General features: G+C 44.2%; 2 protein-coding genes across 7 annotated transcripts; both read left to right on the top strand.

Moving 5' to 3' along the window:
• Positions 1–2815: 2815 nt before the first annotated feature.
• On the top strand, positions 2816–25784 carry aspg (asparaginase homolog). Of its 6 annotated transcripts, none has more exons than XM_080479377.1 (18): positions 2830–3350; positions 8428–8551; positions 9316–9351; positions 12042–12153; positions 13101–13226; positions 13330–13413; positions 15071–15197; positions 15313–15425; positions 16934–17119; positions 17201–17314; positions 17393–17512; positions 17596–17691; positions 19081–19244; positions 21047–21133; positions 21585–21684; positions 22828–22893; positions 23016–23054; positions 24254–25784. In XM_080479377.1, exons 1-18 carry the CDS (start codon positions 3083–3085, stop codon positions 24293–24295), a joined length of 2004 nt encoding a protein of 667 aa, XP_080335503.1. In that variant the 5' UTR covers positions 2830–3082; the 3' UTR covers positions 24296–25784. The 6 variants fall into 6 exon arrangements, with proteins under 6 accessions (XP_080335504.1, XP_080335506.1, XP_080335508.1 ...); XM_080479379.1 differs by having other exon boundaries at positions 24195–25784; XM_080479378.1 differs by lacking the exon at positions 9316–9351 and having other exon boundaries at positions 2816–3350.
• An 8908-nt stretch (positions 25785–34692) lies between these two features.
• On the top strand, positions 34693–120488 carry kif26ab (kinesin family member 26Ab). The gene is made up of 16 exons (XM_080480741.1): positions 34693–34823; positions 35084–35293; positions 68164–68625; positions 75517–75710; positions 100702–100885; positions 105658–105870; positions 106855–106948; positions 107543–107805; positions 108832–109015; positions 110511–110670; positions 111009–111171; positions 112454–115703; positions 116179–116372; positions 117237–117260; positions 117911–118061; positions 118491–120488. The coding sequence occupies exons 1-16, from the start codon at positions 34761–34763 to the stop codon at positions 118670–118672; spliced, it is 5991 nt and encodes a 1996-aa protein (XP_080336867.1). The 5' UTR covers positions 34693–34760; the 3' UTR covers positions 118673–120488.
• Positions 120489–144179: the final 23691 nt, after the last annotated feature.

Genomic DNA, 144179 nt, shown 5'->3' with positions numbered 1-144179 from the left:
GGAGGGAAAATTTTATGGAAATCTTGTTTTTGTGTCTTTTTTTTTTTTTTTTTTTTGTTTGATGATAGGACGACCTGTGTCAGCACATTCTGAACCTCTTTGCTACTTGTTCTAACCTTCAGAGTCTAGAGTGCAGAAAGCACTTGGATCTTTCTCAAAGCAATTCAGCGTGTAAGAACACACTGTGCGACTTCCTAGTTACACAAACCCCTGGACAATCATGCAAACGTTGTACTGTGACAGTGTTTCTTCTTGCAAGAATAATGTACGTAATAAAATTGTCTTACACTTTTTAAACCACTCTCAGTCTGATGTTTGTGTATTCTGTCTCCCTGAGGTTTTTACTTGGAAATTCTCCCTGACAATAACGCAGCTAGAAACTCAGGTTAATCAATGTTCAGGGACCCAGCCATGTGTGACAGCTGCTCCTGTTTCCACCACACAATGGAGAATTATTTGCCAGCATAAGTTTATGTAGCAGTCTTGGATTTTTAAAAGCAATTAAGACATTAAACTTTCAGATGTCCTCACTTGCTTCACTAAATGTGTGCATGCTTTCCATTCAGGATGAGCACTTTTACTGTGATGAAAACACACGAGTGGAATTCCAAGATTTCATTAGATCATGGCCTAACACTTTTACACCGTTTAGCTTTGCTTTTGTTGATTGTGTTTCGTTGTTTTAATCCATAAAGCATTTGTGATGTTGGATAACAACAATTTATAGATTAATTTCTCACAATGGGAGCACTGACCACTCCAGCGGTGCTTCTCCTGCATCACGAAACAGCATTAACAACACATTCAAGGAGTATTAGGCCCTGTTTATGCGTTTGAAGAGAAAATCATTTTGTGTTTTGGTTTCAGAAAAGCTTGTGTGTGTATGTTGCGGTCCTCTGTTGTTTGGTCAGTTGTCAGGGTCCTTCAGCTTTGTGCTGCCTCAATGAAAAGAGTCATTTGAACATTGTGAGGTTTGAACCGGAAGCAATAAACCAAAAGATAAAGGGGAAACAGCTTCTTTGTAGAAATGAGCACTCCAGATAGTAATCTATTCCATTATCTAAACCCCTTTATCAGTCTTAGGACGCGATCCCAACAGAGAATAGGCCCAGGCTGGGACAGGTGGACAGTCTATCACAAGGAAACACAGAAAGGCCTTAAAGTGGCACATAATACAACACCATGTTCTCCACTTGTCATTGGGGGTTAATCATTATAAACATTTATCTTTGCCCAGGGGCAGGTCACTGGCTTCAACCTGTCCATGGGCAAATGGTAGAGTACACCTTGTAAATAGTGTTTGTCTGTTGATTTCATCCTCTATTCTCATACCAGTCAGTCACTGGTTATCCCTGCATATATTGATATATCATATCACTTATTTAATTTTTCATTCTGTCTTATTGAAATTTTAACTTCCATTTCAAAGAATTTCCCTGTGGGATTAGTAATGCATTGTGTTGTATTGTATTGTATTGTATTGTATTGTATTGTATTGTATTGTATTGTATTGTCATGATCACTTTGTACAAATTGTACTTCAGTATTAGTTAGGTTACATGCCTTAGAAAACTAGAATGGGCACTCGGGCGAGTGCACACCTTCTCCAACGCCACCTTGCAATGTTAGGCTTAAATGATGAGGTTCTGTTGGTTCCCATTCTTGAGTTACTTGAGCGCCTTGCCAGAGCGAGATGGCATGTGATTGGCTGAGAGCGGAGAAGGGGGTGGGAAGGGAAGTTTGCAGTGTGCTAGCAGATGGCTAACAACAGCTGTTGCCCTCCAGTCTGTCTCCATGGCAACGGACCCTGATCGCCTTTGTTCTTTATTTGATCTCCTCCATAAGGTGCTTCTCATGGGACATTGTATGGGACATTTCTTTGCAGGTTTTTGGGATTTATTCAGAAACGGTTTGCCGATAACATCCAAAAATTTAATCAATTGGCCCTTGGATGATGACAAATCATCCCTGAAGCTTTCATGCAATTCGTGTTAATAGTTTATGTGAAAAGTTGATCAAATACATAATACATAATACACAATACATACATACATACATACATACATACATACATACATACATACATACATACATACATACATACATACATACATACATACATACATACATACATACATACATACATACATACATACATACATACATACCATTGAAAAAATACACGCAGACGAAAACATAACCTTCTCGGCCCACTTGGGTGACTGCCCAACTTTTGTATTATTGTTCTATTTTGTTTAACAAATAAATAAGCTGCTTAGTGTTTACATTTATTTTTACATCATTCATTTGCTATTTGTACTATGAATTTAAGTAAGTAATTCAATATTCAATTTATTTCTACTCATTCCAATGCTATTCATGTGCTGTTCACAATATTGTTCGTAATAATATATATTTATTTGTTTCTGTGTAACCTATCTTCATAATGACATTTTAATAAGCTTAAATAACTTTTTTTCATAAATTTGCAAAGATTTCCCCTCCCCAAATGTAGTCATTATGGGATGTTGTACATAGAATTTTGTAGGGAAAAATTAATTTAATCCTGTTTGTAATAAAGCTGAAACATAAAATATGAAGTGCTCTGAATACTTTCTGTGTACAAATACATACATACATACATGCAAACCAATGTATGAATGCACGCAGACAAAAACATAACCTTCCTCCCAATGTTTGTTGGAGAAGGTACAAAGTTCTACAAATACCCCAGAAAATACAGTAATCTGAGTACATATACTTCGTTACTCTCCCCATACGGTCCTTTGGGCCACGCCCACACCGGTGACGTCTCGGAGAACGCTTCCCGGACTTCTCAAGCGTGAGTGGACAGAGGAGTGTCGGTCTTTCTAGGGCCGCAAATTGAAACATTTCTGGTGGAAATGCGACGGTTCCGCCCTCCGGTTCTCGCTTCACGCTTCACCCTGAGGATGGAAGTTGCGGTGTGTGTATATAAAGCCGGGGGGCAGCCGTTGTGAGCCACACTTGAAGACCACCGTGTTTTCATCACTTTTCTTAAAGGCGCCGCAGCAGCAGCGGCAGCAGACTCGTCCAAGGTATCATGGCGGCGCTGTCCTCCTCCACCACCCCCTCCACCAGCATGACATCCTTCGCCCGGGCTCTGTCCCAGGCCAGCCTGGACCCCGTCGTGGTGAACGGGGTCGTCCCGTCGCGGAGCCTCCACCTGCACCCATGCAGACGGAGGCAGCTGTCGAGCTGTAGCTCGCTGGAAGCTCTGGACCAGGTGGCGTCCCCCAGCGTCGCCGAGGTGCGGGTCCTGGTCATCAACACCGGGGGGACCATCGGCATGACGCTGGACAACGAACACGGTAGATATCCCTACCCCTTCCACTCTACAGTTAAACCGTCTCAATGTTGCTCAGCCATGTTTGTTTTCCCTGTATTTATTCTATAAACACGAGGCAGGGAGCACAACCTGCGTGACGACAGCAGACACGTGCGTCCCAAAATAATCCCTCAGGCAGATTTACACGCAGCAGAGAGGGAGCGATCCAGGCATGGGGGAGATTACACTCATACACTCATCAACAACATGTGTGAGGAGCCATTATTCCAGCTGTCAGGTTGTTTCCTCCAGCTGAACTTTCCGGGGACCCGCGTATGTCAACATGTGACGTCCTGATGCAGCCTCCCTCAATGAATAACTCGATGTTGACAAGTTGTTGGGCAAACTCTTCTATGTGTGGTGACTTTCTGGCGTCCCAAGAGAGGCCAGGCTTTAACACGATCTCAAAGCAGGTTTAATCCAAATGCACAATTCAGAAGAAACCCGAGAGGAGATGAAACGAATGAGTTCACACTTAAAAAAAAAAAAAAAAGCAGAATATATACAAAAGTCTGTGTGTTTTGTGAAAATCTACATCAGACATGTTCAACCAGTGGTCTGCAGGCAACATGAGGCTCTCAGATGACTGTTTTGAGCCCCTTAAGGTAATTCTAATAGAAACTAATATAATCCTTTATTTGTCCCACAATAGGGGAATTCACATTGTTGGAAGAGGACAGTAATAATAGAGTAGCAAGAGATTACAAACAGTAATAAGTGTTAACAATGCCATAAAAACAATATAATAACTGTGACAATATTTCATTCAAACTTTTCAAGTTGTGATGACTTTCTAAAGTTTCAGGAGGTCCAAATTTTAACATGATCTCCAAACCAAGGTTTTGATTGTCTGTTCTGTTACAAAAGTATGTGGGCAGGAAGGTTATTCCACAGCTGAGCGGTGTAGGAACTAAAAGCTGCTTCACCTTGTTTCTTCTTACTCTGAGAACACTTAGTATCTCCCATTCTATATGAGTCAGACACAGAGAAATGGCAGCCTGTGGGCAACAACTTGAATCTAACCCACGTCCAGTGTAAAACATGTGCAACAATATTAAAGAAATGTAAATTCAAACACGTCATCCGTGCCAAAAGCAACGCTGCTGCCGCAGCCAGGGAGGAATGCTGGCAGGAAGTTCCAGATTCTGTTAAATGTAACTTTGTGAGATCATGCACAATTAATTCTATCGCACAATCTACATGGACAACACTGTGATCACTCAATTTCACTTTATAACATCACAGATGTTTCAGGCAGAGCTTCCTCACTGCTCTTCCTAAATAGTTTATATTTTCCATTGAGTTGTTTTGAGACTTTGCCCCCACCGGGTTTTGTGTTGAAATATTGATTCCTCGCCGTGGCAGCATGAGTAGTTGTATGCCATAAATTCATGTTTCTGCCATGTATGACCATTATAATTACCTCATTATTTCAGATCAACCCTCGTGAAGAGAAATAACTTGGGAACAAGTGGAGAACAAGAAGAAAAACATCCTCTAAAGCGCTCAGTGACAAAGCTTTATTTTATTATTTCAACTGAATCGCGTCAGCCACTAAAAACTCTTTCTCTCCTATCGCTCCGGCCACGATTCGCACACCAATCAGGATCTTCAGGGAATGGGCACCTCAGTTTCCTGATTGGTCAGGAGGCGGAGCTTTGATGTTCCTCGCTCTCTCATCCAGAACGTAACCTGCTCCGGAGCAGAGTAGCTATTCAGCGTAAGTTATTGACTTGGTGAGAAGTGAACCTGCCTGGCAGTACGGAAAACCCAGGGATTACCCTGAAGTTACCCTATTAAAAGAAAACTACACTGCCTCAAGAGGAAACTGGGCTGTTTGTTGCCCCTGAACTCAAATATGTTTGAGACCACGGCTTTATGGGGAGAGCGGTCTGCACTTCTATAAGATCAGGATGGGTCATTTTGAATCGCCAGAGAACGATTGTAATTAATCTGAAGTGCATATTACAGGTGAATGCAAGTTCATTTCACAAACTTATTTTATTTAATCACCACTTGTAGTATTCATATACTGTATCCTTTTGGGTGAAGGGATTTTTCAAAATTTGGTTCTCGATTGTCGGGAGGAAGATTTTTTCCCACTTGACCTAAAACAAACAAACAAACAAACAGGGGAACACAAAGCTGAAGTATGTGAATACCAACATGGCTGTTGCGTATGTCCGTTGGCTTGGTCAGCCCGTCTTATCTGATGGAAATGACTTGTTATCAGCCGTCTGCAGAGCTTCATCTGAGGAAACATCTAAAACCTGCCGGCCAGGAGGTCTCCAGGAGCAGGGTCTGCAAACATTGACCCAACACACACACACACACACACACACACACACACACACACACACACACACACACACACACACACACACACACACACACACACACACACACACACACACACACACGCTCTGTTGCAGGCGCTGTAGTTTAATAGTGTACGTTCCGTGTGATGCGTCCGTATCGATCGGTTGTCCTGTCTGCCAGGCCGGAGACTAGAGGGAAATGTTTTGGCACCAACTTGTTTGGAAGTAGAATCAGTTTATCTTGGACTTTTAATGTGTTTACCTTTTATTGGCAGTAATGATTTGAGCTTCCCTTTACGTGTGTTTTTCAACAACAGTTTCTCTTTTTCTGTGAAGAAGTCAGAAATAATTGACATGATCTGCTGTTTTGATTCCTGCTAACTTGCATTTTTAATAAAAGGAGAGGAATATAACCATCATGTTGAAAATGCCTAACCCCTCAGAGGTGGAGAGACCTCTCATGGAGGGGACTTGAACCTTTCTTACCAGAGGATAATATTAAAGAACATGAAATGTTCCTAGTTTCCCCCTTTTTTCTCAGTTTCAAGTTGTTCATCTGAGACTGTGTTTCAAGTGAAACCGCATCGTTTTCATATTTACACAGAAACATTAACAATGTCTGTTCACACGCTGACAATGTAGTTTTCATGTTGGGCCACCAGTTGGAGCTGTTGTTTGTTTTTGTAATGAAACCACACACACATGCAACAGTGAACATTAACAATGGCCACGACACAGTCATTTACATGGACAGACGGCCAAGTTGGGTTTCTATAGCAGTTGACGCTCAAATATATTATATATTTATATATATATTATATAAAAATTGATAAAAGTATATATTTTTAATACAGGAAGATAATGAAATAAGATGTGTATTGAATATTGGAGAAAGGGTAGGATTAGATAAGTTTTACTTCCTCCTACCCTTTTCAGGCATTTCAATTTGATATAGGATGTAGGATGTATGTGTGTACTGTATGTATAGTCAAATATAGGCAACATGGCGAGGTTGGTAGAGCGGTCGTCTCCCAATCGGAAGATTGCATGTTCGATGTGCCTCTACATGCCAAAGTGTCCTTGGGCAAGACACTGAACCCCAAACTGCCTGGGTGAATGCAGTGTGAGTGAGTGAGTGGTGGTGGTGGTCGGAGAGGCCGATGGCAGCCTTGCTTCCGTCAGTCTGCCTCAGGGCGGCTGTGGCTACATACGTTCACCATTGAGTATGGAATGAATGAATAATGCAATGTAAAGTGTCTCTAAGTGTCAAGAAAAGTGCTATATAAAACCCATGCATATATATATATATATGTGTGTGTGTATGTATTGTCCATCTATTTGCACATGTGTAGAAGAACTATTTACTATGAACAAAGTGTGTATGCAGCAGCAGCAGCAGACTCTTCCAAGGCATCATGTTCAGTAAAATTGTAGAAACGGGTAAATGCAATTTTACTGAACATTTTGAGAACGACTCTCACAGTGGAACTTTGGAAGTCGTTCTCAAAATGTTGCGTTTTCAGTTGCTCCGACACTGATGGAAAAAATGCTTAATTGACTAAATATATAAATGGGTAAAACGGGTACCTTTAGCAGATAAATGTCTAAAACAGCTGAGACAGTTCAAAAAAAGTTAATTGTTACTATGACTTCAGTAGCTAACACATCTAAAACTGTCTGAATAGTTAAAAAAGAAAAGTGATGGTAAAAATTGGTTAATCGTCTAAAATGGCTAAAACTGTTATTATAATAATGATTGGCAATGACAAGTTTTTCTATTGTACCATCCATTATTATGAGGACAGAAAATAAATAAATTGTCTGAATGAATGTGTATTTATGTATTTATAAACTAGTTTACTTTCAGGGAGCAGGATAATTATAAAATGTGACTTTTAAGTATTGGAGGATTAAAGAAGTTTCACCTTTTCCTATTCAGACATGTTGAATCCAATGTGTTATGATAGATGATTTAGTTTTTATGTATGTATGTGTTATTTCTATAGACGATTTAAAAGGGTTTTATGTGTGTCTTTTTGTGTGTACGTGTGCGTGCACGTGTGTAAATAGGTGTATGTCTATATAGATAAATTCAAATGAGTATAAATAGATTTTGTTTTCTTTTTGTATGCTGTAAATGTTTTGTATAATGTAATGGTTAATTTAAACTTTTTTTAAAATCTAAATTAATATAACTTCCAATAGCTTAAAACAGTTAAAGAAAATATGAGTCTGAGTTAATAATTATTATTAATGTAACAATTAGTACCTAGTAAATTGCAGATATTTTAAAGGATTAATACATTTTGTTGCTGCAGATGAATGATAATTGTTGCAAGGTGCACAGAAACGTCTTTTGTTCTTAAACGCTGCAGTCCTATTTTCTGTCACGTCCTCAGATGAACGGATTAAACACTTTCTGGCTCATTTAAAAAGCTTCTATCAGCAGAAATGTTGAAGCTCCGAGAGCCGGACTGAGGTTTGAACTGGACCCTCGCTAGCAGAGCCACAGAAGGGATTTTTGGTGTTTGAATGACGGCTCATGATGGGGCTGAGCGGTGGGAGTCTCTCTCGCTCTCAAACAACAAAGTCATTCCTTAAAGGTCCCACTAGGGTTCAGTATAAGACTGATGCTGGGATGTAGAGCCGGCAGGGAATCTCTGGCTCTCACCTTCTCACGCTTAAAAAATAAATAAATAAATAAATAAAATCCCTCACTTCTTTCTATTTTCTGACCCACAGTTCTTGCCCCCAAGGCCAATGCGCTGGTGAACAGCCTGCGGAAGCTTCCCATCCTGCATGATGAGATGTACGCCCAGCAGACTGCGCTGTACGAGTACTATGGAGAAAACACTCTGGTGCTACCGTAAGTCCCCCCACTCTTTAAAGCGCCTCATTCCTCAGTGCACTCTGTAATAAACTACATCTGTATTTTCTGTGCAGAATTTGTCTGTTTCCAGATTAAAAAAATAAAAAAATGCAGAATGGACAATGACATTAGCAAACATGTCCTGTTATTTATTTATTCTAATCATTTTTTAATTGTATTTATACTTAATTTCATTGCATGTATGAGGAGCTTAAACCAAATTCTCATAACCCATGACGCTTCATATTAATCGAGTTCATAACGTTTGTTTTAAAGCAGGATTTCTGTGTTTTTCTCATTGTAAGATAATATTTTCAAGGGCTGTTGAGAACTCCTGGAAATAAGAATGTATAATATCCTGCAAATTCTTAAATTCTTTACATGTGCACCCATTTTAAATCATTTCTACTACACTCACATGAAATTAAGTTCTTGAAATGTGCCTTAAATGAAATTATTCCGCTTCGTGCTCAAGTTATTGCTTGTAATTGTAATTTATGGTCAAGAAATAAAAAGAAATGTCATGAACCCCAAACACCCCTTTCTTTCTCCTGTTGCCCCCCTTCAAAGCTCCCTGGCGCCCCCCAGGGGAGGCCAGCGCAACAGTTTGGACACCTCTCGTATGTAATATAACTGATCAGGGTTTTAGGGCGATTTCCCCACGAGGCTCATCCTGTGTGTTCCCTTAAATAACCTGAAGATGATTAATAGTTAACATAGACTTGATCCGATGTCACTAAACTGCGTTTGTGCCTTAACAGGAAGCAGCCGTCCAATCCCGAGCCACTGTTTCAGAGGTAGCCGCGTTAGCATGTCGTGTGCCTGCGCTGAGCTTCCAGCATGTTTTCAAGCCTCTTGCTTTCCAGGGTGTGTTTGCCAGACAGGAAATACATGTCGACGTGGCCTTTGGCAGTTGGAGAAAATGTCGCCTGAAGTATTTTTGTGTCTCCGACTCTCGACTGGCTGATGTGACGTGTGAGCCGGCTGCTTTCTGGAAGTGTAGCCGAGATAACCTGATACAGCAATAATAATAATAATAATAGACTGCTGGTGTTAGTGTGGAGTAGCGATAGTGGACAAAGTGTGTTGGTGAGAATAGGGGAGCTGCTCTCACCCTTTATTCAACGTTCTTCCTTCATGCTGAGAGCGTCTGAATGAATGTGTGGCACGTGGAGTGAATAGGAGGTGATTAAGTGCCACGCAGTCACAGGGCGTGTGAGCAGGTTGTCTGCTTCTGGTAGCTTCCTCCTCTTTTCTCTGTACATGTTTTAAACTGTTTCCATTCACTCGCTTGTGGAGTTTTACAGGTTTGATTACTCCTGTGAGGAACCGTCAACATTTGTATGAATAGCCATCCTCTGAGAGGATCTTTAATATTTAGCTTCTTTAAGAGCGTCTGTCAGCTCACTCACAAGCTGCGGCCGTGCACAATAAGGTCAAAGGTCAATCTGGCCCGAAAACAGGATGTTTGAGGATTTTGATGGATTGCGATGAAAGTTTTCACCACTCATTTTTAATGTTTTGCAATATTCGTAAAGTCAAGAGGCCCGGAAATCTGCACACAAATACAACTAATCTTTCAACTGTGAGGATTGTTATTAAATACTACAGTATAGAAATAAATATTCAATATTTTTTAAAGACTAATTGCATTCAAAGCACTTTTGTCACCCAAAAAATGAAATTTAAATGACAAAATGGTAAATAAATGCTGGAATTTTCTGAAAGTGTGGCTGCACTGCTTAAGATCTTTAAAGTACATTACATGGTGTAAATGTCATTTAAGAGCGAGCGAATTGCTTACTGGAGATGAAATACTCATGTGGGTGTGTGTCAGTTGTGTCCTCCTCTTCTGGACACACTGTTGATCATATACTATTATGTAGCCTGGGTCAAACACCGGCTTCAGAAGAGGGAATTAGTTTATTGATTTATTGAAAAGCTTTATTCATGTGATGCTGGGAGGCAGCGCCGCAAGGCTGTTGACTCCCCACCTCCTCTCTTCATCACACACACACACACACACACACACACACACACACACACACACACACACACACACACACACACACACACGCTATATTTCTATTTCTTAAGCTATGAGGCGTCTTAGCATGGGTATGCTAATACGTAGCCTTGTGTCTCCTCGGGCTACGAGAGATGAATAATTGGTGATTTGAATATTTTGTTTTCTTGTGGCACTTTGGCCTCGTGATTATCAACAACATATGTTGCGGGGTGTCGCGTGGACTGGAGGCTAATGAGAGGAGTGTGTGTAGGACCCCCTGTTGGACGGGCCGGGGGTCTGCGGCTCTTCCCCCCGCTGTTCCTTTCAGCGCCGGTCTGAGTCAGAGATATGGTAATATGGAGGGGAGTCCCCACCCCGTTTCTTTAAAGGCAGATTAAAAAGAAAATCTCTCCATGGCTGTTTAGCCAGTCACGCCGCCTTACGTTGGCTGCACAGTAGTTAAACTCCTCTCGGAGGCGACATAAATATGTATACATGCTCCCTTTTATCTGGAATAATAAAGAAACGCAGGATTTTGCCCTAACCCGAAATGAGCCCTGAAGGCGCATGAAATAATCCGCCCTTTGCTTCCTGGGGTCGCCTGTGTGTCTCATGTAGATATGAGTGTAGCTGCACAGGACAGAAATGTCTTACTGTTGTAAATAGAACGAGTTTTTAAAGTAACCCTGCAACTACACGGCTCCCTTTTATAGAACATATTCAGAGTCCAAGGGAGGTTTTGGCTGTTCAGACAGGAAGCCCAGCTTAAGGCCTCAATTTCACAACTTGTCTAGTGAAAGCACATTGTTTTCACGTTTTTGTTTGAGCAAAGTTTCGCGTTTACGCGACAACGTTTTGAACAACATGGAAATGCTGAAAATAATGTAGTTAGCATGTTGGGCCACTAATGGGTGCTGTTTTTTGTTATGAAACCACACGTGTGTAGAGAACAATCCTCTTTAAGATTGATGGTACGCGGACATTCGTATGGACAGACGACGGAGTTGGACTGAGGCTGCCATTGTTGAATTGTGTCCATCTACTGAGCATGTGCAGAAAAGCTATTTGCTACGGCCGTGGTGCTCATGCTCATTTTCCTGTTTCCAAGGAGTCGGAATGTTTTCACAAAATTGCGTTTCCAGTGGCTCTGAGCACCGTTGTCCTGCAAACTGACACCCAAAACCCAACGAAGGTTTTGCATTTTCACTTACAAATGTTGTCGTGTAAACGGGTCCTAATACTTGGTCACAATTCATAAAGACAGTTGAGCGTTCCCTTGGCCACTCTAATCACAACTTCATCCAACTGTGTTTCATGAAGATGAACCATAATGAGTCAAAGTGCAGATTATAATCCTGTGTCTGTGTTTGCTTTTTGTGTTTGTGGTTTGAACATTTGCACATGCATAGATAGAAGAAAAATCTCTAGTTTCTCTTTTTTCTGACTGAAACTCATCAATAAACTGCCTGTTCCTTGCAGGCAAAACAAAGGGAATAAGAGGATCATCTACACCATCCTGGAGTACAGCCCTTTGCTGGACTCGTCCAACATGACCACCGATGACTGGGGCAACATCGGGAAGGACATCGAGGTGCTTGATTGATTACGTTTAATCCATTTGCTGATCTGTTTCTCCAAAAGCGGCCATTACCAGTCTCAGAATGCCATGGCCCACTTTAAAATCAGAAATGTCTCATCGTCCAACTAGAACACAATCTCAGGCGAGACTAAGGGCGCATTTACATTTCCCGGTTTGATCCAGACCAGAGTTCTCTAATCGCCCGGACAACGTCATGCATTACAATTACAATTATGTTACAATTTCAACAAACATTGATCAGAGAGGAAGAAAAGCATGACGAAGAAGAAACCCGGCTCATTGATTGGTCCAGACTGAAAACAGAAATCCCGCCGTATTCTTGTAAACAGACCATCAAAATGCTACTAAAGTTTTGCGTTTTCACTTGAAAACGTTGTCATGTGACATAAATTTCGCCCGAAATGGGCTAATTCAATATGGTTACGTGTGCTAATGACAATAAGGTTCATACAAAACAAGAAGCAAAGCCATTATTCTAATCTCGAATGTTCATACGTTTTGTTGAAATCGGTTTCCCTCTCATATACAACGTTTAATACCAACGGGAAACAAACTTCGATTAAAAAAACGAAACATATTTCCAAATTTCTTTTCACTACTTGAGTCAAAATATGTATGTGTACATAATATTTAGTAAATTCAAACTGAATTACAAAATGGAATATTGAAAACTTATTGTAATTTACTTCTCACGGCCCACATTACGTTTAAAAGTATGTTGGAAGTCTTCAAAGGATAATGATAGTATTTCAAGGTATAGTCGGGGTGGAAATTGGAGTGTGTGATGAGATGAAAAACTCCCTTTGGTCTGTGAATCCCCTGGTTTGCTTGATTATTAGTACGATCTGCTATATTTTGCACTGGTTTAAACAGAGTTAGCATCAGTTAGTCCCAAAAGGATCCAATTCAGGTCTTCTTCCTTTTCTCTTTTCCTCCAGAAAAACTACGAGAACTTCGATGGATTTGTGATCCTTCACGGCACAGACACGATGGCGTACACAGCCTCCGCCCTGTCCTTCATGTGCGAACATCTGGGCAAACCGATCGTGCTCACTGGCTCCCAGGCAAGAGCCGGCGTCCCCGTCGCTCTGATCTCGTGGAACGAAGTGCGTCAGCAGACATTTTCTTCTCGGTCTGATGCTGAAGATGAGTCTCTTTGTTAATCAGGTGCCGATCTATGAGATGAGGAATGATGGCAGGGACAACCTCCTGGGCGCGCTGCTCATCGCCGGACAGTTTGTCATTCCTGAGGTGAGGGGGGGGGACGTTACAACACACTGCTATTCAATCGCATGCTGCATTTATTGCACTGTCAGCTAAATGTGATTAATTTGTTGATATTAGGACACTTTGGAGTGTCCTAACATGTTGGACTGATATTTCAGTTTCATTATTAGGATTATTCATCATATCAATTTTCTTTCTGTATATTTTCTGGTGTGGTCGTATTTGAAATAACTAAACTACAATCGTGGGGTGAAAAGCTCTAAACGTCATGCCAGACTGTTCAATTAAATTTCATTCAATTGTATTTCTAACACGCCGATAACGACACAGTTATCTGAATACACTTTTACAGAGAAAACCCAACAATTCCCCATACCAAAGTAAAAGAGGCAGTGGAAAGGAAAAACTCCCTTTTAACAGGACAGAGACGGGAGTATAAGGGCCTGTTTCTGCTACGTTTTCAAGTGAAAACACAAAACTTTGGTTGTGTCTGGGGAGTTCGTTTACGCGACAACGGTTTAACTTATTGAAAATGCTCAGAGTCAGTCTCCATGTAAACAGTTGAAAACGCCCCGACTCATCGTGTAGACAGCAGAAACGCTACTTTTATAGTTAACTCACCATAAAAACAATCCAACTTGGTCGTGTGTTCATACGAATGTCCGTGTTCTCCCATTGTTAGTGTTTATAGCGTTTAGTGTAGTGTTTATTGTTCTTTGTATATGTGCGTGTGGTTTCATTAAAAAAAACAAAAAACGGCACCCACTAGTGGCCCACCATGAAAACTACATCATTTTCAGTCTTTCTGCCGTTTCCGTGCAAAACGTTGCTGTGCAAGCACGACACTTTTCTGAAACAAAGACTCAAAAACTATGTGTTTTCACTTGAAACATTGTGTAAATGGGTCCTAAGTGACATGTCATGGGGACACATTTCTATATGGAGAGTGAAAAATGAAAGACGATAAGATGGAGCCTGGTTGTTAAGAGCTTTGTAGGTTAAAATAAGAATTTTAAATTCTTTTCTAGATTTACCAGGAAGCCAATGAACAGAATCTGATGTTAATGTGATGGAGATTAAAGACATTTTAACCAGTTATTGAAAAAGGGACTTTCAATGATCCAGTCTAGAAGTAACAAATGCATGGATTTGTTTTCCAGTGTCACTCTGAGCCTTAACTCTTGGTTGAATGCAGAACATTCACATTATAAGATATCGTTTGCATCCATAGGCAATAAAGAGCAGAACTCTTTGAATGATCTAAATACTCTTTAGAGTCTGTGATGGTCATGTTACGGTTTAAAAATCATCTCCACTACAGTACATCAAAATGTTTGTTTTAATAAAATGATTTATAATCTGAACTGTCACTTGTTCCTTTTCATTCGGATTTCTTCATAAGAATTTAGATAGAAAAGACATATCTCCGAGAATAGCTTTGGATGTTTACATCAGAACGAACTGTGCAGCTCAAGAGCGGGCGTGAGCACTGCTGGCATGCAAAAAGAAACAAAGGGACTTAAATAACTTGTCTGATGAGCTGTGACTTCTTGATACTGAGCTACAATTACCAGACCAGGAAGAACACTGTCGGCCTACAACCAACATCCAAACTGTTTCTTTTCTCTGATCCACTGAAAAAACAGCCGCTTTAATAAAACTCTGCCGTCTCCCTGCTCAGGTCTGCCTGTACTTCTACAACAAGCTCTACCGAGGGAACCGCGTCACCAAGACAGATTCTGGCAGTTTCAACGCGTTCTCCTCCCCGAACCTGGCTCCCCTGGCCACGGCTGAAGTGGACATTACAAGTCGGTCACAAATCAGCTCTCGCTCCCTTTCTCTCTTTTTTTTCTTTCTTCTTTCTGTCTGCAGACTATAAACATTCAGTTTCCCTTGAATCCGTCCTCTCCCTCTCTCCTCCAGTCAACTGGGACACGGTGTGGAGGGCCAATACCACCTCGAAGTTCCGAGTCAGCACGGAGCTGAACCGGAACGTCGGCCTGCTCCGGCTCTTCCCGGGAATTACTGCTTCCACTGTGAGTCTGCCGGAGAAATTCAGTTTCTGTGCTGCTGGGGCAGAGTTTGAGATGTTTAATCTGTATTCACCAAATCTTCCGAGTTGTTTTACCTTGAAGCATGATCTTTGTGTATTTCTTCATTTCTGTCCTGTTGTCTTGAATCGAGTATCATTCTGTGATCTACAGCAGGGGTGTCAAGAAAGGAAGGAAAGAGGGAGGGAAGGAAGGGTTCTGTTTTAGACAGAAGTTCAATAACGACAATGGTGCAGGCAGAACGTAGTAATAAGGGGTTTATTAAGAAGTCCCATTTGGAGGAAACGCCTCGGTATTTGAGGCTATCAAACATTGCAAAGTTTGATCATATAATGAAAATGTTATTTATAGATCACATTTCATTCATAAAGTGCACCTCAAGGTGCTCCACAAAAGTGTTAAAGGTTGACTAAAGCAAATATAATGATAACACAGTCATTAGTAATATGCAGAAATGCATCACAATTAAATGAAACAAGTTTAAAGTGAATCAAATCAACTCAATACTGCCCCCGTTACTGGACAACCCAAATATGTTGAAGATGAATCAAGACCGAAAGTTTGAAATAGAGACAGAATTGTTTAGATTTTCCAGCCATGGAGGTTGAACTACTTTTGCTTCACATTGCATTAAAAAGTGCTTCAAGTTATGTTCTCCTCAGGTAACAGAGTGTTGTTTTGTCTAACTGCAATAAAATATAGTTAACTTTAATTTAATTGCGCTATTACCCGTCTTCTGTTACTCTCGCAGTCGTGTAAACCGCCATCATAGCTCAGGCCAGAGGAAGATGAGCCGGAGTTATGGGCCGTGTCCAATCGGCCTGTAAAGAGGGAGGCCTGGCGCCGCTACTGTAACATTTAGATGCACCTCCCCCTGCAGCGGCTGGCAGGAGAACGACTTTACTGTCTCAATCTGCTCCCGCCGCCCAACTCTGCTATCAAGGCTTTCTTCCGGCCCTTAACTGCCTTTATGAGGCTCGGGTTTGATGAGGCACCGGGCTCCCATGTGGCTGCCGACTCCGCCGCACCGCGGCCTCATTGGTAATCCGCGTCAGGCCTTTCGTGTCAAACTGCTTATCACATCAAAAAATACTGACTGAACCTGGCACTTTTAATGTCACCTTCTCCCCACATTTTACGGTAACTGCCGCGGACTTGCCAAGTGACTTTATGCTTGCTAACACCTTCAGATTAATTGCTCTCCTTCCTGCCGTTTCAGTCATCTGCCATTCTAGTCATATGCCATGGCTAATGATGTGGTATAGGGCCTCCTGGTGCCTGCCAGCCAACCAGTGACCGAGATACTGGTTGCAGAGGCAGCACCAGATGGGCTTTTAGGAGAGTGGATGCTCTCCTGCTTTAAATAGAAAGGAGTTGCAGGAAAAATAACTTGGAATACTAATTTCTTAATTTCAGCCCGCACAGTTGAGCAGCCAGTTTCAGTTTGCCGTAAATTGCTGTTGTTTATAAACGCGCTCGCATCATGTGTCCAGGTGAAAGCTTTCCTGCAGCCGCCAATGCAGGGGGTGGTCCTGGAGACCTACGGCAGCGGGAATGCCCCCGACAACCGCCCCGACCTTCTGGCGGAGCTGAAGAAGGCGACAGACGCAGGCGTCATCATCGTGAACTGCACGCAGTGTCTGAGAGGCAGCGTGTCCATGTCCTACGCCACTGGAAAGGTGCTGCTCATTGCACTGCGCTCGGTTTCCTTTAAAGCAAATATGAAATGACTGAATTCATGTTTGGTTTTTGTTTTCCAGGTGTTGATGGACGCTGGCCTGATAGCCGGCGGTGACATGACTCCAGAAGCCGCTCTGTCCAAACTGTCCTACGTGCTGGCGAAGACCGAGCTGGAACTGAACGCTAAGAAGAAGGTTTGTGTCTTTTATTCATGTGAGCGCGCCATCAGGACTTTTCTTTGTGTGACTTTCTTAGTGTGTGTCCCTGAGCAGATGATGGGTGAGAACCTGCGGGGTGAGATGGTCGCCGACCTGGCCGGAGCCAAACTGTGTCTGAGCGACAGTCACTTCATCCAGGTCATCGCCAAGTCTCTGAGCATCAGCTGCAAGGAGGTGAGGACTGAAAGCACCACATCTCAACCCACTTAACAGTCCGAACCTCTCCTGACATAAACACGCATCTGTGCCGTCTGAAGGAGCTGGAAGCTATCCGAGATGCGCTGACTCCACCGCTGTCATGTGCCGCTGCTAAGATTGGAGATGTCGAGGCCTTAGAAGCCCTGAAAGACATGGTGAGAAACCCTGTGCTTCGTATACAAACACAACTTTCAGTCTTCACCTGCTTTTGATTTCGAAGATCACAACATTTTAATTGTATTAACCTTTAAAGGGACATGTTACTGTAATGTCACTCTGGTAACTGATTATAACTATAAATATATTGTAGTTGGTAATAATTCTTAACAATTTCTCGTTGCATCGATAACGCTCGATAAGGCTACTTTTATCGAATGCTGCTGCTGCGCATGTGCACCACAGCCACAGCAAATAATTCTTCTGCACATGCTCAATAGATGGACAATAACAACAATGTTTCCTCCAGAGTGTCATGACTCCCAGTCCGTATTCTCCTGGGACTTGGTAGTTTTATAGCTGACATTCACTGTAATAACAATCCAACTTGGCCGTCTGTCCATAAGAACATCGGTGTACTCCCATTGTTAATTATGGCGTATTCTCTGCACATGTATTTTCATTACAAATATAAATGGCACCCACTAGCACTAGTTACCATTCCAGACTTTATCGAGCTTGCGTGACACTGTTTACGACAAACAGCTCAGGAATGTATTTGTTTAGCTCGCTCCTCGTGTTACACCTTTTGAAAACTCGACCTATCTCCTAACAATCAAACGTAAACCGAAACCCCCGAATTGAGCCTGTAGCTTTTTAGTGACATTATCCTCCGAACCAAAACACTGAACGAACACAAATTGACCAAAGTCATGTTTGATGTGTGGGGTGAGTGAACCTTTATCACTGAGGGATTGCCAACAAAGGCCAGAGTTGACGCATCAGAGACGGAGGCCGGACTGGTCGGACAGGCCTCACGGGGGCCCTGCAGTCACATGACTGTGTGTGTATGTGGATTGACCGGTATGTCGTCATTGCTTCGATTAGCCTCCAGTTTCTGAGGACGTGTTTAGCTCTCCTGCGTGTTGCTGCTCAAACAAAAGCTCCCATGTCGCTGCAGTGATTGTGAAATCCCCTGGTAACACTTTAATCCTCACTTGCGGTTGTAAGGATTTTGGACAAGATGAGCCATTAAAGATTTTAAAAGAGGACAAGTCAGAAACCCTTCTGTGCTTTCTGACTTGACAGCACAGGTCATAAACGAATGGTTTTCATTATCTAACAAGTCTCTTCCTGACACTGATGCTCCGCAATGTGACAGTGATGAAGCCACTAATAACAAGCGCCAGACTCTTAATAATAAATGCAACCCAGTGTGACTCATTGATGTGATTTTTTTTTTTTAGTAATGGAGGTCTTATTGAAGCGTTTAAAGCCGCGGGCAACACTTGACTAGTTCACAGTCACTTTGTCAGTTTTGGTCTTTTCTGCAGAGTTATGGGACATTTAAGCCTTGAACACAAATGAATGTTTCGTGTGCTGAACAGGGCAGTAACCTGTGTCTGGGGGACTATGACGGCCGGACCCCGCTGCACGTCGCAGCCTGCGAGGGCCACCTCAAAGTGGTGGAGTACCTCCTGAGTCACGGAGCATCTCTCCATGTTAAAGATCGCTACGGGGACACGCCCCTCTCCAATGCCATACGCTTCAGGTAAGTCGTTTGTGAACAGTGGGCTCTGTTGTTTTTGCCTGCATGCGGCCATCAGCGCGATCATGTCACTTCTAAAGTTGCAAGCACAACATTTCCAGAGCCCCTTCGGCCGTCTGCAGCCGTTGTTGATCCTCTCTGCCATCTGAGTGTTTCCTGAAAATATGCTGTTAATGTCTGCTGTCGAGGGGACGCCATTAAACCGGCAGCTGCAACGTGGGAAATGACAAGAACTGAGCCGCGGCTGTCAGGGGGGCAGAAACGGGTGGGGGGGGGGCAACTCCTAATGGGGTTTGGAGGACAGGCAATAATTACTAACTAATTAGGCTAATTGTCGTCAGACCGTTTAGATTGTGTTTATTTTTATCAAAGCTGTTGTTTTTTTTTTTTTTTTTTTTTACTGACATTGCACTAAGCGTCTGTCGCAGAATAGCCACGCTTTAATATTTCCACATTAGTGCTATGCTGAGCCTCAGGGTGAAAACGTTGTGTGTGTCAGAGCTGCGCCAAATGGCTGTTGTCCTATTTTAACGGTTGGCACTGCAAGTGTGGACTTGTTTCCTTTTGTGGCCGCACAGAGATGCAGTGGAGCACAAACACCTGCCGTTACACTTCTTACAACACACGGATCACCTCGAGCACGGGGTGGGGTGGGGTGGGGTGGGTGGCTGGGTGGGTGCAAACCCCTGTAAACTGACATCTTTATCTCCCAGTAGCTGAAAAAGTATTTAAAGAATGCAGCGAATGAGTCTGTTCACTGCTATTGACAGGATGAAGGTGAGATTAGGGTCCCAGACTGCTCAGGTTGGCTCAGGAAGGACATCCGGTGGGAAGAAAATGTCAAATCGTGCGTGCATATAACACAAGCAGCAGGAACGCATTTCATTTTCTCAATTTTTATCTTAATAAAGAATAAAAGCTTACGTTACCCACCAGCAGAAAAACTGCATGTGACATTGGAGACACAAAAGAAAGTGACGGAATATGAATGCGACCAACTGTCACTCCTCGTTTCCAATATTAAAGGATTAACATGAGCACCAGGGAGCAGAAAAATAGAGCTTTGGGTTCATATGCTAGTCATAACCGCGACTTCTAGGATTTCTGCAATACAAGATTCGCCAGTTTATCACACATTTGTAACAAGCAGTCACAGCACATTATTTTACATTTCAGAATCAGTTTACCACATTTTCCACCTTGAACTGCAAGATTAGAGTCTCCTAGAAAGATTCCCGTCATGCTGCCACAGTTAAAATACGTGACCATTTTAAAGAAAGCTTCACGAGGGTCTGCATGCAGCTCCAGACCCTCGGACTGGTGGAACTGGACTTTTCAGTTGCACTTTGTCACTAAACAATTCTCTCCACACTTGCCCATATAAGGAGAGACAGAAAGTGACAGAGAGAGAGAGAGAGAGCGACGTGGTGGAGTGAGTGCAGGGAGTGTCTTTGAACCAGTCCTACCAGCTCACTCCTAGTTTCACAGATCATCGATACAAGAAAACTCTGCAGGAAGTCCTAAATGTGGTTTTTTATTCATCTTTGCATGAAACTCAACATATACGCCTGAACAATTAATCCCGATTTAAGCTCTTATTCACTAAATGAGGCGATTAAATATCTGCAGAGTTGCTGGTGAAGGTGGTTTGTGGCAGTCGCTGTCCCTGCAGGTGACCTGTGTGGGCGGTTCGTTGCGGGGGATGTTGAACCTGTTCTTACTTGCCCGACAGCAACCACCGACTTTTTAATGAGTGCGTGGAGGTAAAAATATATCAAAATCAAGCTCGTCTTTGATTCACCCAGACACAAAGACGTGGTGAGACTCCTGCGGCGGACCGGAGCCCACCTGTCCAGAGACGAGTTCCAGGAAGCAGGAACCGAGCTGTGCAGGTGAGACTGAAGGAACAGAACAATAAAAACAAGGCAGGCCTTCAAACAAGCAGAGTGTGGGAGTTCCCGTTGCTCCGCCATCGACCCATCCTACATAGCTGACACAGGTACAACCTGTTGCCCCGCTGTTACACAAACCACAGGAATGCTCCCCGGCAGCATAGCTGCAGATCCGATCTGATAGACTTCCACCTTTCGCCTTGTCATGAGCGCGACGCACCGGCCGGCCTCCGTCAGTCATCCACACGAGACACACCACAGGTTCTCTCACGATCGTTCCAATTTTCAGTTTCAGGGCCACACCTTCTCATATGGTGCCATGTGGCACTTTTACAAAGTCGCAGCAAGCACCTGCAAACGTCGGCCATTTTTGATCTGTCGGCGGACGTGCCGACCCATCGTCCACCTCATCTTCACCGTCCATCTGTAATGAAATCCTTTCATGTGTTAGCCTGGCGGCCAGCGGCGACCTGGACGGACTGGAAGTCTGGAGCCTCGCCGGAGCAGACCTGAATAAATCCGGCTACGACGGGCAGACCCCCCATGATGTGGTAGGTTGGAGGGAGTTTGGTAGAAAATGTAATGAAAATTGTGAATCTCATAAACGCATAGTTTGTTCACAATCGAACATAAACAACATACAAGATGTCACCGTTTCACGAAGAATACGAGAAGGCCTTCCCTGTACCACCACTGAATGGTGGCGCCCGCATTAGCGTCACCAGTGTAACCTCATACAATCAGAAATGTAGGTTTATAAACTGCTGGTTGATCCCTCTCCTCTGTCCCTCTGTGATGGGCAGGACACACACAATGGCCCTGATTTCCAAAAAGATCTTTACATTGTGATTAATCTGACCTCAAAACAGTTCTCCATCTAGCTTCAGAACATTTTAAGACCGTTTGTGGATCATGTTCACGTTCATTTACCTACACCGAGAATTTAAAACGACAGTTTTTGTCAGAGATGACCTTTTCCTGATCTAAATAGTAAAGCAGTTTGAAGCAGCGTGACCTCGGTCAAAGGTTTTCTTGGTATTTAAAATGAATGAGGCTTAAAGGAGAGCACTGGATCAAATCACCAGATGTTTATTCACTTTTTCAACAAGAGGTTCATTAATGTAAGAGACATGCAGAGACATGTTCAATGAGAGTTTTGTTTAGTGATGCACCGATACCACTAATCCCGAGCTATTAGCCGATACCCAGTACTGATATGGGAAGTTATTAAATGCCTTTAAGCCTAATTCATACTCCATACGCAAGTGCTACACAAATGCTGGGATGTAATACTCGCTGGCTTGTATCAGGGATCTTTTTCGAGTACTCTGCAGTATTGGACCCGATACTGGTATCGGTATCGGTGCATCTCAAGTGAATTCTTTTTTCAATTAAATAAATTTTGCATCAGAGTAAAATCTGTCTGTTGTGATTTTTTAAGAAATCGGATTGGTGTGTGTCTACAACTTTGTCATCAGCATACAAGTCGACATATCGTAAGGTTTAATCACTAATGTCAATAAATGAATGAATATACAAGAGTTGAGTTCTCAGGTAAAACTTTGGCTTTGACTTCTTCCCATCATAAGGCTTCAACTTTGATCTGTGGACGATACAGTGGACTTCCATCAAATATAAAATGGGTTAATACATCCCACGGGGTTGTAAATTGTCCTCTTCCTCTTCTGCCACAGGCCAAAGGCATCGGTAACTGTCAGGTGGTGGATTATATCGAGCAGCTCCGGAGCAACACCATCCAGGTAAACACTTTATACTTTCCGTCTCCTGCTCCACATTTCTGATTGTCCTCCAGCAGCTTTCAGTCTCTGGGGTCTTAATTCTCCCGTCCCGACACTTAATTACATGTCTTGTTCGCTTGCAGAGAGGCTTTGGTGAAATTAATGACTATGATGATGATGAGGTAAATGAGATGAAGTGCATAACTGTAATTCCACACATTGTGCATGAGACCTCTCTTCCCTTTCGCATCCCTTCTCATGGTGGCTGCCCGAGTTCTCCTTTTCCTTCATGAACTTCACCTTCTTCCTCTTCTTCTATCCGTCCTGCTCAGGGTAGTGTGTTTCCTCTCCCGGCATGAGCTGCCGAAGAGACTTCCTGTCCAGCCGGATTGCTCACAAATCCACAACTTTCTCACAATAGCGTTGATCACCTCGTCCTCTCCGGGCTTGGTTTTCTATATTAATCATAAAACATGTGGAAGAGACTCCAAAACGAACCAGGAAGAGAGAAAAAGGGCTTTTTCTAACTTTATCTTTACTTTGTCTTGTGGGATGAAAACTGAAACCAAGATGCATTAAAAACACCTGTAAGGTGATTAGAAGCTACATTCTCTGTAGAATTTGTGTTTAGTGACAGTAACATTGAATTTAGGTCCTTGAATGCAGTGGCGTCTCAAAAACTAGAAGAACAATGAAAAATTCTTTATTGATATACATAATACACAAACTAAAAATACCTAATTGTCATAATTTTGGCCTTTAGTTAAAAAAAGCAAAATTGACTGATCTTATGAAATATTTCATGTTTCAGTTTTAAACTAGATAGAATTTCCATAGTTTGTTTTAGAATCACCTGTAAATATTAATGCCAAACAATCCTATTAGTTGCTGCTTCCAGTTCCTTAGTTTACACGACAAGGTCTTAAACTGAAAATGCAAAGCGTCTGTAGCGTGCTCTGTCGCCGTATCTACTGACATGATTTTCAAAAATGAAACGTGAAACATTTCTGAAACAAAGACGTAAAAACGATGCATTTTCACTTGAAACGTTGTCACGTAAACGAGGCCTCTGATGTTGAAGATTTAGCTTTTTTTTTTGTTGTTTCATTGTGTCATTTAATGAATATTCTACGTGTTAATGTAGCCGTAACAGGGAGATTTGAGGGACGAAGTAACTACTTGAATCCAAAATGATAATGACACACGAGTCAGAGCTTTTCTCATCAAATGTAATGTACCTGAATGCTTTTGATTCCACAGCATGTTTACGCCGGACTGACTTGTCTTTCTGTGTGTGTGTGTGTGTGTGTGTGTGTGAACAGTGGTAGTCCGCGGTGCCGACACACCGTATTAATCCTGTCGCTGTTGGTCACCACGGCAGGACGGAATGATCGTGTTCACCGCCGGCCCGGCAGGAAAGTGAGCGGACCGATAGTCCCAACTCCCCGACTCGTCTTCAACACGCCGCCCACTGTCCACCTCTTCGCTTTGTTTTTCAATGTCCGCACAATCCGCACAGTCCACGACGATTTCCCAACACAGCACAACATGTAACCACTTCCCTTCCTCTGGACGTGTGGCCGAAACGGCCGCACTCGATGTTTGTAAGAGGAAAACGTTTTCTATCTGTTACAAAAATAGATATTGGTCTGTTTCTCAAAGGACTGATTCAGGTAGCATTTTCTCCTTTTATGGCAATACACTGACGACACGTCGAAGTACAGGGTGCGTTCACAGATTGTCTATTTTTGTAGTCGGATACTCCAAAGTATAATCATCTTTATTCTTCTTTTATTTTTTAAAGCAAAGCTCAACAAAATGTGTCGCAATAATCGCCAGCTTTCTCAGGCCTCGTTTACACGACAACGTTTCAAGTGAAGATTCTTTGTTTTTGTGTTTTTGTGTTTTTTTTTTATAAAACTTTCACGTTTACATGGTGTCGGTTTGAAAACAAAGTAGTTCTGAGGTTGGGCCACTATTGGAAAACAGACACGAACAATTCGCCATAAACATTAACAATAGGCGTAAAGGGACAGACGAGGAAGTTGGATTGTTATTACAATGACTGTCAACTATAAAACTACCAAGTTCCAGGAGAATATTGACTGGAGAGTCAATGGGAGTGTTTCCCCCCGTTTCCATGGAGACGGAGAATTTTCAAGTTCCAACTTCGTAAGTTCCATTTCCAGTGGCTCTGAGCGCCGTCGTCGTGTAAACGAACCCCCAGAATACAAGGAAAGTTTTGCGTTTTCACTTGAAGACGTCGTCATGTAAAACGAGGCCTTAAGAAAAACAATAACACTCAATCACTTCCTCCGAATGGGAAACACTCACGCGTCAGTCAAGCACTTTTGAACTCTCAGCGTTGCAAAGGCAATCATGTCAACTGTCATGGATACACTGTACTCAGTGTTGTAACGTCAATAAAAGCTGCTGTCATAATGTGCAACCTTGAGGACCTCGTCCCACTTGGTTCTGCTCCAACAGGTTGGACAAAAACCTGCATTTCCCTCCAGGAGCCATCCGTCCTGTTTCTTCAGCAGCGATTGTCGAGCTGGAATTGTTGCATATCTTTCTCTGAAATGGAAAGGGGGAAATCCAGACTATTGTGAGAGGCAGATGGAGGCCTCGATGTGTTTGTTTTAAATGTTTTCATCTATTTTTTTTTGCACTTATGACTGATTTCAACTATCTTCACTTTTTATTGTGCAATGAATGTTGTTTCTTTTGGGTTCAATTAAGTCTCTTTAATTTTAATGTCTTTAAATGTGGGTTCAAATCCATTTTATTTACTTGAAATGTATCTTGATTCCTGTGCTGCTGTTGTCTTACTGCTGTATTGTATGTCCTATATAAAAAAAAATGTATGTATGTATGTAGGGGAAAAACAATAATAAATCTCGTTGTTGGACAAAACAATATCTTGTGTGATTACTAACATGTTGCACAAAAGCCCCTGAAACTCGCATGAAAAACCAGATTTCCCTTCAGCTAATTTCCATTAGTGAGCAGAGTTTCTGTGTTTTCTACACATTCATTGTGACTGATGGACTTTAAGAGAAAACACATGAAAGCTGATCCTAAAGCGCACGTATGAGGCGTCTGAATCAGAATTCAAACAGAAATCGCCTCTGAATCTGGAATGTTGCGGTGACTAAACACACAGCCGTTGCTGGTATTTGCTATCTTTGTCTGGAGGGAGGCTGCAGCGTCGGGCTCGTTCGCTGGTGGAACCCAGCTCATCCGGTCCGACCAGCATGACCCTCATTCCTGCCTGAATGAAAGGCTTGTATGAACCAAGCCCCAGAGCTCTATATAAAGAGCTCCTCACCGTGCAACCACTCAGTCTGGGCTGGGACGACACCAAGAAACACCTCCGCTAAAGGAAAAGAAGCCTCCTCCTGCAGGTAAGCCTTCAGATTGGGATTATTTCCTCCTGTGGATTTGCTCTGCAGCAGATTTAAGCTGTGAAATCTGCCCTCGCGGTGTGTTTCCGTGTGTTTTGTAGACTCTAACTCCAGCCACTGTTCTTCTTTCACCAGTGGAGTCAGCGCTTTGTAGAGGGCCGACCTTTCTCTGGAGAAAAATCTTAGTCTCTCTGATTAAGTGGTTCTCAACAGTTCAACAGTTCTTTGACAAAATTGTGAAATGTTTAGGACCACTTGACCAGTAAGACCAATGCTGCCACTGTTGGGAAGTCCTGCATCTGCCTCACAGTGGCTTGTACCGTCTACGAAGACCAACTTTTGGAACGACTGTGGAACGACTGAGATTTACTCATCTTTTTTTTTTTTTTTTTAGCTTCCTATGTCTGGGCATGTTTCTTCTGAGTGTCACCTTGTGTTAGGATCACTGCAGGTAGGGCAGGAACTGTGACGGCTGTAAGAAAATAAAGCTTCTTCAGTCTTTTTACTCTGCTGGAACACGTGCATGCTCTTTTTTTTGTTGTTTTTTAGTTTCTACAGCTCTGCTGCTGCAGTTTTCTTTTCATGTACTGACTTTTGCCATTATCTAGAAGTACTGATTAAAACAATAAAGAAGCATGGGTGTGTATGGGTGTGTGTGTGTGTGTGTGTGTGTGTGTGTGTGTGTGTGTGTGTGTGTGTGTGTGTGTGTGTGTGTGTGTGTGTGTGTGTGTGTGTGTGTGTGTGCGCGCTGACGGACCCTCAGAGGTGGTCGCTGTCCAAAGTACTGAAAACTGCTGGAAACTGCTCTGGTTTTCATGTTGTTCTTTTGAAAACGGGGAAAAACGTTGCTGGATTTAGCAAGTTTAAAGAGAAACTTTTCGTGAGTTTGGACACTGACGGAGTTACGACTCAACATGTGAAAAATTGAACACTGATTCCTCTATCAGGTTACCGATTAGGAATAAATGAGTTCTTCATTTTCGTAATTTTAAAGTTTATTTACATTAATCGTCTCCAGCTTCAGAAGTGTAAAACATTGTATTTTAGTCAGTAATCACAATAAATTATCCAGTGTAAAGAGTTTAAACAGTATTATTTTTGCTTTTTAGCTTTTCTATGGTCGGACTTGATGGACTGAGAGGAAAAACTGGACTGACGTGACACAAACTTACACCATCTGCGTTTAAACCTGAGACACGTTTGAGTTGTAAGTGAATGCGGACACAGAGGGACTTAAACATGGGAAGTGGAATTTTTTTTTAATCTCTATTAGATTACTAATTGAGAAATAAACATTTTTACTTAGTGTCTTTATTTCTCAATCTAGCTTTAAAAATTAGTTTGTCAACTCATGTACATTGTTTATTCTCTGCTTCCTCAAAACTTTGGACACTTTGGAAAACACAATTTTTCGGTCAAGAATTACACTTGAATTTAAACGCTGTGTGTAACTTTTCCGTTTTCCGAGTGGAAAAACTGGATTGACCCGAACTGACACGAGTCATTGCAATAAGAGAATCTGTGTTACAGTACGGGAAAGAAGAGTGGAGTGTGGACATGGAGAAAAGATAAAGCTACATTTAATTTATATAAATAAACTAAAACAGCGGCACTGTGAGAAAAAAAAAAATTAAGAAAAAAGTTTCGATTTCACCTTTACGGCACAAAGCAAATCATACAAAAGAAAAGGCACAGTTTGTATAATTATGAAACATACTGGTTTGTTGAAGTATACTTAAAAAACTTTGAGGAGCGGCTTCTCTGGAGTTATATGAAATCTAGTCAAATTTGCTCTTTAATTTAAATTTATTAATTTAAAACTTGCTATAAACTTTCTTCTGATCCCAAAAAAAGGAATCATATGATGAGTGAGGAGGATTTATACAAACATAAAGTCATCAAAAAGTCAGATTACTTTAATGAACTGATGTAAAGTGGAAAATTCACATCGACTCCACAGTGGCAGTGGCACAGTGTCGTACTTCAGAATTTATTCGGATAATTGGAGACTCTAAATTTGCCCATAAATGTGACTGGGAGTAGTTTTCTACTTTTGGATACCCGTCCGGGGTGTGACCTGCCTTCAGCCACAGCTCGGTGGGATCAACTGCAGCACAGCGACCACGAACCGGAACAAGCTGGAAGATGGGAAACACACAGAATTATGATCAAACATAAATCAAGAACATAAGAAACCTGGTCTCACACGTCACATGTGCTTTTAGTTATATGTCTCTTACAAAACAACCTCACAATTTTGAAAAGCCAGAGTTTACAGACTTTGAGGCCCCATTTCTATGGCAACCATTTTTTTTTTGTGACTAGCCTTGGCCTTAATGGTCACCATAGCTGAAATGTTTGGACGTGTACTCAGAATTACTCCTTTTCTTACAATTGTCAATAATGTCCGTATAAATTCCAAATCACTAGAAAAACACAAAAGTGGAACTTATAAATCATGGCCTGCCTCAGGATGTGTTAACAGCCATCTAGTGGCGTGGTGGGGTATTACATTTAACACAAATCAAAACATATATGTTGTGTTTTGCGATTTAATGTGACCACATCATTTTTGGCCAATCATCCACACAGTGTGGTATTTTTTTAAGTCTGCGTTTTCTTCTTCTCCATTTTTGGTGTATTTCTGCGGCAGAGTTACTGCGCCACCTATTGGCCTGGCATATGCACTTCATTGTTTTGAGTCATTTTTGTGACTCAAAACGGCGAAGTAACGAAGTAAGGAACAACTGGGAGGATAAAAGATCGCTTTGGGTAGAGTGGACAGGCACTAAGTTTCATTCCTTGTAAATTGTAGAAACCAGGACCAACTGTCACTAATTGGATTAAGGGGGGTGGGGGTGGGGGTGGGGTGGGGGGCGGTACCCCTGGCTGCACCCATGAAGTTCCGCCTCTGTATCAAATATGGACGATCAGCTCTGACATGACACATATTTCAGTATTTATCAGTGTAGATGAGTAACAGAACATGGAGCGTCCATTTCACCTCCTTTTATCTTGTTGCAGAACAAACTTCTTGAACTTTTCTCCTCCACCATCGCTACAAGTACTTATCAGTCCAAACCTGCACTCAATCACACTTAATCAGGGCACCTTAATCAAAATCCAATCCTTTCCCTTCAGATCTTTCCAAACTTAAGACTGACACAAAGATCCGCGCGCTCTCCTCCCTCCTCCATCAGCGGGTCTACTTTACATGCTATAAATCATTCATGAACGCACCGCGCACCATTTATTCCCCCTCTCCTCTTCCTCCTCGCGCTGCTTTTGATCTCCTCTAAGAACTATCGATACTTGCTAAACGTTTCTCACAAAGCGGGAGGAGATGGAGGAGGAGGCTTTAATGAGACGCCCTGCGCCTTTCTCCTCTGCGTGCGCGAAAGGGCAGCAGATGCGTCAGTGCGCGCGGTCCCAGGGGAGCCCCGGTCCGCGGAATCTCATCCGCACCCACCCAGACCTCTTCCTCCTCCTCCTCCTCCTCCTCCTCCTCCTCCTCCAAGACGGACATGGTAAATCATCCTCACTGTGCATTGTAATTATCACCGTACAGCGAAAAGTGCGTGCGTCTCCGTGCGCGCGCCCAGGAGCAGCGGCGATAAGCCGCGCGCTCTGAGATGTTCTGGGATCAGAAATAATGAATTCATCTTTAGGATCTCCATTATCCACCCCCCTCTGTTGAGCTGTCGGATGAGAGTGTAAACTTTATGATAAAGGTTCTTCGGACCTTTGTGACCTTACTGCAGCTTTGCGGTTGAATAGTGGAAGCGTCAAACTGTGAGATGAAACTCCGTCAGTTAGATTTTAAGAGGAAGTTCACTTTTTAATTGTTGTTATTTTTGTTCTTTGTTGGTTTTTTATCTTCGTAAAGATTATTTCCCCGTTAGACACATAATTTCCTGACAGCAGGAAGAAGATCTTCAGAACCATTTTAGTTGTTAGAAAACATGAAAAACACATTTTTATTTCTAAATCTCACGGTGCAACATTTCTTTCTTACTTTTTTCACAGAAAGCTCTTTAAGTAACCATGTTAGTTAACTTTCTTCATTTCTTCCTGAATATTGACAGTAAATTGAGATTGAAAGAATACACAATTAAATATGATAATGCTGTTATGTTTCACCCCTTTGATTCTATAAAGTATTTCTTTCCTTCCATTTATGTTTTTCTTAAATTATGGTGGGAAAACATAACTGTGCACGTAAAACGGAGCATATCTGAATGCATAGGCCAATAAATAAGTCATATATAGGCTATTTCTGCTTATTGTGCAAAAACATGTGCTCACTATAGGCTTATTACTGGAATTGAATGAGAAAATGATCCATTTTCATCTAGAAATGGTCACATTTTGGTAATTTTCCTCAATAGCTTTTACTAAGTTTTTTTTTAATGTGTGGAAGAGTCAAAGTGAAATTACAGAACCGATAACCTCAGCACACTTATTTGACTTTTCATATTACAATGACAGGGCTTGTAGTGGTTCACACTCTCGCCATGGTGAGAAATTACCCGGTTAGAGCCTGATTCATCCTAAGACTGTGCCTTATGTGGAGTTTGCATGTTTTCCTGCCACAGTTAAAAACCCATCGATTGAGGCTTGAGGTGACTCTAAATCAGAACAGAACAAATTTTCCACTTCTACTAACAAGATTTAAAAGAATTATGACAAACAATTGAGCTAGAATAACAAATAATAAGTCTTCAATAATAATCAGCACGCAAGCATTTGATACTTTACTTATTCAGCTTTGGAATGAATTTGGACTTTCGTGACTAGTTTTAGAGCACATGTCCCTCCAGGATTTATAATAAAGTATCTAAGAGCAGAGAGTCCAGTCCAGCTGTGAGAAATTATGATTTTAACTGCAATGCATAAATTTGACCACCAGGGGCGCACTTTAGTCAGTAAAATGTGTTGAAGCAGTTCAGGTGATCAGGATTAGTACAGAGGTAGAAATGTGTCGACATTAAAGATCATTTGTAGATTTTTTATTCTGATCATAACATGAACTGGCGATTATGCCTTTGAAGGTGTAAATAATTTAACACAAATGCACTGTGATCTGTAAGTTGTAAAGCCCATAGTGAACTGAGACATAATATTGTTAAAATTGCAGTTTTTTTTTTTCAAATTTCAGGTTTTCCATGTGTTGTATAAGTGTGTTTGTATCTAAGTTGATGACATCTAATTAAGTTGGAGTAAAATTACTGACCTTTACTGGGGCGTGTATAAGGGGTAAACTGAACAAGATCCCGAGAACTAAACCCATAATATATTTACATGTAGAAAATAATCTGAATTATGTGACTGAAAATGTGTTTTTAGAAGAGAATTAACATGACAGTCACTGACTTTCTCTCGCTGTGTGAGTGGGGCTCATCCTCCAATCCATACTCTATAGATTTAGTATTTGACACTAAAAATCCTGAATAATCTGAGGTCACGTCTTCTTTATTCATGCGCTCGCGGGTTATAATGACCCCTCTCCTGAATGGCCTGGAAACCCGTCTCTCTGTGTGGGATAACTATCCTCTGTCTGCTTGAAAAGGTGAAGTCTATTCATTGAATATTGATTTGCAATCATGAGCTCTTTCTCATTTTCTGAAGATTCAGCAGAAGACACTTTAAACTGTGAAGTTACTCCGAGGTCACTGGGATTATTTGCTGCAGATTTCGTTTTGATGGATTTGATTTTCTGACAGTGTGCAATAAAACATATTGAAATCAATCAGAATCTGATCATTTTCAATCCCATCAACTTCCAATATTAGATTACCTACAGCTCCATATACATGGAGCCTATAACCTGCAGGGGCATTACAGGAATATTACAGCCTATAAGACAAAGAAATGCCACAGAGAGAGCTATGATGAGGTCATTACAGTGTGCCACTGACACACTGTAAGTCCCCACGTGAATATTATGGGCACATTACAAGGAGTCAGCCGTCAGGGGTTATGGCGTGGATTGTCATTGTGTTTTACGTCTTTGTGCGGGGGAGGGAGGGGAGGGGGTGACAACGATGCACCAGCAATTCGGGTGGGAGAGCAGGTCGTCACTGTCAGAGAGAGGGATGCGGGAGAGAGGGAGGGAGGCTGATGGGGAGAGAGAGAGAGAGAGGGAGGCTGATGGGGAGAGAGAGAGAGAGAGAGAGGGAGAGAGAGAGAGAGAGAGAGAGAGAGAGAGAGAGAGTGAGAGAGAGAGAGAGGGAGAGAGAAAGAGGGAGAGAGAGAGAGAGAGAGAGAGAGAGAGAGAGAGGAGCTGGAGATCAGAGCGCAGCAGACGCACAAGGTGCTCCTTCGCTCTCAGCATTACGCAAAAAGATTACGCGTGATCAGGATGGCTCCCAAAGTGTTGCCGTGGATGTAAACCCTCCTGCAGACCTCGTGGATTGTACTGCTGATGGTCTTTCTTTCTTTTGACTGATGGGAATCTGAGAGGCTGTTTCACGCACACGTGCGGGCGCACATCGCTGGATGTCCGGATTAACAAACCTTGCGGATCTTTTCAGGGGGCAACAGACACACGACTTGGATGGATGTACGAGTGAAGTAGGTTTTCCCAGAGACAGTGGGATATTTGATAGGCTCCGTTTGCCGCGCGCATGGCTTTGCCAAACTCATCGGGGTCTCCCGAAGCCGGGAAGCCCAACCCCAGCGTCATAGACCTGGGGACGATCTTCGTGGACTCCGACATCATATTCGGATTCACGAGTCACCTGCTGAAGAGAAAAACAAAGGTAAGAGCATAGTAAGCATGTTTTATCTTAAAAAAAAAGAAAAGAAAAGGGGATTGCATTGCTCCTGCGTTTGAAAGGAGTGATGAAGAGAAAAGATGAAGAACGACATGATGCGCCTTTGACGCGTCCTGAGCGTTACTCAGGACTTTGAAAGCCGCCTGCAGCAATCACATAGCCCTTATTTCATCGTCATGATTTGATTTCAAGAATAGACGTTTTGTCTTGATCAACATGCAATTAGCAATATTCCGTTAATAGAAGAGTTTGAACTTTTATACCTTCGGTGCTCGCGCTGGGAATAAAAAACATACTTGAGACTTAAAAAAAGAAATTCAATGTTGAACTTCCTCAAAATTCAAATTTATCGAAGGTTTGTTTTTTGATTATTTGAGGATTATGTTAAATGTATGTTGAATAAGTGTAAAATTGTGAGATAAAGGATACTTGCTTCATTTTGAGGATTTTTTTTTTCTTCTCTCCGCTGCCTCAAAATTCAGAAATTGATAGTGAAACACACATTTAAATCACTATAGTCCACTTTACTGAGCCACTCCTCGCTTTATGTGACTTGTACAAGTAGCAGACTTCACTCTGCGGGATCATTCCTGAAATAGGCTGTGTCGTCTGAGGGCAGCAGGGAGGAGAAGCTGTGCACACACTGATGTGGCCGCTGTCGCTTACATCACCCACATGAAATATTCAAAGTTTATCAATTAAATATTTAACCCGAGTGCGCCTATCCCCGCGGTTTGGAAGCTTGTTGTTGCGTGTTTCTGACAGAGGATGGCGCCAGAGTTACACTAACGACGCTGCGCCTGCAGGGAGAGGCAACAGATGCTGCTGAGCGCAAATGCAACAAATACAAACCTACAGGACATCTATGATGATTCCTAACATACAAACAAAGTAGTTGCTTTCTAAACAGTAACTTTCTACACTATTAGCTGAAGATTTAAAGTTTTTCAATTAAAACCAGTTTTACGCACGAATCTGCATCAAATCTGATCAGTCTAATGCCCATGATACAGATATCTGCAGTAAAAGAGAGACTACTGAAAGTCTGTACTCAGCTACAAATTCTTTCTTTCAACTGTACTCAAGTACAACGAGAGCACATTTCTCAAAAATCCCTCAAAGTTTTAGTTACTTTTTACTTACATTGTAATTTACGAGTTTGAATTTCTCAGACAACATCACACATACAAATTTTATTATGATCAAAAGTAGTTATGAATCCAGTCATTTGTTCAGCTAATAAACCTTTTTTTTTGTGCTAAAATAATAAAGAACAAAAAGTGAATGTAAACTTGATTACGCCCATAAAACCTCCAGTACTCTGATACAATGAAATAATGTTAGTTTTAACATTTCAAACTTCCACATCTGGATATATTTCGAGGACAAAGATGTAAGATTAGGAAAATCACCCTCACTCCCTCCTCGAGCTCCTCGACCCTCCGCCTCCGGCCGCAGTAACGTTGCCTCGCCCCTCCCTCTGCAGGAGTCACCGCCTCCTGCGCGCAGCTGAGTTCACTCCTGAACCAAAACTCCTGCGCAGCTCGCAAACTTATGGCACACACTCAGCAAAGCTGCCCTGTCGCGGCAGCTGCGATGTGTCGGATGAGCGTTAACCTCCCGTGCAGCCCATGGCTCGTCCGCGCGTTTTCCCAAGCTCTCCAAACCCTCTGAAGACCTGAAGGTGTGACCTTGATCCGGGACAATGAGCTCATTTGGGGACAATTCAGCTTCAAATGAAGGGGACCTAAACTACCGCGTGTTCACTGTAAGTGTCTCACCGCGCATGATGATATGTAAAAAGAAAAAAAGAAAATAGAAAACAGGTCAGCGTCGACTTGTTTATTCAACAAAATAACCTGCATCTCCTTGCGCGCACTTGGCGCAGGTGCGCTGTTTTCACGCGGGTTGCCAAGGCACAAACAAACACTTTGATTCGCGCTTTGCACGCACCTGCAGCGTGCAGGGATCTGTTTGGTTTTTGGTTTTTTTGTTCCTGCATGTTGAAACTTTGTTGTTGTGCTGAAGGTGGAGGGATGTCCGAGCGGAGAGTCCCCCAGGAAGAGGCTCCCCTCCGCGGAGGACGCGCGCTGCAGCAGCCGGCCTCCTCCTGAGGGCGCAGGCTCCGTTTCCATCCCAGAGTCGGAGGAGAAAGGAGGCTTCTGTCAGCAATGTCTGAAGAAAGTGTCGGGGCTAAAGAAGCAGGCTCTGGCACTGGCTGACCAGAACTCATTGAAGGTTGGTACAGTCTATAATCTCTTATGCATTGATTATTAATATTGCATAGAAGAATTCCATCAGTTGCTTGTAAGATTTACACCTCGAAGTCAGTCAGAGACTTTCTATTTAAACCACTTGTTGCTATAAATTCCTTTCCCTTTGGCTGACCTGCACCTGCTGATATCCTGCAGCCTTATTCCATTTGATGCTCTCAAACTGACTGTACCAAGAAAATCTCTCACAATGCTTCTGCAAAGTTGTTTATTGCTCTACTTGACTTCAAATGCTGGCCTTGGATGTGAAAATGGAAGCATTTGAGACTTTGAAAGTGGCCCATTGTTTGACCAAACAATGCTTATCTTTTTATTTTGCTGCTGAGTGTGTGTATGTGTGTGTGTTTGTATGTGTGTGTGTGCATGTGGGTTGGGGGGGCGAAGTGGGCCCGCTCACGTCGCAGACTGAGGAGGAAGTCGGGTCCCAGTCGACCTTCTCACTCTGCATTGAAAGTGTTCCTGTGCGGCTGCTCCCACAATTCCCACCACTGTTAAATATAGTCCCTGAGACCGCTGTTGTTGTGGCGGGCTGGGTTTACCCCCCGGCCTGCTTCTTCTTTGTTGTCGCGAGAGTCTCGGAGTGAGATTGAATTACAGCTCTTGAAGGTTCACCCCGAATCCCACAGCTCCTTGAACCATGTGGGAGCAGGTAGATCCGGGACAAGGGGGCATTTCTGCAGCACCTGTGCTCCTGCTTTGAGACATCTGTATGTGTGGTCCGGTCTTTGTAGGAGGTTTTGAGCGTATCAGATCCATCTTCAGGTATCAGGTACATTTGCCCTGTAAACACAGGGTACCCCTAATTACCACTACCTGCTGTGGGAATTGACCTCCCTTTTTTTACTATGGGACCCTTCATAGCGTTTTGTGGCCTTTGGCAGATGCTTCCCCCTATTTTGCACTTGTTGATGGCTTAATTGGGCCTTAATGCTAGGGTGGTAAACAGTGATGGCAGGGTGCTGCTATTTTACCCGGGTTAAGGTTTAGGTTTCTCCAGCTGAAGGATAATAAAGCCATTGTCTTTTGCGAGTTTGAGCTGCTCACCTGGAGGGCCTCGTAGGATGGATGCGGTTCTGGATGATCGCTTCCAAATTACTTCCTCCGCGGAGCGAATCGGGTCAGCGGGGTCGTTCAGGTGCTCTGCCCGGTGAGTCTGGGATCTGGCTTTGCTTTTGGGTTTGGCCGATGTTGTGTCTGCGGTTGTCATGGGAAAAACAGGAGTGATAGCTGTTTACCCGAGGTCACACTTCCCCTCCCTCGCCATCCGCCCGCCGTCCCCTTTTTTTTTTTTTCTCTTCACATAAGGGAAGTCGGCTTGGTCCCCAGACAACCTCCTCCCCCCCCCCCCCCCCCCCCCCCCCTCCAACCCACCACCACCCCCCTACCCCCACCCACCCTGCCCGTACGCTTATTGTTTGAATACAGTAGTAGTAGCAAGTAGATAAAAATTCAAGGAAGAGTGTTTGGGTGCAGTGAATGTGCTTTCAGACGTGAAGCCCACAAGAGGGAAAGTTGACTTTGTCACACACAACAAAAACTCCCAGACAGGCTTTTGTATTTTCCTGTTTTGGTCTAAAGTTGGGAAAGTGAAGGTCTTTTCCTTCCACACGGTGCTTCACTACCACTCTGAGGTCGGAAGTGCACAATAGAAGCAGCGCCGTGAAGTTTTTGTGCACAATTTGCTGCGTTTACATTAAAAAAAAAAGTGAATAAAAACCTTTCTTCATGCATTTCTGCTTTGTTCACATAAATACAAAACTTTTGTTGCATTTCGGTGTCCATCTACATGACAACGATGCTGGGAGCCACTGAAAATACAACTTTTTGAGAAAGGTTTCTGAAGTGGACGTTTTTGACAACGCGTCATCGTTGTGGAAACGGAGGGAACCACAACTTTTGGAAAATGCTCAGACTATGTGGAAATTTTGGGAAAACCCAACTTTTTGACAGTGATCAGATTCTGTCATCATGGAAATGGGGGGGGGGAGTGTGTAACTATCTGAGACTCCATTACTCTGAAAAAAGAAAATAGTTGCAAATAGTTGGACCAACTTAACTGAATTGCTTCAGTTGGTAACATCTAAATGGGTCAAGTTATTTAAACTTAACTAACTTCATTAACTTAAGTTAATGAAAGAGATTAAGTTGGAACTATTTCCAACTATTTTCCTTTTTCAGTGGAGACAGCAAAAACGCTGCTACTGCGCATGCACACCATGGCCGCGGCAAATAGTCAATGGACAATAAGAACAATGTTTGCCTCCAGAGTGTCATGACTCCCAGTTTGTATTCGGCTGAGACTTGGTAGTTTTATAGTTGAGAATCATGGTAATAACAATCCAACTTCATTGTCTGTTCATACGAATGTCTGTGTACTCCCATTATTAATGTTTACAGCATACTGTTCTCTGCATCTATGTGTATGTGGTTTCACTTATAAAATAAACCATCGGCACCCACTAGTGGCCAAACATGAATACTACATCAGTTTCAGAATTTCTTCTGTTTCCGTGTAAACAGACTCAGAATGTTGCAATGAAAACACAAAACTATACTGCAATGAAAACGAAGCGGTGCCTTCTCACTTGGCCTCAGAGCATCACTGATGTTCAAAAACTTTCCACACTCTATGTTCGACCAAGTATGTGTGCAAAACTTTTACAATTTATCATTAATGACATCCGACTAAAGTTCTCTAAATGAGTTGAGTGACCTCCATCTGGATGTTTTAGGTCCATTTCTAATTTCTACATTAGCAGCTGATGAGAAAACTCTGCTAAAGGTACAGGTAGAACCAGGATAAGAAAACCTACAGAGTAGATCTAATCAGGGGAATTCACCTATTTAATTTGCATAATTAAAGGCTGGAATAATCAGTGACTTCAATAGCAGACAGTCTGGATTCAATAATTGTAGACTGCTGTCACTGTGGCTGGACGCAGCGGCTCTGTAAGGTATGATATAAAGGAAGATGATCGCTTCAATCTCCACTTCTGAGAAACCAATTAGCTCCTTACTGTAATTAGAGGATCTGCCGACAGTCAGCACAAACAGATAGGACAGCTGGATAAGATCCAGCCTCAGCTCTTCCAGGCTGTTAGTCCTCTGTTCTCCCTCACCTGAGACGGATACGCCGTGTTGTGGTTTTGTCTGCTGTGCTGATTAAAGAAGTGAGTCCTGTCTGGATGCTGTTAACAATGAAGAATCAACAGGAAGTCGTGCGAGGTGTTCAGATGGAGTTGGCCTGTAAAAGTGATCATCTCTCACACGCTCGCCCCTCCACCACTATAGGAATGTAATCTTACCCAGCACTTACCTTACCCTGCAGAATGCCAGTTATTTGTGAATGCACGCTGTAATTGAACTCTGAACGTGAACGTTTTAAAGTGAAAATGCAAAACTGTTGTTGCATTTCGGGGTCCATCTACACGACAAAAGAGCTTGGAGCCACTGGAAGCACAACTTTTTGTCCCGACTCCGCTTCTCATGGGAAAAACGCAACTTTTGTGAAACGCAGCTACGGCTCATGTGCACGACAACTGTAGTAAATAATCATAATAATTTTTCTGCAACTTTGAGGTTTAAATGTTCACTCTCTGCCTGATAAATCCAACTAGACAACCGGTGGTATTCACCTCAGCTCTCAATGGTTTTGCTTAATCTGTCTCCTGATCTTCACACGGAGAGTCGTTTCCATATTCATTTAAGTCTCAGTGACAAAGTTCAATGCTGAAAACTTGAACGCAAGCTTTTCTCGATTAAAAACTATTAAAAATATTCCAAGCCAGCACTGGATCGCTGTCTGCCATTTGCAAAGACTGCAAATCAGTGCGAGAGTGAGCGTGAATAACATAAATACTGAGACCGCTGAATACATTAGCAGCGGTGGGTCTATTAGCACACCGACTCATTAACGGAGAATGTCCCCCAGGCCTTGCGAGGGGTTTGAATATTTGGATTAAGTGGAGCTTTTGGAGGTTGAGGTCAGTGGCAGTCGGACCACCCCCTCCCACCCGATGACCTCTGCCCTGTGGAAAGAGAGATGCTTGCCACTGACCACTGCAAAGAAGAACACGTTATAATGAGCGGTGAATCAAGTTCAGTCTCGTTGATGAGGAGTCCACAAACCACCAGCTAATCATGAACGCCATGTCCTGCTGATGTATGCACAATGTGTCCAAGCCCATTATGGATGGTGTGTGCGTGTGTGTGTGACCATGAATGTGGCTGCACAAATTAATTTTGTACCGTGAGGTCTTTTGCCAATTTTTTATTATTTTTTTTTCATGTCAAATTCATAAATGATGGGAACAGTAATTTTCTCAAATGACTCATTGCGATTCATGTTTGATTTGTTTCTGCTCTGTTCCCCGTTTGACCCTCCGTCCACTCGCACTGCGGACTTGTTCATGGGCGTGTGTGAGTGTTTCGAATCGGCTTTTCTTTTTCCTGAAGCACCGGAGAAAGGAAATTAATCAGCCCTCTGTCATCCAACAAATATTTCCCAGCCAACTAGCCAATCGACATTGTACGACCTGTGAGGGTTTGGCACTGATTTGTGCAGAAAGAAAACATGCCTTTTTGTTTTTTTGTTGCAGTGATTTGTGTGAATCTCAAGCATCGACTGCATGTTGCTTGTTTTATATTTGCCCACTGAGGGATTAGTGTGAGTGTGAATGGAGAGGTGGGGCAGAGTGCTCGGTTGCCATGGCTGAGGAATCAGGAAAATTGCTTTGTTCTTAATGGTAATGTGCACAGACGAGTGTGTTTGCTTACAAGTGAGAGCAGGCGAGATGGACAGAGGTGAATGGCTGCAGGAGCGTGACCTGCCTGGCTTCTGTTTCTCACTCCAGCGCTCCTTCTCCTCTGTTGACTGACCTCAGACCTTCCTGTCAGCTCGCCCGGCCTTTACGCCAGGTTCGGGTTTCACGGGGGCCGACCTGGGCTGGAACAGGTGTACGCCGCCGGGATCGTGGCAGGAGGCTTGACGATGGGATGGAGTGAGTGGCGTGCGAATGGAGGGATGCATGAAAAAAATAAAAAATAAAGAGACAAGCGTGGAGAAAAAAAAAAAAAAAAAAAAGCCCTCCGGTTGTGAAACTTGAGCTGACGTAGAGTTAAAACCGAGTATGACCATATTATTCTATTCACCTCTAAGCACCTGAGCCCCGGGGGCTGTCTGTGATGTGTGTGTGTGTGTGTGTGTGTGTGTGCTCAGCAGTGCATGCTCTGCAGACAGCCTGGGAGGAGATGAGCGACAGGACAGAGGAGTAGAGGAGACTCTGGGATGAGCTCCGGCTTCGTCCCTGCATGCGGTGCGACTCCTGCTTTATGGCATGTGGCTGTATTAAACTGTAGAGCAATAATCTGGTGTCAAGTGGTGCACAGACCGCAGACATCAGTCATGCTGCTGCTGTGCCGTACTGTATACGCGTGAGCTTGCAGTTGTTCTCTGCCGTGTTACATTAGTCCCCACAGCTTCATTCATTCCCTTTCAAGGGCCGGGGACTCGGAGAGCTGCTACACTTTTCTGATAGACCCAAATGTGTCAAAGGCACCAGATATCTCCAGCTGTCTCCGTTTTTCTTTGTGTAATTTTTCCTATATAAAAGTGTTATTTGGTAGCTCTATTCAGCTCAGCCGGTCTATTGTCGCCGGCGAGGTGCAATTTGGAAGGAAACCAGAGGAGGAGGAGGCTCACAGGAGAGGGAAATGCTTACAAAGGGAATAAATGAAGTTTAAAACTGACATATAGGTACTTTCAACAGCAGAATTAAGTGTAACTGTTAATGCTGTAGTCAAGACCACCCGACCCGAGACCGAGTCAAGACCAAGACCAGTGAGACCAAGACTGTTGTTGACTGCTTCAACACTAGTAAACCTAAAGAAGACAAATTCCATTTATAGAGGAAGCTCTAGTATACAACCATTTGTCTGACAGATTCAGCAGCAGGACTTTAAATAAAGACACGCTTTTGAAGTGAGTGCAATGTAAATGTAAAACGGACAAATTAAAAATGTTCTCTCAGTGTAACAGGTGCGACGGTTCCATTCTAATAAATAAGACTCACTGACATGACGTCCTCTTACCAGCAGGTAACATGAATACGCTTATGTTGTTGGCTACAGAAAAAAAAGTGAGATTCCTTAATTAGTCTTTAACCTTCATCAAATACATTTAGAATAACTGATTTTTATGTTTTGTCCTGTCTATTGTTGAAGTAGTGTTAATGTGTGTTGGTTGGAGATGGACCTTCCTCTTTTCATGTATCGACTCAAGGAGGGATAGAGCAAGAAAAATAAGTTATGAAGTGGAAACATGGACCACAGTCACTTTCTTTGGTTTAAACATAGACCGGGTTAACCTTCAGGTTCTTCCCTCATTCTCCAGCCTGTTTTCATCTTTATTTACTTCTTAGCTCTGTAAATGTGGAGAGTGGAACAATCCTGGCAGTAGTTAAGCGACTGTGAAGAGCTTCTCATTCCCTTCAATGCTTTCACTGCTCTGGAAGCACTTCTACTCCACACAAACCTTATTTCCTAACCTCAAAGTCTCCTCAAGACGAAGGCCGCGTCTTCGCCACAGTTTCATTTTACATCTTTAATTTAAGAGAGCCGAAAGTGAATTGACCCCAATTGTTGCTGGCCGCTCTACTACTTATCGAAATTGCGAGGGTAAATTGCTGCGAGGCAGAGAGCAGGAAATGGGTTCAGGCCGCGCAGATTGGAGGGCTGATGCATGTGGAGGGGGTGTGTGAGGGGGGGTTGTGAGCTGCGGTGAGGCCGGCGCTCGTCACCTTTCATCGGGGGATTTCAGGAATCTGCAGGAGGAGCTGGAGGAATCCTCCACCTGGAATACCTGCCATTCCTTTTGGTCTGCTCACGGGAGCTGATCCAAGCAGGAGCCGGCTGATGACCCGCTTCTAGTGAAAACGCATCGTTTTTGTTTCAGGAAAAGATTTACTTTGACACGTCAACGTTTTGAAAACAACGCCGTTTTCCCATTGAACCTCTCGTGGGTGCTGCTGGTTGTTTATATAATGTAAACTTAATGTAAAATTAATAATGGGATTACACAGACATTTGTATGGATAGATGATAAAGTTGAAGTCGAAAGAGAAAATGAACATTGTTGTTATTGTCCATCTCCTCGCACATGTGCAGTAGTACTTTTTACCATGGCCGTGGTGCGCATGGGAAGGTGCCCCCGGGCATTATTCATAAAGAAAATTGCATTTTCAGTGGCTTTTTCCTCAGCATGTCCTCTGGCCGTCTGGACCTTTCTGCTGCGACTGCAAAGTCCAGATGTTACCTGTGAAGGTGAGCAGAGCTCTTCTGGGCTCCTCGGACTCGAGGATTTGTCTCGACCGGCTTCGCTGCCCTTCTCGTTCAGTAAAGTCAAACATGGAAAGTCGTCCTATTCTACCTAATAGCAGCTATTCAGCGGGAGGAGAGCAGCTGCGCGAGGAAAAAGCCACACGTTGTCATGCTTGAAAGGGCGTCTAATGTTTCCTACCATCTCTTCATGTCGGCTTCAATCGGCCAGCTGCAGTCAGAAAAAGATGTAAAATTATGGTGAAATGTAAATGATGCTTTTTTGATGCTCAGCTGATTTTGAATCCATCACTGATGTGTTGATTTTATGAGCTTAACTTAGAGACACACTTTATGTTGCATTTTGATGGAAGTGTTGGGTCACGTATGGCCTGCTGGACGTAGGAATCCAATTTTTGTGTTGATCAATGATCAAAGTGACTCCTCATTGCATTCATTTCTAGAATATACGAGGCGGGATCCCTGTAAGACCTTGCAATCATGAGTGGGATTGTTAATTACGGGTGACTGAAGTCCCAGGAGAACATGGACTGACCTTCTACTGAGCACGTGCAAAATAACTATTTACTACCGGCGGGATGCACGGGCACAGTAGTAGCGTTTTCGAGAAGTTGCGTTTCCCCCTGTTTCCATTGAGGTTCAGAGTGTTTCCAAAAAGTTCCACCTTGAGAGCTGTTTTCAAAAAGTTGCATTTGCAGTTGCTCTGAGCAGTGTTGTTGTTTAAACTGGGCCTTAAACTTCCACCAGTCTCTCCGACTGTCCATTTATCTGCTTCAGAAACATCAAGTTGGAGGACGAATTGCTGATAACTGACAACAGGTGCAGATTAAAAGATAACTCTATATGTGGATGAAATTTAATGCTGCTTAATATTACTTAGTAAAGTAACAGTACTCTCTCCCTTTGGACCCGTTTTTTTTTTAATGATTACTGATGTGATTCAGCTGTTTCAAGGCTCCTTATATGTAACTTCCTGCTCTAAAGCTGCTTGTGAAGCTGAGACTCTGCCAACACCTTCATTCTTCCATTGTTTCTCCGTTCCGGTGTGCTCGGGGAGTGATCGGCTGTTCAGAGTGACACTTGTCTGAATGGGTTTTGCTGCTGTTTGGTGAAGGATCAAGTGCTACAATGAAAGCAGACTGGAATGAAACAAAGGCTCCGCAGTCTGACAGAGCGATGTGTTGCAGGTCTGCGGAGTGTGTGAGCAGGAGCACAAATGTCACTGAACAAAAGACGCAAATGCAACAAGAAGTGTGACTAGCGGGGAATTAATCACTCTGACTTTTTAATTCAGGGGCAAGCCCACAGGATTGTGGATGTGTGGTGGTGTTTGTTTCGGGGAGCGGGGCGGGGCGGGGGGGGGGGGGGGGGGGGGGGGGGGCTCCCGGCGCTCGGCTCCATATGTCACGCTGAAGTGAGACGTTCACAATCCGAACAGACTGCAGCTCATTATTGAGTCTGATTCAGAGTATTGGAAAAACATAGTTGTTGAGATAAATTCTCAACACGGTCCACAGGCACCGAGGAGCAGCGAGTTGGAGGTAATCTTCTGCTGGCTCCATAAAACGAACCCAATTGACAGCAGGCCTTGTGGTAGCAGACAAATCGCCTGGCTTATAGCAATGTGCTGAAAGAGAATGCCAGCGCTGTGTATCCTTGCCAAGATGGATATGCAGACAGCAAACTCCCGGCTGTTTGGGCGTGTCTCCCTCGCTCCCAGCAAACAGTGGATCAGTCGAGTGGCGCGCTTCAGTTCGACTTGACTCCGGTCCTCCTCCTCTTTGGCTCACGCTAACGGAGCAGCTACTTCTTACCTGCCAAGCTCCGGAGGCCGCCGGGGTTCGGCCTGTTCGGCACCGATTTTCCCACAGAGATCAGGCTGGAGGGCTGAGATGGAGGGAAAGTTCAACAGAAAGGGCCACTTATGATTGAAACCCCTTTTCTAAAGTCGAACATAAGTCCCGTGGGCCCAAGCTGTTATAGGAGAAGTTTTATGAACATTTCATTGCATTTTGTATCATTAATACGCTTTATGTTGAGTTTGTAGTCATTTTCTGTAGTAATTGTTTGGTTTGATGAAAATATAGACATGTCTATCACAGGTACTCTGCACCACAACAAAGAACATTTTGAATTTAAAGATTATTATGGCACTATTTTACCAGCTGTATATTGTCCCTGAACTAAAATGTGTTTTTCACCTCTGCTTTAGAAACCAAGTTAATCAAGTATTAGACATTTTTGTGGTCATATATATTAGTTTTTCCCTGTATACATAGAAATGAAAGAAAGGAAAGTTTACATGATCTTGCTTTTTATACCTCGATGGTAATCAGCAAACTGTTACAAGCTTATTGCACCAGTGTCACACTGATCAACTCATTTCTGACATATTTTCTACCCGTCGATCAGATCGACGCAGCAGTCGCAGTGTTGTTGGTACGTGACTGGGATTCTTGGTTTTGAGACCGAGAACGGCCATCTGACATCGCCACGCTTGCTAATCTTTTCTGTGTGAAACGTCCCACCAATCACTCTGCACAGCTCAACACTTGCGCCTTTGTTTGGGCCAACAGGCTGCACTTTTAATATTCCTGTCCTCCAAGTCCCCGAGGATCCTCCCAGTGACCCGCGGTAGTAAACTGAGGCTGCGGTTTGCAGCTGCTGCGTAAGTGCACCAGCCTGCTTTCATGTCATATTTCTCTATTTGTGTCCGGGTGACAGTATGCATGCATCCCTCTGCCCTTCTATTTGTGTTTGTGTAATGGCAGATGGATTGGGATGGCGCGTGTTGTGATTGGTGGACGGCCCGTGTTAACTCATCTGGCCGGACTCCGCAGCGATGCTTTGTGCTATTCTTTATTGTCAGGAGCTCATTCGGATACGTATATAGTGCTCCATAAATCCTGGCGCGGCGCGAAAAATGCCAGTCAAAGTTCACGCTGCTCATGTTCATTTCATGCTTGAGCGTCCGGCTCGGCGAGCGAGGACGAGTGTGTGTGTGTGTGTGTGTGTGTGTGTGTGTGTGTGTGTGTGTGTGTGTGTGTGTGTGTGTGTGTGTGTGTGTATTGATGATGTGTGAACGTGCGTGTAAGTACCAGGGGGGAGAAAAGAAGAAAGAGATGGAGCACATTCAGAGTCCCTCCATCCTTTTCCTATTTGGCACAGAAGTCATCCATCTTTCTGATCTTAACTGCGACCAATTTATGATTGCATTATTACAGTCAGTGTTTTATCCTCATTCTGAAGCCCGGGCCTGCTGGTGGTCTGCTTAATGGAGAAGGTGATGGAGAAGGTGACCCACCACTGCCATTACTCTGCTACTTGCTGGACTTGGCTTTAGGGTGGAAATGATGAGAGTTCAAGGTTTCTATAGCGTCTCCTCTGCTGGTTTCTCTGTCTGACATATTAGTCACTTTATTCAGCTAAAGCCCACTATTGATAATCATCTTCTGTGTTCACACCATCCATCGGGGTGGGATTTGCTGGAGGTTAAGAAGGTAATTTCTCCCCCTCTCACAGTGATTACAGAGCCACTTCATCAGCAGACCGGACAAAACGCATCAAATCACTTCTTGAAATGAAAATAAAGCTGCCAGCTCCTGCACATCAAGAGTGAAAGTAATGTTATGAACTCTAAGATCACACACACACACACTGCCTGTTCTCTCACACTTCCCCAGGAACTCAACATTAAAAGATTTTCGGGCCTGATTCATTAAAATACTCAACAAATCCTACTAAATTGGAAATGTATTTTATTTTGCAGATGGTCATCTAAGAATAACAACATATGTGATGTCAACAGGAGTATGTAAATGTGTTTTATATGTGCATTAGACCTGTTTCCATGAGAAAAAGCTGCTAAAAAAAACACCTTTGTTTGTTTGTTTGTTTGTTTGTTTGCATTGAATGCATTTTCAAACAATAGCGCAGTCCCTTGTTTGCATGGAAACAATGTCGGACCGTTTTCAAAAAGTTGCGATTGCGTCCGTTGCTGTTAAAACAGACACCCAAAACACAAAAGTTTTGTTTTCATGTAAACGGCGCTTTACTCGTAGGTGTGTTGCAGACTTTTCATTCGAGAGTGAAAGTCATGTATGTAGATCTTTAAATCACACTTGAGTTATTTGCTATATCCTCGTAATCTTTATTTCATTTACATGACCTCCCCTTTATAGGTCTGTATTTTAATAAGATAAATATGAACTTTAAACTCCACTTACTTACTTATCAAAGTAAAGCTGCTGATTCTCTGCATTAATATCTCGACTCTCACTCCTGATGCCTTAGATTTCATGCAACAGGAACCTTTTGTGATGAAATACCCCCCATACTTCAAAATAAATAAAGAAACTTCAATATTGTTTCAGATTTATTACAAATATTGAAATGTTTTTATTTATTCACAATTTTACCTCTTATCATATGTTAAAATACAGTATCTCTCACAGGATTAAAATGTTCATACAGTCAGATGTTTTTCTTGTTTCTTAACCAGAGGCCATAAATATCAAATAATTATTGATATTATAAGCTGTTTTTAGAAATAATGGACAACTGCTTATAATATCAAATAATTATTGATATTATAAGCTGTTTTTAGAAATAATGGACAACTGCTTATAATATCAAATAATTATTGATATTATAAGCTGTTTTTAGAAATAATGGACAACTGCTGTTGTATTATTCTACACTTGTATGTACTAAAGCTTATTTTATAATATTCACATTTATACGAAATTCGGTCAAATCATTTTATTGAAATAAAATAAATGCTTTTCAGATTTTCTTTTTCATCATGTGTTATACCGACCGTCGAACCAATATCCAAAAGTTGTGACAGACAGACAAAGCCCAACGTTTGTGCCTGAGTCTTTGTTATTCTGTCGTTATTAAATGACTTGACTCGGTAATTTGTCTGCTGACATTTTAAAGGAAATGGCATAGCCCCTGAATTCTGCCAAAATGGCAGCGGGTTTGCTGTTATTCCCGTGGAAAACTGTGTCACGCAGTTTCTCAACAGACGCGGCGCCGAAAAGGTCAACTGCAGCCGTATGGATTTTCATAATGGATTTTCTTCACAAAAAGTCAATCAGGATACAGTGGCTGTGTTGTTTGTGCTCCGACCGGCAGCTCAACTCTTCTTTTTCCTCAGACTGACTTGTTGTCGGGATGAACGGTGGTGTGGTGCAACACACTGAAAATATTCCTGGTCCGTCTAACCACCAAGCAAACCGTAAAAATTTCATAGACGATATCGATTTTTTTTTTTTTTTTGGGGGGGGAAAATTTCTTAAATGTATCGACAGAACATAACCCGAGCTGAGATATCAGTCATGCTGCCATTGATGACAGCTACCTCGTTGCTTTAAACTCGCCTCAAAGTCGTGCTGTCTTTGTGAAAACACCCATAATGCAACAGCTATAGGAGAAGTTTTTTTGGATATTTTATTGGATTTGCAGTTGAATCTTAGATAAAGTTGAGACAGAACACACATGGAGGGACGGTTGTTTGGTTGAAATGCTCTCTAAAGCAGATAAGGCTAAACTAAAACTTGAATCAGCTGTATCATACGACACTTAAAAGCCATATGTTTCATCCTTACGTCTTTCTCTGATTCCATCAGATGGGAGCGATAAGGAGGAAGAAAAATAACTTTCTCTCCAAGGACTCGGCGCCTGTGAAGTTTGTTTAAAGTAGATAAAAGTGTTGTGTCCTACACGAGCGATAAAATCCATGTGCTCACAACTTGACACCGAGAAAAGTGAAACGTAGATAATTCGATTTATGCTGGGATCACCAGATATTTACTATCTTGAGAAAGGCACTGTCTTAAAGCGGTCATTGCTCCCAGCAGAGGCCTGCGGAGTAAACCTTCCCCTGTTCCTCTGCCATTAATAGATCCGTCCTTTATGCTTCCTTTCTTGTTACTGCCGCTCTATTTTATGATGTCACTCTCTTTGCTGAAGAGCTCTGGGCTGTTTTATCTCCTTGGTGTGTGTCGGGCACTTAAACTTAAACCTCTCTGTTTACGAGTCCCAAACAGCCTCTCCATCCTCCGCGCTCGCTGCTCGGTATCAGCTCTGCATCGTCTATAAAAGCGGAGATCGTCCTTGCCGTTCTTGCCCCCCCCCACCTCAAACCGAAGAGTGAGCGACGCTTCTTGAACCGGTTTATCCGTTGCATTTCTGACTACATTCTCCGGTTTACGACGTTGCCTCTCCCGACTGATGCTCTCCGGACTAATTGGGTGCGGCTGGCTCGCTTCACCCTCTTGCTTTCATTTTGAGGAGCTTTATTCCTCCATGCATGTGTTTTCTTTGCGAAGTCGTCGTCGTCGACTTCTCCTCTGCCACGGGCTGCGTGGCGGCGTTTCACCCCCGGTTGCTCCTCGCTGACCCATTTTAAATCAACACCATGGATCGCTGCCGTTGTTTACCGCTCTGGGTTTGTGCATCAAACAAAAACATTGCTGGAATGCCTTTGAACATGTCTGTGCAACGCGGAAACGCCGTGGAGAAGGAGGGAAGCTCTCGGGGAGCACACCTGTGCTCGCGGCCTCGGTGAATTCCTGCAAAGTTTTACTGTTCATAGTGGATGTTGTTGTCAGTCCTTTGACCTTTTGATCCATCCAGCTCACCCCCCCTCGTCCCACTGCTCTCTGCGTCCTCCAGGAACAGCAACTCTGCAGGAAGTGAGCTCAAAAATCTGAAGGGTCATTTAAGAAAACGGCGTGATTTATAGTTCCTATTATTAGAGTCTCTCCCTTCAATCAACCTATCTTCACCCTGTAAAGTTCTCATCGATCAATAGTTTCTACTTGAAGCAATAAATATCACTAAAAACTGATTAAATTGCCCGAATGATGATATAGACAGAAAATGACCAAAGTTCAACAATCTTCTTCTGAAATGCTGCAGATTTGAACCGCACATGCCGAGGTGATGGGGAAAACTGAATAAAGTCCCAGATGGTGTAAATATGGGACAAGAGAAAGAGCACTGTTATTCCCAAAGACGTTGACATCATCTACATACACGCTTATATGCAATACTCAGCAGTATTGCATATTAAATGTTCACTTTATATTATGCAGCCTTTAGGCCAAACTTGTGTCAAACATGAAGCTTCCGGGTTCCCGTCCTCTCTGCATTAATGGGCAGAAGTGGGTGAATTGACAGTGCTTTGTTCCTCTTTCTCAATAAAATAAATCCCCAGTGAGAGTCACTCTTCTTCCGTCTCTCTCGTTCATCCATTCAGTTTCGGACATTCAACCTGAGGTGAGTTTATTTCACGGCGAGATCTCAGTCATATGCACTAGCATTGACCTTCTCCATCAGTTTTTTTTGTTTTTGCAATATGGACTAATATGTCTTATTTTTAACTTGATATGGCGATCCATTGACGTTTTCAGCTTTATTCTTCCCCATTTTTCCCTTTTCATGTTCTTCCTCTGACCCGTCTGCCCCCCACCACAAAGGAAAAGCAATTCCTTCACTTTTTCACCAAAGTATCTCTGTATTTGATTGTGAGGATTCCTCCTTCGACATGCATTCACCGCTGTCACACGGTCATTACCACATCCACACAGCGAGACGGCGCGCCCTCCTCCCCTCGCTGTCCATCCGCTGACCCCTCGCTCTCTCCTCGTCCCACGCTGGCCGTTTATGTCTTTATCTCTTTGTGAGAGAGGAGCTGTTTTGGCTGCAGCGTCTAATAGAGGCGTGGGGGGTGGGGGGCGGGGGCACACTTGAACTCCCACAGAAGCGGTCACTGGAGACCCCTTTTGAACTGAGTTTGACCTGGTAGACTTTACCTTCCATGCGGGTTCCTGCTTCCTTTATGTATCTTCTCAGTTATGTGATGCACATAACATAAAAAATCATTAATTAATATATTTTTTCTCTAAGAAGTTGCTCCTCGGACAAGATTGCGGTACGGAAAGTGATTTCTGCCTGAGTTGTTAAGTTATGGCGGGGTGCTGTAAAAGCCCTACAGTAGCCATTCAGGGTCGTTGTTGGGATGGCGAGCTTCGCGGCTCCTGAAGCAGCGCAACAATGCTTAATTAGCTCGTAAACAAAGGCTAGCGGGGGGATCAGAAAGTGCAATCAAAGCGTCTCGTTCCTTTGAGCTTCTCCCACCATCAACAAAGCCTCCTCTAATGGCCTCATCACTCCACTTGTTGTGTCTCACCGCAGTGTGCTTCCTGACAACATAAAAGGCACGCATACCAAAAAGCGTCTCGGACAAGAGACGCTGGCCATCCGCACCTCCTTCTGTTTTCAAAGCTCCCTCCGCCACTCCCCGGCCTGCCCTTCCTCTCCCTGCCAGATATTGACATTGCCTCCCAGTTCACCTCCTCGGTATACGTTTTGGTTTCCCGTGGCGACCGCGGCGGCTTTCATCTCCCCTCTTTCAGGCCTGTGTCCGTGACTTTGGTGGTCTGTTTTATGGCGTTCCTTTGAGCGACGCTGTGCTGGCACGCTGCTGGGAGCCCGTGAGGAAGCGCTCGGCTCTCGCAAGCCTGTGCCAGGCTCGGGAAAGGTTAGGCGAGCTCGCTGTGATAACAGGTGTGTACACTTATGTGTGTGTGTGCGTCACAGTGGCTTGATGTCCGTGTTTTTATTAGAGCGCGACTATTATTTTTCGTATGTTTGGACACGCGGCCCTCTAAAGAAAACAGACGTCCGCCGACACACGAGGACAGCTCGGCAGCGGGTCGGAGGCGATCTCTGCTTGTTTGTGCGACTCTGTTATCATCTCCTGTTTCCTGTCAAAACAGGAAAAGACAGGGGCGAAAATGGAGGCTAGGAAAGTGCCGCCTTGATGTGAGTTGGCTGGAGGTCTAGCTCCGCCTGACAGGGACCCTCCCGGCCAGGAAAAACAGACCCATTCTGGGCGTAACCCACAGTGGGATTCTCCATGCTGTTATTTTTATCACATTCACAATACACAGTGAGGGATGCTTTTCCCAGCTGTTGACACAGGTCTGGGTCATTTTCGTCTCCAAAAACAGTGGCGCAGAAGAGCGAGGGGGGGGGGAGACTGGCCCGTCTGGGCTGGAGGCCTCACATCATTACAGTCCCCTGTTTGCCGAGGGAAATCCTCTGTGACACTGCTCATGATGAAAGTGAGACACTCATTTTCTTCAGATGATCTGGAGACCTTGATCGTTTTCCATGAGGCCGGACCTGTCAGCCAATTTTCCCCAAGAATGTTTTAAAGGGGTACTAAGACACCGTTTACACGAAAGCCTTGTCAAGTAAAAATGGAAAACTTTCCTTGTTCTTTGGGGTCCGTTTACACGACAATGGTGCTCGGAGCCACGGAAAGCGCAACTTAACAAGATGGGACTTTTTGAAAATGCTCCAACTCCATCACCATGGAAAGGGGTGAAAACACAACTTTTCAAAAATGCTTCAATTCCATCTCCATGCACACGGAGCAACACCCACTTTTGTTGCTGAGAGTGTGCGTCACATCTGTAGTAAATAGTGAAAACATGAAACTTATTTGAAGTTTTCACTTGAAACGCTGTGTAAACGCTGCCTCAGAGCCAAATATTGGACGTCAGTAAACTTTACAAACCACAGTTTCTTTCTTTTTGCCATAATTTGCGGTCGTCTCTCGATCGAAGGTTCCAGGTTTGAGTCTGTGTGTGTGTGCGTGTGCGTGTGCATGCGTATGTGTGTGTGTGAATGTGACCAATATTGTAACTTGCTTTGCCGGCTGTTAAAGCAGTGAAAAAGTGCGAGATATGTGAAGTCCATTCACCATCTGTGTCTGCAGCAGCAGAGGTGGACAGTTTGCTGTCTTCGACTTTTTTGGTCATTTCTCATTGGGTTTGGTGTTTAAATCTTTAGTCATGACTGTTGACAATAAATTGGAATGATTAATTTTTGTGCATATGTCTCTTGCAATAATGTTAAAACCCAAATCCTTTACGGCGGGCGCCACCATGGAAGCTCTGCCTCTGGATCTCTGTTACTGCTTTACAGCAGCATGGCATCCTCACACACACAGAAACACTCAGTTGACCTGCTAAACGCTCTTTTATGGGGTGAAGCTGTGAGTGCATTCCAGACAGAGGAGTCACTGAGGTTCGGGCCGGATTCTAGTCGATGGTCCAGAAGGTAAAAGCCTCTGCGTCCGCGGTGCTTCGGCTAAATGAGCGGACACGGACAGTTGATTAGGGAGCCGGCTGGTTATTGACTGGTGAGAAATGATAAGCACCTCCTGCCCTGCTGCGCTCGGGGAGTCCCAGCACAAAACCGAGAGTTGCTCTTGTGGAATTCCAAGAGTTTGAAGGCAGAGCTAAGTTTAGGTCTTTATGGGGTCTCTAAAAAAAGAGCCCCATGCCAGAGAATGCTGTCGTTGCTTTCAGTTTGTGTTTTCTAAACCGTTTGTATTGAGACCTGTGAGGCCACAGCTACCCAAACTCACCGAGTGACCTTGGAGCCACTCAATTTTTAAAAATCTCTTCTTTCTGTGTTGTTTGAGTAGCATGAAATCAGACAGGTAAACACCGGCGACGGCTCCCTCGGCACGTCGCAGTGATATTGGCAGTAGCAGTCTTGCTCCCGTCACCGTGACCCAGATTAAGATGCGGCGCGTGGCGGCGCACTGAGGTCGATGTCATCAGCGGGGAGGTCGGAGTTCATTTGTCTTTCCTGACAGAGCTTCAGGTGGAGCTGCGGCACGAGGCCACGCCAACGGCGACCTCCATGAGTCACACAATTAGTTACCCTCTGACCCCGCAGTCCCGCAATCAAACCTCCAGCACGGGTCGGGCATGCGTCTGCATCCCGACACTCAATTTACATATCTGTGTGTGTGTGTGTGTGTGTGTTCTCAAAAGTGTAATATGTCATTCACACGACAATGTTTCAAGTTCTATTCTATTCTATTCTATTCTATTCTATTCTTTGGAAGGATTCCAGCAGTTGGAGCCCAGCCTAAATATTTACACAGTGACATTAATGGTACATCTGTCTCTCTCCGGCTCTCTTCCGCCCATAAAAACATGATGGAGTCATTAATTAGCGTCAGTTTGCTGCAGACAGTCTCTGCACTTTTTCCCTGAGTCACCGTTCCGTTTGCCTCTCGAGGTAAGTGCGTTTCCCCACACACTTTAAGTCAGCTGAAGCGCATCACTCAGGCTTCATGGAGGCAGATGAATGCCATCGTACCCTTGAGCCAAACGTATAAATCTCCCCGGGCAGACTCCCGCACTATATTTTCACTTTGTTTGACATCGTCTGTCCTTGTACGCACGGCTGAGCGGTGAACCTGCAGCTTCTCCATCGGGCCGAGTTCATCAGCTCTTTATGAGATCTGCTGTGTTGTGACATTTTGAACAGGCGAGCTCAAAGCCCCCAAAGAAGCACAATTCAAAAGAAGAAGAACTCTGAAGGTTATCTGTTCATTTCACCGTGTCCCTGTCTGCAGCGACGTGATGACGGAGGCACTTTTTTAAAAACGTCTTTCCTGCTTTGTGGTCAGAAATAAATTCAGAAAGGTTTGTTGAGCATACCAACACTGGGCACGTGGGGCAGAGCGGCCCTGCAGAGTAACGTTACGCGTGTCAAGAAAACATTAATGTCTCAAGAATAATATTCTTCGTTTCAGACACAGGTCCATATGAAACACGAATAGAGAAAGTAGAAAAAGCAGTAAAATAACAAATAATGAAAGATACAACAAATTAAACTGCATTTTAAAAAATTTGACATTTAAAAAAATCTGTGCAACTATTATACCAACATCATACAAACTATGCATGTTAAAATCTATACAGGCTATTGCGCCAATGCCGTCTCCGTTTCGAATTAAATCTGTCGCAGCTTTACCACTGGCTGACTTGAACAATGAACAGAGCAACTATTTCTAATTTATTCATTGTGTGTTCACACAGCCAGTTAGAGAAGCGAACATAGCACAACATTGCAACTGAAAATGGAAAACTGTCATTGCGTTTACATGATATTGGTGCTCGGAGTTGTTGAAAACATAACTTTTGGAAAACGGCTCCCAAGGTGGAATTTTTCAAAAGTCCGTCTGGGGAGACACGGGGGGGGGGGGGGGGGGGGGGGGGGGACACAACTTCCATGAGCACCACAGCTGTAGTAAATAGTTCCATACATAATTGCGATTCCTCTGTAATAACAATCCAGATTCCTCGTCCGTCCATACGAATGTCCGTGTTCTACCATTGTTAATGTTCATAGCGCGTCGTTCTCTACGAGCAGCATCCCCAGTTTCTCCAAGTTTTCCAGCTCTATAAGACGAATTGACTCCCATGACAACTTAAGATTCTACAAAACACAAGTAGAAATGTGTTTTGCGGGACTTAAACTATACAAGTGAAAAACGAATACATTTAAAAAATCTGGTGCATCTGGCTTAACCCCCCCCCCCCCCCCCCCCCCCCACGACTCATCTGAATACTCAGTGAAAGTGTTAGTAGCTCTGTGTTGCAGGCCACGGGGTTATTCCCAGGATGCTATTGTTCATAAAAGACAAAAGTGGCAAAATGTGCATGTGAATGTTTTTTTTTGATAAGCTCAGCATATTTCTACTACAGTGAATGAAAATCCTCCAGACTCAGTAAGTGGATTAGCGTGCGCTATTCTCCACCGAGATCGTTCAGCCTACTTCCTTATCTCACCCAGATTCAACCGAATGTGTCTAGACGTCTCAATTAGCAAGGAGAGGGTGGTGGGGGGGGGACACAACAAAAACAGATACTGGTTAGTGCTTATCTGAGCTTGTTTTTCTATCCGTTCTCCCGCCAGCCTTCAGCGCGTCGTTCTCGTAAACAGAAAACAGTTTTCCATTAGTGCAGCCCTTCCTGGCTGAAAGCCATGGGCTGATGTTTAAATTTCTATTATTAGTGATAATTGTGTTCTCTGAGAAGTCATTGGCATGGTAATGACATCTTTCATGATAAATTAGCATTCCCCGTTTTCTCCCCGCCGTACCTACGCGAGGGCCGCTGCAGCAGACTGATTCCGCCTCTTGCAACGGCGCCGCTCCATTGTTCCGCCGACACGCTGCGGCTTTGTGCGACACAAAGCGTGTCACTCTCTGAGATGATGCTCGGCACGCCGGGAGCCGCCCAGGCCGGGATGTTCGGCTCACCTGGGCTCATCTGAGGCTCGGCGCGTTCAGCTTCGGTTAAGCCGCTGAAAACGTAGGTCTAACCCTGAGCAAGCCTGTCGCACGCCGGCCGATACGTAAGTGTTCCACGATAGCCGCTCAGCGTGCCTCGCGATGCTCCGCGTGGAGAGATGGAGTGGGCGGGAAGCTGAAAATCTGAAACGCTCAGAAAACTTGAATATTTAAGCGAATGGCGGCTCGCCAACATCACTACTTTACGGTCCACAGCCTGCGGGAAGTGGACAGAATAATTGTGGACACTCAACATTTCTCCTTGTCGTCACGTACATACCTTCGTGTAACACCGCACAGCGATGTAGTGGATGGCACTATCGCCTCACGATGAGTTAGGGGGGAGTTTCCATGTTCTATCTGTACATGGGAGTGAGTGTGTGTGTGTGACAAAGCGCTAGAGAAGATGGATAAATGGTTGGTAAAGAATACTGTGCACATCGTTTTCTACTATTCTGAAATGCTGCCGCTGCTCATGCGCACCACAGCCACAGTAAATAGTTCTTTGCACGCGCTCAGTAGCTGGACAATGACAATAACCGTTTCCTCCAGAGTCATTCACCGTAATAACAATCCAACTTCACTGTTTGTCCATACGAACGTCCATGAAGTCCCTTTGTTAATATTTATAGCGTATTGTTCTCTGCGTCCATGTGTGTGTGTGTGTGTGTGTGTGTGGTTTCATTACAGAAACTCGTGGCCCAGCGTTTCAGTGTAAACCGACGACGCTTTCAAATGTAAACCTTTCTTAAACAAAAACACTGAAACGGTGCGTTTTCACTTGAAAGTGAAACACTAAAGAAAATGCAAACCACTTCTCCACCAATCCTTTGCTGCCATACACTTTCTTTGAAACAAATACTGGATTGAGACCTGAGAGTCTCTTCTCAGTACATGTATGGAAATGTGATATTAGAGGTGTTTGTTAGTTTGTCATGCGAAAATCGGAGATGGAAATGAAAAAAAAAAAACATCTTCTGTTATTCAAGCTAATTTAACCGTTTTCCTGCTCCGTTGTAATGTGTGAAGGTCCACATCAAGCTTGTGAGTGTTCCTGCATGTGTGCTGCGTTCATGAAAAAACATCTCGAAATGATTAATTCTAATCATGTGTGGACTGAGACTTCTTTTTTTTTTTTTCTTTCCCCCCATTATGGAAGCTGGAGGTTGTTGATGAAGTACTGTATGCAATTACTTCTGTTTGAGCATGAGTAACTCCCTTCCGCATTCGCCTTTGATAATTAACGACTCGCGCGCGCCGCTCGGCGTCTGCCGTCGCACGTCGGCCTCCGTGCGGCTGAGGGAGTCTCGCGGTGGAGATTAGATGCCATAAGCTTTTAGCCGCAGTTTGTTTTCCCTCTCTAAATAAACTGCGTTCCCCCGGTCTTCTCCGTGCCGAACAAACTGCGGCGTGACGGCTCAGACGGAGGAGAAGCAGGTGGCTGTCATCACCACACACACACACACACACACACACACACACACACACACACACACACACACACACACACACTGAGAAGAGGTTTGAAACTACAAGTGCTCTGGACTGTTGGAGGGAACCATTGTATCAGGATCATCTGCAGGCCGTGAGAGTTTTAAAGTGGGTACTTGGGCAAAAATAGATCTTTTAACCAGCTTTAGTGGATGGTGGGGAATGCTGAGTGCTGTTTCAGTTTCACACTGTGCAGCACGTGGCAAATTTAAGGATCCGGTCTGAAATGGCAGATTTTTCGCATTTTAATTCAAGTGGTCATTTGGTTCTAAATGTGCATCTTTTTGTGAAATACTTTAATATGTAGGGCGGGCCTTCCTGGGGTGCACCGGGCTTTTCCCACTGCGTTTACTGTGTTTTTCAGGGTTAAACTCAACTTTATTTGAATAAAACACACATTTTTAGAGCTGAATCCACCCTGTACGTAAGTGTAATGAAGACAGATTAAAGTAAAAATTAATAGTGAATTGCAGCAGTTCCAGACTGTATATGAAGACTTAACAGGTATTATGTACTGGGAATGACCGTTAAAGTTCCACCTTGAGCAATTTTCAAAAAGTTTAATTTTCACTGACTGACATTGTCATGGTGACAGAAACCCAAAACGCAATGAAAGTTTTATTTTGACTTGAAAATGTTGTCTTGTAAGCGGACCTTAAATCAGGACTGCTTCTTATTGCCAATTGATTGATACGGACGTTAATATTGTATAACTAGGTTGTTAAAAAAAAAAAGCTGACGCTGAATGTTTTCAGTGACAACAAAGTAGTAAACAGAATGCAAAGATATTAAATTTAGTGAAACACTATTTTTTTACAACTTCAGGTTGTGAAATGCAATAAATTTAATGATGCAGTGCAGACGAAAGAAAATGTGAAACCACAATAAATGTCAGTTGCAGAGAATTTCTAAAGCTTTCACTAGCAAAGGAAAAGCAACAGGAAATACAACATTTAGGAGCTTTAGGCCCTGTTTGGAACGTATCCTTTTTATTTTGTTTGGTTTTGCCTGTATGACAAACAGTTAAGTTTTCATGTAAACAAAACCACAAAACACAAAGAAGGTTTTGCCTTTTCATTTGGAAACGTTGTGTAAAAACGGGGATTTAATCTCAATGCAGGGGATATGCATGTTATTACCCCGTGTGGTTAAAACTGTTGAGCAGAAGAGGGGATCTGCAGACCAGAGAGGTGCCCCCCCCACAGAAAACTGATTATAATGAGAAAAACAAGATGTCTTCTGCTGTTTAACCACAAAATGACTTGAAACAAAGCATGTGCAGCGTTGTGAGGTTTCATCCTCCACATATGAATCTCCATTTTTCATTATTATCCCCCTTCTCCACAACGTGCCAGACGGTGTCAGCCCTCCCCCCTCCCCTTAACCCCCCCCCCCTTAGCCCCCCCCCCCTCCCTCCCCCCCTGTCTGTCCTTGCTTTCACCTGCAGTTTTACAGCAACACCTGGCTCCTGCCGCTCCAGCTTGCCTGTTGAATTTTTCATTGTGTACTCATTTCGGTTGGTTTCCACGGGCGAGCCCGGCTCGGGGAGCGGGAGGAAAAGCACCACGAGACTCTGCCCGCGCCAAAAAAACTCCGCCGTTTTAATTAGAAGTGCACGGTCGCTGGTGAAAGTCTACACAAACACAATTCGCTGTGTCTCCAGTCGGGAGAACATAAGCAGCGCCGCTCCGGCCAGCCACGATGGGCAGGGAGGTGGAGAACATGTGAAGAGCAGAGAAGAATTAGGTGAGCCGTTTGTGTTGGTCTGTTTTATCTCCCAGATCAGTTTCACACCAAGTTGAAATAATGATTATTCACCAGATGTCTAATGGAGACGACTTTCTTTGCGGGGGGGGGGGGGGGTCCAAACACTCTGACCTCAGACATGAAGGCTGAGAGAGAGAGAGAGAGAGAGAGAGAGAGAGAGAGAGAGAGAGAGAGAGAGAGAGAGAGAGAGAGAGAGAGAGAGAGAGAGAGAGAGAGAGAGAGAGAGAGAGAGAGAGAGAGAGAGAGAGAGAGAGAGAGAGAGAGAGAGAGAGAGAGAGAGAGAGAGAGAGAGAGAGAGAGAGAGAGAGAGAGAGAGAATGAAGTCTGTCCAAACATTCTGAAAGGCCCTTGTTTTCTTTATGTGTGTGAGTGAACAGGAAAAGGTAATTAACTGGCCAAGTGGCGAAAGGCTGCCGTGATGGATTGGGTGTGGTGTGAAGAGACAGCCACATGAGAGGCAACAAACACACACACACACACACACACACACACACACACACACACACACACACACACACACACACACACACACACACACACACACACACACACACACGCACGCTTTTTTTTTATTTTACGTATGGGCATGCAGAGTGAAGCTTTGATTTAATGACACTTCTGTGTAACATGTGGGTCTCACTCAGCCTTTAGAAGGAGTGCTGATAAATGGGACGTCCATATGGAGCGGTGACGCGTCATCATCGCGGGTCATTTATGGTTGCCGGGCGGTTTGGTCGAGACCCGTGAGTGCTTGCATCTGACTTCATCCATGTTTAACCCCGGGGTCAAAAGATCTGCGCCCTCTCTGCCTCTGACGGACGGTAACATCTGTTTTTATGGACGACAAGAGAAGACCAAATGTGAATTCAGCTGCAACTCTGCAAGTTATCTGACTTAAAAAAAAAAAAAAAAAAAAAAGTCTGGTGCAGGATGACTTCACATTGTGTAGAAAATACAAAGAAGAGATATTTCTTTCATTCTACTGATTTAAAATTGATTTGCAGAGTTCTCTTGGTTTGGACTGAATAGCAGCGGATGTGTTAAATTTCTCAGCTCAGTGAGATAAATTACGTTAGTTGTCGGTTGGATCGCAGCGTTCTTCCCATTTTTATCCCATAATGCAACACGGAAGGAGTCAGATCTTTGTTGGATTATTTGTATGATTGAATATTCTGACGTTGACAGAGTCTGTGTGCAATACCTATAACAAACTCATCAGCTTTCTCTAGTTTGAATGTATTTCACTCTTATCACTGGCCACAGTTATGCAGCACTAAATAGCTATTATACTTTCTTATCCAACGCTGGATTGAAGGAAAACACAGATTGAGTCCATTTTTCTTACAAAATTTCAGGTTTTGTTAAAAAAAAAAAAAAAAAAGTCCATGACATGAACATTTTTATAATGTGTTCATACTTATCTGCTAAACATGATGCCGATATGTTGGATTGGACCCGCGTCATAAGATCTTGCCTGCTTTGCAGACTCGATTGTGGATGTGTGATGTGGTGGACAGGTGGCGCTCTCATGTGTTGGGAGTGTCACTGAGGGGTGAAGCCTGTTTACATTTGGTGTCAGCAGTTCACTGTGAGTTAAGGCGCTGAGGGCAGACAGATTGACATCAGTCTGTGAGCTCCTCTCCAACAGATGCTGGATGCTCACAGATCTGGCTGCTCATTTAGGGGAAGACGGATGTCAGAATCTCTAAACGAGGTAATCTGTTTAGTCTCTGTGAAGGGAAGTTTGTTCACTGTGATGTGCTGTCGACATTACGTTAGTTAATCTTTCTCGGGAGAATGTCGCTTTAACAATTTAACCACGGAAATCGTGACTTTGGGCACAAACAGTATTTTCAATAATTGTTAACTTTTTGTTTTTGCAGTTTCACTTTGATGATTTATTGAAGCTGCCGGTTTTACAAAAAAACTTTAAAATAGGAGAGTGGCGGGAAGAGAGAAACCACAGCCTCTGAAAAGCAGGAGAAGAATTGATTCTGCACTCGTATCTTTCCCCAAAGCTTCAGATAACAGGATGAGAAACTAAATGCAGTCTCACTCTGACAAAAGCCAGAGTTTCACATTAGAGATGCTGCAGACGCGTCGGAGATATTTCATCATGATTTTGACGGAATCCTATTGTGCTCCGATGAAAAACCCCGGAGAGTGACGGACAAATTAAGCGGCCCGGGTTTTTCACACAGATTCCCGGGATGAATGAATTCATTACTGCAGACGTGCAGCCTGCTCCAGTAGGTCCAGGTAGGTAACGGCAGCGGAGTAAAAAGTCTCGGTTTGTTTAATCTTGCCGAGTCAGCAGACAAACAACTGTTTGACGTGATTTGTTCCCATTTTGTGTCCTACCAAAGGCGTTTCCCACAGAGTGAAATAGCAGGCTCGTGTGACATCCTGAGTCATTGTCTTCTCTGCCTCCGGGCAGGCAGTGGTTAAATTTAATGGTGTGTAACCCAGATCTGCTGCCGCACTAAAAGCTGGACCTGACGTCCAATCAGTCTTCCCCGTCCTTCAGGTGATCCGTGTGGTTTGGGGGGAAGCGGCTCGGAGGAGTGAAGGTGGCGGGGAAAGTTGAGAAAGAGCAGGGGGCAGAGAGGGATTACACCCCTGGATGTGTGGCTTTTATCCTGGGAATGTAATCTGCCTTAATGCCCCCTGCTCACTCGGGGCAAGGCCAGCAGCTGCGCTCGTTTTTCTCTGGCTCGGCTGACAGAGCGGCTCGGGCTACCTGTGGGAAAGCAGGCCTGCTGGAAGCTCCCGGCCTCACCCCGGGACCCGGACCGGGCTCCCGCGGTTTATTGGGGGGCCAATCTCTTTGAGACTCACTGAGGTGGTGTGTGGTTAGGGTCAACACCGTCTCAGGCCGAGCAAACAGAGCCGGCTCCGTCACATCCTCACAGGGAAGCAGAGGAAGGAGCAAAACTACCAGTTGAAAGGCCATTTAGATCTGGCAGCTGCTGTGTGGTCTCAATTTTACAAGAAATGCGGTAAGTAGGAAATACTTAAGAATAGTGATCTGTAAACAGGACCGATATAAAGCAGCATGGTGCTGTATTGACTCATTTTCAGGAATGTTTCCATTGCTGGTTGGATAATGAAATAAAAACCCTTAATGAAGGAAACAAAGAACAACCAGAGTAACAGAAACTTATCGTAGAGCTGAAAAGACTGTGCAGGTTGAGACAAAACGGCACAATTCAGTAAGAAGTTGTTAATATATCGACCAGTGTTAGCAGGTTGTCTGGGGTCCTGTGTACACAACAACATTTCAAGTGAAAACAGTGAACTTTCTTTGGGTTTTGTCTCTTTGTTTACTCAACAACAGGATTAGAAGTCTCTGAGAAGAAGCATTTTCTAGAGTGTAACTGCACCGCTCTCTGTGAGGGCTTTTCCACCAAAACGAACCAGGAGCTAGTTCAGGACCAGTTCTTAAATGAGCACCGCCAAAGAACCGGTTGTTTTTCCATTGTCAAAGGAGCCAAGTGAGAGTCACGTCACTCCAAAACGTGATACGTCACTGATTTCACCAATTTCACTGATACAGGAACGTGGAGACGGACTGTATTCATCGGTTAGGTCCGGGTCGCTCCATCTAGTCTGGCCTGAACCTCGGATGCCGACCAAAAAGTGAGAAAACATTGCGTCTCTTCGTCGCTCCATTGTTGTTTTTTCACGTAATTCTTGCTTTAGTACAGAGCCCCGGAGTGGCCATTGAGGAAAAAAAAACCCAAAACCTGTGAATGAGCTTGGGGCTCATTTTTCAACATTTGGGCATTACATTATGAATTTCTGCTCCTTTCATTTTATTTCTGGATGCGTCTGAATCAAATGCTTCAACATCAGGAGGACTGGAGGTGTAGAATGATAAAACAGCTCTACAGCTGTTTCCAATGGCAACCTACGTAAACATACTGATTAAAGTTCTCTTTCACATGAAATCATTAAAAGGCTCATTATATGGCAAAAAAATAATCCAAGCTTTCATTTACAGTAGTATGAGGTTTGTTTTGTAGTGGCTGATGAACCAAAAGTATCGTTTCATTATCAAGAAGTTCTGTGGATAGAAAATAATAATGGGGCTTAGCGGAGCGCCAAGCAGCCTCATGCAGACCTCAGCCTGTGGTCAGAACGCCAAACAAGACCTGGAAGTGAAGTTAGTGACAAAGGCTAAGATGAAAAGCGTGAAAAAAACGACAATGGAAAACTGCTTCTAAATTCTATATCTGACGTAGCTGACTTTGTGACAGCGCAGGAGCACGGCAGCACAGCAGTTAGAGAGCTCCCGGCTGTGCGATCGCGGATTAAATGATCTCGTTTCCTCTCATTATTAGTTTGAGGGAGCGACTCATATCGTTCCCACGTGTTATTATTTTTTTCTCTATAGCCACTGCGGGGCTCCGTGTTCGCTGTAGATTTCAAAAAGCCGGTTCAGTGTCTCTTCCGCCTCGTAGGTCGCGATAACTCCGCCCCCAGCTGATGACGCGTCAGGCCCTGCTCTGGCCCAGCAACGATATAGGGCCGGCTTAGCACCCGTTCAGCCCCTGATAGGCCGGGGCTTCGGTGGTGGAAAGACAAAGAACTGGTGCTGAATCTGGCGCTGGCCCCGAACTGGAACCTGGTTCATTCTGGTGAAAAAAGCCCCCTCTGTAAACAGGATAAATGCAACTTTATTGAGGCCCCGTTTACGCGACAACGTTTTGTCCGTTTCCTTGTAACTAGCAGAAACGCTGAAAATGATGTTGTTTTCATGTAGAGCCACTAGTGGGTGCTGTTGACTTTTTAAAAAGTTGCATTTTCTGTGGTTCCAAACATGGACACCCAAAATGCAAACACACTTTTGGCGTTTTCACTTGAAATTGTGTAAACGTGCCCTGAAACACAAAGTCACTAAAGGAGTCACATCAGAAGGAGAAGCTAACACAACAATCGGTTGAAGCGTTTTGCTGCTACATGGTGGTAAAGTCTACGTGATGAGCAGATCTACACCCTTTACCTTCCGCTTCAACTACCGACCGATGGAAGAGAGAAAACTAAGCAAAGACTTTATTCTTTAATAACATTTCAGGACACATCTGTGGAGATATTACTATGATTGATGTGAGAAATATGAAAATAAATCACAGAGCGCCGGCGCCTCTGAAGCAGATACCCAGATATGAGCAGACAAGCTGCTGTACGACGCATCAGAAGTTTTCGGTCCATTTTCTTCTCATCATGGATCCACACCGATTCCGTTTTAGTCCATTTCTCTTGCTGCCACTGCTGCAGAGGGTCATGGGGTGGGTGGGCTTTTTTTTTTGTTGCCTGAGAACTATCTGTTAAGCTCAACTGGAACAGAAAATATGGTTTCCCGGAGTATTTTACTTTCAACGGAGCGTGCCTAAAAGTGTCTCGGCTCGTGAGGAGCCTCATACATTTCAAATCGCCGTGACCTTGCCTTGATTTAAGTTCGCCGGGTGCTCCACATCGGAGGTGCATCGGATGCGGAGCGTGGAAAGGGTTAGATGGCAGCTTTGCTTCGTCTGGTTAGAGAGACGGGGCACTGATGAGACAAGGCAAATGAGGTGTGATTGGAGGGAGGAATAAAAAAGGAAAGAAAAAAACCCCTCTGTGACTTTGCCCAGTTCTGTTTTCCCCCCAAAGAGACACAGGAGAGAAATCATGCACATCGTTCTCCCTGTCCCCTCATCCATAAGTGGTTACGGCTGAGCTTGTTTCCATCAGCCTCTGGGCACGGGCTGTCTGCGATGACACTCTCCATCAGCTCAGAGAGAGACCTCAGCTGGGTGGCTGCTGCTGCTCACCTGCTTTTCATCACACTTAGTGTGAGGGACAAAGAGAAACTTTGGTCTCTGAGGGTGGTGAAGGGTTCATTCCACAGGCCAGGCGCTTCCCTCTTTCTCTCAGTGCGCCTCCTTTCCATAATAAGGCCGTAGCATCTGACTACGCTCGTCCCCAGAGTTTAATAAAGATCAGCGCTGACAGGCAGTAAAGCAACACAACCCACCCACAAGCCTCCAGGCAAAGGGGCCATAACCTCGGCCTTCCTCCTCCCACTCCTCTGCCTCCTCTCTGTCCTCTTATCCTCACTCGTGCGGCTTAAATCTCTCCTCTGATAGACCCCGGGTTAGAAACCAGAACCATCTCCCACTCGAACAATGGCTGAGGATCAGCGCCTCCACGCCTGTCCGCTGATGGGAATGCTTTGAACATTTGAACTGCGGCGATGCCGTTGCACTGCACACTTCTCAGGAGCGCCGCTTCTCTTCACACCCACTTGCACCTGTCAGTAATAGATCAAACCGATAATAAAAGAAACAATACGGCTTTGGGGATGGGTGCACTCTTGCTTCGTACGTTTCATGTGTTCCACTTTATGTTTATGCACAAGCTCTCAAACAGTTAGCAGAGATGTGATCACACAAAACATCACCAGAGGTATGCGTTAGATCCAAGTGATCGTGGGTGAAATATGCACCGCCCCCCGCTAAAACCTCTTATGTGCCGTATAAATACGGAGTTTGTGGCCTTCGGTTTCATCGTTCCACAGCCGCAACATCATCATCCTCATCATCAGTGCCATCATTCCCATAAGTCTTGTGGCCCTGACCCTTTCCTCACTCCTCTGGGCATAAAGCTTGCAGACAGCTTTACAGGAAAAGCTCGCTCTCTAACCTCCAGAATCCTAACAGAATAGCAGATGGGCTCAGCTTTGTGTGTCATTTTATTAGCTCTCCTAAATCAACACCTAACAATGCGTGTAGCAAGAGAGAGAGGGAAAGAGAGAGAGAGAGGAATTGATTTCTTCCATCTACCAGTGCCCCGAGGTGGGTAAGGAGTGGTCCGAGGGTAAAGGGTGAAGGGGTGGAGTTGGCTGGTTATGACTTTGCTTTGGTTTCCTGTCTAGGAAAGCGTGTACACCAAACCAGACTAGACTGTGGAGAATGGCGGCCGGCAGCCATGTTTTCTCCACTTCTGTGTCCCATTTCACTCCGATTTGTCACAGGCTGCTTCATCTTATTCCAGCAGAAATATCCTGTCCGGTGCAGATTGTTCACGTGTCAGGATCAGGCAGCATTAGGTTTCATGTTTTCAGAGCTATCGGAGCTCTATCGTATATGGTCTTTAAAGCTTCTTATATTTAAATCCATTCCTATACTGTAATGTAGTGCAATGGCATCGGGCATTAGCCAGAAATCGGCCTGTCAGAGTTCTCAATTGCAGTGAGATTTAAGGGATTTTCTACATCCTGAGTGTATTTCTTAGCCGTGCGTTCATCCTGCCCAGGCTTGCCCATGTGTGAAGTAAGTAGCCAATAAAGTCTATCATTAACCAGAATTGCTGAGCTAACACCGGGCCGGTCCAGCCACACTCCCTGGTCTGATTGTCCTTTTGAGTAAAGCAATGATGTGCAGATTATCCTGAACCATCAAGGTACATTAAACATGATTCAGACGATATGGCTTTTTCCCCCAGTTTTTGAAGAGTAAGGAAATATGTTGCTGATAAGTGTCTTTTATATTCTGTAATCGGTGCGTGATCGTACTTTTGATGCTGCGGGTGTTTGCAGAGAATCTTAAAGTCGAACTGATTTCACATGCGGGGGAGATTTAGAGTCCCTGGGCCGGCCTCTTTGGTCTCCAGGCCTGTCGGGTTAGCTGTATTAAGTGGCACTGCATTACAGCAGTGGATTGTTGTTTCCCCACTGCTTCACTCCTCCTGATCACCTCGGAGGTTCTGCGGAGCAAAGGTCTCATAAACATTTATGTACGGTCTGTGAGCTCCTGTCTTAGGCCACGACTCCGCAGGGCAGAAGCCTGGAGTGCCCCTTTATGCCTCTTAAGAGACCATCTTGTCTTTGTATGTGAGTGTGTGTCTGTGTGTTTGTGTGAATGTTTGTCCTCTAAAAACAGACAGAAAATGATGTTCCTCCGTCACATTTGCTTTGAAATTTCTCTGATCGCTCCGTTTTGCTGCCAGCTTACAGCAGAAGTCCAGAGTTTCCACGTTTTTGGAGGTTTGTCATATGTTTTCACCGTGGGATACTTATCATATGTAAATTGTATAGCTTTGGGCGCTAGAGGCCTCTCAGCTGTTGTTTTCTTTGTCATCCCTTCCAATAAGAGATGGACACCCCAGGGAGTCTTATTAGAGTGGAAGGGAAAGGACAAAACTCGACTGGACACCATCTCTCACAGCAGTAATAAGCTGAAACTTCACAAAATAAATAAAGGGCAGATTTCACTTAGTTATTTTCTGAGAGGAATGTCTCTGTGGGATCTTCTTCTAATTCCTCCAAGCCTTATTTCTGAGCTGCCTCCCGACTTGTTCGGTCTTGGATTCCCAGCAGTGTGAAATGAGCTGGAGTCTGGGGAACCTGATTAGCAGTCTGAAGTTGCATGCAGGCGAAACATCTCAGTGTAAACAAACAACCATCCTGAAAAGGAGGAAGTGGTTAAAGCAGAGATTGAGGATCCCAGGGAGGAGTGAGAGTCGTCGACTGCCATTTTGGAAGGTTTCACAATACAAGAAACACTATATTGCCAAAAGTGTTCGCTCGCCTGCCTTCATATGAGCTTGAGTGAGGTCCCATTCTTAAACCAGAGGATTGAATCTGAAGATCATATGAAGTCTGTAGCTATTGACTCTGCAAGTTGGCCACCTCTGTGCACTCTGTGCCCCAGCATCACGGCTGAGTTGCTGTTCTTCCCAGTCACTTCAACTTCGTCATACTTCCACTAACAGTTGATTGTGTTGGAATTTCGCGGCTGGACTTATTGCACAGGTATCATCCTATCACTGTACCACCCTGGAATTCACTGAGCTCCTGAGAGCAACACATTCTTTCACTAACGTTTGTAGAAATTGTCTGCATGTCTAGGTGCTTGATTTTATACACCTGGGGCCATGGAAGTGATTGGAACATCAGAATTAATTCATTTAGATAGCTAAGCAAATACTTTTGGCAATAAAGTGTATATAAGTTAAAATATACAGAATATTCTTTGGTTGTTTTGCTTGAAGCAACTGTCTTGTGTGTGTTTTCCCTGCAGGACCCTGGATATGCAACCTTCCTGTTGGATCAGCTTCAAACCCCGGGGAGTCATGAACCCGGCTGCTGCCAGGTGTGCTCCACACCTCTCCATCAACTGAAGCAGGAGGCCATGCAGACGCTCCACTCTCCTGTCCTCACCATCAGCTCAGACATGGCAGCCATGGCCACCACCTCTTTTTTACCGCAGCCCTCCAGAATCACCATGTCCTCCTCCAGCGTCCACGCCAAACAGCTGCTGAAAACCCAACCCGCCGCCCGCTCCGCGCTGCCTTTGGGGGAGCGCCACAGGGTACCGGGCTGGGCCCAGAGCCCCTCTGCCTCCTCGGGACCGAAAACCAGCGTCCAGGTGACGGTGGCAGGAGGGCAGCTGACTGGATCCCTGAGCACCGTCACCATCCAGGCGCAGCAGTACCTGGAGGGCATGTGGAGCATCTCCAACAACTTCCTCCCACCACCAAAGGTATCCGCCCATTCTCAGCTCTGCTGAATGTCATCGAATGAGAGCGAATTTAGAGCAGTACAAACTTTTTGTGGAGTTTAAATGTTCTTGCTGTGTCTGCATGATTTGTTTAATCAAAAAGCACAGAATTTTTGAGAACTTAAGTTCATACAAAATTCTAAGCCTTGTCCCCTTTTTCAGTATGATGTTATGTACTGACCGGCCATAACTTTATGAAGTGAATGAAGCTGATTATGTCTTTAACATACCATCTGTTTATTGGCAGCAATCATGGACAGGGCCCCTGAATTTAAGTCCTATTTACACATGTTTTCAAGTGAAAACAAAAGACTTTCGTTGTGTTTTGGGTGTCCATTTACATGAAAACGGTGCTTGGAGCTCGGATCATCTTTTTGAAAATGGCTCCCAAGGTGGAACTTTTTCAGAAAACTCTTTGTACCAATGGGGAAAATGCAACTTGTTTATAGTTTATTGTTCTCTGGGTCCATCTGCCTGTATTTACCATTACAAAAACAACAGCAGCACCCACTAGTGGCTCAACATGCAACATAATTTTTAAGCGTTTCCGCTGTTTCAGTGTAAACAGATTTTGTTTTGAAAACGTTGCAGTTTAAACGCAAAACTTTTCTGAAATGAAAATACAAAAAAGTTCTGTAAACAGGGTCTAAAATTAACATTAAAGGGGGGTGATTACATGTTGTGGACATAAAGTTGTGGCTGAGTTTAATCAAACATACTCTGCCATGTTGTCCACCACTAATGTATAGTTCTTATGTAAATGTTTTCGTTGTCAAAGTATCGACGGCTTATTAGCTCCGATCTCATGAATACAAATGTTTCAGGATGTAGAAAAGCCCAGGAGAAAATGTGTGTTGGAGCTCTGCAGGAGTGCTGATCTCTCATTCCTCCGTCGTCAAGGAGCCTGAGAGATCTGGGGTCAAAGGTCATCTCAACACTAATCAGCTGACCTCCTCAAGGGCATTTCAAATGACCGCCCAGCGGCTTCGCTATAACTCCTCATCTCGGCATTAGCCTGAGTCGTGTCTGATGTCTGAGGAAGCTGCAAAGGTTTTGCCCCTAATGTCATGTGAGCCGCTGCACCTTTGACTTTAACATAATTTATTGCCATTTTCAGCAGTTTTCCAGTCGAAGCTGAAATCGTGGCAGTGGAGCATCTCAGTGTGTGTTTTCAGGGACCTGTGGGAAGCTGTGCTTTCCACCGACGAGTGTGTTTGTGCAGAAACAGAAACACATCTGCTCTCTGTGACAAACCTGCGTGACACTCTGCACCAGAAACACACCAGACGGCATGTGCTCACATCATCCAGCGTTTGCACTTTTATTATTTCACATCAAATTTGCAAGCTGTAAATTTAGTCCTTCCTCTTGTAGCTGTGCTGATAACTGCAGTCTGTTGCGGGTCTTGGCAGCCTTATTCCTGTGTTCTGGTTGAGAAATTGAAGACAGATTTTCACTCCTCCCCTTAATGTCAACAAGTGCCTGTAGAGATGGTTTATGGGTGGCCATCAAAAGCTTTTAACTGCTCGTACGCGATCTAGGGCAAATCGAACGGCCTGGCACAGATGGGAGAGGCTGACTTGTGTTCTCCATCTTTGTGTGTAAAAGCAATTAGTGGCCCTTGGAGCTGGGATGTGTTGCCTTGAGATGAGGCTGAAGCCTCTCCTGAATGTGCAGAAACGTCCCATCGCCATTTTCCGAAAAGGAGGAATCACATGGTTTTCTCTTATTAAAACCAGATTCCTCGGAGTGACGGAAGCCGTGACACGCTCCTGAGGTTTGGAAGTTAGCCACAGCCCAAAGGCACATGCTTTAATTCACCAATCCCTCCTGGTTTCTTGGTGGTGAGAACACGCGGTGCCGTTCACACAGAGAAGAAGAGGTGGACTGTGTGTGTGTTCGACATTCTCCCCAGTGTGTCAGCCAGGGAGCCTGTGGGCGCTCCCACACACAGCCCATTAAAAAGCACCTTGATGCTCCCATTTGGAAAAAGGCTCTGGGTAACATCTGGAACTAGGTTGCGGTCGTTTGCTGAATCGAAACTATCTGACTCCATCTTTATACGGCATGACTTGGGTTCATATTCAGTGTAGCCGCCCTGGATTCACACAAAGAAAGTCTAAGATATGAGATGAACCAGCAGGGACGTGCTCTGCACTATTAGTGATGCCTTGTCTGATAAAGACATTTACACGGCAACGATTTCAAGTGAAAACACAAAACTTCAGTTGCATTTTGGATGTGGTGTTCGTAGCCACTGAACACCACATTGCCGTGTATATTGGCGAAAACGACACTTTCTGAAAACGCTCGGGCTCTGTCTCCATGTAGACTCCGGAAATGCTGCTACTGCACATGTGCACCACGGCGGTGGTAAATAGTTGTTGTGCAAATGCGCAAGTAAAGGGACAATAACAACAATGGCGGCCTCCAGAGTGCCATGAATTTGGCTATTGCCAGGAGAAGTTCAGGGTTTTTGACGTTGCTATGGAAACGGACATTGTTGTCAGAATGTTGCCGTGTAAACGGGAAACTTCCCTGAAACGAAAATGGAAAAATGAGTTTTCACTTGAATCTAAAGGATTGGAGGAAATCCAGAACATCAGATAACTAGTAGTGTTGTGCTACCACTCGAAACAAGAAATTGATTGATAGAAATCTGCAACTCTCCGGTTGCTCCATTAAACCCAAAACCACATGTGCACTAATCAGAGACGATCGAGTGTTCTTGACTCGTGAGGGTTCCGTTATTGGCCCGCCGGCCGCCTGCTGCCTCAGTGCGCTCCTCCGCCACCAATTTGAAGCCCTGCAGATGATCTTGGCTGCTGCTGCTGAGGTGCAGCTGGGCTCGCATGGCAATGTGCCACCGATGGCCATGATGGCAGGAGAAGAAAATGAAACCGAAAGAAAAGGAAAGAAAAAGCCCACTTCTGCCAATCGTATGAAAAAGTAGATTTTGTGGCTTTTGCTTTAAACTTCTTGACATCTTGTGTTTTTTTTTTTTTTATCTTTTCTTACATGATTGCAGCCCAGTATTGTCAGAGGTCGATTTTCACCTCAGCTGGTTTCTGTTGGTTACAGAGGCCAGCCAAGCACGACAGGCAGATTAACACGGGGCCTATTTCACCTCGGCAGTAATCGTCTGTTGACTGCTGGGATCAGAGGTCACAGGGGAGTCCTGCTCGTCTGGGGGGGGGGATGCTCTGCTGATTGAATGCTGGGCTCTGCCGCTCACTTCAGACTTCATAGGAGGCACTCTCTCAAACCCTTTTCACTCTTTTGAGTCTTCACTCTTTCCATTATGTTGGATTCTCTCTTCCTTTTTGTCTGTATTGCCCTCTACCCCTCCCTCCCTCTCATTTCTGCCTTTTCTTTCCATTGGAAAACCTCGGCAGCGGGATCAAGGAGGGCTGGGGGTTAAAGGGTGGAAGGCCAGCTCATTACTGACTTTTGGTGCAAACGGCCGAGCACACATGGCTCCTCTGACAAAGCCTAATTACCTGACCAGGGGATAGATTGTACTTTTCAGCCAGATTCAGGGCCAGTCCATGTCCAAGGCTGCAGCGAGCAGTTGGACTGTGAAGCTTAAGTCCCAGCGTTACGACCAAAGGGAATACTCTCTGAAAGGCACTGCGAGGAGCTCGACTGTGTGTGTTTTAGAGTACAGTTTATCCATTTCGAACCACACCTGTGGCCAGCTGTCCCTGGGTGCTCCTGAAAGTCAATGCCACTTGATTTTCAAACCTGCACTGCTGCAATCAGCAGTGGATTTGATGAGCTTCCTGTTCGGCTGTGTGTGTGTGTGTGTGTGTGTGTGTGTGTGTGTGTGTGTGTGTGTGTGTGTGTGTGTGTGTGTGTGTGTGTGTGTGTGTGTGTGTGTGTGTGTATGGTTATGTGTGTGTGCGTGAAGCGCTCTGGTCCTTCGTGCCAGAGTGTAATGCGTCTACTTCCCTGGTATGCACTGAGATCCTAACCTGCCACAGGCACCGGCATGGCGTGAGGCTTTCCGCTCTGGCGGCTTGCGTGAGGATCTGTGTTTGGCTCATTTCCGTTTGCAGCCACTTTTTTTTTTCTTTTTTCCATCGGACGCTTTCCAAGTCATAACTTCACACACTGCAGCTTGATATCTGGCTTAGCCTTCATGATGAAGTCTCAAGAGAGCAAAACCAAACCTCTGAAACACAGCTGTGATCCCTAACTCCGATAACAAGCTCAAACAGTGGGAAGTGGGAAAGTGGGAATACAAGAAGCTCACGCACCGCCGCGCCGCTCTTCAGCAAACGGCCAGCAGAGCTTTTTTTGGAAAAATGAATGCAGCCGTGCTTGGATACAGCAGCACATTGTGAAGCTAACAGCGGCGGCTCCCCGCCAAGCCTCTCGGGTGAATGTGAGAGCGTAAGCATGTCCTCACGTCCTGATGTATGGCGTTCACATGTCAGGCCTGGCATATAAATAGTGCAGCTGCCAGTCCGCGTTGACAAATGGCAGATAGTGGAAGGCCACACACTTTATAAAAAAGATTGTAAAGGATGTTATTTTAGTTGCCCAACATAGATCTAGGCCAAACACTGAGGTGGTAAATATTCAGAAGGCCTGAACTGTGTTTAGAATACATATCCTGTCAGAGAAGACTGAGGCTGCAGCTCTGTGCGCGACTCAATTCAAGGTCGTCACTGATTACACAATGTCCATGTGTCAGTGTTATAAATGTTTTCACAGAAACTTTGGCCCTTATTTATTTAATTTCTGATGCTGAAACCTCACAGAACTGGTTCTTGTCAGCGGCTATTGATCATCGTCCTGCAGGATAAACTAGCGGCTCCGATGGGGATTAACCTTTTTTCTGTGTGGCGACTCCGGCTGAAGTGCGCTCTCAGAGCTGGCTCTCGGTTTGCATAATTAGCTCTCTGCACTCCTTGTGTTGGTGTTGGAACAATCAGTGCAGCACTGCAGGCATCGGAGCTCATGCTGATGCTCTGCATGCTCCATCTTCAGTGTTCGCTCCATTCTTAAACACAAATAGAGGGCGGGCTGGCTTTTCTGCCTTCCTTCTCTTAGGGTTTTAGGGAAAACTGCTCAGCTCTACTAATACGGCAAACGTAAAAGGATACTATTGCATATTGATTTAGTGGTTAGCACTCTACTCTCATTCAGAATATGCTTGAGAGACTTGGGGGTTTCTGTGCAGTGTTTGCATGTTCTTCTTGTGCATGAGGCTTTTTCTTCTAGTTATTCCAGTTTCCTTTCCTTTCCAAGTTTACATAGTGAAAACATGCATTTATAGTAAATTGGCAACTAAATTTCCTCCACATGGAAATGTGAGGTAAGAGGGTAACTAAAGTGAATCTCAGCTCCGAACATGACCGTGTTAGTGGTCAGCTGAGGTGAACGGACAACTCGTCCACGACAATTCTTTTTCAGCATTATTGATTTCAAGGATTGGATTTCAAAGTATATTTTACACATTTGAAAGGATTATTAAGTGCATTTGACACAAAAACATAAACATTGGCTGCTGCTCAGAGCGCAAACTCAACAGGGGCGCGGCGTGGCGTGCACCAGCTCAGATACGGTCTTCAGAAATGTATGTACAAGAAACAAGACAATTTTTTGCGATAAACAAAGCCACATGGTACTATACTAGATATATATGGACATATACTAGATACATGAAACATATATAAAACATCAATTAGAACTAATATGTAAACATACATTGTACAGGATTTATTTTCTCCCCAAAATTCTGAAATCTCATTAGTGGACGAGTTGTCCTACAATCGTCAGCTGAGCACATCTGATTTTCCTGAGCTCCAGCAAGAGTGGAGCATTTACTGAATACAGTGAAGTTAGCATCATTGATCCCAATGGAAGAAGTAGTAGAAGCAGCAGAAAAAAAAGGACGTAAACATTTAAAAACCTTTAACTATGATAAAAAATAACATTAAAAAAAAGTATTGGAGCCTCTTGCGAGGCAGTTTTGGCCCACGGGCCTTATGTTTGACACCCCTGATATATATTGTTTTGATCACATTCGGCTTCCATCTTTTTTAGAGGCGAGGGTTCAACCATAGTTTGGTAAAACAGATCGAGTTCCGTTGGTTCCGTTCACACTGTTAACTTTCTGAACCGGTGGTTAAAACGTGCTCTGCTCCAGATGTGCTGCGTTCTTTCATAAACAGCTAGAACAGTTTTTCGCCGCCTTGCTGCAGGACACCTGCAACAAATATCAAGACGCTCAGGTGTTGCATCAAGTACACGTCTGTATCAGTCTGTAGGTTGTAAATCGCAGCTTTTGGCCTGAGTTACCAAACCCAGAGGCTGAGAGAACTGTGGCCATCCCAGTTTACTCCTATTTAATGATGAGTCTTCCAGCACAGGGAGCGTCCATGTAAGCACCATCAAGACACCTCATAAACATTTAGGCCAGGGAACAAATCTCTCCCGTCACATAACGCTTGGTTGTTTAGTGTCTTTGAATCTCTCGGTCCAACACTGCAGAATGACACGTTTCTCATTCCTGATGAGTAAAGGGCCAAATTAGCCGTGGTGGTATAGATATAATCGGGGGCAGAGTGAGGTAAATCGCTAGTGATTTAATTACTAATTAAATGTGGGTTATCGCTTAATTACAGGAGGCTACAGCCAGAGCAAGCTCGTGAATGTTGCCAGAATCAATGAATGGTGCAGCATCCTCGCTGTTCAGCGGGGAGCGCTCTGCTGTGGATACTGCTGACTCCCGCTAACCGGTACTGGCTGCAGCAGCTGCCCGTCCATCTGTGGCGGGGGGTGGGTGGGGGGGTGGATGGAGTGGAAGGAACGTGGTCAGCAGTGGTGGCTGTGGCCTTATCTCTGTTTGTTGTGTGTCAACAGGCCCATGGTCTGATAGGGGAAGCTGACAGGGAAGCCACAGCCGTGGAGGCCCCCGTCGCCACCATGACCAGCACCAGCAGCGGCACCCTGACGCCCTGTCGACTGAGGAGCTCCAGCCAAGCGGGACTTCCAGCACCCGTCACCAGTGCATCCACCTCCCCCTCCTCGTCTGCAGCCGCCTCCTTCTTCATTAGGTAAGCTCCACCCCCGACCCTGTCAAAACGCAGAGAGATTAGACTGAGCTCTTGTGGTGTGAAGTGTGTTTGCACACACACCTGAACGTATTCGGGCGTCATTGTGCTCTGCGATGTGCACAGGCTCGCCTTCCAGCGTCTGATGATAGTTATGGTTCACAGTGTGTACCTTCATGTGGTATTGCATGGAGATGCTGGTCTCGCCACGCTTGAATTATACACATGGTGGAAGTAAATGAACCATCAGTGAAAGGCACCAGTGCACGTGAATGGATGATAGAATTACATAATTTAATACGCAGAGGGAGTGTCTCACGAAAAGGGGCTTAGAGTAAAGCTGTGCATTGTCTTGAGGTATTTCACGTTCAGCTGCATTCATTCTGGAACCTAAAATGGCTAACCTTGATTCTCAGGCTCACACATCTGCATAATGCATGTTCTGCAGATACAGTGTTGGGGGGGGCACCGACTCAGGCTCCATTTACACAGCAAGGATTTCAAGTCAAAAAGCAAACTTTCGTTATGTTTTGGGTCCAGTCACATGACAACAGAGCTCAGAGCCTCTGAAAACGCAACCTTTTAAAACTGCTTCCAAGGTGGAACGTTTTTGAGATCACTGTGACTCATTTTCCGCGTAAACAGGCGAAAACGCAACTTTTCTGAAATGCTGCTACTCGTCATGCGCACCAATATATATGCGCGCAATATATAGTTCTTCTACACATGTACATGCACAGTGACAACAATTTTTCCTCCAGAGTGTCATGACTCCCAGTCCATATTCTTCTGTGACTTGGTAGTTTTATAGTTGCGAGTCACCTGTAATAGCAATACAACTTAATTGTCTGTCCATACGAATGCCAGCATATTCTCTGCTTGCATGTAAATGGTACATGGACTTCACTTAGATAGTGTTTTTCAACTGATTGAGCAGTCCCAATGTGCTTTACATCGTTAATTACATTCACCCATTCACACACGCATTCACACACCAACGGAGGCAGCCACAATGCAAAGGGCTCAATCCATCCATTGGGAGCAATTTTGGGTTGGGTGTCTTGCTCAAGACACTTCGACATGTGGACAGGTCCAGATGAGGAATCGAATCTGCAACCTTCCGATTGGGAGCCACAGCCCCCCACGTGTGTCTGGTTTCATTACAAAAACAACCAATAGCATCCGACAGTGACCCAGCATGGTGACTGCATAATTTTCTGTTTTTTTGCCATTTCCAAGGAAACTGAGGTTGTTTTCAAAACGTTGCCATGTCAACGCAAACCTTTTCTGAAATGAAAACACAAAAATTATGCATTTTCGCTTGAAACATTGTCACGTAAACGATGGTCCAGTCAGACCATTCAGCTTGTTTAGTAATGGTCAGCTCTGGTGTTGCTGTTGTTGCCCTAGAGAAGACTTGAGTCCCTTCAGGCTGCTGAAATCCGCCGTGTTGTCATTGATAGATTCCCTGGCACAGCGGCCGGGGCATACATTCACTGCCTATACTCTCCATAGTGCTGCGCTGGGATGAATGTCAGGGAAGGGGAAGCTGGCTAAAAGAATGATGCATTGGGCCATTGAAGCTCTGCACCACGGGAGGTGGAGGGATCTGGTGGAGGGACTTGTGGAGTGTGACAGGAAGTCCACGGGGGATCGGTGTGGACCTCAGCTTTTCTTCAAGCACCCCAAATAGAGTTCCTGTGTCTTGCCAGCTTTCGCAGGGTCAGAGTATATCAGCGGGACCAGAGGGGGGCGTTCCCGAGCCTGCACTATAAATTCTACTTCCTGCACGTCTTGCTTCCCGTCTCACAAAACATCGGCCTAAACAACAGCGAGGTGCGGCCCTCTGCTAGACAGGGTTAATTCCTGACACTGATTTATTGGTTCTCATGTTTTCTTTGGACCACGGCTCCAAAAGTGTAGCATAAAGAGCCACATCCCCCCAAAAATAAAGGAAGGTGGACTTGTTTTTTCCCCTGCACCCGGTCCTGGTGGAGTAGGGGGGGCAGTGAGGGCTCCACCTTTCATTTTATCCTCAAAGATAATTTGCTGCCAAGAATGTGATGTTTGACTTGGCTCACAGAGATACAATGATGATTGGTCAGCCTTAAGCTGACAGAAAAAAAACAAAACTGTGTTGGAGATGCATGCTGCTTGATTCGACGCACACCCACTTCCTCACACTCTGCAGCTGGGATATCGTCATCATCATCATCATCATCATCATCATCATCATCATCATCATCATCATCATCATCATCATTGTTATCATATTGTTTTTCTTTTGAAATACCATTGCTGATTGAAATGTAACTTTTCAAAAGTGACACAAGAAATGAATCAATCAGATGCATTTTTTTTTGCACCAGTAGTTCTGCAATTGGGAAAAAAACAAAACAGAAAAGAAATAAAGATGGGTGAAATTAGCATCCTCCACATTTTAGACTTGATTGAAAACTGGTATCTGATTAGTATTCCCTTTTTGTTCTCCTAAGATACAATTAGTGGGATGCATTTGTACATCCGCAGAGCCCGGGATGTGGGAGCTGAATAACCAAACAGCAGTTTTTACCCTGACGGAGTGGAGAGGGGTCCTCAGACACTTGTCTGACATTCAGTAACACTGTTCCACTCAGAGATGAAATTTTAATTAGAATGCAATTAGCCCGAGCCTAGCTGCTGGAGCCGGTCCGCTGCTGAGAGACGAAGGAGAGCGAGATGAACAATAGAGATTCGATGTTTAATTTTTCATTGGAAAAGTAAGTCAACCGTTCAGCTGGTCAGAAAAGTATTTAATTTGTTTCATTTAAGATGTCTACTGAGTTGAAAATTAATTTGAGTCAAACTGTCAGCGTGATAACTGCAGATCGAAGCGGCGCCGAGTCCCATTTTTGGCAGCTGAATGAAAAAACCAGTCATGTGTCCTTTTTCTTCATTTAGATTTAGAGGAGGGTTTTCAGTTTCTGGAGTATCACAGCGTTGTAGCGGTTAGCCTCACGGCGAGATATCGCCAGCTTGGGGAGTCTTTCTCTGGAGTTTGCATGTTTTCCACCTGTTTCCAAAGTCTGATTTATTTTTGCACCCTGTTTACTCAATGTTTCAAGTAAAAGACTTAAGAAAAGTTGTAGTTTTCCTGTAGAGCCACTCGTGGGTGCTATTGTATTTTTTCAATGAAACCACACACATGCGCGCAGAGAATAAAACGCGATGAACATTAACAATGGGAGTACACAGACATTCGTATAGACAGGCGACCAAGTTGGGTTGCTATCACGGGTGACTGTTATACATAAGGGCCTGTTTAAACGACATTTTCAAGTGAAAACTTGAAACTTTCGTAGCATTTTGGGCGTCCTTTTACATGACATTGGTGCTTGAAGCCACTGAAAACTCGCCTTTCTGGAAACGGCTCCCAAGGCACAACTTTTCGAAAACACCGAACGGGTGAAAACACAACTTAATAGAAACACTCTGGCCCCGTCTCCGCAGAGACGTCAGAAACGCTGCTCCTGTGCATGTGCAACACGACCGTAGTAAATAGCTCTTCTGCACGTTCCCGAGTAGACGAACAATAACAACAAAGTTTGCCTGCAGAGTGTCATGACTCCCAGTCCAGATTCTCCTGGGACTTGGTAGTTTTATAGTCACTCGTTGTCTATCCATGCAAATGTCCTTGTACTCCCATTATTAAGGGTCATAGCGTATTGTTCTCTGTGTGGGGTTTCATTACAAAAACAAAGAACAACACCCACTAGTGGCCCAACGAAAACTACATTGTTTTCAACATTTCTGTACTTCTCAAGTAAATGGACATCATTTTCAAAATGTTGTGTAAACAGGAAGGTTTCCTGAAATAAAAACACAAAAACGATGGATTTTCCTTTGTAAACGGGGCCTAAATGTACCACGTGCAGTGCGGTTTAAGCTGTGTGAGGGTTTCACACACTTTAAAAATCTACGTCTTGTACTAAACTCCACAATTTGTTATCTGGACAACCCTCACATTCTCTACAGCCGATAACAGATGGTTAATGTAAATTATGTGCGGACCTTATTAATTGGAAAGAACAAATTATTAATTTCAAAGCGCCAGTTATTAATTCAGGAGAGTGAATGCTCACATGAAACCATGTGATTTATAACCCCGATCCCTTCCAGGCTCTGGAGAGAAATGTGAAACGTTTTCATTCTGTGTTTTTGCCTTCGGGAGGAAAAATTCCCATTTAACTCCATCAACAGAGACTATTATCTTGTTATGCTTCCACTGTCTGCAAATAGGAAATGTCTTTGATCAAACAATGAAACATCTTTCAAAGCTTTTGTGAAAGTTTCTCATCCTGCTTCCTGTGTGCGGTAATTGTAGGAAGTGGCCTGAAAGCAGGATGACCTCCGGGGGTCGGCGATGACCAGTCGGCAATTAAACTGACGATACAGTGGCAGGGAGACGGGACGAGTCAGAGGTCAAACTGACTCTGTGTGTGTGTGTGTGTGTGTGTGTGTGTGTGTGTGTGTGTGTGTGTGTGTGTGTGTGTGTGTGTGTGTGTGTGTGTGTGTGTGTGTGTGTGTGTGTGTGTGTGTGGCTGACTAGCACGTTAAGCACTGGTTGCCCTGCGGCGGAGCATATGATTAGTGTATTGACGCAGCGTCGGGTAATGAAAGCAGGTGGAGGTAACAACAGGGGCTGGACGCGGCGGCAAACCGCTAACACCTGCTGATTGTGACGGTGCGTTTATCACCTGCCGGGCTCTTTGGGATTCCTGAAGACTGCCCAGCTTGTAGCCGGCTCATATCTGCAAAAGCAGCGTGATTCACTCTATTTGTCCCTTGTTTACGTTTTCTTCGAAGGAGGTTCAGTCCATTTGTCACTCTGCTACCTTGCACTTATCCCACCCAGGAGATGGATGATTTAGTCACTATAAGATACCGGGAGGCGATCAATAGCAGGGTATAAAAGACCTTGGAGAGGCAGTGGTGGGTTGGACCTGTGCGGTGGCACGCAGACTGGCGGGCGGGCCGCGTGCAGGGCGGACAGCTGTTTGCTGGAATGCGGCCCTGGAGGAGAGTCAGGAGGAAGTGGTTTTATGGACATCTATCGATGCCTCACAGCTGCTGCCCAGGTGAGTGTTTGTGCGCTAATGACTGTGATTGCGCACGAGGAATCCTCCTGTAATTGTGGCAGCAGGGCCCGTTTAGCCTCCTTACCCTGAGCCCCCCCAAACCCCCCCCCCCCCGCCTTTGTGTCAGCAACACTGGCGCTGCCCTTCATCCCCGAGGCTGCGCCGAGTAACCATAGAAACAAGTCATTAGCTTTTCAGAGTAAAATGTGACTGATTTTTCTTTCAAAAGTGGAGATGGGGAATCAGGAAGTTGAAATAATAACCCTCTCTTTTCCTCTGGACTGTAATTTCGTCCGAGCGTCTCTTCAATAACCAGTTCTGCGTGTTGCAAAGTGGAAGCACTGCAGGATCATAAGTGCTCGTTCTAGCTCTAAACAACACATGTTGGGTGACTTGATGAAGTGTATTGTGTGCTCATCTGTGGTGTGTGATTGTCTCTGGAGTTTGCATGACAAACCGGTCCTTCCTGTTTGTTTGTTTGTTTGTTTGGGAAGTTTTCTCCACACAAAGCCGGACAGTACTGTGTCTGGCTGCCCGTGCTGTGATTGACAGCAGGGACCTCTGTCTCTGACAAATAGGCAGGATGGATTAGGCGGAGCGGAGGGGTCTGCTGAGCACACTGGATCTGGCCCGCGTGGCAGGGGGATAAAGATACCGAGCGAGGCCGTGGCTGCCTGCGATGAATGTGCTTATAAACGTTGTCATTCAGCAGGCGTGCTCACACTGATGCTCCTTTCTGAGAGCATCAGGAGCAGGAGGTCGCTGCCTGTGGAGAAGAATATTGGATTCGCTGCCATGGGAGTCAAGTAAGTTGTGTTGTGCACAGACAACACAGTGCTCCTTGTGTGCGTGTGTGTGTGTGTGTGTGTGTGTGTAGGGGTAACGTGACGCAAATACATGTTTGTGAGTTTAATTCTCCTCTGCGAGCTGCTGCTCTGTGTTTCTTCTGTGCACTTCACTTTCCTCTCGCTTTCTTCTGATTTATCTTTCTTTCTTTGTCACTCTTTTTTTTCCGCTCTGTGGAATGTGCAGTTTTGTGCAGTCGGAGTTGGACTGTCTGCTCCCTGGAGGTGAGAGGCTAATGGTTTTGTTGTCAAGCCACAGCGAGATGGATTCCTCCAGCAAAGCTGGAGTGTGAGCAGAATGCAATGCGAGTATTACATGCTGCAGAGAAGCCCCGGCTGCATTTTGAGGAAACAGCCACAGTTGCAGCTCAAATGCTAATACAGCTTCCACCTCCAGACAAATAAAAACTGACTCATATCAGTCAGTTGAATCTGAGCCCAGGGCAGCAAATTGCTCATCAGAAGTATTGAGTGGGTGGTAGCTGGGATGGTTGAGCTGCTCTGTGGTATTTGTCTTTGTTTACTGTGGGATAAAGCACCAGCTGGTATTTTCTTGCTATAATCAGGATGATGGGACTAAAGGCTGTGTCAGTGCAGCAGCACACTCTGTGGCGGCACCAGCTGAGGCCGCAAAAGGGCTGCAGCCTGTAGAGGAGCCCAGGTGTGAATCCAGGCGAGGCCTGTCGGGCCCTGTCAGGACTGAGGTGTTGATGGAGGGAGCTACACTCGGGTAGAAGCAGCCCCCCCCACCCCACCCTCGTGTACCTTCTCATCTACCCACAACTAGAGAAAAAAACCTGCTTCGCTCTGACTCAAACAGCCTAAAAATACAGATTTAATCCTCAATGTGCCAGAAGCTGAATTTGTTGTTGTTTCCACTGTAAATCAGTTCCACTGATCAGTGGCAGCTGTTATATCTTATATTTTACAACTTCCATATAATGATAGTCAAGACTTTCTTATTCTCATAGCAGGGATGTCAAACATAAGGCTTGTGGGCTAAAACCAGAATCCAAAGCACTCCAATCTGGCCAAACCACCAAGCAAATGATGAAAGTTTTGAAGAAAACAGACCTATTGACACATTTCTTATGAGTAGTGGACACAACACAACACTGAGACCTGAGCTGAGATATCGGTGATGCTGCCATGAAAGATAGCGACCATGCTGGTATCAAACTTGCCTTAAAGCCATGCTGGAAAGGGGAGTTTGTAAAAAATATAAATAGTGCACCAGCTATAGGAGACGTTTTTGTGGACATTTCACTGTATATTGCAGCAGAAGTTTTAAATAAAATTGGCTTTATGTTCACATTGTCGTAAGTTTCTGTAGGTACTGTTTTTTAGTTTAGTTTTTTTTTTTGTTAACATATCCACATTTTTATCACGCATACTCTGCACCAGAACAAAGAACATTTTAAAAGTTGAATCTAAAGGTTATTATGGAACAATTTTGCTGGTCCCGCCCGCTCGAGATAAATGGAATAAACTTTTACATTTAGCATAATATGATCAAATGTTATTATACTCTCTACTTTTACAAGCAGTATTCCTCATGTTTTGATGCCTCTAGCAATGATGTATTGTACTGTATGTATGATTTGACCACAATATTGTCCTCAAATTCAGCTTTTGGTGACACAAAGATTATCTAGTATTCCTAAATCCAACATTGGCCTGGTGAGAAACCACGCTCAGCCTGGGTGAGTTTTATTTATGGCTGTCAAAGAGGACATGCTGACGACTGCATGAAGAATAGTGATGTGGATTCAGTGTTGCTCTTCACTCATTCTGTGTTCAGATTATGCAGCACAGAATCATAACGGAGGGCCGGATTTTGCAGTGACAGTTTCCCTCACCGCTGTCCTGGGGTCTGCCCTTCCTGGAATACAATAACAGGGAGTGATGGCAGTATGGCCTTTGTAGTGTCGGGGCGATGGGCTCTGTTGTGATGGGGAGTGTGGAACTGCTTGTGCCTGTCATTGTGAATGTCAAACAGCTTCAGTTGATAGGAATGGAAAGGCAGAGGGACAGCCTGATGACTTTTCCCCTGGTCGCCTCCAAATAAATCCCTGAGTCAGGAAGTCTGTCTGGCCCACTCACATAGCCTGCAGGGGGGCAGCTGAGAGGGGGGCAACAGACAAAGGGCTGAAGTGCTGACTCCAGCCTGTGCGCTCACCGTGGCTCCACGTGTGCTAAACCCCTGCGGGGAGAGGGCTGAGCGCTGCCCTGCACTCCTGACGCTTTCCTTTGACACATGGAGGAATGAATAAAAGTGAAGCACAGACCTCTGCCCTGTAGGATTGTCACTTAACACAGGCCTGCTTTTGTCACCCAGGGTTGTGGTACTAACACAAAAAAATAGGCAACATTGTGCGCGATTAGTTGCATGTGGGCAGGAGAGGTCACGTCCTCGGCATCAATCGGTTTCCGGCTCTGTGTGTCAGCCCACGTCCAGCATTCCCATTGAACTAGATAACAGATCTGATGGCTGCCCACGGGCCTCCATGATCACTACATTAGTGTTTAGTTATCATGCTATAATTCTCCAACCCCCAGCCTGTTGAATGGATATTACGCCTCATGCCTGTGGGGGCTGAGGGATGCCATCTAAACCTCTTTAGTGTCCCTCAGTGGAAGGTGTCATGCAAATGCACTCTATTATCTTTGCCATTACAACCACAGTCAGTTGCACTGGGTGGAGGCACAGTGTGAGAGTGTGGTGGGATAAGAATGAGTGAACTGCAATAGCTGGTGGCAGAGAATATGCATTGAGGAATTTTATGACCTATTGTGTGCAGTTTCAGAATAGAGCCCATGGCCTTGTGAGTTCCCATGAGATGCCTTTATGTCCTATAGTCAGTGAAACAAAGATGGCTCCTGGAGGGGCTTTCCGGGCATCACTTCTCCTCAATGCACTGCCACGCCAGGGCACGAATAACTAATAGCCGTCTAATCATTGGAAGTAGGTTGATTTCCCCAAACACCGGTGCTTTGTGTTTTTGAGAAACACACACGTAAAAGAGCTCCTTCCTTCACTGAGAAGACAGCTCCTTAAATTACCACTGAGGTCATTGGCTCACTGGTGGTTTGGTGTTTAGCTCATCTACCACGGCCTCAGTCACCGAAGCATTTCTATATGATGACACTCTTTTCTTTAAAATCCATCCATCCATCCATCCATCCATCCATCTATTCACCAAATATTAATGCCTGGTGGAAACTAACTCGTGCTGCACAATTTCTCACAAATTAAATGTTCACACCGCAAACAACATACTTTTTAAATATGAAAGAAACGTGTGACTAATTCCCCAAAATTGCACATTTAACTAATCAAGAAATTTTAATTGATTGACAGCCCTCATTATTCTACACCTGGTGGCAGCAGGGGAGAAGTCAGCTCTCCTGTGGAAGAGTTGCTGCTGTAAACTCGCATATGAAATGGAAAACACCCAAAGAGAAACAACAATGTTGTCTCAGAGACATTAAAACCATCAGCATAAGTGTTTACATTCATCGCAGATCATCTTGTTATTGTGACACTAAATAATACTGATGATTATTTCCTGTAGTGCCGCCCTTGTGCGGACCACAGTATCAGTAAAATGCCCAGGTACACAGGGAGAACATGCAATACTCACAATAAACGACTCCTAGATCCTGGATTTGCATTGAGGATGTTTTACGTGCGCCACGAGTGCGAACCACTACACATCTATGAAGCAGCAATATGGAGTGGAAAACCAGATTTTGGTTGGACTAATGATGATAATGAAACTTACTGTATATTGTTGACAGAGTTCATTATCTACAAATGTACAAAATTAACCTTTTGGCTTCACTGTAGACTGCTGCGATTAGTGCATAATGAGCTACATTAGGACACAGGGGATGCGTTACAGTTCTTCTGGTGCGTATTCCAGATCATATTTGCTCCATAATGTGCTACTTAGAGGGGAATTATAAAGATTAAGAGCTATTGTGTGGGACACTGTGCCCCATGCCTTCATGTCCAGTTATGTATTCGACAAGCGAGCAGCTTGGACACAAGCAGAAAAAAACCAAACTGCTGTATCGAATTAAAAACTGCAAGAAGGGATTTATCTTCTTTGTGTTTCTGTCCCTGCTTTCTACATGCACGTCATCTTGCACAGTGAGGATTATAGCTTGTAATCGGTTCACGACCCAGCACGTTCGGGACAGCTGTGGCGCGCTCCACGCAGCCCAGCCAGTGTGGCTGTGTGTGTGTTTCAGTGGTTGACTTTACGAGGGTTGCCGTGCAGGATAAACTACTTGATTTGAATAATGCAGTAGTAGTCACTAACATCTCGGTGGCACATTTCCCTCGCTGTTAGATCAGGAGTTTCCCTCCCGTGCACAGCCATGATGACTTTATTGATCCCCTTGATCCAAATAATTATTTCTTTCTTCCATCTAAAGGCATTTCACTTCATCCTCGACTCCCTTATCGGCGATAACGACCTTCTCCCCGACACTACAGCTCATTTCACCTGACTTGGACCCCTCTAGTTTTTTTTTTTTTGGGGGGGGTTGGGGTGCTGGCTATTGACTGGAATATAGATGAAAGATTAAGAAACACATGTTTGAGCTCCCCCTACCCATGCGTTGTGTCTTAACAGACGGCCCACTGATTAATCACCCCCAAATGTTCTCAGCAGCCTGCGGGCCTGTTTGTTGTGATAGCCTCGGTGTGGAGAAGTGCAAATAAATAATCACTAGGTGTCTTACCCTGGCAGCAAGTGATTAATGAAGCGAAGAAGTGGAGCAGAAGTCTGCTGACTTTTTCCCCTTCGCCCATCTCTCCCACACTCATCACGGCCCAAAGTTACTCTTCACTTTGATACACTGCTACCTCTTTAACTAACTCAGCATTATACTTGATTATAGAGTTTTCTTGCGTGTCTTCTCTGTAATCTGATTGACCACCCTGTGTGCCGTCCCCAGCTGTCATTAGTTCAAAGTGATATTGATCATTGACTGAGTTGAACCAAAAACTAGTTCTTCTCTTCAAGGAACTGAAAAGGTTCCTGTGTTTCCAGAATGCTGACAGTTTCCTGGAGTACGGAAATCAATTCCGTACTCGATTTACACGAAAATATTGAAATGAAAACAGAAAACTCTTGTTGTCCGTTTACACGACAGCGGTGGTTGGAGCCACTGAAACTTTTTGATAATGGCTCCCAAAGTGAAAATTGTCAAATGCTCTATGGAAACGGAGGAACACACAGCTTTTATGAAACCCTGCTACTGGGCATGTGCACCACCACGGTAGTAAATAGTTCTGCTCATGTGCAAGTACATGGACAAAAACAACATTGTTTCCTCATGACTCCCAGTCCATATTCTCCTGGGACTTTGGAGTTTTATAGTTGACAGTCACCATAATAACAATCCAACTTGGTCGTCTATCCATAAGAATGTCCATGTACTCCTATTGTAAATATTGATTGCGCATTGTTCTCTTCCTGCATGTGTGTGGTTTCATTAAAAAAACAAACAACAGCTCCCACAAGATGCCCAGCAGGAAAACTGCGTCATTTTCAGCTTTTCTGACGTTATCATGTAAAAGGACAATATTTTAAAAAAATTTCTGAAGCGAAAACAAAAACACAAAGCACTCAGTGTAACTGCACTACATCTCCAGTCCACTGGGGGGGCCATGAGAAGAATATCAAAGTTTTCCAACTACACCATCAAAAGCAAAAGAGAGGCTATCATATTTTAAACTAGGAGGAGGTTCAACTGGTTGTAATGGAAATAGAAATGATAAATAGATTTCACATATAGAGGTATAGCGCTTTTCCACCTCTTGGGCAGTCCTCAAAGTAATTTACACTGTCAATCACAGTCACCCATTCGCAGCTATTAAGGTTGCAACTTCATTTTATCATCAATAAGATATAAAGTGAAAATAATAAAAACAGTTAAATTTTCAAGCTGAACTTGTGTCCTTGATTTCTCGATAAACATAGTTCTGTCTGAGTTCCACTGTAGTAGTAGCTTGATTGTTTTTGCACCCCTGAAGCTGTTTAGGATTTGGTGAAAAGGTTCTCTGCACTCAAGAAGCAAATGTTGAAGATCATAAGGGCCAGCCTAATGCTAATGATCCATCCATCCATCCTTCTATCCATCCATTCATCCATTGTCCACCGCTTATCCAGGACCGGGTCTCAGAGGTAGCGGTGTAAGCAGGGATGCCCAGACTTCCCTCGCTCCAGACACTTCCTCCAGCTCTTCTGGTGGGACCTCAAGGCGTTCGCAGGCCAGTTGAGAGACATAGTCCCTCCAGTGTGTCCTAGGTCTGCCCTGTGGCCTCCTACCGGAGGGACATGCCCGGAACACCTCCCAAGGGAGGCGTCCGGGGGGCATCCGAAACAGAGGCCTGAGCCACCTCAGCTGGCTCCTCTGGATGTGGAGGAGCAGCGGCCCTACTCCGAGCTCCTCCCTGGTGACTGAGCTCCTCACCTTGAACTGCTATCTTATCATGGCGGGGGAGTTTGAGTACCCGAATGATCCTAGGAGCTACGTTGTCAGGGGGCTTCATGCCCCCCAGTAGGGTCTCCCAAGGCAAACTGGTCCTAGGTGATGAGTCAGACTAAAAGCAGTTCAAAAAGCCGCTATGGATAACCACCCAAAGAGAAGCGTGACGTCGCCCGGTAAGGCGCAGCCGGGGCCCCACCCTGGAGCCAGACCTGGGGTTGGGGCTCGCATGCGAGCGCCTGGTGGCCGGGCCTTTGCCCGCTGGGCCCGGCCGGGCCCAGCCTGAAGGGATGACGCGGGTCTCTCCTCTTCCTCCTGTGAACCCACCACCCACAGAGGCTACCGTAGGGATCGGGTGCAGTGTGGACACGTAATCTGGCTAATGCTAATGTTGACAGTGGAAAATAAAAAAGTGATATTCACCTTATTCACAAAGCATACATGTATCCAACCAAAGCACAATGAAAAAATATTTACACTTATTGAACACTAAAGAAAGTTTATATTCCTGTTCCCATTCACAGGCCCTTCAGTGATGTACCAGCAAATTGAACTGAATTTAAGCAGAGGGTGGTACTCAAGGGTGTTTCATGACTTGGTTACCACTCTCTGATGATTTCTTTTTAAGATAAAACAATGATTATATGGCGTTTATATGTAATGGAATGTGTTTTACCATGAAAACAGAACAAAATCTGTTATATTTCACTATTTATAGGCTAAAATTTTCATTAAATGAGATTTATGTCTTCATTTATCTCTGTAAAAGGTTTTGCTGTTGGCACAGTTTATACAGTTAAGTGTTACTGTTCCACAGTGTGATGAGTTATTTGCAATAAAAGAACCCTCAGTGACTTTACTTGACACATTGGGCATATTTTTTAAAAACTTGCGTCACATTTATTAGTTTTATGTGCCGAGTGCAGTGGACCAAACATGGTGCCATTTTTACAAATAAAAGATCCAATCAGGCCCACTGGTGAGAAGAAATCCTTTAGTTACCAAATATAGTAACTTGAAACTTCCCATTTACACAACAACTTTTGAGGTGAGGACACGTCGTTATTGCATTTTCGTTGTGACTGTCAACTTCAAAACTGCCAAGTCCCAGGAGAATATGGGCTGAGAGTCATGACTCTGGAGGAAACATTGTTGTTATTGTTTATCCACTTGCACATGTGCAAAAGAACTATTTACTACGGTCATTGTGCATATCCTGAGGAGCAGCATTTAGTTGTTTTCCACCCGTTTGCACGGAGACGGAGTCAGAGCCTCTTCACAAAGTTCCACCTCCTGAGCCTCTTTCCAGAAGTTGCGTTTTTAGTAGCTCCGAGCACCGTTGTCATGTAAACGGACGCCCAAAATGCAAGGAAGTTTTCAGTTTTCACTTGAAATGGTGTAACCTGGGCCTTAAAGTGAGTCATCAGTGTCTCAAGTTGGACCCCCTGCACTGTTTAGCTGGACTGATTTCTCAGGAAGAAAACGTCACTCAGTCAGTGACGACTTGATGTGAGCACCACGACTCCTCCAAGCCCACCTGAAGGTGTTCAAAGGAGGCAGCGGGTGGGATTGTGGGTGAACCAGAGTTCAGTTTGTGTATTGAGAGAGAGAGGAGTGTTTTCAGGCTCTGTGCAGTGCTGCTGAGGAGTGTGGCGGAGTACCTGGAGCAGTGTCTGAGGAGAGACTGAAAATGCTCTGCGAGAGATGAAAGCAGCTGTTAATCTTTGTCAGCAGTGCCAGAGGTGGGGAGACGGCAGTCTGCGGCGCACGGAAGAACATGTCTTCATTATCGTCTGTCACCCATCAGCTGAAAAGTGAATTTTCCCCCCCAACACTTTTGCTCTTTGCTTCGTCTGAACTGATTTTGGCAGAACAGCTGAGCATTTTCCCTGCATGCATTCAGCGATACAGCTTTCAAGACTATTGTATACAAGTTAAAGGCAACTGCTAGAGATTTTCTTTGGATGACCTTTTGACTCCTGTTGCAGGTATTTGCAATCCTTTCCTCTACGGGTCTTGAATTGGCCTCTTTATCTCATTGACTGGAGAATAGATCCTGCAGGGCTTCAGCCTGGTGCATTGTTCACTTACTCATGGTTTAATATTCAAGCCATTTAAGGCCACATTAGCAAGATGTGACTCTGAATCATGGGAGGAACAATGGATTAGAGAGTGAATAGGATTATACCACACAAATTTCCTTCCTTTGCTCATCTTAAGCCCCCCCTTAAGCCCCTATCTTGGCAAGGAAGATTTGTGGTCTTTCACCAAAGAAACTGAGGAAAGTAGTTGGTGTGACGAGGATCAGTGCAAGGTGTCTCGACGCAGACATCTATGGACAGCAAAAACATCAGCTCTGTGTCTCTCTCTGCCAAAAATCTGTTCATATTCTTTGCACTACACTCAGGGAGGTGAGGGTCTTTTGGCACAAGCCACTTCTTCTTGATCTCGTATCCAAAGGTGCAGAAGGCGGAACGGCTTAAGGTGGTTCCCTTGATACTCACAACAAAATAACCAAAATGAACAGAGACGAGGCGTTTACCTCACTGCTGATACACTGGCCTGTTGAAACGTTGTTTACCCTGATGTACTGTAGCAGCAAACCAGGCTTTCTTGAATATTGATGAGGTTTTTTCACTTTTTTGGCGCCAACTGTTCCATTTATTCTTGGCCGACTGGGGATTCCCATCATTGGGAATAAAGCAATTCCAAGCTGGCTGTGGCATAGCCCCACCAATCATTCCTTCCTGTTTCTTTCTCAGGCAGAAAATGATTTACCTCCTCATGGACGGCGCTGTGCTGGCACCGAGCCAGGCCCTCTGATCGAGGAGAGGACTCGGCTTTACACCCTGCTGCTCTGTCTCTCACCACGTCTTTCTTTCCGTTCCGTCTGCATCTTTCCTCCTACCCACCATTCTACCTAATTTATTTTTCTTCATGCCATCTTTACCTCTGCAGTTCGTTCTCCCACCCGTTTACCACTCACAAACCCTTTCTCCCCCAGTGTTTCAAATGATCCCCGGTTATTCAAACAATTCTCCAGAGGACACCCTAATCCCTTGTTTTCCCCCTCAGTCCACAGACTGTTTGAAAAGAGTTCTGAGGAGACCGTGACAGAACCGGTTCACCACTCGTGGGTTGAATTTAGGTATTTATTTCTGGAAAGTTGCTTTTCTTTCCCCCTTTCTCTGACAGGAGAGCGCATTACGTTACAAATATGACAAGCCGGTTGCATAAGGCGACATCACTTTCTTTGCAAAATCTTTTCTATTCCTGTGACAAAGCATTGTATTCACAGACGTTACATGAATGCATTTGGCCTAACCTAATTGGCTGGGGATTGGTGCAGTGAAGATGTGTGTGCAGCCTTGGGCTGTCAGCAGTCAGCACACTCCATTTGATTTTCTGTGTCCAAGGCCAGACACTGCAGGAACAAAAGGCTTGTTGAACACCTTGTTGGAACAAAGAGCCCCCTCTAAAAGGCCCCGGTCCAATGTGTCTGGAACGTGCCAGGCAGGATATTGCTCAGCTAACTGGACATCGCATTCATCGCTGTCTGGTTTGGCCGAGATTCGTTTATCTATTTCTGAGGATTTATAGAAAGTCTATAAATCCTTGCCTGGAGGTGTTTGGCCACTTCCTGCAAACTGCTGCTGTGTAAACCGACACAAGAGAGAGGGGCTCTACTTTCACACTGCCATTAAAACGGCACAAGCAGGAGGAAGCAGCCTTGCAGTCAGTTGAAAGCTTCAGAGTTTTGGATTGATAAGATTCAGCAGACAGAAAGATAAGCCTGTTAGGTTTTTCCTCCAAAGGCGAGAGGGAGCACGCTTTTCAAACTGACTGGATAGATGTTGATTTTGGTTGATGCTGATCCCAATCTGCATGATAAGATAACAACATTTAACAGATAGGAGTCACTTTCTGTATGTATCAGGTAAGAGCCTTTTTAGCCTCCTCTTTTGGGTGAAAATGAACATTTTGCTTGAATTAGCATTCGTTGAGCCACTCTCCCAGATTATTCTTAGTGTTCATGGAGCTGTAGCCTCAGGCAGCTGTTTTGACTGATTTAGGATGTGCGAGCGGAAGTGAGAAAAACTAAATTAATGTTTATACCAGAAGTCCCTTAATTGCAGGGAGACTTCAGAAAGGAGATCAACTCATTACAAGACATCTGTGCCACACAGGAGGCAAAAACCAGCTTTGTCATGCATTCAACAGCCAGTTCCTCGGTTCTCACTCTAAACTGTTTAATGCTGTCTTACATGTAACTTCTATCAGCTCATTTATACCAGTTTTATCCTCCCAGACTAAGGTCATATGGTGCTGACAGTAAGTAAAGATACGTTACATATCCTCATGGAATAGTGCAACAAGTAATACCTGATGGTGTCTATTTCCTGCACAACCTGAACACATCCAGTTGCCTACGTAAAGATAAACAGCTTTCCATGACATTATATCATGATTTGTCCACAGTATCGCAATGCATGAAGTTGAGCCATCATCTTTTCAGTTCAGAGCCAAACATGCGAGTCCACCACAGAGACACCGAAATGACCCAACGTCAGCAGATCATGTTCGTAACGTGGGCCTAACAATTTGGACTGTGTGTGGAAGCTGTTGTATCTGGGGAAAACCAATACAGGCTCAGGAGGAATACGCAAACTCAACTTAGAAAAGCCACAGCTTGGATTCAATCCTCTTGATGCTGTTCGCCGTAAGTGTGAATCAACAGCCCGCCGTACCACCACTCATTTAACATTCATAACCCATTAAAAATGTAAAAAAATGTGAATAAATCCATCTTGTATACAGTTAGTTTTGTTTCCCCCTCGAGCCAATCTCAGCTGACGATGGATTACACCCCGAACATATCGACAACAACACACTCACATCTTCACATTTCTGGTAAATTTAGAGAAACCAGCTCATCGAATATGCACGATTCAGGGAGTAAGCCCAGAGAAAATATGCAAACTCCACTCTGAAAATCCAAATAGAACCACCACACTTCCTCATCTAAATCTACATATTCATAAGGTTACATTCGGAGGATTCCTGATCTTTGCGTATCGGGGTAGTGCAAATATTTACACATGCATGGCCATATGCCTGGGAGATGCTGACACTCGGCAAACAGGCATATTTGACCTGCTAAAATACAGATACTGCACGAGAACTGTGAGGAAGAGTTTATGCATTTGTCCCACTTAGTGATCGACATTGTGACCCTGCTCATAAATCATGTCTGTGTGGGTCTCCTCACTGCCAAGGCTGCTTGGCAGGGTACGGCGTCATCTCATCTTCTCTTTGTAGCACATGATTGTGCGTGTGTGTGTGTGTGTGTGTGTGTGTGTGTGTGTGTGTGTGTGTGTGTGTGTGTGTGTGTGTGTGTGTGTGTGTGTGTGTGTGTGTGTGTGTGTGTGTGTGTGTGCTCACAGACTGATGTCATGCTCGTTTAATCTCCACTGAAGCTTAGCAATGCTTGGTCAGGCTTCAGGTGACCTGGGACTTTGACCAATTTGGCCTGTGTGGACATCATTTCTTTCTCAGTTCAGCCAAATTTGGTAAAAAAAAAAAGAAAAGATAAAAATAAAACAAAACTACGCCATGAACACTTCTCAGTCTTTAAAGTGAACAGATCGAAGTCTGTCTTTCTCCGACAGCTGCAGGATTTATGTTCCCCCCCTCACACCTTTGGGGCAGAGGGCTGTTTGATCGTGTCAAGGGCAGCCCATCAATAAGACAGGGTGTACTGATTTTAGCTCTGGGGAGGTTTTCTAATGATTATCCTTTGACTCAAAACGTACCTCACCTGACAGACCGGCACACTTCCAGCCTGGTCAATCATCACCATCTGCTCATATGGCACTCTGGACTCCGGAAACTCCCCTGCACACAGCAGCATATGTGGCTTCGTGCTCCTACACTAATCAGCCATTAAATTATGACCACTAATAAGTGAAGTGAATAACACTGATTATCTCTTTACCATCGTGCCTGTTACTGTTACTTTGTCCTTAAAAGTGATGGGTTAGACCCTGTTTACATGACAACATTTCAAGTGAAAACACATAGTTTTTGCGTCCCAAAATTTTGTCTTTACACGGAAATGTTTTGAAACCTCCACAATATGAGGTGGTCATAATGATGTGGTTGATCAAAGTATATGAGCTCAAAAGAGATCACATAAATGCCTTTACCCCTAAAAGGTAGGATTGTAGGACAACTCGTTCACAGATGAGAGTTCAGAATTTTTTGGAGAAAATATATCCTGTACAATGTACTTTTACATATTATTTGTAATTTATATTTGATATATTTTCATATATCTAGTTTATGTCCATATGTATTTAGTATAGAATAATATGGCTTTGTCCACCCCCCCCACACACACACATATTATGTTTAGCTTGTAATCGTGTTTATCTTGTAACGTCCTTACTGTATGAGCCCCGCAGCTCGTTAACATGTTGGAAGGCGGACTTACGTGATGCACCTGAACGCATCACTCAAAGCGGTCAGCTACGAAGCGACGTTTTAACTTTTCAACTGCACAGCTTATTTGTTTTCAGAAATACTTTTCTGAAAACAGTATTTTTGAAGACCGTATCTGAGCCGGTGCACGGTGCGTCCCTGTTGAGTTTGCGCTCTGGGCAGCTGCCCATTTCGCCCAAAGCAAAATCAGCCACTGCTTATGTTTTTGTGTCAAATATACTTAATATCTTATGGTTTTGTGGACGAGTTGTCCGTTCTCCTAATGTACTGTGGGTGTGTGCAGCAATGGAGGAGCTGGAGTCATTGTCACCGCATGGCGTTAAGGCTGGCTGCGGCCCAACGTTCCCGTCTCCATTCATGAGGAGCAGCGCTGGCTGCTAATCAGCAGCAGTGGGAGACTCGCTGTGGGTGGGAGGGGTGGCACTAAAGAAGTCTCATATCAGACCCTGTGATCTGATCCTTGCATGAATGGCCGGCGCAGTCTTATCTTGTCTGCAAAGGGGAGGGAAAAAAAGAAGAATCACAGAAAGGAAATGTCAGGGATAGTAAATGCAGCCAACATGGTAATTAGCCACTGAAAGGAGCGACCTAAAGAGCCGTATAGCTGGCCCGGAGAACAGAGACAAATTTGCACAAACAAGCTAATGGGTGTGCCAACTAATGATTCTCTGGGGCAGAGGAATTTCTCTTCTTAATTTGACAAAGCTTGAAAAAAGAAAAAGGCCGGAGTGATTATTGACAGCGGGCTAAAGTGAAGCTTTGAAAGCAAACATCACTTTCTCTGCTCTGTGGTCATTGACCTCCTCTTCCTCCTCCTCCTCCTCATCATCCTCGTCCTCCCTCACTGTCACCTCGAAATCTAGATGTCCTTCCTCAAACAAAGGCTCCAGGAGAGCTTTTCTTTTTAAAAGGCGCTTGATTTTACATCTGTCTCGCTTTGGCTCATTTATATATATTGCAGTCATTATCTGTCCCGGAGGTCTGTTCATAAGGAGACAGTGATGGAGCTGAACGCCTATCAGGACACTTCCAACTGTGACCATTTGCTATTTTTTTTTTTTGTCATTTTGATATATAAGACTAGAGAGCAGTGAAGCTGGAGCAATGGGCATGAGACTAATTACTGTAAATGTGACCAGAGTCCACGTTGGTATTGTGTTCTACTCATCCATTGTTACCGTCCCAATGGAAAGCGTTGGAGAGCATGCAGCAGGAGAGAAAGCCGTTTGCTCTTTAAAATAAGACCACCTCAGCCAAATGAATCTATGAGAGGTAAGCCTGCTGCGGCCAGGAATAAGGTAAAGGTTACCCGATCTATCAGACCGCCTTCATTACGATACTGCAGCTCCCAAACATGTAGGCAGGGTTGTTTGTATTTTTCTGTGGGTTTTCTTTTTTTCTTTTTGCGTCTGAATTCAATCCAGCAGAGTTCATGGAAGGGGCACTGTGTCAGAAGGAGAGCGGCAGAGAGAGCGTTGTGCTGAATGTACTTTCATCTGGCAAGTCTCACACCCACTCTGTTTGCCGATATGTTGTAGTAGGCACTCTGCAGCCAAAGCAGCAGCCTTTCAAACGCGCCGGGCTGGTCGGGGGCTGAGAGGGCTTACTGGTAAATTGGCAGCCCAGGGAATACAGGGCACTCTCACCCCACCGCTCACCCACTCACATGCTTTCATTCCCCTTTTTACCCTTGACCATTCACCGACTGCACTCCGTCTCTGTGGCCGGCATAAATCTGCCTTTCTAAGATGTCATCTGTTCATTGTCCGTCTCTCTCTCGCTCCCTTTCTCTCTCATTTTCTTTCTTTTTTTTTTTTTTTAAATCTCACCAGCTTTGCTGTTGAGTCGGAGCATCAGTCATTCAAGCAATCCATCTCTCTGCTCTTAAGTATATCCTTCCTTATCTCTGTGTCGCTCCTTATGATTAATAATGCTCTCATTCTTCTGGCTAATTACATCCTTAGACAATGACAGAAGAAAAAAAAAAAAAAAGCCCACAAATGTGCAAAAACAATCTACACTGGATAGCCACACAAGCATGTACACACACACACGTACACACTCTCATGCTCATGCATACATGCACTGTAGGCATACTAACCAAGTCTGTTTGAAGTGAGGGACCCTAAAAGAAGAGAGGGCTCCTGTATGCATTAAGTATTCATGTGACGTGTGGTGGGGTTCATACATGTGTGTATGTGTTTGTGCACGCCACTGTATGAGACTGTGTGTGTGTGTGTGTGTGTGTGCGTGCGTGCGTTTGTAGAGAGAGAAAGGGAGGACTCGCAAATTGCGCCGCAAGCAGCCAGCAATCGAGCGCTGACACCTCGTCTGGCAGTCGAAAGGAAAAGGGGCTGGGCTGAGAAAAGAAAGAGAGAGAAGCAGAGAGAGGGAGAGCAGCGTGTGTGAGAGAGAGAGAGAGAGAGAGAGAGAGCGAGAGAGAAAGAGAGAGAGAGGCAGGCAAAGAGAAACACGGCAGGACAGCTGCCAGAATTTCTCCGATAGCAGGAGACGGACCAAGAGGCGGAACAGGAGTAGGAATTCTCCTCATTCTCAGCCACCCGAGGAAATCTCCCAGCCCTGCCAGCCAAGCCGATTCCCTCTCTCTCTCCTTCCTTCTGCCGGCGAGCAGCAGCAGCAGCAGCAGCAGCAGCAGCAGCAGTAGCAGCTCAGACTCAGGGAAGGACCGGGGCATCAGGATCTACAGCCACTCACAGCCGACACCACATGCTGGATTAACTGAATGAGAGAAACCATCTGCAGCCTGTGGGATAAACGAGGACCTGCATGTGTGAAGCTGAGGGCGAGCTGGTTTACAGCCAGCTTCCTCTGCCCGCCTGAGCCGATGCTGAACTTTGAGACGTCGTGGAAAGAGTTGGAGCTTCTTCCTGCGAACAGAGGAGGTGCCCCGTCTCGTCCTGACCTCCCCCTCACCTCTTCTTGAGAAATTCTGTGGATTACGCCACCCCCCCCCCCCCCCCCCCCCCCCCCTCCATCCAACCCCCCCACCCCACTGTGCCCCCGTTGCTTTCCCTCCAGGGCACTCCTCCTGTCTGCCCACCTCCACCCTGCCCCACCTGGCGCTGCTTCCATTCAGTCGCTGTGACGCCCACGCCTCCACTCCGTCCTCCTCTTCAATGCCCCCCCCCCCCCCCCTCTTGAATTTAACACAAACCTCTGTGAAATCAAGTGGAACCTCCATGATTGCGTTCCGAGCTCAGAGGACCCCTGTTGCCCCAACTAGTGAGCCGCCACACCTCGCTCTCTTCCCGGCAACTGTTGCCGGCCGTCTGATAGGTCGCAAATAATGGAGAACAGTGACCACACAGACATGGACCACAAAGTCGAGCTCTACCATTTGTCCGTTTTTTGACTATGAGCACAAACTAGATAATGGATTGGAAAGAGCTGTAAGTACACACATGGCTGCATGATCTAACGGCTGCATGTTGAAACAAGCCTTCGGTGTACTTTGGTGGCTTTGCTTATGTTAACGTTTGGCACAAAACTTATTTGCAACTGATGTTTCCCACACAAGAGGGGCAGATCCGCCTTTGCTTATTAAGAGCAGGCGGTGTAGGAAAACAGCTTCATTAGCATAGAGATTGAGAGTGAACAGGTGGACAAGCTGTTGTGGGCAAAGAAATTTGAGCCCGTCCTCGCCGCCTCTTTTCCAATGACTGATCATATAGTTGGATGAGGCAGAGAGAGAAGAGAGAAGGAGGGAGAGAGTGAAAGCGACAAGCAATTAATTTCCCTGTGTACCTGGTGTTGCGGTGGAAAAAAAAAACCCTTCAGTATAATCATCCCTTTTTTTTTTCTTCCCTCAGCCGCCTTTCAAGAACACATGTGGCCTGATCGTCATTGTGAATTAAACCTCAAGGTTACCGGCTCGGCTTTTTGCTTGGAAACACTCCCGCAGTGGTCAAGACAATTATAAATTTAGTGTAGCGCCTTTTTTTCTGTCTTAGGGTGATCAGTGACGTTTGATATATGTCTCTGCCGGGAGAGGAGAGACAGAATGAGGTGAGAGACAGAGACGGGGAGACACAGGAGATTTATCTTGAATGAATGTGCTGCGGATGTCTCTCATAAATGCACCTACACACCCGCGAGCCTGCACACACACACACACACACACACACACGCGCGCGCATGCAGTGGCGCACAGCCACGTGTACTCCCATGTAGTTTCCTCCTTTCTTTTCCTCCATCCCACATTCATCTATTCCATCTCTTTTTTTTTTTTCAGTCACACGATCCGTCTCGCATGCTATCACACATAGGCAGCTCCCTGGGGAGAGCCTTCTCCTGTAGCCTCCTTGGATGCAATAATTATTCCATCAGCCAGCAGTGTGTTCCCTGATTGTGCTCTTGGGCTGTCGCTGCAGGGGGGTGTACAGTGGAGAGGGGAGCGTTGAGCGGAAGGGGGGGGGGGCTGTCACTCCAGGACGCAGGGAGAGGGGAAGGGGAAGGGGGGTTGCATTTTTGGCAGCAGCCCACCCAGTCCTGTCCGAAGGAGCCCAGAAAAAAAAGGTCTAATGAGCTCAGGTTGGCCTCTTAGGAAACTGCAGCTCACCAGAACACACACAGATCTATAGATCTTTTTGCTCTCCTTTTTCACAACCTTTATTCTTTTTTTTTAACAGTCCTCCGGTCCACTCATTGCTTCATCTTCACAACCGCCTCTTTGTCTTGCCTCTATTTCCTTCTATTTCCCCAAACTGCTTGAGTGAAAACCTTTTAGGTGCATTTGAATTTCCTGTGGGTTTTACTTTCCTCACTGACCTTGAGGAGGCGTGCGTGTGTGTGTGTGTGTGTGTGTGTGTGTGTGTGTTTGTGTGTGTGTGTGTGTGTGTGTGTGTGTGTGTGTGTGTGTGTGTGTGTGTGTGTGTGTGTGTGTGTGTGTGTGTGTGTGTGTGTGTGTGTGTGTGTGTGTGTGTGTGTGTTAACTGATCCAGGGCGATGCCATACCTGGAACCACTCCAAAAGTCTGTCCAGATTCCCTGAAGACCAGGCAGAGATACTGGTGCCGTCCTCTTCAGTCGCTGGAGTTTGGACAGAAAGAGTGCATACTGTATATCCCTGAGTTCCCCTGGCCTGGTTGCAAATTCATCCTCTTCTTTGCGCAGAGTATGAGACAAGAGACTGGGATGATAGTGGATTTTAATTAGAGCACTGTCAAAAAGCTGGATTGGGTTACTGCAGTGGGGCCAGCACAGCATATCTGCCACATTTGTCCGTCTTGATATTACTGGAGAAAAATGGAGAGTTTAATTAACCTGCCTGCCTCTGATCTGATTGCAGTGGCGGTCAGCGAGCATGCAATGATCAAAACCTGCAATATCCATTACATACCTCGGCTTTGAATTGAAACGATGGGTGTACACACTCTTTTTGTAACTGCTTTGGTTTTATAATGGGGATGGACGGAACTGTATCCCAGAGGGTTGTGTTGAAACAGACTTCACCTGTCACATCCATGGCAGTTTTCTTTTTTGTGTGTGTTTGATCAAGATAAATGAATGTATTTACTGCACCTTCCTTTTATGACAGCCTATATTTGGTTTGTGACAGGCAAAGAGGCTTGGGGGTGGATCGTTTGTCTTGCAGCATTGTTACAAAATAAATCAAGACGTGAGAGAAAAGTGCCATCTCTGAAGGAAGTAGAGGACGAGGAGATGGCCGAAAGGTATTTTTTGCGGCCTGTTTAAACGGCAACTATTTCAAGTGAAACTACAAAACTGTTGTGGCGTTTTAGGCGTCCGTTGAACAACGATGCTCGGAGCCACTGAAAAGAACAAAATCTCCTTCTGACTTTGTTTTCTTCGGCGAACTAAAATGAGGTTGTTGACCTTTATGTGTCCGTATTTGTGTGTTACACCGCATGGTTTCGCACCTAAAAATGTCAAAGGTAGACGTTTGAAATCAATGAGCTCTGTGTTGGAAGAAAACATTACAAAATAAACAATTTGCTCAAAGTTTGTGGCTCATTTAAGTGAGATGTTTTCCTTTTGTCTCTTCCAGGGCAGCTCAGAAGCTGAATCTGTCCTCTAAGAGGAAGAAACACCAGCCCTCGCTGCTCCACCCACAGGAGCCCTCCATCTACCCCACCAACTTCAGCGGCATCCTGCAGGTGTCCCCGCCCCCGGCCCCACCATGCCTGCTCCGAGCCGTGTCCAAAGTCAAAGAGAACCCAGGGATGGGAAAGGTGAGATGTTAAAGACCTGATGGGCAGAGCACCTCATGTTAGACGTTGTTCACACTTGTGAGTGTTGGGAAAAAAAATGTCTGCAACTTTCACCATAATGTTGGCTTATATTGAATAAAGATAAAAGGAAATAAGAGTGTCGTAATCACAAGAAACATTCCCCACTGAACAGGCCTGTTTGATATTCCCAGGTAGAGAGGTCAGTTAAATAGATCAAACATTAATTAAATAGATGCAATGTAATTGAATTGCGCAGGTTGAACAACAAAAATGAAGACGAAAGACATGATGAACGCAAGAATTACAACCTCAGCGTATTTGAATTAAAACACTGGTTAATGTCTTGTCTATGTTTTTAAGAGAAAAATATCACCCGGGGGATTTGGGGCTGGTTTCAAGTGATGATGGATTGTTTTTATGCATTTTTGTGTTCACACAGAAACGGCGCAAACCCTGAACACAATGTAGTTTTCATGTAGGGGCCACAAGTTGGCGCTGTTGTTTGTTTTTGTAATGAAACTACACACACATTTGCAGAGAACTATACATTAGAAACATTAACAATGACGAGTTCGTAAGGTGACCAAGTTGGATTGCTATTCCAAGTGACTCCAAACTACCAAGTCCCCAGGAGAACATGGACTCTGGGAGTCATGACACTCTGGAGGCCGCCATTGTTGTTGTTGTTGTTCCTCTACTTGTCCATGTGCAGAAGAACTATTTTGCGAAGTAGCAGCAGCATTTCAGAAACGTTGTTTTCCTCTGTGGAACGGGGAGAAGCTGCATTTCAAACAAACTGCATTTTCAGTGGCTGTATGTGCACAGATACACAAAACGCAACGATAGTTTGGATTTTCACTTTTGAAACGTTGCCATGTAAACGGGGACTTAGTCTTTGCTGAGTGAATTAAACACCTCCTTGTCAAATGCACTCAGTCCTCTTGTTTGACCTGTACCATGGTGCAGACATCGATGCAGGAATGGCACCAAGCTTCGGGTTAACTGGACCAAACACAAGTGTGAACACACCGCAAGTCGTCATTCAGCGCTTCCATCACCGCAGAGCCTCACGCACACACGCGTGTATGGACATAGAGAGCCCTCTATTTGATGGGGCGAATGCAGCGCGGCGACAGACTGGTCCGCGGGCAGCGTGCCGTCTGGACCAGTCCATGCAGATGCAGCCAGATAAGCCTGCAGGAATGTCATGAATTCACTCAGTTTCGGAGAGGCCAGCATTCCTCTCTCTGTATACAGAAAGAGAGCAAAAACTGTAATTCACAAGCGTGTGGTCACGTTAACTGCAGGATTTCTAATTCCATTCTGGGTGTAGTGTGCGATGATGAAAGTCAGTCTGGCAGCAATAGGACAGTCATTAAACAAAGCTGTATAAACACATCGCTCTTCCTTTGTGGTTTATTGGATATTGTTTGTCTGAACTGGCGTCCTGTATTTATAAAGCAGAAGAAGTCCCCTAACAAGATTAGATCCCACCTGCATAGGAAGTGCTCGCTCCTGTTGCCAGGTATCCAGACGGTTGAAATTTTGCCACGCATTGTAAATCTCCCATTGACATGTGCCTTCATGAAAAACCTGTGTTATTAGCAAGCCTATTCAAGCCCACACCTGATATACAGTACTGTATATACTGTTGATCTGAGCAGCTCAAAGAAGAGGTTTAACCGAGGATTTATGATACAGTTCCACGATCTATAAGGACTGATTTTTTACATTTTGTCTTTGTAAAAGCAAACACATTCATGTGGTTTCTTTTGCTCCTTTGTCCCCATCTCGCTCCCACTTGTGGAAGTCCAGCTGAAACAACATACCCAGAAGCCCGCACGGCTTTGATTTCACCTGCATGTGTTTCATATTAATTCAGCTTGAGACCTGGGCGAATGTCTTGTTTCCATCATGCGTATGTGGGTCACTTCCACTTCTCCGCTTTTGACCTAGACACAGTTCTCTCTCAGGTATAGACAGTTGAGTGGATGGACAAGCGCCAAGCTACACTAATGGATTTTGTTGGGGATCAAGGGACTGGGAAACGGGGGCCATTAGCACGGGGTCCGAGGTGTGAAAATACTGTAGCCAATCCTCTGTGGCCTCCGGTGTCTGATCTCTGCCAACATAAATAAAACTGAGACACTGGCCGGCCTGGTAGCCTCTGTCGACTAGACAGACACTCAGCAGTCGAATGTTGAAGCACAGTTTAAATGTCACAGCAAATATAATTTACTGAACATATGCACATGTCAGTCATGATAACGGCCCCCTGTGGAGTAAAAAGAGAGTTTGCACTTGGTCTCTACAATCTAAGATGAATTTGCTCGGTGAGAGAAAAGGATTTCCAGTCACATTGCTTCAGAGGGAGCTGAGATCTGTAGCAATATTTATACACCAGTTGGGGGGGGGGGCTTTTGTGTAGGCGTGAAGACAGCGGAGAGTCCCAGACTGAGCGAAACAGTCTTCTGTCAAAAAGGAAAGAGAGGTACTTGTAGTTCAAGGTTTTTATTTCAGTGCCTGAGAGGCATCGTCGGTGCTTTTTCAGCTACATTTCAAATGGCTTGGTATTGAGATCCATGTCACATCCACTGTAGTGTATAGAAGGTGTTGCTGTAACTGCTACAGTCTGCTAAACATATCTCGAGAGCTGTTTCTGTCCTGTCAGTCACAGATAGATTTTCACTGTGACTGTGGAGAAATAGAAGTGGCACATATCTGACCATCAGATTGTGAGGCAGGTTAGCAGTTGTCAGACTTTTGAAAGGAGGCTATTGTAGATGAGATCACGCCCGCGAAGACCACACACTCAGCAGCTCTGCAATAGGAAACTGTAACATACAGCAGCCAGTGTTAACTTTACAATCACCTGCATGCGAATTGTGATGTCTTCTCCTCATGTGGAGCTCCAATAGCTTGTAATTGAGACCCCGTTTATACAACGTTTTTGTCGTGTTCTAGGTGTCCGTTTACACGACACAGTGCTGGTATCCACTGTCTTTTGGACTTTTTGAAACTTTTTGAAAACAGCCCCCTGCTGTTTCTGTGGAAACGAATGTCATTTACAAAACGTTGCCGTGTAAACACAAAACCTATATAAAATGAGAACAACACCAATGTGTTTCCCCTTGAAACGCGGTGAAAGCTGGACCTGAACTTTGGCCATCCATGACCCTTTGCTATGGTGACTTCTTTTCCTTTTTTCAACCGATACTGACAATTCCAGACAGCAAACACTTTGACTTTGTCAGACTCAATCGAATTCTTACACTTGTCACATTTTTGTAGTTCTAACACGTTAACTTTGAGGATATAATTTTCACTTGTTGCCAGTTGTTGAGCTATAAAGAGCTTCTAACTGACTATTCCAGTGGGGAACTTCAGTGTTAAGGACTTGCAGCAGGTGGGGAGGGTGGCACATCTTAAACAGACCACTACCCCCCCCCCTCCTTAGAGACATTTACAGTGGCTGGCGATAACAGAAGGTCTGCTTTATCACATAGGACTGTCAGTTCTGTACATCATCCCTGCTATGCTCAGGAAAGAGATACATTTTGGGTGTTTGTTTATACAACAGCGGTGCTCGGAGCCACTGAAAACTTAACTTTTTAAAAAATGGCTCCCAAGGTGGAATTTTCCGCCCTCGCCTGTCGTCATGTAAACATAGGAAAACACAACTTTTCAAAAACAAACAACAGCACTCACTAGTGCTCGCGGTCCAACATGAAAACTACATTTCTGCGATTTCCGTAAAAATTGACATTGTTTTGAAAACGTTGCTGTGTAGACGTAAAAGTTTTCGGAAACGAAAACACGTTTTCATTTCAAATGTTGCCGTGTAAATCGGGCCTCAGACTGTTCACATCAACTAAGACTTAAAAACACCTTTATACCTTTTTACCCCAAATTAACCAAGTTAGACAAACATATGCACACATACACATGAACTAAACAATGACAGTAAATTCTGATAGCACATCCCATCCACTAACATGCAGCATGATAACGAGAGAATTCTTCACGTGTCTGTTGTCATTATGTTACCTTCCTATTGTTCCCATTGTTTGGAAGAAGCACATCCATACAACAGAAAAGCCATAGTTCCGTAACCACGGCGATAACATTCGACAAGAACGGGCTTGTCTGAGCAGTGCTGAGTCAACGCCGTCACATGTAGGGTGAGCTGCCGTCCTATTTAGTGTTCTATGATGGCACTGTGGTATGTGTTAAGGCTATAAGCTCACATAATGAATGTCAAGACCCAGAATGCAGCAGGGCCACATCATGGGCTCTCGGTATGGAGCAAGATGTAATTTCCAAGTGAAGGAAGGAGAGGAGAAGGAGGAGAAGTGAGTAGGTGGGAATAAGAAGGGGGGGCCATATGCTCCCGCTCTCCCATGCTGCGAAGCTGCTCTTGGTCCAGGAAAAACAACCACGAGCGAGATAATCCCTCAGCGGGCCGCTTCACACACATCAATTTCCACCATTTGCGGCTATGACTTTCAGAACTCACCTTGCAGCTTTTTACTAACACCATTAGGCAATGTGTTGACCCATTGGGTGTTTCTATGGTAACCTTCGATGTCCATCAGTGTTTGTATAGTCGATGTGACATTAATGCGGAGTGCTGAAGGACGCTCTCAGCGTGTGACTTGTATACTGAATTTCTGCATTTCAACACGATTTTCTTGTTCGAAACCAAGTATAAAAGATTCGGTCTTTGAGATTCATAATCTCCTAATACATCCGTCTTTCTCTCTGTGTCTCAGGTGAAAGTGATGATGCGTATCTGTCCATCTCTGGAGGCTGGAGACTCCTCAGAGTCTCAGTCCTTCTTGAAGGTGGACAGCAGGAAGAAGCAGCTCACGCTCTACGACCCCGCGTCCAGTCCACACTCCAGCTCAGGGCACAGGCGATCCGCCACCGTGGCGGTTCCCAAGATATTCGCCTTCGATGCTGTTTTTACCCAGGATGCCTCACAAGTAAGTACTGTATTGTATGTGTGTGTTGTCGGCCCTCTCAAGGGCGAACGGGACGTCTTAATGCTCGCAGGGTGTGGCCGGAGGCTTAGAGAAAAAATGCCTGTCTTGGGTCAGGGGCCATTCTTACCAGTGTGGGTCTAACAGCTGGGTCTTTTAAAACTCCTGAGGAATGATATGAATCCACTCCACTTATATCTAACCTCTCCTTTCATGGCATAGCTATATCTAACCTCAGCCCCCTGCAGCACACAACAGGCACACCCACCGAGATCAAAGATGAAGGTCGGACGTGTGTTTACTGTCACGCAACACAGGAGTGGATCGTTTCTGCTTCGTGAGGCAACTTATTATTAAAATAATTTTATTCCATCAGAGTTACTTTCAAGCGACAAACTTTCAAGAAGTTTTCAGTGTAACATGTATTTCCCCCCGGTGCCGTAAACTCTAAATAGCTCTGAGAGCGGAGGAGGTTGTCATCACTGGTGTAGGACTTCATTTCCATCGCGGTGACAACTTCAGATCTTCTGTCACGCCACCTACATGGAGCAATTATTCTCCCAAGCAAGCTGCTGATAGCTTAAGCCTAAATGTTTCTGCAGCAGCGCTGAGGCCAAGCTGCTAGATTGTGCCGCTGGGACCGCGCTGCTGGTGGCTAACTGCTACAGCAAGCTGTTGTGCTGTTCCAGGTCTTGTTTGCCGTGTGATGTATGGGAAGGGGCCTCCGCTGCAAGAAGCCCTGCCCCAGAGGACCCCTGCTGAAACAGATTGCTGAAAAAACACAGGCTGCATGTCGCAGCGTACGCAAACACACACCCGCCTGAGTGATGAAAAACACTGGAACTATTAATGTGATTTGGTGTAACCGAAGCCCAAATAGCAGCTCACCTTTACAGGACCTTCTTTTGGATTCATTGTTTTCAGGATGCCCGTGTTTCTCTGCTGCAAATTGAATGCGAGGGCTCTGTCTCTTTGTGTTTCTCTCAGGCTGAGGTGTGCTCAGGGACGGTAGCAGAGGTCATTCAGTCCGTGGTGAACGGTGCAGACGGCTGCATCTTCTGCTTCGGCCAAGTCAAGCTCGGTAAGCTCGTCCGCCGGCCACAGATTAGACAAGTACCTTTGTTAACCGCAGAGAACTCTCATTGCTCTTTGTTAGCTACACTTGCTGTCCACAATTGGCTTAGCGATGCACTGAGGTGAGTCGAGGAATGGAAGATTGGAGGAAAAGGAATGGGTAGCGAGTCCAAAGGTGGGGGTGGGAGGTAAAGCACCGCACTCAGGCTTCAGGGCTCAGTCTGTAATTAAAATCTTAGTAATTGGCCTGGGCAGTGCTATTAGGCTGAAGGGCTTTTTGTCTCATGCTGGTGTTTCCACCAGCTATAACTCTGCACTGAATGCATCTAAAAAAAAAAAGGTCCTCGGATTAGCATTTGACTTTTATTTGGCATGCACTGAATATTACCTGCCTTCCACTCTTCAGCTATTATTAATATTTTCATCAGCCGTTGTTAAACACAATAACTCTCAGAAAAGACGGCCGTCTCTATTCCGAGGATTTTCTACCCATTGCAGACAGCTTGATGAAATACGCCATTTTACTTTGAACATATAGTGGGTTAGCAAACACAAAGCAGTAATTCATCTCTGTCCTCCTCTCCCTTTCACATGTCCCCAGGCAAGACATACACCATGATTGGCAAAGACAGCTCCACCCAGAGCCTCGGCATCGTGCCCTGTGCCATTTCCTGGCTCTTCAAGCTCATCAACGAGCGCAAGGAGAAGACCAGCACGCGCTTCTCGGTGCGCGTGTCCGCGGTGGAGATCTTCGGGAAGGACGAGGAGCTGAAGGACCTGCTGTCTGAGGTTTCCACAGGGAGCCTGCAGGAAGGCCAGTCGCCGGGAATCCACCTGAGAGAGGATCCCATCTGCGGCACTCAGGTGAGGAGCATTTCATCTCTCCAGTTTTCTCTTTGTTCGCTGATCGTTTCGGTCTCTCTGAGGGCTGGAAAGTATTAGTCTGTCTGAGTATTGATCTTTTTCTCTCTATGATCTAAATCTTCTCCTCCCAAAGATTTTTAAACTTTATGAGTTCAAGCGTGTGTGCGTGTGTGCGTGTGTGCGTGTGTGCGTGTGTGCGTGTGTGCGTGTGTGCGTGTGTGTGTGTGTGTGTGTGTGTGTGTGTGTGTGTGTGTGTGTGTGTGTGTGTGTGTGTGTGTGTGTGTGTGTGTGTGTGTGTGTGTGTGTGTGTGTGTGTGTGTGTGTGTGTGTGTGTGTGTGTGTGTGTTTTTATCTCCCAGGACTTACTCGTCTCCACCCTCGCTGCTCTTGAAATCCTTGCTTTATATCTGTGGTATTGATGGCTTTCTTCTTACCTTTGTATTGACTCTCCTGTCAGCATCCATCAGCATCTATTACCGATGTGTTAGCTATAGCCCTCGAAAGCACAATCGAAGTATTATTGGGGGATGGTGGAGGACTGCAGATGTGAAGGCACTCACAGGTGTGGCTGTCAGATGTTTTTTTGGGGGAAATCTCTGGACTCAGACATCAAAGCTTGTGCAGCTCTGTGAAGCTCCTTCCTGCACTTCCTCTCAGCAGTCAATCACCGGCTCCCTTTATGATGCATCCGCCTTGTCTCCCCCTTCTGACTCCTCCCTTTTTATCTGTATCCCACCACTACCATCATCGCATCACAGTGAGGAAAATGCCCCTGCCTCCTGCTCCACTATTACCTCTCCTAATCCTCATCCCTCTGTGTGCATATCTGCGTTTTTAATTGCCCCCGAGACCCAATCTAATGGGCAAGAAATGTGTGCCGGGGTCCAATTAGCTGGCTCCCCTCTCTTCCTAGTTCATCTCTTGCACTGTATCCTTTTCACATCTCTCCTCTTTCTAAAGCCCTATGTGGTCTCCTTTGCTCACCCTAACCTGCAGCTCTCCCTCCCCCCTCCCTCCTCCCCACAGCTCCAGAATCAGAGCGAGCTCCGAGCTCCGACCGCTGAGAAAGCTGCCTTCTTCCTGGACGCCGCCATCGCTGCACGCAGCACCAGCAGGCCGAATGTTGACGAGGATGAGCGACGTAACTCGCACATGCTGTTCACGCTGCACATCTACCAATACCGCATGGAGAAGAGTGGCAAGGGCGGAAGTGAGTATCGCCGTACTAAAGCCTTTCAGTTGCAGAAAACATACAGTCTGACACCATCAATTGAAATTCAGCTCCTCTAGTTATTATATTGTGGGGTATTCCAGCTAAAACTAGGACTCTCCACCCTGAAACCATGTGCAGATTGAAGTGTGTATAATAGATGGATGAATGGTGCAGTTGATGGATGTATGTAATGATGGATAGTCAATATATTGAGAAAATCCCCCAATTAGGCATTAAGTTTGTGTCAGTTATGCAAATATACCAAAATAGATGGAGTCTCTATTTCACAGTGTTTATGGATATATTGGTTTTGACCTCTGCAAAACAGAACACATATAACACACTCGAGCTCGGAGCATATGAAGGTTTAGTGCACCGCTGACAGTAGTTTAATGATTCTCTCTGCTGTCGTAATAAAAAGCACTCATCCACGTAAGAATGTCACAGCAATCACGGCTCTGATTGTCACAGCTAATACGCTGCATTGGAATTCACCATCGATTGTGTCTGATTCTTTTGATTTTCTATGACTAACTTTTAGAGAAGCATCATTACCGCGAGCCACACATCTGTGTTCGCTGCACTTTGGATGACTTCAGTTTGGGAATCTCTCTCATAAATAAGTCAAGCAGCTTAAACAGAGCTGTGCAGCTTCTGTCATTGTGCCACTGTGCATGAGGAAACTGTATTTTGGGGGATGCTTTCCCATGCATATTGATATCTGTGTGTGCTTAATGGTGTTTCTTACAGTGTTCTTGGATTCGTGCATCCACAGATTTAGTATGTGTATCGCTAAATGTGTGCATGTATAATTCAATTAGTATGTGTCCACAGGGGCCTGTAAATGTCTTCACCTCCTCTTTAAATGTCCTCTAATTCATCTGGAGCTGTAGAAGTGGGTCTTGCTATTCTTCTCCATGTCAAAGATTTGTATGTAACAGAAGGGATTTGTTTGTCCATAGCATAGAATGAAAAGCTCACAATTGCCTTTCCCTCAATTGTGTGTCAATATATGTACAGCCTTTGCTCAGTGACTCCAAACAGAACATTGTAGGACATGGGGTATAACACTGCAAGGACAGACTGAGGAAAAAAACCTCAAATCATATGGCTATGGTCAAACCAGTCATGGCAGGAGAGCAAAATCCACTTAGGAGTGATCTGCCTTAGGTGAAGGTGAAGTCATCCTTGTAGGTTATTATAGCGGAAAATGAAAATCAGTCTTTGTAAATGCGCCAAATCTATTATTCTTGTCCAAATAACAAAATTGTGTTACACAAACACAAACCTGCACAAATCCCAGCATGCAAGATTGAATCTTATTACAGACACACCACTATTATTACACACGCACACAAACATCGATACGTGTCCACAAATTGAGATGCAGAAACACAAGTCTCACACGCACAAGTCATTTTGCAGCCATAATAGCCCCATAAACTTGAGCAGGGAGTGTCCTCATCTGGTTCTTCTTCTGCTGTTGACACAGTGTCTGGCGGACGCAGCAGGCTGCACCTTATCGACTTGGGGAGCTGTGAAAAGGTCCTCAGCAAGAGCAGAGACGGAGGCGGGGGCTTGTGTCTCTCCCTCAATGCACTGGGAAACGTCATAATGGCTTTAGCAAATGGAGCAAAGCATGTACCTTACAGGTAAGGCAGCCTCCTTTCGGTTTCCCCTTTCAGATTGCGAGCCATTGCGTCTATATGTGAATTGTTTCAGGCAAGCCGCTGCATGTGTTGTCAACCTTGCCTGTTTGCTGTTACCTTTTATTTAGTTTGTTTAGTCATACAACAGCTTTCCCCGGTGTTGCGCAGGCTTATGTTTTAGTAACTCAAGTATAAAAAGATTAGTGACACGTCATTTGGGAGTGTTTTTCCAGTTCAGAGAGTTTAAAACGGCTTACCCAGGAGAAATGTTAGCTGCCTCCATCATCACTTAAAAATATTACTGTGCCGTTCGCTAATAATGATGTAAATGCACCCCGTAGGGACAGCAAGCTGACAATGCTGTTGAGGGAGTCCCTTGGCAACATCAACTGCAGAACCACCATGATTGCCCACATCTCCGATTCCCCGTCCAACTACGCTGACTCACTCAACACCATCCAGCTGGCATCCCGGATCCACCGCATGAGGAAGAAAAAAACCAAGGTAACTGATGACTACAGACAAACGTTGCTTCTTCATATGTTGCAATGAAGTGATAAACGTCTAAGAAATGAAAGCTCTGTTGTGTGTTTAATAATTTACCACGTCCCTCTAGCAACCTTTTCTGATACTTATCAACAGACTGCGGGGTGAGGCCTTTTTTTCTCTAACCCAACATGCAAACTACATAGATTTCTGTGTAAACAGATGCCGTTTTCAAAACGAATGCTCAAAAAGCTTTGCATTTCTACTTGAAATGTGTTTGTGCCAACAGGGTCTAAGTATTAACCTTCAGTTGCAGGTGTATATGCAAGAATCTACTCACCTCGCCTTCATTTCCAAAATAAAAGCCTCAAAGTAGAACCTGTCAGATAATACTTTTTATTGAAAAGCGATTCCAACAACATACAACAATGTGAAACAACCAGGAATTAAGCGACTCCACCTTGCTGCTGTAAAAAAATTTTAGGTGTATAATGTGACTTGCAGGTAGAAGGAGATTAGTATGATTCATTTAGTGAAAGAGGGGAGACATCGACTGAAGGAGGGTTCCCACATATTTCCCCCTGGAAATTTCACCCCGCTTAATAATCACATTTGTGCACTGTTTCATGTTATCCGTTTCCGTTTAATAAATCCTGTGTAATTGTTAGTAAACAAGATATTTAAGCAATGCTGTTATAGCAATTACATTACTAATGTGAAAACTTTGTTTACGTTCATCATAAATTTTGTCCTTTCGGCTCCTACATTTTTCTTTCCTTCTGTAATTTTGGAGCTATTAAGGAAATGAATGTGTGAAAATGTCTGCAAATGAAATATCATCAGAGCAGTAACTCAGAGCTAGTTATTCTCAGCTCTGTAACACATAATCATGTAATCAATACCGCTGCCTGAGGATGTGTGTAATGCATTCTCTTGGATTAGGGAAATATGTGCTGCAGATAATTAGGTGGAGCGACAGCATGTATTTATTTCTTATTGGTCCCAGTTATAATTATAATTCAGCACACATTCAGCAATTTATATCATTGACATTAATTTCTGTGTAATTATTGATGTGAACTTTTCACCTTTAGATAAATATTGACTGATAATTTTGCAGGAATAATTGATTATGCTATGAAACAGTTAAGAGATGACTCTACTGTAAATTATGGAGGTTAAAATGGTTTTGTCAAATGGAGAGATTGTTACATTAATACTTTAAGAAGATAAAACTCCATTACTGTCATCACATAATGAGATCATTTTCAAAAAGACTGATGACTCATCTGCTCTGCAGTATGCATCCAGTTCATCCGGAGGGGAGAGTTCCTGTGAGGAAGGGAGGATCCGCCGGCCGCCCCACCTCAGACCCTTCCACCCCCGGACGGTAGCCCTGGACCCGGACCTGCCCTCCCTGCTGAGTGACCCAGACTACTCCTCCAGCAGTGAGCAGTCCTGTGATACGGTTATCTACGTGGGCCCCGGAGGAACGGCAATCTCAGACAGAGAGCTTAGTGACAATGAAGGCCCGCCTGCCTTCGTACCGATCATCCCCTCCCTGAACAAGAAGAGGTCGTCAAAGGACGGCCCTCTGGACAGAGACCACTTCTTTAAATGCAACACTTTTGCCGAGCTCCAGGAGAGGCTCGAGTGTATAGACGGCAGTGAAGAACCCACAGCCTTTGTTGGAGAAGGCAAGCGAAGTCAGGCAAGTCCCAAGTCAGACAAATCCAAGGAGAGCCAAGGCTCCGTTTCACCAAAGACTGTCGCAACTATTTCTCAAGAGGACACCTCACCCAAACATTCTCCTAAATCTGCCCCCACACAAACATCCTGCAGTCCCAACGCTAAATCTAAAGCGGACGATTCTCAGAGGCAGTGTTCGTCTGCAGACTGGAAGCCGCCGGAGAATGTTCAGACTACATGCAGAACCAGTGCTGATGGTGAGAAGATCTTAGCTTCAGAAAGCAAACTGACAACTGCTGCGGTACCGACCTCTGAGCCAGTGGTGAGGGAGAAGGTCTACTTCAACAGGAAAGCTTTGCCGAAGCCCGCCCCCCCTCCTTCTCAGCTGAAACAAAATGCTGACATTGAAGAGCGTTCAAGCACCAGAATGCCGCCTGTGGGAATGAGCCACCAGGCTGTGAAGAGGAGGGACCCCTGCATGAGCCCTTTGCTCAGAGCTCCCATAGAGGTGTGCCAGGTGCGCTCCACCTTGAGGGAAAGATGCCTAGACCGGGACATCCTCCGAGCCACTGTCACGCTGCAGCAGCCCGTGGAGTTGAACGGAGAGGATGAGCTGGTGTTTACTGTGGTAGAGGAGCTTTCCATTGGCAGTATCATTGATAATGGTCGGCCATCGAGCATCATCAGCTTCAACAGTGACTGTTCCCTGCAGGCTCTGGCCTCTGGTTCTCGACCTGTCAGCATCATCAGCAGCATAAATGATGAATTTGATGCATACACGTCAGCTGAGGGAGCGGCAGATGTGAACATTGCGGTGATCACGCCCGTTCAAGGGGGAGCAGCAGAGTGTGCAGACAAAAGAGGGGCATCCATCAGCTCTTGGCTGAGTGACGTTAGTGTTTGCACCGTGGAAAGTGAAGGAACTCATTCCACTGATGTCTTCCTTCCACAAGCCAAACACATGGGACCAGAAGCCACATTTTACTTTGATTCCCTGGACATGTTTCACTGTGTATCCTCTCCAAGAGATGCTAAGAACTCCCTAAATGACAGCGGATTTGGTTTCTCTGAACTGGACAGCGATAGTGCTGCTTCAAGCAAGCTATCCTTGACAAAGTGCCCCCCATCACCAGAATCAGCAAAAGGCTCCCTCAGATTCACATCAAAGATGACTAAAGCACACTCGGTTAGCTCCTCCCCGCTTCCACACGGCCCCTCCATGGTCCACTCTAGTCTTCCCAGGAAGATTAAACCTACCTCATCCATCTCTCACAGTAGTAGCAGTAGCAGCAGCAGCAGCAGAGAGCCATCGAGGCAGGAAGCTCGGCAGGAGGATCCTTGGCAACGCGTCAACAACCACTCAGAACCTCAGTTTTTGGACTCCAGCAGCACCAGCAAATTTCTCAGAAATCCCCCCAGTGGCATCCCTTCCAGCAGAACATCCAACAACAGCAACAGTGTACCTCGTCCACCGAAGGTGCAGGGGTCTACCTCATCCCAGAGGGTGGTGGATGGCTGCGAGAAGTCGTTCAGTAAGAATCCACCCAGTAAAATGCCTCAGCTGAGAAGAGGCGCCACCACACTGGGAACTGTACCTGTCATCCATTCCTCCGCTGACTACAAGGGAGCCCAGGATATTATAGCATCTACCACAAGCCTTAAATTTTCCTCTCTCGGTAAAAACAGCAAGGCTAACTCTCAGAAAGCGAGCAATCTCCCTAATGCTGGCTGCACGTCACCTCCACCACCTCCAGTGAGGAAGTCCAGTCTCGACCATAAGACTAAGACCCTGCTGCCCCAAAGTGCCTTAAAGTCAGCATATGGGGAGGCAGTAAAAACCTCTGGAGCAAGGAGTGCTGTATCAGAGGATGAGCTTGAGGTACGTCACAGAGTAGACTCCAATAGCTTCAAAACCTCGAGCCTCACAGCCAAAGTTACTTCTAGCCTGAAAGCCAGAGGACCTAGAGGAGAGGCTGGGCAGCATTACGGCAGTCAAATGTCTTTGGAAAAGTATGAAAGCTTGTCCTTATCAGGTTCTAGAGCTACGCTTAGTAGAGAGAATAGTGGGACAAGTCTGGGGAGCAGTAGTAGCAGGACCAACAAGTCAATTCCACGATTTGGTATTCCTAATTCATCGAGCTCTCCTATAGCTACGTGTCCATCTTCTCCAAGTGCAGGAAATATCAGCAAAGCTGCTCAGGCCAAAGCTTCAATAAATCCAAGAACTTTAGGAGCCGTTAATGGGAGTAAGGCACGCTCGCTGTCTGCCAGCAGCTCTAAGGGCCTGAGCTCCTCCACAAAGTCTTTGGCCTCTGCAGTGAGCAGAAACACCAATGCCAACCTCCCCCCTTCTGGACGAACGTCGACACCTCGGACCGCCGCCGCCGTCGCCGTCACCAGTAAGCCTGGAAGAGGAACCATCATGGGCACGAAGCAGGCCATCAGGGCGGCAAATAGCCGAGTGAGCGAACTGGCAACTGGTAACATAGCAGGCAAACACATGAGAGGTTCCGGAGATTCAGACAGCGGGAACGACAGCGGGGTGAACGTGAGTGAAGACAAAGCCCCCATCGCCATGCTGCCCTCTCCTTACAGTAAAATCACCGCGCCCAGGCGGCCGCAGCGCTACAGCAGTGGCCATGGCAGCGACAACAGCAGCGTACTGAGCGGAGAGCTTCCTCCAGCTATGGGCCGGACGGCTCTGTTTTACCACAGCGGCGGCAGCAGTGGATACGAGAGCATGATTCGAGACAGCGAGGCCACGGGCAGTGCTTCCTCTGCCCATGACTCCATGAGTGAAAGCAGCATCACCTCTTCAGGCAGGGCGAGGAGCGCCAAGTATCCCAAGAAGAGAGCAAATGGTGAGAAACTCATTTGGGGTTTTGGGGGTTTTCATTGTTCATGGAGGGAATATTAACAAATATTACTGATACTATTCCAGTTCCAGGTTTCGATTGGAAACTCAGCTCTAAACCTGCAGGAGAAATGAGTGCCCTCTCTGAGGAAATAATGAATCCATTATAGTCACAAATTGGTATTTCATTGGATTTCTCTCCTCTTGAATCAGCAGCATATATTATTCATACACATATTTCATATGATAATGAATGTTTCAAACAAGAGGAATGCATAATGGTCCAAACAGACGGTACTTGTTTGAGGTTTTTACTCTGTATACAACACAAATAATAATACTGAGTTGTATTTTGGAGCTTTTACGTAATTCATGCAGTATCGGAACCAATACCTGATAACTGGTGTCAGTACATCTCTAGAGCTCAAATATTTTCTTAAGGATGCCTGTCAGCATTGTCTAACGTATTCATGGCTTTGTAGGCTTCCAGAGAAGACGGCTGATCCCGGCACCTCTACCGGACACCTCGTCCCTGGGGAAGAAGGCAGGTGCGGCAGGCCAGTGGGTGGACTTGCCTCCGATGTCCGGACCACTGAAGGAGCCCTTTGAGATCAAGGTGTATGAGATCGACGATGTGGAACGGCTCCAAAGGCGGCGTCAGGAGGAAGCTGCAGAGGTGGGTGGAGGGTCACTGCTGACATGTCCTACACGGTGCTTCAGCTTGCTCAACTTGTTGTGGCTAATGTAATATCGGCCCGAGAGCCTGCGAATCCCACTTCCTAAGCCTCAGCAATTTTTCACATTTGCAACGCTGATGTCATGACGTGCTCAAGATGTGTCGCGTAGACTTTCTCTGTGGGAATTTCTTGGTTCGCTTCTTCCCAGTTTCTTTTTAAAGAACATGACGGGAATGATCTGTCCCAGACGTCTGACCTCCAGTGAGCTCAGTGGCAAATCCTGGAGTTAAAATGTCTGCGCGCTGATTCCCAGAGCCCGGTATTTTGGCAGCGCTCCTCAGGAATGTCGAGAGTTCAGGAGGCAATTACTGACGGGGGTTAATTGGTCTGAGGATAAGCGATGAGTGGGCTCACTGCCGACGACGGCTACGCTGATTCTGAAGGGCGTGAGGAAAAAAAGATGAAGTGATGAAGAGATTGTTGAGCAAATGTATGATGTGTGCGAGTGATGACGGCCGACCCCAGATCAAATCAGCTGGTCTCTGGATGCCTGATTGCTTTTTATAGCTGCTCCTCTCGTGGATCATTAACTGCTGCAGCCAGTGAGGTTTTTTTTTTTTTTCAGAAAAGGTATTAAATCACCTAAAGTTTGATTTACTTTCAAATAGAATGAAAGTATCTATAATCATTTTCTCTTGATTATCACTGACAAGTCATGAACGGCATTTCCCTTTTTTCCTCCAATAGAAGTTTTTGACTATATCTGTCGGACAAATATATATTTTGTTCCAATATTTGCATGCATGACTTTCTTGTTCAACATGTTAACCTGGTCTTTCTGTTTTCTTCTGCCTTTTCTTCAGCAACCATTCCAAGATGTTGACAAGGTGAGTTTCTTTGTTTTATGTCTCAGACTGCAATCTGTACTGACTCTGTGTTTATTTGATTGCATATTACGGTTTTATTTAAATCATAAAGAATGCACTATAGTTTTTATGAATAGTACAATATTTCCCTTTGGACTCCATTTTCTGCTAAAGGAAGCCTTTTAAATTCTATTCAGTTTCATTTATATGGCACCAATTACAACATGGCCATGTAGTGGGACTTTACATTCAAATAAAATACAGAGGAAACAAAGGAATCCCACATGAACAGCTCAGTGGAAAAGAAATGTGATTTTCATCAGAAAGAACCCTCCAGCAGGGGCAAGCTCGGAGCTTTCTAATTGGACCAGTTGAAAGAAGAAGTGATGGAAAAGAAAGCAACAAACAAGTTCAAATACACAAATTGCAAATGAGCACAAACTTCTGGCAAAGTTGAAGGTACGAAGAAGATAGAGAGTGCAGAGTACAGTAGAGAGACAAAGCACTGAATGAAATGTGCAAGCAGTCCAAAGTTCCATTCACGTTTTCAAGAGAAAAGCTGATCTTACTTTTGGAAAACCTAAAATAGCAGCAATAGTCTTCATCTAACTGTTCTGCTTGTTCTTTTTTCATGCATTTTCTGTACTGACCCACCTCTGTCCTCCTCCCAGGGCCTGCTGTATTTTAACAGTAAGCTGAAGATGCTGGAGAGAAGGCAGCAGCAAGTGAGAGAGCTGAGGGTGAAGCATCAAGTGTTGTTGGAGGAGTTGGAGGACACCAAAGCCCGACTGATGATGGACCCCAGCAAGTGGCTAGGAGAGTGTGAGTTCGCCTTCACTTCACTGTAACGATGGAGGCACAGGGTGGTACTGAAAATAACCTCTGAGAAACAACCAAAACTTTGCTCTATTTGGATACGTACTCCCTAATCTGACTTTTGGTTCATGTTCACTCGGTTACATTATTTTCCTTAACATCTGCTTTGGTGCAGTTTAAAGCTTTTGGTACTCTGTATCAGCAAGGAAAGAAAGGTTAGTATTCATAGTCGTCCTTTAAAAGGTGGTATCTGTTCATCCCTAGTTTTTATCTTTAGTTTCACTGGGAACCAATGACCATTGTAGGGAACCACAAACAAGAAAAGTTCAATAACAGCAGTTGCCTAAAACCCGTGCCTCTATTTATGCTCCGCCCCTCTTTACTTGTCGACATTTTGATGGAAAACCATGTAACATGAATTTCTCATGTCAACAGTTGAGGTGGACCAGGATTTGGACAAGGAGTCTCCGGAGTACCTGGAGGCTTTGGCTCAGGCCACGGAGGAGCTGGAGTTCTGCGTCAACCTGTGCAAGTCCCACGTCATGATGGTCACCTGCTTCGACATCAGCATGTCGACGCCCGTCACCCAGGAGGGACTGCGAGAGGTCGAAGTCTGAGGACGCGAGGAGTTGTCGAGGTTGAAGGACGAGGAAGTGAGAAGACAAAAGGTTCATGAAATGTAGCAGTTCTGGAATGAAGACCAAGAGACCGAGATGAGATGAGATGAGATGAGAGTGGATCTGTACACGAAAACAGAGGAAATCTTTACTGTCAAGCTACAGTGCCTCGTTGTCTGGGACATGGCAGAGAAATGAAACGCGAGCACAAATGCCGTCGCCGCTGTGGCACGGCAGTGGCCATTAATTACTAAAGAGTCAATGAACAACACCTGGAAGTGCCTTTTTTACTGTTTTTTTTTTTTTTTTTGCTTTGAGTCATTATTTTTCATACGGTGCAGGTATCTTAAACGTACCGAAGCAAACCCTGAACTTATTGCTTTTAAGAAAAATATTTTATATTGCATTGTATAGTGTATTTAAATGGATATGTGGTGTGTAAAAATATCCTTTGAAGGGGGGAAAACAAAGAAGAAAAAAAAAAAAAAGAAGCAATAAGCTAATGTTATTGCGCTCCCAGACTTTGCCTTTTCTCTTGTTTCAAACCTCAGTCAGCATTTTATCCATGTCCATTCAGCCTCTTGCGCCTTATGTTAACTCTCTGGTTCTGTACTTTTCTAGATTCTCAAACTGGACTATGTTATCTCATCATTTGCTGTTGTCACTCAGGCCCTGCCGGTGGACGCCTGCAGGGGAGAGTGACTGTTTTTCCCTCCAGTTGCCTTGATCAAAATGGGTCTCAGTGGATGCACTAAGGTAGAGCAGCATTTATGTCGGGGGACGGAAAGCTTATTCAGAGCCCTGCTTGCCGTGTTTATCTCACTCAAAATAAGAGATTAAGCCAAAACATATCAATCAGAGGAGCACTGTGACGGACAGTGAGTGATTTTTCGTGATTCAGCCATTCTTTCTGCTGAGAGACTTAACCTTCCCTTCGACAATAGTGTAATGAATGGCGACGCCGATGGCGGCGCTCATCAGTTTCTCTCAAATGGGCTTGGACTGTGGGCTTTCTGTGTACTGTAAAACAAAAAAGGCGTTGAGTTTCTGCCCGAGTTTAACACAATACTCTTTGCAAGCCCGACCAAGCCTATAGGCTCTATGCATTCCAGTACATTTAAAAACCTCAACACAGCCTCTTTCACCCCCCACCCCCCACCCCCACCCCACTCTACTTCTTTTTAAGTAGACAAATTAGGCATATTGATCTGGACTCCAGAAATGTTGTGTCTCTCATGAAAGGAGGCAGTGAATAAGAGCAGATGATTGTGGTATATTTAGCAAAATCAATCCTGATATCTGCTCTGTGAAGCTGCCAGAATGTGCTTCTGAATCAAACCGCTGACACAGAACGAACAAAGATGATCGTTGGAAAAAAAATAAAGAAACAGTCTGGCTTTGATGTATCTTGTGAGTGTTTGGTTTCTATATCTATGACAAATATGATTTAGTTTTGTTCCTTTACAAAAAAAATAAAAGTACTCTCTCAGGCCCTCTCTGAAGATGCTGCATGAGATTTTTTAATCATTTTTAAGAATGATTTCTACTCCATTTTTACCATTCAAATTTTTTACGATAAGTTCAATTTTCACTGATGTGTGGGGTTAGGCTCATAAATTAAATAACTATTACCAAACATGACCTTTTTTCCAAGAAATGATTATATGTGAGGTCATATTTCATATCAAAACCCATATTTTCTAATATCTTTGTTTTTGTATAGGATTTTCCAAACCCTGTGTATAAATGTATGATATGGCAGCTTGTGTTTTACTTTTACAGTACCTGTGAATAAAATGTTTCTTCTTACGAATGATTTGAAGTTGGATGTTTTTTCACACACAGGTTCACTTCAACTGCACATGCGCTCCACGGTTGTATTAAATAGTTCTTGTCCACATGCTCAGTTGATGGATAATAACAATAATCTCCTGAGGCTTGGTAGTTTTATAGTTGAGTCACTGCAATAATCCAATTTGGTTCCATTGTTAATGTTCCTTGTGAAAAGAAACAACAGCACCTACTAGTGGCCTGGCATGCTAACTACATTGTTTTCAGTGTTTCTACCATTATCGGGTGAACTGACGTGAAACTTTTCTGAAACGAATACGGAAAAATGTGCATTTTCACTTGAAACATGTAAACAATGCCTTATAAAGGATGTGATCATGACATCACAGTAGTGGACACGCCTACTTTCATGAATATAAGAGCTGGAGCCTTTAAAAGAAAAACAATGTGCATTAACACAGGTCTTTTCAGAAACTACAAATTGCTTCTGTTCCTATTTGGGATCTCTGGTGTTGGAAATGGGCCCCGAACTTCAGGGTAGGAACTGCAGACTGAGAATGTATTTTATTTTTTTTACCAAATAAGACAAAATCAATAAATCTGAATCCAACCAGTTAACAGACAATTTTCAGCCACTTCATCAGGTACACATGAACAATGTAATGAGATCCTCTCTGACAGCTCTGCAGCAGACTCACAGAGGTAATTATATTCACATTTGATTGAGACCCTCAGAGAGCTTTTAATTCAACTACGTATTTTTTTATTTATTTGTAATTTGCATCTGTATTAAGCTTCATATTGAGACATGGTCTTATTATTTCAACCACCTAACAGGTGTACAAGAGAAGAACAGAATATAATGAAGAATATAATGTTGCCCAGGTCACCACCACAATGCAATCTACAGCTTCGAAAATAGAACATATAAAAGTGCCTTTAAATAACTGTGTTGTATTTTGCACAACAGAATCTAAATTAAATTGAATATATGGAAAAAAGCAACAACTTTATTAGACAACAAAAAAGCAGCATTGTTCCAGCACCAACACGACTTCAGCGAACTGTTTCAATGATTACAGCACAGTTGATCTCACCTCCATCATCCTTTAAAAAACTCATCCTCCCTAACAGCAGCCGACCTTGTAGACCTCAAAGGAAAACCAGAGGATACCGTCATCACAGCTCTTTCCACAAGATTTAGAGATGTTTGGTCACATTAGCTCTGACTTTAATGCAGCCTTTCCTTACAAACCGCCATAGAAACTAGGTGACCTGGGTTCTAGCAGTTCACTGTGTGCTGGAATACAGGGCATCTTGAGCAGGACATCCACTTATCCTGAAGACAGGCACACCACAGGGCTATGTACTCAGCCTCTTCTATTTCTCCCTTATAACTGTTGACCCACCTCCACCACTTATGCCACAGACTGTGACACCAGGGTTGTAGGTCTGATATCAAACATAAGAAACAATCTGAAGAAAGAATCTGAGAATATGATTCCATATTGTTTTGAGAATAACCTGGAAAATAACTTCATAAACACCAAGAAACTGATATTGAGGAGGTACAGATGCTGGAGAACTTTTTTGATATCCAAGCCTCAGCAGGACAACAAACATCTCCCACCAGGAAGCTGGAGCGAGCTCGACCTTACAGAAAGAAAACGTATATGTCCCTCTCTACGTTTACAAAAAAATCTTCATTGACACTGACCAGCATATACACCTGGTTCAGAGCTACTAGGGACATGCCAAACCTGTAGGGGGCAGTGTAACGAGAAGCATGAAGCCATGATAGCCAATCAGAATCCCGGAAAAAACACAAAGTCAGAATCTCCGCCTGCCCCCCTTTAGATGCAAATGGAGCCACAGTTTTTCAAAATCTCCACTGAGGCCGGAGTTTTCAGGAATCATTGTTTGTGGTGACTGGTAGCTGCGTTTTTGCGTAAATTCAAGGCCCGATCGCATAGAAATATCAAAAATTTTTAAATTCCCGGGTACGTATAAACTCCAGGGCCTCAGTCCTGCACGGTTTCAATGTTCTTTCACTTCAACATGGTTGATTGGCACGTTATTTGGTTCAATGCAGAGCTTCATCATGATACAATGAATCTTGGGAATAAGGACTGGGAATGCCCACGTCTCTGTTCAACCTCATTTCCACTGCGCAGTATGTGGCTGTACGATACGTTAACGTACAGTACGGTACCGATTTTCGTGCGTTTCCACTGAAAAACGTTGTGGATGGTACAGAAAGTAGTGTACACAACCGTTACCATTTTTTGTCACCCCTCTGTTCAGGTACCTGGCACTTCTGAATGGGTCTGATAAGGTAGAGCTACAACGCGAATGTCTGCTGATTGGAATCAACAATTGTCATTCTGGACAAGCTGCAATATTTAAATAGCTCATCTGCCGTATAAACCCTCCCACTGTTGTTTCTATACTTTGTGCTCACTGGTTGTTTTGTTAACTGGGTTTATTGAAACGACATTTACTGCGTTTATTGTTTTCCTGATTATTTGTTTTGCGTCGTATTTGTGGATTTTCATAAACTGCTCCCGCGTCCAGTCCAGATTCCCATCAGCTTATTATAAAACACAAAAAACATGTCTAAATTAGTGGTTGCTATTTGGGGGTGGGGGGGTAACATGCATGCTTGTGTGTTTTTGCATGAGTGCAGGGGTTTTCTCGGGCTCTCAGGACTCTATGTGCTTGTCAGGTTGTCAGTGTGGAGCCTCTTGTTGCACACTGCGACTGGCCCCCTCACATTAAACACTAATTCATCTTCTTCACAGTGCGTTTAAAGTGCCACTGAATGTCTATCAGTCAGGGTGAAATGGGGAGTCCCGGGGGATGAAAATGATTTAGTCCCCCTACAAATATCAGATGCTGCATTTGTACCTGGGAAGCTGCTGGTCAACAGACCTTGTGCCCAGAGTTCAGGCTTCTTCTGAACCATGCACTGACTGCAAAGTCAGCGATAATGACAATTGTTTTGATGGGAATGCCGCAGTGCCCGTGAAGCTCGACAAACCTCGCCAGGATTTTGAAGCAGAGAAGGAGGAAAGGGGATATAATTAGATCTTATGCATATGCTGCAATTATTTCCTCCCCTCCTCAAAGACTGAGAAGTCATGTGACCTCCTCAACTGGCGATTGTGCTGAATTTTCTTCCTGTTGGACAGCTTCGACGCTTCTCATTTCTTTATAAAATATATTATATTATAAAACTAAATATATCCGACACATATATGATTTTTTTCTACATATGACTGATGCTTGTATCCAATCTCAAAAATATCTGAACGTATGTATCCTTTCACTGTTCACATTGTGCATAGAGCAAAAAAATTGGAATTAAATTGGAATTAAATACACAATGAGATTTTCTCAACAAAAACACAGAAGACCAAACATGAATCATGACAGAAGTTTCATGATTCGATCTGAAAAATACACTTAGACTTCATATTTATAAAGAACATGCATTTGTGGGATGAGCAGCGAAGTGTCTGTGCATGCCAACTGGGTGGACATTCAGCTCTTTTAACATGGGAAACATATGATTGCTGTAAATGGAGAAATAACATCTTTTTAATTTCATCCATCATTTGTCGTTTATCTGGAGATTTTTTTTTTTTATGGGGAAAATATGTCAGCCATTTCTTGTTGACATGTGAATACGCTCCCATCCGGGAAATGATCCATTGCCAACTGGTAATTTTACAAGCCGCCGCATGAATGCACCATTATGTGTTTTTGTTATCTGTGGAAACTTGAAACTGGCTGCACGGTTAACACCGGAGCTCAGAGATGGAATATGACATTTGCCTTCAATCCTTGTCTGTCCGGTTGACCTGCTTGTTAAGTGGAAAATTATTCTGCTCAGAAACAAATTTCCTGAAAGCTTTCCAAAAGGTTGGCAGAGTCATTTGTACGAGAGAAAATAGATATTGACTGTTGCATTATCACTTTTTCTTTAAATTTATTTTTGCTGAGAAAGATTTGCGAGCAAGGCGAGTGAGGTCGCCTTTGTTCTTCTTATCTCAAACTCCAAAACAAATTTTCATTCCTGCGGATGATTTCCTCTTTTTAACCATCTGTCAACACCTAATCTTGGTGTGATACTCACTGAAGGTGAAATCAGGGTGAGTGAATATGAGCATTTTTATTGTTCTCGGCTGTAAATTGATGAAACTGAGAGTGTTGTGTTTGACACTCTTGGAATGAGATATAAAGGGGAGGTGCAGGTTCATAGTGATTAATTATTCCTGCACCGGGGGGGGGGGGGGGGGGGGCTTACCTGGTAGGACATGAGAAGTCCTGCAGAGTAATATACTGTATCTGTGTGTGAGTTCAGCGAGAGGCTGAGCCCTGCTGTGCAATAACATCCTGCCTCCTACTTGTTAATTCTGTTTTGATCAAAAGCATAAGAAGGTAATTTGGTTGACTGGTAAGACCAGCTGGTCACTGCGCTTCTAATCTAATTCTGTGGATGAGTCTTGCAGGCAGGCTTGGTGGGATTTGGCGATTTCTACACATTTTGGGACGACAGTGTGAAACTCTGGGGCTACATGCAGCTCGGTACAATCTCAATACGTGGAAAATGATAGTTTAATGACCTAACTGAGAACATGTCGAGCTGAAACCTTAACCGAACGTACGGTCTGAGCTGATCTGATTAGTTTTGCTCATTACACGAGAACCCTGCATCGGTTTTGCGTTCACATGACGGCTGTTTGAAAAGGATGTCCGTTTACAGTGAAATGGTAGAAGCGCTGAAAACGATAGCATGGCGGGCCAGGAGTTGGAGCTGTTGTTTGTTTTTCGCAATGAAACCACACACACGTGCACATTCTAAACATCAACCATGGCGAGAACGCGGACATCGGAATGGACAGACGATCAAGCTGGATTGTTGTTACGGTGACTGTAAACTGTAAAACCTTTCGTTTTCACTTGAAAACGTTGTCCTGTAAGTGAGGCCCTAACGCGAGGATTGTTTATTGATCATTTTAAAAGCCTGAGCTGCACTGTAAAAGCCATTATAACATTAAAACAGACACTTAAAACCATCTGAACAAATAGCAGCACCTCGTTCTCATGAATACAGCAAGCGAGAAATGAACCAGTAAAAAAAAAAGCTTTTTTAGGGTGCACTGACACTACTGTTTTAAAGTATGAGTACTATAGCTACTACTAATTCCGAGAACTGATACGAGAAGTTATTAAATGTGTTTATTAAATGCCATTTGAGACCTTCTCTCGACATGCCTTTAAAAGGAGCATAGCTCGTTTCCCCCATTTCTTTTTTTTTTTGGAGCAACTCTGTTATATTAGATGTTCAGCCTGAAATCGTTGCTGCCACGGCGAGTCTCTCAGGATTTCATTTGGCAAAAGTCTGTCAGCTCTGAGAACAAGTGATTTCTGCAGCCTGTTACCTGCATGTTTTCACATGAAAACCAGGTGCGAGTGAACGCAGTGTTTTCATTTTCATCTGGATCACATTGAACTGAGTGTTGAAAGATGGCAGTTTGTCTTTCAAGGGGAAAAAACACGTCGAGGAAAGAAGCTAAAGTGGAACAAACATTCATCATGGATGTGTGAGTGACCTTTGTGATTGAAAGGGGAAAAAAAAGCGGTTTTATGTGGTCAGATGCTTTTTTCTGCTGGATTTAGAAGTCAGACCTGCCTTGTCTTCTACTTCCTTCTACGTTCCCCTGAATGTGTAAAACTATTTTCTCTATGTTCTCTCCGGTTATTTCTTCAGCTCAGTTTCAGTCGGGAATTTTTAAACTTGAGCGTTTATCCAATCATATGTCAGCCACCACTGGTTGCCAAGATAAGAGAAATCTGCCTCAGGCTTTCAGAATCAGCAGGCCGGGGCGCTTCTCGTTTAAGATTTAAGATAGCTGCTTTTGGCTCACAGAGGAGACGGAATTCATTTGGTCGGAGATTTGGTTGCAAAACCTTCTTATACCGGCTGTTTGAGGAAAAGCTGCCCATGGTGAGAGAAGGTTGACTAACTTTGGAGCGAGCTCCCCTGTCCAAGCAGGAGGAAGGCTTTGTTCAATACTATTGTTAGAGAAATCTTGTTTTGTCTCATAAAGAATGATGTGTAATTTGCAGTCTGCGTTCAAGGATGACCTGTGTCAGCACTTTTGGAACCTCTGTGCTGCTTTTGCTGTCCTTCAATGCAGACTCAAAATAATTCAGTCTTTAAGAAGGCATTCATCAACTTCCTAGTTAGACAAACTCCCGGACAATCGTGTAAAGGTTGCACTGTGACATTGTCTCTTCTTGCAAGAATAATGTAATGAAATTGTCTTAAACTTTTTAAATCGCTCTCAGTCTGATTCCTGTGTATTCTGTCTCCCTGAGGTTTTTTACAAGGGAATTCTCCTGACAACTATCAATCCTGACTGGTTCCCCTCATCCTCTGAGCAGTGCTGGAAACTGTATTATATACTTTGGTGTTTGATGAGAACAATTTGGCTATAAACACTAACAACGGGAGTACACAGACATTTGTAGGGACAGATGACCAAGTAAGATTGTTATTAAGGTGACTGTCAACTATTTAACTACCAAGTCCCAGGAGAATATCTGTGAGTCATGACACTCTGGAGGCAAACATTGCTGTTATTGTCCATCGACTGAGCATGTGCAGAAGAACTATTGACAACGACGCGGTGCACATGTGCAATAGAAGCATTTCAGAAAAGCTGTGGACTCCCAAAATGCAACAAAAGTTTTGCGTTTTCACTAAATTCCGTTGTTGTATGAACGGATCCTTCACTGTGGCCTCCTGCCTGACTTTAAAGTCTTCCAGAGTAATACCCACTGAGTGTCTGCGCAGCATGAGGTGGGTTGAGCTCCCAAAGGCCTTGATCTGAGAAACATTGGTAATCATCTTCTCACTCATTATTGTGAAAACATTACAGGACTAGGAGATGATCTCAGTGACCCGGATGTGGTGGTAAGGGTGGTGTCGTCGACGGTCTTGCTTTGTGTCTGGTGCAGCGCTGAGTGAAGATCATCCCCACCTTCCCAGGCTGCATGGATCTTTCAATGCCTCCAACACTAGCAGGGAATACTTAGTGTGACATCAACAAAGTCGACACATATAGATTGGTCTGGCTGATGTTTGATGAGATATTTTCATCATATTCTGACACATGATGAGTCTGATGAAATCTCTGTAGTGGGTATATGAAAGACATCTGTTCTTTCCAGTTGTTTATTGCTATCTATTCCAGTTTTTGGACGCAGACATTGTATTTAACAAACGGGATGGTGGAGGAGTTTTGTGACACTAGTCAATTCTAGCAGATGTGGCAGGCTTGAAGCTCGTGTTCAATACAAAGATAACTGAATGCACAGTATCAGCAACTCATCTGGATAGACTTGACTTGTAACTTCGGCATCCATGATGATCAAAAACCCAGAAAACCAGGAACATGAGAAGGACACATTTTTCGTACAATTAATCATTTGTTTTCAGTGAATACATAGCATTTCTTGTTGTGATTCAATATATTTTAAATGGATGTTGTTGCTAGAGATTACATGTATGGTGCGTCTGTTTCTAAAGCCAGAGGAGACTTGATGGATTGGGTTAATTGGGTATCTGTGATGCAACACTCTGTTATTTATGTACAGTGCGGTATTGGGGCGGCCATGGCTGAGTTGGTAGAGCGGGTTGTCTTTCGATTGCAGGTTTGATCCCCCATCACCCCTTATCCCTATGTAGATGAAGTGTCCTTGAGCAAAATACTAAACATCAAATTGCTCCCAATGGATGGATTGAGCTTCTTGCATGGCAGCCGCCTCCATTGTGTGTGTGTGTGTGTGTGTGTGTGTGTGTGTGTGTGTGTGTGTGTGTGTGTGTGTGTGTGTGTGTGTGTGTGTGTGTGTGTGTGTGTGTGTGTGTGTGTGTGTGTGAGAGAGAGAGAGAGAGAGAGAGAGAGAGCGAGAGAGAGAGAAGCTCATTGGTGACAGCTGAAGCAGTGGAAAAGCAACATTAAGTAAAAATGATTTATGGTTTATTCACATATATATTATGAGGTGAACGAATACGGATTGGACACCGCTGAAGACCAAAGTATGAGATGTATGCTGCTGGAAAAAAAAATCTTTAAACTCAAACAATATGTGTATGATTGTATGACAACCATAGGCAAAATCAATTGTATGGATTTGCCATCACTTTCTGGGAAAACTTCAAAATAGTAGAAATATTGTCGCCGATGACTGTTTCAGGATTCCTAACAGGATCTGAAACATGTTGTATTAAAGAAAAGCACGGGAAGTTCAGTATTGAGTTGAAATGTTCTCCATCATGTGAGGAACTATGTGTGGCACAAGGGTTGGCTGCAGCCGTTCACACGGTGTCTGTCTGAGAGACAACGGTGCTCAGAGCCACTGAAAACACAACTTATTGAAAATGCTCCTGCTCTGTCTGTCTCAACAGACAACAACAGCACCAACTTGTGGCCTGGCATGCTAACTATATTGTTTCTGTGTTGGCACCGTTGCTGCCACTTCTGTGTGGACGTTTTCAAAGCATTGCCACGTAAACACAAACTTTTCTGAAAGGGCAAAAATGATGCTTTTATCACTTGAAATGTTGCCGTGTAACCAGGGCCTAATAGTATGTCTTTGACTCTAATGCTAATTTGCTAAAATTAGCCCGCATGTTACTGAAAAGCCAATTTTTGAACAGCAGCTCTTTTATTGAAAAGTTGTAGTTATTCTATTAGTATTTCTTCTCCTGAGGGGCCAAATTGGAGCCTCTTGCAGGCCGGTTTTGACTCACCGGCCTCATGTTGATCACCATGGCTTCAGAAAAGACGTCTCTGAACAAAAGAACATAACAAACATGCTGGAACATTTGATTTGACAAATATGAAGGGACTTTTGTTCTTATTTAGTATTCGGCCAACAAGAGATTTGGCAGACAGTTAAAATATTAAAAAAACACACGTACACACACAAAAAAAAAGAAAGAAAAACCCTCTTGACAAATCACTGAGGAGGTTGCCGGCTCTGTACCTTGTTGCTCTGGGGGAAGTTTGTGTCTGAGTGGAAACACTTGGCCGAGTCTGCCGCAGACGTCTGATGACTGCCGAGCTCAGACAGCGCTGTATATTCCCGCCCGCTCGCCTCGGGGCTCTCATCATTAGCAGGCAGCTTGGTGTTGTGTGAGAATAAAAATGAGTTCATTGAAAAGTCAGGCGTTTTCCCCCCTCCTTCACCCCAACCCGGCACTGACCCTGTGCGAGACCTCCGCTGACTTCCTCTCTGAAGTTTTTATTCCGCTTAAAGTCTTCATCTGTTTGATAGCCGCGTCTTTTGCTCTTTTATCTCCGTTTCCACCGTCGTCTCCAGTGTCTGCTGAGCGCTTCTCCTCAATCAGCATTTTTGGTGTATTGAGCTCTTTGCTTGTAAAGACATTAAAAGAAGCTTAAATTCTCCAAATGTCAGTCAAAGTCAGTGAGAAAGATTTGCATTTAGCGATTTTAATCTTTTCTCGTTTCGTCATCCATTAAGCTGACCTCTTGTTTTTCGTAAAATGTGCCTCGGATATTAAAAAAAGCGGGCTTTTTGAACCCACAGCCCCCTCCCGCCGCACCAGCCTGCATCCTGGGCATCGTTAGTGGTTGTAGTTGCTCAGTTTTGAATTTACTGCTCTGCAGTCCCACAGATTGGTCTGTCTAAACCAAGCTTGCTCTTTGAAGAAGGCCCATAAACCTGACCACATGCAGCCACTTATTCACAGTAATTAAAACAAGCTGGCGTGGAGAAAAGTCCTTAAATTACCCGAGGCTGTGCAAGATGTGAGCTCACACACCGTCTCTAGTCATGCTTCAGGGGGGGTCGTAACTATTGACATCTCTATCTCCAAAACAGATTGCACACGTGTGAAGTTTTGTGCCAAAAGCTTTCAGAACTATATCTTTAAGTGGTGGTCCTGCAATCTGTCAACCTGAGTGTTGTACCATCAATTATTTCAGGATGGGTGGCCGATCTGACTCCAACAAAATGTCCCAATGCTGAAATAAGACTAAACACGGTGGAGCTAATACAAACAACCTCCAATTTCTCAGGAATAATACAATCAAATCTTTTTCTCTTCAGGCATGCAAATCACCAACGACTCCTCATGTACTAGCACTTATGCTAATGCTAGTGGTGCTCGCTGCGCTAAAGCTACATCCACATAATTTAAGTTCTTCAATATCCAAGAAGATAATGCAGCTCTTCACCGCAATGACCGGGTCTTCAAATGACTCTTGATACACACAATATGAGGACAATAACGAGGGAAATGCTCAAATACAAAATGTGTGACTGTTTACTGAGTGTTTCCTATTTCTAGTCGATTTTTGTCAATTTCCTCTATTTTGCCAATGAGCAAACACTAATTTAAGCTCCACCAATCCCTTTCGATCGCAAACTCAACAATCCTGAACGAAGAAACAAAAAGAACACAACTGTCAATATACCACTGACCCTGATGGGGCAGTTAGGTTTCAGTCAGATAAGCTTTGTTTCAGTTGCCCACCACTGTTTTCTCCTACTCATCTTGTCTTTAAAGTCAGTCAAAGTCACAAAACGACTATCACCCAGTTTGCATGTAGACCCTGTGCATGTAATGTGAAATGACACTGTAGTAGAGACTCATACTGTGGTGGGAGAGACAAAAAGTCCACAGGCTGCAGGTTTGACACCCCTGCTATAGATTATACCGAGCTAATCATTTGATACGCTGGCCAAATTGTGAATCATCCCTGTTGTATTGCCACTGCTGAACTCCCAGAATCCTCATCCAGCCTGTCTGCTGTGGGCGGTAATGAGGAGCGGGATGCGGGTCATGAGTTCAAACGGTCTGTGAGCCTGCAAGGTAATGAGTGTTTAGGCAATGAAGATGCACACACAGTCGCACCCACACGGTTCGTGTTTGATGCAGCCTGACACGGAGCCGGCAGCGTCGTCCTCTTCATTATGCAGTCTGAAGAGGCAGAAGGTCAAGCCAGAGTGACATTTCATATCTTTGCAACAAAAACAAGTCTTTTTATGTCATTTCCTGTCCGGGCACACGGGCCGAACTGCATATGATTCACCATCCATGCCAGCCATTGTTTCAGTCCGTTTAAAGCAAACGACGCACCGTCCTTGTCAAAGAGTGATAAGGTTGAGCTACTTTCTGCATCACATGCGTGATCCATGTTTTATCAGTGGTCTCGTAGTCCCTTGGACCAGACTGCTTGTAGATAACCAATGATTTACATAAAGGCGATGTTTAGAAGCACTATTTTCAAAATGCTTTCAGAATACTGATGTGGGGAGTTAATGTGCAATGAATATTCATTGTCTGGAGAGAGAAAAAAAAGCTTCTATAGAGCGGAGCAGGCAAAACAAACAGTAAAAACGCCTTGATTACATCAGTTCTTGGATAGATTGCAGCACACTTCAGTCAGGTTAATGACCTGGTGCTCTCCAGTGAAAGTCCTTTTTTTTTTTTTTCTTCTTTAAAGCTTTTAAAGTTCAGCAAATTGTACTCAAGAGAGCATTGGCTATAAAAAAAATATTATTCCCACAGAAGACGTAAAATGATTTGATTCGACAAAAAAATGCTTGCTGAGATATTGCTGTTAATTGCACGGTGAAACTGAGTGGCCCACTATTCCATCAGGTTGTGCTCTCTTAACAGATGGGCAGGCGTGATGAAAAGACCTTTTTTTAATTAGTCTGTCTGGAGACATTCCTTCATATCCAACGGCCCCGTCTACGTTTAGATTTCAGTGTCCACCAGACAGGCTCTTGGCCGTGGCTCCCAGCAGCCACCATCTGGACGGCTTCAACCTGCTACCAGGCGGCTTCCCAGTCCACTGAGCCGCTACGAGGCCCAAGGACACTTTACTTCCTGATCTGTGTGGGCATCGGGTCGCAGCTTCAAATAACACAGGAATAAGATTATGAAGCGCATGGTGGGTATGTAAGATAGGTACCTCACTTTATTGACATACTGTATTTCCTGGTTCAAACCTTGCTCATTTTTTGTTATTTGGCTGGTCACTTACCTATATATAAACACCATTACATAACATCTGGAACCACTGGAGGTCATGAAAATCCTCCATTAACTGACAACACAAGCAAGATATTACCAAGAAGACAAAAGCGACACACAAATGATAGAATATGGATTAAAAACACTTCACAGAGCATGAGAATCTGAAGAAAAATGGGAAAAACTGTTGAATGATGAAGGCTAAGTGTAGCAGCATCAGTTACATGATGCACTTAAACAAAGTCTTACCTGCAATGACAAGACTTTTATCTTGTCATGGTGAATCGTGTTATCAACTGGCAAATTTTAAAACATCTCAAGACTTTTTAGTAAAGGTGACTGCACGTTTCGAATGAAGGCCAATGGCGACCATATCTACTATGGCGGCTTGAAATCGATGGTCTGATGGAGTTCACAGGGCTCGTGGAGGGCCCGCTACTAATTTTCAACGCTGTTTTCGTACCTTTCAGATCAGAACCTGGAAAGACTGCGTGAGACATTCTTGCATCAGTGTGTCCTATTTTCTTTCTGCTCCGCTGATTTCACTTCCAGTTCACTACGATTTCAAGTCATTGCTCTCACATCCCATCCTTCTTGTTAGGTAGATCAATACATTTTTTTTCACCGCGCTCTCCATCTTGTTCCGCCCGGACTGTAACTCACGACATACGAAGGCTCAGACACGTTATGGCTGCTGATGAGATGAATTGGATTTCCTGTCCTCATTTATTTTTTTTTTCCCTTTAACCAGAGAGATTCAAATTGTGTGTTGCAGAAAGCAACATTTGATTTTTCAGCGCTTTGATTACATTCTGAGAAACCTTTTTGCATCAAATCAAACTGTCTGCCTCTGTGAAAGTGGGCTTTATGCTCACCGACAAACTGTCAAGTGTGAGAAATGTAAGCACAAAAACACTCTGCTTGATATGTTTGCTTGCTGGAATTGGAAATACCATCTTTTGGGGTTGTGTACGGGCTTCAAACACAGCAGGAGATGTGTGTAACGAACTGACAGACAACAAAGTGCAGCTTGTGTGTAACTGCCACGGTGTCCGTATGATCATGGAAAGTCAATTACTCTGAGGAGGGTTGCAACTTTAAAGGAAGATGTACTGTCGTCACCACCAAAATAATGTAAGGTATACAGTCAAGCTGCCAGCACAGTAAATCTGCAATTCAATTATAGATTTTTATGATGCTCTTATAGTAAAAAAATGACCTGTGTGGTATATGTGAAGAGTTATGGTGTGTGTATGTGTGTGTGTGTGTGTGTGTGTGTGTGTGTGTGTGTGTGTGTGTGTGTGTGTGTGTGTGTGTGTGTGTGTGTGTGGGTTTGTGTGCCCATAAGCATATTTGTGTCTCTGTAATAAGAAATATGAATGCATCCATAAATTTGTGCAGAACAAAATGTGTCCATGTGTATTTGAATATGTGTTTAATTAATCACGTTTGTGTTTGTATAATATGTTTGGTGTGTGTACCTTGAGTTGTGCGTGCATCTACAAGGAGCGCCACCTCAGTTTGGCTGGAGTATTACAAGTGGATTTTGCTCCTCTAACAACAGAGTTTAATTTGAACGTGTAAGTTTTACTTTCTCTTGGTGTGGACCGGCAGGCTGCATGTCTTTTGACTTCATCTACTGGAGATTTCAGCTTATTTACGTTCCAGTTTTCATGACATTTCAAGTGAAAATGTATAATTTTTGTATTTGTGATTCAGAAAAGTTTCTCTTTTACACGACAACACCAGTAATGTAGTTTTCATGTTAGGCCACTAGTGGATGTTGTTGTTTGCTTTTGTAATGAAACCACACACAAGTGGCTGCAGAGAACAATACGCTGTAAACAATTTTTACAACTGTGGTGCTCATGAGCAGTAGTGGCATTTCAGAAAAGTTGGTTTTTCCCTCATTTCCATGCAGACGGAGTCGGAGCGTTTTCGAAAAGTGACTCTGAGCACGTTACATTAAAAATGTCACAGTAGTTGATCGTCTGCAAAACACACACAAACTTAAAATACAATCTGTTTGCATACACAATACATATCAGCACACTTGAATCAGGTCCACATGCATGTTTTTGGACTGTGGGGAGAGAACTGGAGTACATGGAAGAAACCCACACACACTCTCTGGGAGAACATGCAAACTCCACACATCATCAAATGTAGTTTATTAGTTCAGAATTGATCTTTGAAAACGACATCTATCTTTTATACTGAAAAAACTGGATATCTGGCATCCAACATTAATCTTCTATAAGCTGTGATGCAAACAGGTGAAAGCTCTGCTTTCATATGTAACATTTGTTTGTTCCACATTCTCACTCATATTTCTACAAGCACATTGCCTCCTGGTTATACCAGTGATGAACTACAGTGCATGACTTATAGCCAGAGATGGAAAGAGGACTAAAGAGTTCTAAAGAAATACTTTCACCTTCCTTAAACTGTACCTAATACAAGTGGAAGCACTATGGTTGTGGCAATATTCAGACTAAAGAGCAAAGTACTTTTCCACATCCAATTTTATCGCCAACACCAGGGATGTGATGTAATAAAATATCTACAATCAAGCACATAACTCTTACAAAGTATAGAATAAGTTAAACAAATGTGTGTGTGTGTATAAAACACACATTTCTCTGAGAAAAGAAGGAACTTATAAGAAATATAAGGGCAAAATATAGAACGTTTATTTGATATTGTGGGAGTACTTTGGAGCAACTTCTAGTTTTCAAAGATATTTGTTATAGAGGATCTTTATGAGTTACAGAGACGACAAAGCAAACTCAGGACACTTTGCATTCAAATTGAACAGAGAAATTACAAATCATTCTGCACGAGCAAGCAAAGACGAAAGTGGAATGGGAAAACATCCTTTTATCAGAAAGAACCAAACTCCTTCTTCCTGCTTAAGCCACAAGGGTTAGAGGATAACAAGAGAGAAAAATAAAAGATGGAGAACTACAAAGAAACAAGCCAGGTAAATAATAAACACAATGTAAAACTTTGGAGATCAACTTATCTTTGAATCCTGCTTGAAGGTCTCTGAAGACACAACCTGACCTCTGCTCCTGTTTCACATCGTGGATCAGACCGCCCTCCTCAGCCAGCGTGACGGACAAAGTGATTGAAACAGGGGATGCACGTATGTTTGTGGACCTATTGAAAGGAAAGCTTGAGCTTGATGCTGCGTCAAGTGGTGCAGCGTCACTCCATAAGCATGAGACACATCACGCTCAGGCACCCTTCCAGTAAATAATCAATTCTGTCACTTTTAAGACTATCTGTTTTTCTAAAGGCTTCTCTTTACAGGTTCTATATAATTGTCAACATGCTCTTCAGTCTGAGGATGAATAAGTCAAATGGGGAATATGATTGTTGTTCAGTTTCAAATCCTGCATTGATGAAATGGCTGAATGCAGTAAGATTAGCTGGACTTCTGGGGATGAAACAGCTGGGTGCACTTCCTCCCACAGTACTGTCCACCCTGTCAGCCACAATGACCCTCCCTCCTGTGTTTCCCCTGGGAAACACCGTTCATCACACACAAAAGAAGAAAAATCAGACCAGGTATGAGAAAGATGACAGATGAACAGGAGCTGAAAGGACAGATCCTGAAAGAAAGAGGAAGTGTGGACCATCCCACAGTACTGTCCACCCTGTCTGCCAGAATGACCCTCTCTTCTGTTTTCACCCTCTGGAGCCTTCCTCTGGCTCTTTTTCCTGCAAATCTGTTCTTATATTGATTCATTTTGATGACAAAATCATAATAAAAGCAAATAAATGAAATATATGACTGTCAATTATATTTTTACCGCACAAACATTTAGGACTGAATTTGCCAGTGAGGTGTAACTGAGATGAGTTAAAATCGTTTAATTGGGCTTTAGTGTAACATCAATTTAAGATTTTTACCTGCAAGTAAAATTAAATTAAAAGTGTCTTGCCAAAGAAGCATCGCACACCTCATTGAACCAAACATGTACATTGGTACATTCCCACACAAAATGAAAACAGCTAAAGTTGTGCGACTTTACAAGACTGTGAATAAACAAGTTCATAAACTACAGGCCTGTTTTTACAACCACAATTCTGAAAATGTCTAGAAAAATTGTTCTATAACAGATAATACAAATTCAGAGATGAGCATAAGTTACTCCGACAATCTGTGTCGATCCAGATCAAACAGCTCATTCCGGCAGCAGATCAGGAGAAGAGTTTTGCAGTGGGAGGAAAGTGCTTCAGCAGACCGATGCAACTTGTGACGCTGGGAAACTTTGCTTCTTCATGATTTGACATTTCTTGTGTCGTCCTCTAGGGGTCAGTACTGGGTCCCAAAATTACAAATGGAAAGTTTGTGGCATTTCGAAAATTGCTTTTTATTTGCAAATGGCACAAATACTTTTTGTTCTGGGAGGGATTTACTGGGAATCCAGTGGACAATTGCTGCAGGATTGTCGAAGGAATATGTGTGCAATCACACAAATAGAGGTTGATCATGTCAGAACTCATGAAATCAAATCCCTGTCAGTCAGTGGATGAGGGAATGAACTGGAAATCTCATGTTAAACATGAGAGCGTTTCAGTCAGCACCGAGGCAAAAACACTTTCTGGACTTCACATAAACCAAAGCCTGGTTAATCCTTCACAGTGGCTTTTCCAGGAGGGACTCTAGGCCAACTGCTCTGAGCAACAGAACATGTTCACTTCTGAATAGGAAAAAAAAAAAAAGTGATTCAGAAAATGAATATTCAATCTTGATGGGTTGGTTGTTTTTACATGCAAACATAACAAAAATAAATCTGATTGGAAATCAGTTTGTCTTTGCTCCTTCGCTTTCAAACATTAAATCAAGATTTGCTTTTCGAGCGTTTTTGCTCGTGCCCTGTTGAAGTGAACCTGAATATTTGCGTTTCTCAGCCCTGATTTATTTCAAAACATTCATGACTCCTACATCTCCTCAACAGTTGATTCATAAGATGTGTAAAATCCAAACATGTATATTAAACAAACACGGCTAGAAACACCAAGATGGATTATTTGAAGCCATAGTTCCTTCTTTTACAACAACCCATTTCAATTAATGACCAAATATGACTTGACATCTTTCCATCTTTGCCCCAAAATGTCTGTTTTCATTTGTCGCCTCGCAGTCATTTGCTCCACGATGTAAACCTGTTTCAGTCTCTGTCTCTGTGATTTACTGTCCTTCCAGTTCACGGGCATAACTTTCTTGACAATTAATAACAGAATGAGCAGGTATGTATCTCTGTTCTGTGTTATATGCGTACTCCCAGCAAGTACTCCACCGGGTCCAGAGGAACATTTACTCTCCCAAAATTTTCCATTTGATATTTTTCCAAAACACTTCAATTATTGGCCAGTCCCAAAAGATATGTGCACAATCATCAATCTCTCCACAATTCCTCCAACACACTTCAAGGTGTTTTGACAAACGAATAAATACTATAAGGAGTATTGAAATACCACATTTTTAATTTCCAATCAAATTCTTTCCATAGTGGAGCAACTTTGTCCTTTGTGACTGTCTGCACACAATTCTTCCCACATGTTATCTTCAGTTATAACAATAAGTTCTAATTCCCATGTGTTTTGTGAGGCATCAGTTGAGATTGTTTTAAATATCTGAGACACGTGCTTAGAATTTGAATGGTAGCGTTCAAGGATTTAGTGGAGGAGAAGAAGAAGAGAAGAGAAAGGATGGAGATATGGACAAATCTCTAGTGACAAAAGAGCAAAATCTGTCTGACATGGAGGCGAAAACCAAGATTTACAGGTCATTAAAGGCACACAGATCTCATCCATCCATCCATCCATCCATCCATCCATCCATCCATCCATCCATCCATCCATCCATCCAGGTCATCGGTCCACCACAAGGCGAACACCCTTAAATTCACATTCTACAGGCGATTTCATTTCATTTAAATTCAATTCAACTTTATTTGTATAGAGCCAAATTCTACACATTCACCTCAAGGCACTTTTACAGAGAAAAACAACAGTTCCCATGAGCAAGCAGATGAGAGGGTGGAAACGAAAAACCCAATTTCAACAAGAAGAAAGCTGCAGTACCAGAATCAGAGGTGAAGACTTTCTACTGTGACAGTTGGGGTTAGAGGACAGACAAGAGAAAAGGATAGACAGAGAAGATCCAGGGTGGCCTGAACCAGCCCTAACTGTAAGCTTCATTAAATAGAAAAGTCTTAAGCCTAACCTTAAAAGTAGAGACTGTGCTAGCAATAACAACCAAGCAAACCAATGTAGGGATTAGTTTCTCAGCGTCACTCTGAGTCAACATGTTTATGCCTTTAGAAAGATTAGACAGCTGACAAAAGCAGTCCTGCAGACTAAAAGTTTAAACCGGGAGTTAAAGGAAAAGTCCTGGTCAAAAAAAAACCTCCCAGGTTTATGCTGATGCATATTGTGGGATATTCATGCATGCACAGGGAGAACATGCAGACTCTAAAAAGAAGAGCCCAGCTCATACTTGAACCCAGACCTAAACACTACACCACCACAGAGCAAACCTATTACACCTGAACAAATGAGATTAAACTTGCTATGCACATACAAATAAGGAGATATCTGTGCACATATAGTAAGATCCTCCATACAGACACACACCTCCTGTATCGTAGATTCTCTGTGGCGTTCAAAGAAAGGCATTGATATACATGCTGGCACAACTCAGGGCTTACTTCATTATTTCACCTTTTTTTTCTTGTGTTCACAAGTCCCGTTATTATAATAGCTAAAAAAAAAAAAAAAAATGCAATCAAAAGTCACAGTTTGACCTTCGTATTAATCTTCCATTCAGACAAAGAATCTTCTGTCGTCATCCGTCTCTCCTACACTTCACTCGCACCTTTTGATTAAATGTGCTGTTTTCATTTACACGTGCAGGTGATGATTATTGTAACTGCCAGGGGAGGGTTTTTTTTTCACTTCTTTCCAATGAGTTCCCTCTCTGTGCCGACACTGAGATACAGTCTGCCGTCTCATCAGACACTTTCAGAGGCACCACGGCGGCGGCAGCCCAAACACAGTCTTTGTGTTTCCCTCTCCGTCTACCACATTAGAGGGCCATTGTTGCAGGTTGCTGACGGGAGGCTGTCACTACTGTTACTGTCTGAAGTGGGATACGTGCGAGAGAAGGGGTTAATTACGGAAAATTGAAGACCCTTCCATGCCTCGCCGTTCGTACCGCAGCCAATCACGTGCGCGTCTCGCGGTAATGAAACCCGGCCTGGCAGCTCCGCGCCGTGGCAACAGTTGCTGTGGCGGAGGCTCGTCTGGCAGGGCGCGCGCGTCCTGCTGTTTGCCTGTTTGAGTTGTTTGGCAGGCTGATGCAGTCCCCCTTCTCTTTTACTGCTATTCATTCATAGCCAGGAGGAGGTGGAGAGTGAATGTGTCGTCTGAATTACCGACAGACTGGATCATTCTTACCCGTGTGTGGTTTGTGCTTCATTAATGCTGGCGACGGAAGAACCACCCATTTGTGTGCTTGTTCAAATAAACAATACAATCGTTTTTAGATCTGGTGCTGTGAGGGAACAGTCAAGCATGTTATTCTCCACTAAAATACAAAATTAATAAGCACACCCGAAGTCTGTATTTTACATAAAAGGGTTTCAAGTGAGCAGATTCTTGCTTCCTGTTTAGTGGATGGAGTAGTTTTAAGATGACGGTTATAGCTTCTGTTTCAAAAGTCTGCATGAAATCATGTCGGAAATGAGATTTCTGTATAATTATTTTGATTATTTTGAGTGAAAAAAGCTTCAAGAGATAGGTTAAGGCCTCATTTACATGAGAATGGTGCTCAGAATTACTGGAAACTCAAGTGGTTGAAAAGGTGGAACTTTTGAAATCGCTTTAAACTCTGGAAATGGAACTCTCTGAACACGCTCGGACTCTGGTGCGCATGCTCACCATGTAATCCACCTTTGTCTGTCCAGGCGAATGTTTGTGTGCTCGCCTTTGTTAATGTTTATTGCGTACGTCGTATGTCGCTGCGGTTTCAAGACAAAACAAAACATCGTTTTTCATGGCAGCATCGCTGATATTTCAGCTCAGGTGTCAGTGTTGTGTTCTGTCCAAAACAAGAAATGTGTAAAAAAAAATGGATGATTTCTTTAAGATCTTTACCATTTACTTGGTTGTTTGGCCAGATTTGGCTCACAGGCCTGATGTTTGACACACCTGTCAGACACATTGTAATGCTATAAATCAAGAAATATGTGTGCATTTGTAGTTACTATTCAAATTTTACAACATATTTCATTAAAATAAATCACAAACTGATGAAAATGTGTTATTATTGTGACCGTGAAGGGCTCGATAAAGGATAAATCGTCAAACATTGTTATGTAATCTTACAGGAAATCCAGTTAAAAACTTGTGAAATTAGTGTAAATATTTCTATAAAGTGGCACACAAGAGTTGAGAGACAGCCGCTCTCTGATATTTGTGTCTCACTGGCAAACAAAGTTGCATGAGAGTTGTGAATTAGCTTATAGTGCATGACGCAGAGGTGGGTGAAGTTGCAGGTTCAGTTCAGCGGTAAACAAACTTTGAAAGTTGAGAGCAGCCATCGTGAGGGACGGGCCGACGGGCCGACGAGCCGACGAGCCGACGAGCCGACGAGCCGACGAGCTGACGAGCCGACGAGCCGACGAGCCGACGAGCCGACGAGCCGACGCTTCAACGCGATGACTCATGTCCACAGCTTGAAGAAGTATGGCCGCTCCCTGTCGTCGTTGTGCGTCAACACGTCAGTCGTCCGGCAGCCGGAGCTCATCAGTGATACTTTCATAGAGTTCGACCTCCTCGACCTGTCAGCACATCAAGGAGTGGAGGATCGTTCATTGCAATGAGCAGGGATTCTGAAATAGTAGAACGCCTGCAGAGATCAACCATAACATTAAGACCAGTAATGAAGTTGTGATCAAACCTTCACTCCCCACATAATTCCATGAGCCCTGGCTGTCCATGGCCCACCTGACCCTGTCGGAGGTTTGTTGTTTTTCTTTGTACCTTCTTTGACAAAAACTTACCGCTGCAGAACATCTCTGACCAAGTCATGCGGCCATCACTGTTTGATTCCTGTGAAATGCACACCGATCCTCAAGCTGGCCCATTTCTCTGCTTCTAAGGCGCCGTTTACACAACGGAAAACCTTTGTTGTGTTTCTGGGGTTTGTTTACACAACAACGGCGACAGTGAAAACGCAACTTTTCAAAAATGCTCTAATTACATCTCAGAGGAAACGATGGAAAACTTTGGGGATCTTCTCTGTGTAGACGGCGGAAACGCAACTTCTGTGCATGCGTCAGGAGATGGACAATAACAACAAACCACCTGTGTGGAGTGTCCTGACTCCCAGTTAACGTTCTCCTGGGACTTGGTAGTTTTATAGTTGACTGTCTCCAGGAACAACAATCTAACTTGGTTGTTTGTCCAGACGAGTATCTGTGTACTTCAATTGTTAATATTTACAGCATATTGTCCTCTGAGTGTGTGGTTGTAGTGCAAAAATGACCAGCAGCAAATCCAACCCGTTTGAACCTGAATTTTTCATGAAACAGAATTGTAGAAATTTTTCAGCTTTCAACTTTGAGGACGAAATATCCACTTTTAAAAAGAAACTAATGGCTGGTGAGTCGGCAATCGGTACAAGTAAACCCAGAGGAAAGTTGAATTTGTAAGATTGTGGGAGAGCATACTTGTGATCTGATGAGTTACGATCTCTGCGTTTTATCCTACAGGAGGAGCCTGCTAATTATTTTCTTTTATGATTATTTTTCTCTGCGGAGCCTCGTATGGAAGACGGTACAGTTACAGAGTCCCAGAGGTATTAAAATCAGAGTAGCCAGGGTTTTTTTTATGATTGTTTTTACGATTGGTACCATAGAATATATTATAACTCAGTTTGGTTAGCTGTCACATTGCGAGAATAATTTTCTTTAACTGCAAAGTGCGTCCTTTTCTTTATTTTACACGGCGCTGGATTAAAAAAAGATGATTTGACGTTTCTGTTCTGACAATAATGAAACTCCTCTGAGGACGAAACAAAACGTAATGTCCTTGACGACACTCCCCCGAAAGAAGAACAAGACGTTGTTCAGAACAGCAGATTGTTTTTGGTTCCAATCTCCCCAAAGTAATGATCATTGTGCTTCAGCATATGTTGTTCCATGGCAACCGAGACGAGATGGTTTTATTGATTTGTTGGGGAGTAAATTAGGCCTCACCCGGCAGTGGCTGCGCACTTCACGTCGTTCTGCTTCTTTTTACGCTCAGCAGATATTTCTTCCTACTTTAATTAGCACCGGTTACCTGAAAGGCAAGGCATGCTGGGCGCTGCCCTCATAATTAGCTGTCAGCCGTTTTAAAGCAGAGCTCATTGATTAGATCATGATCGCTAATAGGACGTGAAAGCTCGCTGACTTGTCCATTGACACAGGCCACAATGAAGCGAGGTGCCGGACCTGATGGAATCAATATGGAATGACTGTTATGAAGTCACAAGACTGTTTTTATTATGCATCCCTGAGACCCGTTGGTCTGAATTAAAGCTCCAAACAGAAAATATACCGTAGCGGTGAGCTATGCGTTACTTTCAGGCTAAATATACTGCTGTTCTCCTGCCGAGTGCAAGTGAAGGGACTTTTACCGCTTCAAGCACTTTAGCACTGTGAGGCCTCGGTAACGTTTTCAAGTGAAAATGCAAAACCTTTGTTGCATTTTGAGTGTCTGCAACTTTTTCAAAATGCCCCAACGTCGTCTCCATGGAAACGGGAGAAAAAGCTACTTTTCTGAAACGCTGCTCCTCCACATCCGCACCACGGTCGTAGTAAATAGTTCTCTAGCGTATTGTTCTTTTCACACGGAGTGTGCGGTTTCCTTACAAAAACAAACAGCAGCACCCACTAGTGGCCCCACATGTTAACCACATCGTTTTCAGTGTTTATCACATTTCCGTGTAAAAGGCTATCGTTTTCAAAATGTTGCCATGTAAATGCTAAGCGAAAACAAAAAAATTACGCGTTTTCACTGAAATCTGTAAACAGGGCCTGAGGCACAGTCATAGATTCTGCATCCAATGTGCCAATTTGCATGTTGACTCTATAGACTGAGCCTTCAGTTGGGGTGTTGAGGGACTTATGAACAACATCACTCTTGAACGGGAGCTTTTATATGGTGTTTTGCATGTTTTGGATGTTGGTTACAGGAGGATGGTCTTTTGGGAGTTCAAGGTGAAGTTATATATTTATAAAAAAACACACACACATACAAAAAAAAGTCAAAATCGAGGGGGTCAAAATATCTTATCACAGAGTGTGTAAACAAAAGGCGTGGCGAGGAAATCTAGAATTTGCACCTTTCATACACAGTAAGAAGATAAACAGCACAGAGGTTTTCTGATAAAATAAATCACATCGAACATGAATCTATAAGCAGAAACTGCTCATCTTTCAGATGCGATGGTCAGTGTGTCACACTAGAGGATCAGCCTCCACAGGGTCTCAGTGTCACATTTTCGGTGTCTGTTTACACAAATATGGTGTTTGGAGCCACTGAAAATGTAACTTAACTCACAAGGTGGAA

The sequence above is a fragment of the Lipophrys pholis genome (assembly GCF_963383615.2).
Source record: "Lipophrys pholis genome assembly, chromosome: 14".
NCBI lineage: Eukaryota > Metazoa > Chordata > Actinopteri > Blenniiformes > Blenniidae > Lipophrys > Lipophrys pholis.
Note: the sequence above shows the minus strand (reverse complement) of the source record. Positions and strands in the feature narration are given on the sequence as shown.

Bases quoted from the DNA above. Each gene is read 5' to 3' on its own strand.
- aspg (XM_080479377.1), top strand. From the start codon at position 3,083: ATGGCGGCGCTGTCCTCCTCCACCACCCCCTCCACCAGCATGACATCC. The intron at 9,352-12,041 runs GTAGCCGCGTTA...TGTTCCTTGCAG, and splicing joins CCCGAGCCACTGTTTCAGAG to GCAAAACAAAGGGAATAAGA. The intron at 21,685-22,827 runs GTAGGTTGGAGG...CTTCTGCCACAG, and splicing joins GGCAGACCCCCCATGATGTG to GCCAAAGGCATCGGTAACTG.
- kif26ab (XM_080480741.1), top strand. From the start codon at position 34,761: ATGAGCTCATTTGGGGACAATTCAGCTTCAAATGAAGGGGACCTAAAC. The intron at 34,824-35,083 runs GTAAGTGTCTCA...GTTGTGCTGAAG, and splicing joins TAAACTACCGCGTGTTCACT to GTGGAGGGATGTCCGAGCGG. The intron at 115,704-116,178 runs GTGAGAAACTCA...ATGGCTTTGTAG, and splicing joins TCCCAAGAAGAGAGCAAATG to GCTTCCAGAGAAGACGGCTG.